This window comes from Tenrec ecaudatus, chromosome 6, assembly GCF_050624435.1.
Source record: "Tenrec ecaudatus isolate mTenEca1 chromosome 6, mTenEca1.hap1, whole genome shotgun sequence".
Classification (NCBI taxonomy): Eukaryota; Metazoa; Chordata; class Mammalia; order Afrosoricida; family Tenrecidae; genus Tenrec; species Tenrec ecaudatus.
The window spans coordinates 82,917,142-83,029,605 of record NC_134535.1 but is presented as its reverse complement, the minus strand read 5'-3'; the positions used below and the strand labels follow the sequence as shown (position 1 = coordinate 83,029,605).

Sequence of the window (112,464 nt, the reverse complement as noted above, 5' to 3'; positions counted from 1 at the left end):
CCAGATCTGGCTTATAAAACAGCCCTGTTTGGAATTACCAATCACATTAGTATATTAAAATATGTCTATAATTCTGCTGAAAAGAGATGTGTCTTACCTTATTTAATCCAAGTTTTGTAATCATCGAAATTATTTTTATTTTATTGTACTTTTTAATGTAATAGATATATTATTTAAAATCAATATTTAGCAGGACATGTCTCAGAATCATTTCCAGGAGTTTTCTTTAATGCAGATATGCTGTTCCTAATTCCAGTTGGTGGACATGTTTTAATAGGTTCTTAGATTCCATCAAGTTGTGTGCGATTCATAGCAACCTTCTCTGACCTGATTTCAGCTTGCCTGACTGATCTCTCAGAAGAGAGTTTTAATCGGAACATTATATAAAGACGCGCATGGAAACCTGTGTCGTCTGGGGCAGCTCTGAGGCCACCTTGTCATTCGGATCTGGAACAGGCTCAAACAGGCCTGCTGCGCTCTCCATAATCTGGTCTCAACAAGTTTCCTTGAAGCTGAAGCTGTAATTCCCAGTTGATCTCACACAGGTCAAATTCTCCTCTGCAGACACATCAGTGTCTCCTCCAAAATGTAGCTGCTCACTCCCCTGGTCTTAACTTGATTCCCGGGAAAGGCCCTCCTTCCATCCTGTGGGGGGGCCTTGAATTGTCACAGCGTCTGTCCTTGTTGTACAGCATAGAGCGAATGATCTTTTACCCTTTTTCCCTCTCTTGAAGAGTGGTCAAAGCCAATGCGGGGTCTCGTGCAAGGTGATTTTTGTGAAGTGGGCATAAGGGGGGTGATGTGTGGATCATGGCTGGCAGGTAGCCTTCTAGTCTTGTTCAGGAATTGATCCTTATGATTTGTTTAATTGATGTTTCTTCTTATAGTAGTGGACTCATACAATATTTGTCCTTTTGTGATTGGCTGACTTCAGTCGGCATAATGGCTTCCAGGTCCTTCCATGTCATGCCGTGTTTCATGCTTTTGCCGCTGTTGGTAAGGGATGCATAGTTTTCCACTGTGTGTAGGGACCATAGTTTCTTTATTCTTTCTTCCACTCTTGGGCATTTGGGCTGCTTCCAGTTTCTTGCTATGTGAACTGTGCTGCTACTAATATAGAGAGCATGCATCTGCTCGTGTTGTGTCTCTTATTTCCATAGGGTATCTGCCTAATAGAGGTATTGCTGAATCACAATTCACAGTGGCTTGAAGTATGATCACTCCATTTTCCCCGGTGGCTATGTGGATTTACAAGTCCATCAGTACTGCTCATGAGGTCCAATGTCTCCACATCCTCTCCAGCATTTGTTATTTTCTGTTTTGTTTTGTTTTTTAATTGGGCTAGCATTGTAGGCATAAGGTGATATTTCACTATTGTTTTAATTTGCATCTTGCTAAGGCTAGTGATTGAGAACATCTTTTCATGGATTTGTTAGCCATTTGTGCTTCACTGTTGGTTAACGCTTCATGTCTTTTTTCAATTTGTTTTTGGGTTTTTGTTTTTTCTCATGAACCTGTTGTACCATTCTGAGTATTTTGGTAATTAATCCTTTGTTGAATGTGTCTTTGATAAAAAATGTTTCTCCCAATCTGTGGGCTCTCCTTTTACTCTCCTGATGAAGTCTTTTGATGTACATACGTGATGTAATTTCAGCATGTCCCAGTCATGTATCTGTCTTCAGCGGTGTGTGCCTCCTCTATTTTACGTGATGGTCTAAGGGCCCTGCAATGGGGCACTTAAGTTTGTTCTAGCTTTCTCATTGGTGATCCTGAGAGCTTTGGGTTCACATTTAGGTCTGTCATCATCTTGAGTTCATATTTGTGCATGGGGCAGGATATGGGTCTTCTTTCATTGCTCTGCATATGGAAATCCATTTTGTCCAACCATTTGTTGAAGAACTTGTCTTTCTCCCATTGGATAGGTCTAGATCCTTTGTCAAAAATTAGTTGCCTATAGGCTGGTGCATTTGTCTGATTTTTCTGGTCTATGTATCTCTTTTACTGGTAACTCGCTGTTTTGACCACTGTGCATGTGTAGTAGGTTTTTAGGTCACACAGTCTTAGGCCTCCTACTTGGTCCTGCATTTTAAGGAGCTCTTTGCTTACCCTGGATCTTTTGCCTACACATATGAAATTGGTAATTAAGTTTTTCATTTCTTTCAAGAATTTATTTGGGATTTGAATTGGTATTGCTTTGTATCTCTAGATTGCTTAGGGTAGTAATGACATTTTCACAATATTAAGTCTGCCCATCCATGAACATGGAATATTCTTCCCTTTATGTAGGTCCTTTATAGTTTCTTGTAATGTTTTGTAACTTTCTCTATATAGTTCTTTTGTTTCTTTTGTTAAGTGTATTCCTAAGTATTTCATCTTTTGTGTGGTTATTATATGTCCTGTCCAGCAGGACATCAACAACGTGGACCTGAAAGAGGGACTGGGAATGAAGATTGGCAATGGCGCGAGAAATGGAGGCAAGACAGGAATCTGATCAAGCCTCGTTTTATTGAGTTGAGGGCAGAGGTTTAAATAGCCAGCGAGAGGCTGGCACCATTACATCACATGTAAAATAAGGTACAGCTGAGGTAGCCAATGGTCATGCATCTTCAAACAAGGAAGGAATGGCGGGCAACTGATCAAACAGGTACGTATGCTAACGAAGCATTCCTGGTGAGCCTGGGAGGGATACCCTCAGTCATGTATTTGACCAATCATAGCAGCTGCTAGTGAAAGATCACTAATCCTAGCAAAGGTCAGGGCAGCCACCCTTTGGCAGGAAAGGAACAAAGGGCAGAAAAACCTCTGGGCAGTTTGTATGGCGAGAGTAAATTCATGGCTAAAATCCAGGGTGGGGAGACACGCAGCTCCCTACAAGTCCCCCTTCTTTACCAAGACAATAACAGGCAAGAGTATGATTTTAATATGGAGTATCCCTTCGGGGGCTGAACCTGGCTTAGGTTGTCAGGCTACTGACTCATCCTTACCTGTCATTGGTCTCAAGGAAGGCGCATTTTTCAAAAGCAAACCCTGGCCTGGCTTAGGTTGATATGAGTCATGCCCAATCATACCCGTCATTGGCTGTCCAGCCCAGCACACAAGGGAAGGGGGTCTTATCACTCTGATGATTCTGAGAGTGGGCCACCCTTATCCATCATCTCTAGCCAATGATAATGTACCTGGATAGGTTTAGCCTGGATTGCATCAATTTGTTGTTTTACAAATGCCATGAGTTTGTTGAATAATACAGGGCCCAGGGAAATAATGATCAAAATTACAAAGAAAGGTCCAACAAAGGGGGCAATAATGGAAAAAAGAGGGGAAGTCCACCATTGATAAGAGTCATGGTTTTTATGGCCGAGTTTTGACAGCTCATTGCTGATTTTCTTAAGTTCTTTCACACGATCTTCAACCAATCCAGACTCATTGATGTAGTAGCAGCATTCTTCCTGCAGGAACAAACATGTACCTCCCTTCTCTGCAGTGAGGAGGTCCAACGCACGGCGGTTCTGTAAGGCAACTTGGGCGACAGAGGCGATCTGGCGCTCTAGGGATGCTATCGATTCTGCAGAGTCATCCATGGCCAGCCTGAATTGGGTAGTTAGCTCATCCATGGTGACTATGGAATGACCCAAGGCTCCACCTCCCAGCCCTATAGCTGTAGCAGAGGCATACAAGGACATTCCTATCACAATGGGGAGAAATACCGCCCTTATAGAGCAAGAAGGATGCTCTTGGCATATCTGGTTTGTAATTCTGCCTTGGTGTAGATCGTTAGCTGTGGAACTAAAGTAATTGGCAGGCACAAAAGATTGTTGGTGGAAGTGGTATCAAGTATTTTTGTAAGAGTTTAGTTACACCAAAAATAATACCCATCCGGGGCAGTAAGTGTCTGATCAGGATTTTGGGTAAGGTTACACAACTGAGTGGAGGCATTAGAATAACAAAAAGGTATCTGTACATGGAATGATGGAGGGACAAGTAAGGGAACATGTGAGATATGCATCTTGGAGGACATGGACTTGTCATTGCCAGAGACATTGGGTAACAGTCGGGAGGGCACGGCCGCCAAGGGAGGCTGTCCCAAGAGAGCGCACATGAGGCAGTTAGAGAGGCTGTCGACTGACTATTTTAGGAAATACAACGGCATGTAATTTGCAAAACTGAATGAGCTTATTGGGTGGATAGTGTTTGTCTAACAAACCTGTGTAAGACGCACAAGATATGGGCCATGTATCTGTGTTTTGGAAAAGTCAATTGACTTGTGCTTGAGTGTATGGTTGGATGATAGATGAGGGTTCCATACCAAAGTATTTGCGACTGTTTTCTCGTCCCATAATAATTAAGTCTGCAATGGCCTCGTAATAGGGATATAAGACCTTTTTTGGCGAGGAGGGTAAATGCAGCCACATAATGGGTTGTTTTGCCAAAACAGGCCAGTTGGTGTCACTGCTGTGTTGAAAATTATGAGCAGTAATGGCTGAGTATAGTCTATTTGGGTTACAAATTGAGCAGCAATGGCTTCTTCGACAATATTGAGTGCCTGAACAGCTTCGGGGGGACAAGGCCCTTGAAGAAGTAGGCTGAGGGTCCCCCTGCAGGATGTCAAATAAAGGCTTTAATTCCCCTGTGGTTAGCTTTAAGTATGGGCGAAGCCAGTTTATGTCTCCTAGGAGCTTTCGGAAATCATTAAGAGTTCGTAACTGATCCTTTCTAATGGCTGCTCGACGGTGAGTAACCTTTGGGCCATCTAACTCAAAACCCAAATATGTGTAGGGGTCTTTTAACTCGACATTTTCTGGAGCTATACACAAGCCTACAGCTGTCAAAGCAGACTTAAGTTGGGTCAGGCATATCATTACTTCGTTACTGGAGTTTCCAGCAACGAATATATCATCCATGTAGTGGATGATATATAGGTGTTTCCACGCATTGCGCACTGGCTGAAGGGACGTGGAAACATATTTTTGACACAACAAGGGTGATTTCGCCATGCCCTGAGGGAGCACCAACCACTCATAACGCTTCATAGGTTCTACAAAATTGGGGGGAGGGCAAGCTAAAAGCAAAGTGCTTGCAATCCACTGGGGAAAGCGGAATAGTAAAAAAGCAATCTTTGAGGTCAATAATGGCCTTATAAAATCCCTTTGGGATGGCTACTGGTGAGGGGAGTTCTGGTTGGAGAGCCCCCATAAAGACCATGGTGGAATTCACCGCACACAAATCCTGGAGGAGTCTCCATTTCCCTGACTTTTTCTTAATTACAAAAATAGGGGTGTTCCAAGGAGAGGTGCTCTCGATAATGTGTCCGGCGCCAACTGCTGGGCAGCATCGAGCTTTTCCTTGGTTAGAGGCCACTGATCTACCCATACAGGGTTGTCCGACTTCCATGTAATTGGATCGGCATGCCTGAGGGGTGCAGGAGTCAGCAGCCCTAACTAAAAATTTCCCAGCCCCCGTCGATTTACCTGACCCTTAGGCAGAATGGGGCATTTGAAAACAGGCCCATACTTGTTTTCCCCAGACCCATTCCAGGCATGAAACCTTGAGAGAGCATTTGAGCAGTAACAGTGGCGTTGGGGCTGTACATGATAACCTGCATTTGAGACAACAGGTCCCTGCCCCATAGATTGACAGGTAGATTTGGGAGAATAAAAGGTTTAATAAGGCCCAAGTTGTTTTCCGTCTTTCCACGTAAGGTATTTACTACTTTGTTTAGGGTTGCTGCTCTGGCCAATGCCCCTGAGATTGGTTAATGTATCAGAGACTGGCCAAGAAGTGGGCCAATCTTCCACTTTAATGATGGTGACATCAGCACCGGTATCAATTAAACCCTGAAATTGCTCGCCTTCAATCCACAAGATTAACGAGGGCTTTTGGCTGGTAATTGGCTGTATCCAATAGGCATCAGATGAACCAAAAGTTAAAGCACCCCGTTGAGAGTGAAGGCTTTTATGACTGGTTGTGACCATAGGGAATAGGATTAATTGGGCTATCCGGTCGTTGGAAGAGAGCTCCAGAACTCCATTGTTGGCCTGTGGAATAATTTTTATTTCTCCCTCATAATCATTATCTGTAACTCCTGGGTAAACTTGCAACCCTTTCATAAGGCGCTGCCGTGGCCTAGGATTAGCCCAAATGTTGAGGGAGGCAAAGGGCCTACAATGCCAGTGTCTATAAGCTGGGGCCCCATGTCTGGGCCTAATATTGTGCTGGAGGCGGGACAGAGGTCCAGTCTGGCGCTCCCTGGGGTGACTCTACAAAGGTTCGAGATTGGTTGCCTTTTTGGGGCTGAACAAAATTGATTGCCCCGAAGATTTGTTTTGGGGCCTGGGGCTGGTCCCGCATCCCGTTTCCCTGATGATGTGTCAAGGGATTACCTAAATTGTCAGTTTTGGACTTGCACTTGTTTGCCCAGTGGTTGCCGCGTCTGCAGTGAGGACAGAGGCCAGGAGGCTGCTGAGGAGGGAAACCAGTGGGTTTAAAGGTATGGTTTTGAAAAGGGGGGTGGTTTTGGACTTCCCTCTGGTGGCACTGTCGAGCAAAATGTCCATTTAGACCACACTGGAAACATTTTTGTGCCGATCTGGACTGATTAGCCAGAAATTGCTTGACAGTTTGGCCGCTGAAGGCTGTGGCCATAACCAAGCCCTGTTGATAAGCGGGTTCCACATCTGCGTATAGGCTATATAACCATGCAAATCTGTCTTGTTCTTTTGCGGGTGAATAGCCACTTGACAGGCAGGACTGGCATTTTCAAAAGCCAATTGTTTAATAAAATCGGCACTTGACTCAGCGTTACCAAATATCATTTCAGCGGCTGTTACAATTCTGTTAACAAAATCAGGGAAAGATTAATCCGTTTTTTTGCCTAATATTCGTAACGGTGACGTTAGCATCTCCCTTGAAGGGGATTTTCTTCCAAGCTTTAAGGGCCACAGTCTGGATTTGAGAAAATAACCCGGGGGAATACATTTTTTGTTCATCTAAGGTAGAATAGTCTCGCTCTCCCAATAACATTTCTATAGCCCAGGGGGTTTCAGTTCCTACATTTCGTCTGGCTGTTTCCTTGCATTGGTCAAAAAATTCAGACTTCCACAACAAATAATCACCCCCAGAGAGGATAGATTTAGCCAATGTGTTCCAGTTCCCTGGGGTAAGCCATTTCTCACAAAGAACTTCTACCAGGCTCAAGGTAAATGGAGTATTGGGACCATAAGTAGACACTTCCTTTTTTAATTCTTTTAGTAACATAAATTTGAAGCTTTGATATTGTCTAACAAGTTCCGCATCCATATTATTTTCATCTTTAACTTGTATTACGGGCAAAGCTAAGAGTTGGCAAGAGCGTTGTAGGGGAGATAGAGTAGATTCCTTGTTCTGGCGAGGAAACGATTGCTTAATTTGGGAGGCAGTTGGAGCCGACGGCATCCAACGGGAATATGGCGGCGGCTTGGAGTGAACAGAAGGCCACTCATGATGGTGGTAATGTGCTGCTTCTTCCTCTAAATCGTCCCAGTCCACTTCTGAAGGGTCGGGATCAAGTGGGCTTGGGGTTTGAGGGTACAACACTGGGCATATATTCCGGGGAGTAGGCTTACAATCGGGACTTGGGACACAGGTTTCTTTTTGTAAGCCTGTCTGTCGGGCAGCATGAGATGGTGGGGGCGGAGGGGCAGTTTCAGTTTCATTAGGGGTAGTCTCCTCAGGAGAAATTTGGTCCACCTCAGTATCTAACGGGATGAACTGTAGGGAGGAGCGGGACCCAGAGCGTGAAGAGGCTTTTAAAATCCGCCCTGATTGGGCAATGGTTTCCTTGATCTGGGGATCCTGTGATTTGCCCCAATAATTTCCTTTATGAGGTTATAATAGGAGTATACTGTAACAGGAACCTTATCAGGACCAAAGACACTGTAATAATCTTCCAGGCAGTTTCCCACCCTATTCCAGGTGCGGGTATCAACCGTGTCCTCCTGAGGAAACCAGGGGCATATATATTTTATGAAATAAAAAAATTTGAACAAATCTTTGGCTTTAAACTTAACTCCCCACGTCTTTAACGCATCACGTAGCTGTCCTACAAATAATTGATGCTGACTTAGTTCTTGACCCATCGTCAGACAAGAAAAACTTACGTGTTACTCGTCGCAGCAGGTTACAATGACGGTGTGGTGGGCTTTGATAACTCGATCGGCCGATCCTTGCTGACTTGTCTGCGTCCTCAGTTGGGACCCTTGTGTTCAAGCTGCTTGAGCGGGGGAGCGTCTCAAAGCTTCCAAGCAACAAAGGCACGGCGGCGGGATGTTGTAGAGTATCACTGCAAATCGGCGATTTCAGAGCCCCGCTTTTAGAGTCGAGCCTGCGGCGGGCGGAACCCGTGTGGCTTGAGCCCACGGCGGGCGGGGCTTGAGCCGGGTCTGCTCGCGGCTAGAGCCTGCAGCGGAGTGAGTCCATGCGGCTTGGCCCGCGCTCAGGGACAGTGCTAGCAGCTCTGCAAGTGCTAACAGCTCAATGCGGCTTTAGTAGCTCAGCTTAAAGTGCCAGCTCACAGTGTCAGCTCAGTTGCGGCGGGGCGCCAGCGGCACCATTGTTTCAGCGCTTCAGCTCAGTGATCCAGCTCAGAAATACGGCCAGATGCCAGCGTCGCAGGAATTGAAGCTTCTTCTCGTTCTTCGCGACACGTTGGGGCGCCAAAATGTCCTGGCCCGCAGGACATCAACAACGTGGACCTGAAAGAGGGACTGGGAATGAAGATGGGCAAGGACGCGGAGAGATGGAGGCAAGACAGGAATCTGATCAAGCCTCGTTTTATTGGGTTGAGAGCAGAGGTTTAAATAGCCAGCGAGGGGCTGGCACCATTACATCACATGTAAAATAAGGTACAGCTGAGGTAGCCAATGGTCGTGCATCTTCAAACAAGGAAGGAATGGCGGGCAACTGATCAAACAGGTACGTATGCTAACGAAGCATTCCTGGTGAGCCTGGGGGGGATGCCCTCAGTCATGTATTTGACCAATCATAGCAGCTGCTAGTGAAAGATCACTAATCCTAGCAAGGGTCAGGGCAGCCACCCTCTGGCGGGAAAGGAACAAAGGGCAGAAAAACCTCTGGGCACTTTGTATGGCGAGAGTAAATTCATGGCTAAAATCCAGGGTGGGGAGACACACAGCTCCCTAGAATTATAAATGATATTGTTTTCTTAATATTTTTTCAGTTTCCTTTTAAAAGAAACTAACAAACTATCGTATATACTCGTGTATAAGCTGAGTTTTTCAGCACAAAAAATGTGCTGAAAAACTGGGGTTCAGCTTGTGCACGGGTCAGTGGTACCCCAGCGAGGTGTAACATCTCACTGCCCCCCAACCCCCATGTAACGGGAAGACACCCGTTATCTTGCGGGTGATTGCCATTCCTCTGCTGTTCATTCAATGCCCGCTGACACTGCAGGGCTTTGAATGTTTGTTTACTCACATCTAACCAATCTGAGCCATCCTTGATGTGGACTGCTCCAATTCGCAGAAGCACCCGTAGTGATTCATTTACACCGGCAGCTGAACTGTTAAGGATGTGCCTGTGGCTGCACTCTGTCTCTCCCCTCTGGTCTCTGTGTTAATTCACATCCTGCATCCCCTGCCCAAACAGGCTCCCCACCCTCCTCCTGGTTAACACATCACTGGGGGACGGGGGGAGGGGAGGGGCGGGGGGGGGGGGGGGCTGGCCAGAGGAGGCATTACCATGAAAATTCTTTTTCAAAGTCTTGTTTTTTTATCCTATTAGAAATGGATACTCATGAATCAAAACAAAAACGCTGGTCATATGAGACTGGTTTTAAAATGAAGGTTGTGTGTGTCAAGAACAGAAGAGAGCAATAACAGTATTGCAAATAGGGAATTCTGTGTTGATGAAAAGCAAGTGAGGGAGTGGCAGAAAATGAAGGCTGACTTGGAACAGATTCCTAAAGCTAAAACAGCTCACCATGGTTTAACGTCTTTTTATGGGGCTCTAGAGAGTGAATTTCATAAATGGGTTATGGAGTGTTGTCAAAATGGTTACTGTGTAACACACATGGGAATCCACATACATGCTCTACAAATGGCTAAGGATGACAAGCACCAGGCATTGAAAAATGTGCTGCGTCAGCAGGATGTTGTACCTGCTTCATGAATAGGTTTGCCCTACTAAGTTTGAGAAAAAGAACAAAGATTTCGCAGAAATTGCCACAAAACCTTGAAGAAAAATTATGTCATTCCAGTCATTTATTATAAAACAAAGAAGGATTTATAATTATAACCTGGCAGATATTGGGAATATGGATGAAACTGCCATGACTTTTGATCTTCCAAACAACAGAACTATGGCAAGTTCAGGAGAAAAAAACATTTTTCTCAAAACCACAGGGGGGAAAAAACACTTTACAGTTGTTCTATCATGTTTGGCTAATAGAACTAAGCTGTGTCCTGTCATTATTTTTAAAAGAAAGACCTTGCCTAAAAAGATCAATTTCCCACCAAGAATTACTGTACATGCACAAGTTAAAGGCTGGATGGATGAAAACAGAACAAAAAAATGGTTGGAAGAAATTTGGAACCGACGACCAGGAGCAGCCTTAAAGAAAAAGCCATCATTACTTGTTTGGGATATGTTCAGAGCTCACCTATCTGATGACATTAAAAAAATTGGCAAAATCTAGTAAAGTTGCTTTAGCTGTTATTTCAGATGATCTTACATCTGTACTGCAGTCTCTGGATGTATCTTTGAATAAGTCTTTTAAAGACCGTGTGCGAATGATGTGGCATGAATGGATGTCATCTGGTCAAGCCCGACTAACAAAAGAAGGAAATCTCATGAAGCCTGAGTGGGTTCGCGAAGCATGAGAAGACATTCCAGAAGACATGGTGCGACGTGCCTTCCAGAAATGTAGTATTCGTAATGCTATGGATGGCAGTGAAGACTGCGCTTTGTATGAAAATGACAGCAGTGATGGAGATGACGGCGATCTCAGTGAGGACAGCGTCTGTGATGACCTCACACCAGCTGAAGCTCTGCATTGGGACACGGATGATGATGAGGAATCCAGATTGGAAGGATTTTAACTCTTTACATTTTAGCTTGGTGGCTGATTGAGCTCAGGGAATAGTACTCTTAAGGTATCATTGTTGATACCTTATTGTTTTTGTTGAACCTATTTTCCACTTACTGTGCTGGTTTACTAATGTCCAATGACTTGTTGTGCTTTTATTTATGTTTTTTAAAAATAAATATTTAAATACATTACCCCACTGAAGTCTCAATTTTTAGTAATTTTATTTTCATTTGTTTTGATTATTGAAACTCACCGATAGCTTCTGCATTTTCCACCCTAGGCTTATACTCGAGTCAATCAGTTTTTCTGGTTTCCCAGGTAATATTTAGGTACCTCGGCTTATACTTGGGTCGGCTTAGATTCGAGTATATGCAGAATATTCCAAAGTGGTTGCACAAATTTACGTTCCCACCAGCAGGATATGAGAGATCTTGTTCCACCGTGTCTTCTCCAACCCTTGGTATGGTTGTGTTCTTAATATTAGCCATTCTGAAAGGGTGAGGTTATATTGTATTGATGATGTTCAATATCTATTCATGGGCTATTTGTTATCTTTATATCATTTTGGTGAAATGTTTGTATAAGTCTTTTGTTCATATTTTAGTTGGTTGTTTTTCATTAAATGTTGAAAATTCTTTCTAAAATCTAGTTACAAATCCTTTTTCAAATATATTATGTGCAAATTACTTCTTCTTGTCTTTGGCTTATCTTTTCTTTCCTTAACAATGTCTTTTGAAGTTCTTGATTCTATTAATTTCTATCAAAATTGTAGCTGTTTCTTATTCTTTGATGTGTCATGTTTTTGGTCTTATATCTGAGAAATCTTTGCCTAATCCAAGCTCACTGGTATTTTTAAAATCATTTTATTGGGGGTTTATACAACTCATCACAATCCATACATACATTTGTTGTCATCATCATTCTCAAAACATTTTCTTTCTGCTTGATCCCTTGGTATCAGCTCCTCATTTTTCTTCTCCCTCCCTTCCTCCCTCCCTCAAGAACCCTTGATAATTTATAAATTATTATTATTATTTTGTCATGTCTTACACTGCCCATTGTCTCCATTCACCCATTTTTCTGTTGTCCGTTCCCCTGGGAGGAGGTTATATATAGATACTTGTAATCATTTCCCTCTTTCTACCCACCTTCCTGGTATCACCACTCTCACCACTGGTCCTGAGGGGTTCATCCTTCCTGGATACCCTGTGTTTCCATTTCCTATCTGTACCAGTGTACATCCTCTGGGCTAGCTGCATTTGTAAGGTAGAATTGGGATCATGATAGTGGGAGGCGGGGAAGCATTTAAGAACTAGAGGAAAGTTGTATGTTTCATCATTGTTACACTGCACACTGACTGGCTCATCTCCTCCTGGCGACCCTTCCGTAAGGGGATGTCCAATTGCCTGCAGATGGGCTTTGGGTCCCCACACCACACTCCCTCTCATTCATGATGATATGATTTTTTCTTCTTTGATGGCGGATATCTGATCCCATTGACACCTCGTGATCACACAGATTGGTGGGCTTCTTCCATGTGGGTTGTGTTGCTTCTCATCTAGATGGCCATTTGTTTACCTTCAAGCCTTTAAGACCCCAGACGCTATATCTTTTGATTGCTGGGCACCATCAGCTTTCTTCACCACATTTGCTTGTGCACCCGCTTTGTCTTCAATAATTGTGTCGGGAAGGTGAGCATCATGGAATGCCAGTTTAATAGAACAAAGTATTCTTGCATTGAAGGAGTACTTGAATGGAGGCCCAATGTCTATCTGCTACCTTAATACTAAACCTATAAATATATGCACATACATCTATTTCCCCATCCTCATATATAAATACATTTACATATGTACATGCCTTTCTTTAGACCTCTATAAATACCCTTTACCTCCTAGTTCTTTCCTCTATTTCCTTTTACTTTCCTCTTGTCCCACTATCATGCTCAGCCTTCATTTGGGTCTCAGTAATTCCTCTCGGTTACGTTACCCTTGATCACACCCTAGCAGGCCTCCTACACGCTCCTCACCACCAATTTGGATCATTTGTTGTTTCCTTGTCCCTGGCTTTGTTAACACCACTTCCTTTCCCCCACCTCCCTCTTTCCCGTGTCCCCCTGGAACCATTGGTCCCATTGTTATCTCCTCCAGATTGTTCATCCAGTCTATCTTATTTAGACAGACCTGCACAGATAATAACATGCACAAAAACAAGACAGAGCAAAACAAAGCAACAAAAGAAAACAAAACGTCGTCAACAACAACAAAAAGCCAATGACAAGGAAAAAACAAAAGCAGCAACAGAAAAGAAAAGCCTGTAGTTCGTTCAAGGACTCTTTGTTGGCCTTTAGGAGTGTTTTCCAGTTAAGTCTAATGGGGTGCCAAGCCCTGGTCCCAAAGTCTATTTTTGGTATTCCCTGGGGACTTCATTGCTTTGTTCCCTTTGCTGTTCTGTTGCATGCCCCTAGTGTTTTGCCTCAATGTGATGGGATCAGATCAAGTGGAATTCCCACACTGTGTCTCCAGTGTTGTCCCCTGTAGGGCTATGGGTCAGTGAGGGATGTTGTGTCTCATAGTGGGGCTGGTCATATGGTCTTCTCTGTGGATTGGCTTCTCTGAGCTGGAGTATCGTCCTCAAGGCTTGGTGGGTCAGGTTGTGCTCCACTCTCTCTTCCTCCCCCTTCATTTGCTCCAATGTACTCAGATCACACATGTCCCTCTCTCAGAGCTGCAGATTCAGTGCTGTCCTCTGAAATAAATTTTTCTGGAGGAGAGGCAGCTGACCATGTAGTTGGGGTTGGGGCCGGCCCTTCAGGATTGTACATATTTTTAAGTACGTGTAGAAATTCTTTCATTTTTCTTTTAGTTATTGATACACACTGTTGTTTTACCAAATGGGTGAGAATATTACAAAAACTTTCAGACTCAGACTTCTCTATGTTGTCCTATAAGCCTGATATATAATCACCTGAATTCTCACTTCAAAATAATTCCCCAATTTTCCCCTTGCTGGAGTCATCAAGCCATCGTTCTTTCCTTGAAGCCCCTGCTCAGGGCTCCCTTGAGGGGTGAGGGGTTCACACAGTTGAACAGGTCCTGAGCGGCACTGCCATTGTGGAAAATATTAAAGACCAGTAGACAGCAGGGTACAGGGGCTCCTTGTCCCTATGTCAGGACCAAGAGGGAGAATGTATTTTCCAAAGGGTATATATAATAGAACTTACTGATCTTTGAAAGGCAAACATGCAAACAGCAAACATATTACATAGTCAATGGGCAATATCATAAGTGGGTAACATAATAAACACATCGTGACATGATTCAGTGACTTGAACCAGTGCTAGTTAATCTCTGGCAACTTGAGCCCTCCAAAGGGGATGTAATCTCTGATCGGGATCAGCAAGATATATCAAAATAGGGTTTGCTAAGTTTTAAGATGAGGTGGCTGTAGAATCTGATTTCTCTTATCTTCAAATAGCCTCCACCCACAGTGAAGTAACCAGACACAGGAATGATTCATCTGTAATGACAGCTTCCATGGTAGCTTTTTAAAGAATTCTCCATGTTTTCAGCAGGGAGAATATGTATTTGAAATCATTTCTATCTAGGACCAATAGATATCTTTCTCAAAACAAGGCTAGTTTTCCATGCCCATGGTTGGAAGTGTAGAAATAAGGCAAAATACACTCTACCAAGTCCTCAGTTTACTACATACCTTCCTACATCAGGTCTGTCACTGCTCCTTCCTTTCTCCCCCATTGTCCTGCCACATTACTTCCTTCTTGGACTGAAGGCCTCCTGCCTACTCTCTTTGCTACCGGCCTGCATGCTCCTAGCAGAATCAAATTTCAACCCCCCCTGCCTGAAACCCTTAGAGCTTTCAGGTTAAAGTTCCAAAGCCATGGCTTATCAGGAACATGGGAAATATGAGTTGATGAGGATGTGGAGAAATTTGGAACCCTGATACATTGTTTCTAGGAATGTAGAGCACCAGAGCTGCTGAAGAAAACAATTTAGCTGTTACTTAAAAAAAAAAAAAATCAACATGGAATTACCAGACCACTCAGCAATTCTATCCCTGCAAGAGCCTTGAAAGCACAGATGCAAACAGATAAGCACGCAGCAATGCTCCTGTCTGCATTCTTCATGATAGGCCAAAGGGGGAAATGACCCGAGTGTCCTTCAGCAGGTGAGTGGGCTTTAAAACTGTGCTGTAGACATACAATAGGACATTATTTAGTATAAGTAGAAGCGAAGTTCTAATACATGCTGTCGTAATGGCATAATCTGTTGTCAATTGGAGACTTAACAGTGAAGTTTATCCTGTCAATCAGGTGGCAGCCTGATGACCTCATTTGGAGATAAATAGCTTGTTAGAGGCGGGACACTCTCTTACTCCCAAGAGGCATTCCTGTGGGCAAGACACATGGAGCTCTGCTAGAGCCATAAGAGCCAGAGGAGCCACGTGGAGACCCCTGCCAGCACTGAGGTGCTTCTACCATGGCTGAATCCACAAGACTTCCCACCCACTGGCCTGTGATCTTCTTGCATTCAGCATTATTGCATGGCTGCATGAGTCCGAAGAGGAACTTATGGACTAGTATTGGACATATGTGCTAATATTGAACTTATGGACTTGATATAGACTGGGCTGGGGTATTTACTGAATATTCCATTGCTCTTGTGTATAAAATTCTTTCTTTTTTTTAAATTAATAAATATTTTTATTGGGGATCATACAGCTCTTATCACAGTCCGTACATACATCAATTGAGCAAAGCACCCTTATACATTCGTTGCACTCATCATTCTCATAATTCATCTTCCACTTGGGTTCCTGGAATCAGCTAGGTTTCCCTTTTTTTTCCCCTCCCCCTCCCTCCCCACTCCCCCCTTCCCCCTGGTCCCTTGATAGTTTATAAATAATTATTATATCTTATCTTACCCTCCCCGGCGTCTCCCCTCACCCACCTCCCCATTGCCCATCTCCCAGAGAGGAGGTTACATATAGAGCTCCAAGATTGGTTCTCGCTTTCTACACCCCCTTCCCTCCTGGTGTCGCTACTCCTATCGCGGTTGTTGAGGGGTTTGTCTGTCCTAGATTCCCTGTGTTTCCAGATCCCTACTGCACTGCTGTACACCCTCTGGTATAACCAGGTCCGCAAGGTAGAATTTTGGTCATGATAATAGGGAGGGGAGGAAGCATTCAGGAACTAGAGGAAGGTTTTGATTTTCATTGTTGCTACACTGAACCCTGAGTGACTCATCTCCTCCCCACTACCCCTCTGGAAGGGATGTCCAGCTGTCTACAGATGGGCATTGGGTCCCCATCACACACTCCCCTCATTCACGGTGATGTGATTCTCACCACCACCCCGCCTTTGTTGTTTGAGACCTGGTCTCCTCTGCCCTTCACAATCACCTATGTTGGTGTGCTGCTTCCGTGTGGGCTTTGTTGCTTCTGGGCTAGATGACCGCTTGTTTGCTTTCCAGCCTTTAAGTCCCCAGACGCTACATCTCTCAGTAGCCGGGCACCATCAGCCTTCTTCACCACACTTGCTTATGCACTTTCGTCTTCATCGATTATGTGAGGAAGGTGATCACACAATAAGCATGTTTATAAATTTTTTTCTCTAACCAAACCAGACAAGTGCTATTGCATGGAACAAGCTGGAACACACTGTGCTGTGCTGAATTAAGTTGGACACCAGAGGGTAAATAGTATATTGTCTCACTTATGTCAAATGTCTGGAATAGGGAAATGCCTACAGACAAAAGGGTTATTAGTGGTCCCAGGCAGCAGGATGTAGCGTGGGGAGGTATTGGTTACACAGAGCATGGTGTAGAATGGGGCAGCATTACAAGATGGGACTTGAGTTTCTGAAATAGTTTTGTAATGACATAGTGGTGAGGGTTGTACAACACTGTGCATGGAAGCATCACCACTGAACTGAACACTTAAAAATACTTACAGAGGCAAATGTCTGCTATCTATGTTTTGCCACAATAATTTTATTTGATTGATTAATTTTTGTGTGTTTTATTAGGGGCTCATGCAACTCATCACAATCCATACATACATCAATTGTGTAAAGCACATCTGTATATTCTATGCCGTCATCATTCTCAAACCACTTGCTCTCCACTTAAGCCCTTTGCATCAGGTCCTCTTTTTCCCCCTCCCTCCCTCCCTCCCTCCCTGCTCCCCCATCCCTCATGAGCCCTTGATAATTTATAAATTATTATTTTGTCATATCTTGCAACTGATTGATTTTTGAGGAAGGGTTTTGTGATCTGGCTCTGCTGGCTCTGCCATTCCCGCCTTTCAAGCCGTTTTCACACATTGATTTGTTCACACCACTGGCCTCTCCTGTTCCACAGGAAATGCCCTGCGTCAGGTTGACTTGACTAGAGGAGCAAATCCATGTATACTCACATCTGTAAGAGAGAAGTTTATACCAAAGAGCAATTGTATATCAAGAAAACATCCCAGCCCAGTCCAGATCAAGTCCACAATTCTGATATTAGCCCATAAGTCCGATACTAATCCATGAATCTCTCTTCAGACACACACAGGCATATTCAATGATGCAGACTGCAGGAAGATCGCAGGTCAGTAGGTGAAAAGGCAACACAGGACTGGTCCAGGTCTCCGCTACATGTCTCATTGGGGTCTCAACCTGGCTTCGCATGGCTTGTCAACAGGAAGGGGACGCAGAGAGAGAGGCTGTTGCAGGTCTCAGTAAATCTTAGCATGGTTGGTCGCCAGGAAGACCAAGACAGAGAGTGTGTGGCCCAACTCCAGGGAGAAAAGAGGACGTTCCCAGAATCCTCATGAAAAGGCCAGCCCACAAGGAGGCATCATCAGGCTGTGACCTAATTGACAGGCTAGACTCCCTACACTTATTTATCAAGTTGACTTGAAATTATGTAACTGTGGGAAACAGAAAGATTTCTCCCAAGTCCTCTCCCCAAATATAGATTAGACTTAGGACACTTCTTTCAGCTAATGGTAAAGGATTGTCAAGTTACCTCCCTGAAGGCAGTCAATTGCTAGACTACTGTCAGGTCCCACCACAAGAAGGGCCCACTCCCTACTGTAAGGACAATGGGCTACTTCTCCCTAAAGGCTTGTGACCATTAGCCTGGTCCCTGTAGGTGGGATTTACACCCTACTGATAATGGTTTCCATGAAGATCCAGAGAACAGGTCAAACCTGCTTAGTAACATCCAAAGTTAGGCTGCCATCCTGAATCTAGGATCTGCCTATCTGGTCACATGTATTCCCCCAATCCCTCCTCTTCCTATTGCGTGTCTATCCCTAGATTGTCCCCATCTCATTGCTGTATTACCTATAGTACAACCCCTTCCTGTGACATAAGTCTTTACCGGTAATTAGTGGGCTTGCATGCCCCCCAAAGATATCTAAGCCTTGGTTAGCAATAAAGATCCCTCTTGGCCTCTCGTTGATTCCCGAGTCCTCTCCTGTCCTCCCTCCCCTGTTCCGTTTCCCCTTGTCCTCCTTTACCCCGCCCCCCCTATCTCCACATGGACTACCAAGCAGGGCTGAGGTGAGCATGTTACCATAAAATGTGTCTGACTCCATTATTTCAATCTTTTTTTAAATCTCTCGTGCTCTCTATAATTTTATTATATATACCATACGACTGCGCCTATCGAACCCGTGATTAGTTGTAAGGGGGCTGGCATTTCCCTCCACATGTAACTACCTCATGCCACTTGTCTGGAACACCGCCATCCTTTCTTGGTTAAATTTTACAAAAACAGCCTCAAAGCCACTGAGTCCATTCTGACTCATGTTGCCCCTAGAATACAGGGGAGAACTGCCCCCTGTGGGTTTCTGAGACTACAAATTTTTACTGGAGTAGAAAACCTCATGTTGCCCCTCTGCAGCCACTGGTGGTTTCAAACTGCTAACCCTGCGATTAGCAGCCCAGCATGGAACCACCACACCACCGGGCCTCCTAAATACTCACAGCCTTAGACTTCAATTGATTCCAGAGCACAGTGGCCTTATACGACGGAGGAAACCTGCCAACATTGCAACTCTTGACAGGAGTAGAAAGCCTCACATTTCCCCTGCAGTCTTGAACTGTGGACCTTGTACCTAGCAGTCCACCATGCAATTCTCTACACCACCAGGGCTTGTCAAAATTTACTAGTTCTCTGAAACAGCCAAGAAACCAGCTTCTCCAATAACTTCTAATTCTCCAGTTTGGTTTTTAAGTCCTTTATCTGTGTTCCTGCATTAATTACCTAGTCCTAGCATCACAGAGATATCACAAGTAGGTGACTGAGAAAAGAATATGTGTTTCTCACAATTTCTGAGTGTAGAAGTCTGAAGCCCGAGCACCTGCTCTAGGGGAAGGCTTTCTGTCCTATTAGCTCTGAGAGAAGGTCCTTGTCTTTCTTCAGCTTCCATTTCTTGGCTCCTGGGTCACTTTCATGTAGCATGGCATCTATCGTCCCCCCTTTCTACTTGTTCTTCTGCCTGATCTGCTCTTTCTATATCTCAAAAATGATTGGCTTAATACAGACCTCAGCTCCATAGTGCCTCAGGAATGTACAAAGAAAACCCATCATGAAATCATGAAATGGATGATAATGATGGGTACAAGGTTAGGATTGACAACGCATATTTGGGGGTGGGGGTGGGGCCCAATTCAATCAGGAGCCGGTTGACCTCGTCCATCCTCTTACCTTCCCAACAGGCTCTAGTGGTAGCCATCATGAGCACAGGGCACTTGTCCTAACTCATGTTTGTATGTGCTGCACTCCGGTAATATTTGTTAAAGGTACAAGTTATCTCAAGCACACCCTCCCTCTATTTCTGCCCTCCACGTTCTGCAAAAGTTCTGGAGAAGATATGAGACATTCAGGGTATCTCAGAAATCTTCTGATTCCCCCTCAACTACCACAAAAGACAAACCAGGAGGATACTCAAGTCATCTGCCTTTATTTCCACGATCATCTCTCCTTTATAACTTGCTCCTTCACCAGTGGGTCAGGGACTAAGGAGGCATTCCATGGGAATGGAAATTTTGAAACCTCCCAGATCTCCCCACCCAACCTAAGGATGAGAAATCTCCTCCCTGGTTCTGCACAACTAGCCCTGCGATCTTGTCACTCTTCCTCCCTGGTCTTTCTTCCACCAGTCCCCTTTGACATTGTCGCTCTTCCCATCTCCAGGAGTTCCTCCCCCTGTTTTCAAACAGCCCTCGACTCCCCTACATCTCCCTCCAATGAAAACAGCACAAAATGCACATCAATGAAACCTTAGCTTTACTTTTGCCAGCCGCCACCTACTGCCTTCTCTACCTCCACTGCCACACCTCTTGTTGCCATTATTGCTGCTTGTTGTCCATGCCAAGTCAGTAGACCCGATTGGCACAGAGTAGCCCGGCTCCACTGGGGTTTGACTGGGTGCATCTTTCAGAGGGAGATGGCCAGGCTTGTCTTCTGAGGCACCTCCACGTGGGGAATCCTGCCAAATGTCTTCCAAGGGTCAAATGTCTTTAAGGGTCAAATGTTGTCCTTCGGAAGCACTCCACTGGGTGCTCGTCACACTCTGGAGCAATTTTCCAGGAAGTCACATTCCATTTCCTACTTTTCCCCCAACACAGTTATTGGAAATTAATTTACATATCATATAATTCAATAGTTAAATCATTTAATACTATCAAGGAGAATTGTATTCACCCCCACATCAGTTTTTAGAACAATTGCCCTCCCATGGTTAAATCACCTCCAAGATGAGTTCTGCAACCACAGGCCATTCTAGTGCTCCCTCCCCCTCCTGTCTTCACTATTTACTCCTGAGAAGGCTATCCCACCTTTATCATCCATCTTCCTCCTCAATCTGTGTATTCCCTGTAACCCCTTGTATCACTTGTTCTCATTTTGCATCCACTCCTCCTGTGCTTCACACCTGGGAAATCCAACAGAAAACAATTTTAAGAAATTGTGCTAAGTTGGTAAAGATAAAAACATAAGAGTATACAGACAAAGATACAAATAATGCATAAAAAGAGACAGACCCCCATCTTAAAGGATTGAAGGTAAACAAGCAGCCATCTAGCTCAGACTCAGAAGCAACAAAGCCCACATGGAAAAAGCACAGCAGCCTGTGTGATCATGAGGTGTCAAAGGGATCAGGTGTAAGGCATCATCAGAACAAAAAAATCTTACCATAGTGAATGGGATGGGGAATGCAGAGTGGAGACCCAAAGCGTACTGGTCGGCCACTGGAGATCCCCTTGCAGAGGGGTCTAAGGGAGGAGACGAGCCAATCAAGGTGCGATATAGCAACGATGAAAAAATAGAACTTTCCTCTAGTTCCTTAATGCTTCCTCCCCACCTCCCACTATCATGATCCGAATTCTACCTTGCAAGTCTGGCTAGACCAGAGCATGTACACTGGTAGAGATAGGAACTGGAAACACAGGGAATCCATGTCGAATGATCCCTTCAGAACCAGTGGTGTTAGTGACGATACTGGGAGGGTAGAGGGAGCGTGGGTTGGAAAGAAGGAACCAATTACAAGGATCTACATGTACCCTCCTCCCTGGGGAATGGACAACAGAGAAGTGGGTGAAGGGAGATGTTGGACAGGGCAAGATATGACAAAATAATAATTTACAAATTATCAAGGACTCGTGATGGAGGGGGAGGGGGGAACGAGGAGGGAGGAGGAAAAATGAGGACCTGATGTCAAGGGCTTAAGAGGAGAGAAACATTTTGAGAATGATGAGGGAAAAGAATGTACAGATGGGCTTTACACAATTGATGTATTTATGGATTGTGATAAGAGTTGTATGAGCCCCTAATAAAACGATTAAAAATTAATGAATGAATGAATGCATAAATAGACGGATAGATAGATAGATACATAGATATAGACAGACCCCAATAACATTCAAAAAGCCAAGGAAGAAATTTCTGTCCTGGAACCAGTAAGAGATACTCTCACCTAGAACATGTTCAGATCCCACCTTTAGGGTGGTCAGTCTGCCAAGTGTCAATGTCGGTCTAGCAGGATCAAGATCACCATGGTCCCAGCCTGCTAGTAAGGCCAGCCTCCTCCACTCAGAATTGTGGCTTCCCACACTTCGTAATTATGAGTATAGAGAATGTGTCCTCATATACTCTCCTTCTGGATGAAATAGATAAGGTCTATCAAGGAACTGACAACTAAAAAAAACCCCAGCCCAGATGGCTTCACAGGAGAATTCTACCAAACATTCAGGGAAGAGCTGACACCAATCAGACAAAGCTAGTATAACACTGATCCTAAAGCCAAACAAGGATTCCACAAGAACGGAGAACTACACTCAAGAAGATGGGAATGGAAGGAAACTTCCTCAATGTTATATGAACTATATATGAAAGAATTATGGCAAACGCGGTAGTCAATGGAGAAAAGACAAAAACAATCCCACTGGAAAAGGGGACCAGACAAGGATGCCCCCTGTTCCCACTCCTATTTAACATCGAACTAGAGGTCCCAACTAACAGCATAAGGCAGAGAAAAGACATCAAAGGAATTTGCCTGGGGAAGGAAGAGGCAAAACTATCGTTATTCACAGATGATATGATTTTATATATTGAAAATCCCCAAAACTCCACAAGTGGAGGGTTGGAAGTGATAGAGGGATAAGGCAGAGTGGCAGGACACAAGATCAACAAACAGAAGTCTATCAGATTGCAATATAGCCCCAGACAAGATCACAGAAGAAGCAATTATAAAGGTAGTACCCTTTACAATAGCCAAGCACAAATGAAATAGCTAGGGATATTCCTGATTTAAAAAAAAAAAACGATTTGTACAAGGAAAACTACAGAACACTATTACAAGAAACCAAGAGTGATCTCAACAAATGGAAGAATACCCCATGCTCGTGGATCAGAAGACTCAATATAGTAAAGATGTCAGTTCTGCCCAAGGCACTATCTAAATTTAATGTTTTCGTGATACAGGAATACCAACAACCTTCCTCAAAGAATTGGAAAAACATGTTTACCAACTTCATATGGAGAGGGAAGAAGTCCAGAATTAGCAGAGAACTCTTCAAAAAGAAGGAAAAACTGGGAGGACTTGCATTACCTGACTTCACCACATATTATAAAGCCACAGTGGGCAAAACAGTATGGTACTGGTATAATAATAGATACTCAGACCAATGGAAAAGAAATGAAAACCCAGAAATAAAAACATCAGTATACAGACAACTGAGTTTTTGATAAGGGCCCAAAATATATAAAATGGGAAGCAGATGCCCTCTTTAATAAGTGGTGCTGTCAGCCTGGCCCACCAGGCTGTGAGGAAGATGTTCCTGAATAGAGCAGCCAGTCCACAGAGAGAACAACATGGCTGGCCCCACTATGAGAAATGAAGCCAATCAGAGACTAAGGGCGATACAGGGGACAGCACTGGAGACACAGTGTGGGAATTGCACCTGACCTGATCCCACCACACCGAGGCAAAGCACTGGGGGAGTGCAGCGGAACAGCAAGGGAATGGAGTGGCAAGGTCCCCAGGGAATGCTGAAAGTGGACTTTGGTGCCAGGGTGCGGTGCCCCAACAGACTGGACTGGAAAACGCTCGTAAGGGCCAGCAAACAATCCCTGAACTAACTACAAGCTTTTCTCTTGTGAACTGTTTTGTTCTGTTCTTTGTCAGTGGTTTGTTTTTGTTGCTTTGTTGTCTGGTTGTATACTGTTGCTTTGTTTTCCTCTGTCTTGTTTTCGTGCATGTTAGTGCCTCCACAGGTCTGTCTGAATAGGACAGGCTGGATGAACTATCTGGAGGAAAAACAATGGGACCAACAGTTCCGGGGGGACTTGGGGTGGGGGGGGGTAGGGGGTGTAAGGAAGTGGTGTTAACAAACACAGGGACAAGGGAAAAACATGGGACCCCAAATGGTAGAGAGGGGGAGTGGCAGGCCTGGTGGGAAATGATCAAGGGTAAGGTTGCTTAGAGAAGAGGTATACTCTAGCCCAGGTGGCGACGAAGCATGGTAATAGGGCAGGAGGAAAGTCAAGGGAGATAGAGGAAAGAGCTAGGAGTGAAAGGGCATTTATGGAGGTCTAGACAAAGACATGTACATGCAAATATATATAGGAGGATGGGGAAATAGATCTATGTGTCTATATTTATAGGCTAAGTATTAAGGTGGCAGAAGGACCTTGGGCCTCTACTCAAACACTCCCTCAATGCATGAATACCTTCTTTTATTAAATTGGAACTCTATGATGCTCACTCTCCCACCACAACTGCTGGAGCCAAAGTGGGTAAACAAGTAAATGTGGTGAAGAAAGCTGATGGTGCCTGGCTATCAAAAGAGATAGTGACTGGGGTCTTAAAGACTTAAAGATAAACAAGCGGCCATCTAGCTCAGAAGCAACAAAGTCCACATGGAAGAACACACCAGCCTGTGTGATCGAGTGGTCCCGAAGGGATCAGTTACCAGGCATCAAAGAACAAAGAATCATATCATTGACTGCACACCTCCATGATAGGATCGCTGAAGACAAATGGGTGCATAAGCAAATGTGGTGAAGAAAGCTGATGGTGCCCGGCTATCAAAAGAGATAGTGTCTGGGGTCTTAAAGGCTTGAAGGTGAACAAGCAGCCATCTAGCTCAGAAGCAGAAAAGCCCACATGGAAGAAGCACACTGGCCAGTGCAATCACGAGGTGCCAAGGGACCAGGTATAAAGGCATCATGCAAAAAAAAAAAAAAACAACGATATAAGTGTGTGTATGTATGTGTATATATGTGTATATGTATATATATATACCATATTAAATGAAGGGGGAAGTGCAGAGTGGAGACCCAAGGCCCAAGTGTCGGCCAATGGAGATCCCCTCATAGAGGGGTTTAGGAGAGTAGATGGGTTAATTAGGGTGCGAGATAGTACCAATGAAGAACACAGCTTTCCCCCAGATCCTGGATGCTTCCTCTCCCCAACTACCATGATCCGAATTCTACCTTGCAGGGTTGGATAGGGCAGAGGTTGTACACTGGTACATATGAGGGCTGGAGGCACAGGGAATCCAGGGTGGATGATACCTTCAGGACCAAGGGTGTGAGGGGTGATGCTGGGAGAGTGGAGGGTGAGTGGGTTGGAAAGGGGGAACTGATTACAGAGATCCACATGTGACCTCTTCCCTGGGAGAGGGAGAGCAGAGAAGGGGGGGGGGGAGGGAGACTCCGGATAGGGCAAGATATGACAAAATAACGATGTATAAATTACCAAGGGCACATGAGGGAGGGGGGAGAGTGGAGGGAGTGAAAAAAAAAGAGGACCTGATGCAAAGGGCTTAAATGGAGAGCAAATGCTTTTAGAATGATTGGGGCAGGGAATGTATAGATGTGCTTTTTACAAATTGATGTATGTATATGTATGGATTGTGTTAAGAGTTGTATGAGTCCCTAATAAAATGTAAAAAAAGAAAAGAGGAGGAAAAAAAATGATTAGGGCAAAGAATGTACAGATGTGCTTTATACAATTGATGTATGTATATTATGAACTGTGATAAGAGTTGTATGAGCCCCTAATAAATTGTTTTTAAAAAATACCAAAAAAAAGTGGTGCTGTAAAAAATGGATATCTACCTGCAGGAAAATGAAGCAAGACCCTTGCCTCACTCCATGCACAACAATAAACACAAGGTGGATCACAGACCTTGAGGTAAAACCCCAAACTATTCAGGCCATTAATGTAGGAATTGGGACAAACCTGAGAACCTTGGCACGGGGAATACATAGGCTATCAGATATAGGACGGACACAAATACAGAGGAGTCACAAATTGACAAGTGGGATATACTGAAGACAAAACACCTGTGTAAATCAAAAGAATTCACCAAGGGAGTAACAAGACTGCCCAAGGACTGGGAAAACATCTTTAGCAAGGACACATCAAACCAATGCCTTATTACTAAAATCTAATTATTCTGCTAGCTTCCAGAAAGAAAAAACCTAAGTGTCCACTGAGGAGGTTGGCAAAGGACCTGAACAGACGTTTCACAAGGGCAGAAATCTGAATGATAAATAAACATATGAGAAAATGTTTGCGATGATTAGCCATAAGAAACATGCGAATTAAAGCAACTATGAGATACCGCCTCACATCCTCAAAGATAGTTCAATGTAAAAAATCAGAAAGCAACAAGTGTTAGAGGGGAAAGGGGAAACCAATTACAAGAATCTACATGTAACCTCCTCCCTGGGGGATGGACAACAGAAAAAGGGGTGAAGGGAGACCCCGGAGAGGGCAAGATATGACAAAATAACAATTTATAAATTAGCAAGGGCTCATGAGGGAGGAGGAGCAGGGAGAGGGGGAAAAAAAGAGGACTTGATGCAAAGGGCTTAAGTGGAGAGCAAATACTTTGAAAATGATTAAGGCAAAGAATGTACAGATGTGCTTCATACAATTGATGTATGTACATGTATGGATTGTGATAAGAGTTGTATGAGTCCCTAATAAAAGGTTTTTTTAAAAAAGATAGGAACTCTAGTCCACTGCTGGTGGACCTGTAGGTATGTACAGCCACTATGGAAATCGATCTGGTGATATGATATCTAAAACAGATGGAAATCAAGCTACCATACCACCCAGCAATCCCCCTACTGGGCATATACCCAGAAGAGGCAAGAAACAAACCATGGCCAGATATCTGTGCTCCAGTGTTCACTGGGGCACAGTTCACAATTGTAAGGAGTTGGAAGCAACCCAAATTTCCATCAACAGACAAATGGATCAAAAAACTGTATAGTCCACACATACAATGGAGTACTATACATTCCTAAAGAGCAGTGATGAACGCATGAAGCTCATCGCTGCATAGAAAGAACTGGAGGAAATCATGCTAAGCGAAGTAAGCCAAGCACAAAAGGACAAGTACAACATGAGTCCGCTGAAGTAAGCTTTAAAAAAGAAGAAAAAAAACAAAACGGGTCATAGGGGGAAAGCTACTATATACATACATGCCTGGGGTGAAGTCCAGCAACTATGGCAGGGGCCAAACCCAATGCTAGCATGTAGCAGGGAACCAATGGAGAGGACTGCCAGGCCTTCCCCAATCCCAGCTATGTGGACCACCCCCTCCCCCCCTCAGAAGAATGCTCTTCAGAGGACAGCACAGGTTGGGCAGCGGGGCAGATCTGATCAGAGCATACAAGAGCAAACGAAGGAGGAAGGAGAGTAAGAGGAACACATCCTGGCCCACCAAGCCCCAAGGACGATATTCCTGGTCAGAGCAGCCAATGCATAGAGAGGACCATAGGGCCAGCCCAACCACAAGATACAACATCCCTCATTGAACCATAGTGCTATGGGGGACAACACTGGAGGCTCAGTGAGGGAATGGTGCCCAATCGGACCCATCATACTGGGGCAAAACACTAAGGGCATGCAACAGAGCAGCAAGGGGAGCAAAACAATGAAGTCCCGTGAAATACCAAAAATAGACTTTGGGAACAAAATGTGGCACCCCATCAGACTCAACTGGAAACACTCCTAAAGGTCAAAAAACAGACTTGAAACTATTTATAGGATTTTCCTTTTTTTTCATTGGTTTTCTTGTTGTTGTTGTTGTTGTTGTTTTGATTTTGTCTTCCTTTGTTGTTTAGTTTGGCTTTGCCTTATTTTTTTTCACTGCATGTCTATCTAGATAGGATAGGCAGGATAAACAATTCAGAGAAGAAAACAATGGGACCCAGGGTTCCAGGGGGTGGGGACAAGAGAGAAGGAGAGTGGGGATAAAGGAAAGGGGGAGTCAGCAAACCTAGGAACAAGGGAACAACAAATAAACTAAAATTGATGGAGAGAAGAGCGTAGGATGCCTAGTGGGGCTTAATCAAGGGCAATGTAAGAGTGAGAAATTACTGAAACCCAAATGAAGGCTGAGCATGATGTTGGGACAAGAGGAAAGTGAAAGGAAATAGAGGAAAGAATTTGGAGGCAAAGGGCATTTATAGAGGTCTAAATACAGGCATGTACATATGTAAATATATTTATATATAATGATAGGGAAATAGATCTATGTACTTATATTTATATGTTAGGCATTAAAGTAGCAGATGGACATTGGGCCTCAACTCAGGTACTCCTCAATGCAAGAACACTTTGTTCTAATAATCCAGCCATTCTGTGATGCTCACCCTCCCAACACAATCTCTGAAGACAAAATGGATACTTAAGCAAATGTGGTGAAGAAAGGTGATGGTGCCCGGCTACCAAAAGATATAGTATCTGGGGTATTAACGACTTGAAGATAAACAAACGGCTATCTAGCTGAGAAACAACAAAGCCCACATGGAAGAAGCACATCAACCTGTGTGATCACCAACTGTTGAAATGGTCAGCTATCACGCATCTAAGACCCAGAACAAAATCATGCCAATGTGAATGGGCAGGGCAGGGTGGGGGGTGGGTTGCAGAGTGGAGACCCAAAGCCCATCTCTAGACAATTGGACATCCCCTTACAGAAGGGTCACAAGGAAGAGACAGCCAGTCAGGGTGCAGTATAACACCAATGAAACATACAATTTTCCTCTAGTTCTTTAATGTGTCCTCCCACCCCCACTATCATGGCCTCAATTCTACTTTACAAATCTGACTAGATCAGAACATGTACACTGCTACAGATAAGAGCCTGCAACACAGTGAATCCAGGACAGGTAAACCACTCAAGACCAATAATGAGAATAGGGATATCAGGAGGGTAAAGGGAATGTGGGGGGAGGGGGGTGAGGAGGAATCAACAACAGATCAACATATAACCCCCTCCCAGGGGAACCATCAATAGAAAAGTGGGTCAAAAGAGACAGTGGACAATGTAAAATATTAAAATAATAATTTATAATTTATCAAGGGTTCATGAAGGAAGCTGGGTCGGGGGAAGGGAAAATATGAGGAGCTGATAATCAATGGTTCAAGTAGAAAGGAAATCCTTTGAAAATGATGATGGCAATATATGTACAAATGTGCTTGATACAAGGATGAATGTATGGATTGCGATGAGATCTGTAAGAGCCCCCAGTAAAATGATTTAATTTAAAAAATAGAGAACTTCAATATCTTTAATGAACATAAATACAAAAATCCTCAACAAAATCTTGGCCAACATACTACAAAAGTAAATGAAAAAATAATCCATCATGATCAAGTGGGATTCATATTAGGGATGCAGGGATGGTTCAAACTCTGAAAAGTCATCCCCATTAGGCATCAAATTGACAATAAAAAGGACAAGAATCATATTAAAATGTCATTAGAGGCCAAAAAAAAGTATTGACAACATTCAACACCCATTCCTAATAAAGACATGCAAAAAGATAGGATTAGAGGGAAATTATCTCAATATAATAAAGGCTATATATGTAAAACCAACCGCCAGCATTACAATCAATGGAGAAAAGAGAAAAACAATCTCACTGAAAAAGGGGACCCGACAAGGATACCCCTTATCCCCACTTCTATTCAACATTGTCCTGGAAGCCCCAGCTAATGATACAAGACAATGGAAGGATATCAAAGGTATACATCTGGGAAAAGGATAAGGGAAATTATCATATTTGCAGATGGCATGGCTCTCTATATGGAGAGCCCCAAGCTCCCCAGTACAATTGCTGGAGACAATAGAGCAATATGGTAGAGTGGCAGGATATAAGATTACAAGCAGAAGTCAGCTGGATTGCTATGCACGAATGAGGGCATTCCAGAAAAAGAGATCAAGAAGGTAGCACCCTCTACAATAGCCCAGCATAAACGGAACTATCTAGGGATATACCTCACCAAAGAAAAGGGAGCTGTACAAGGAAAACAATAGAACATGATTATGAGAAAGCAAAAGGAATTTTCACAAGTGGAAGAATATCCATGAGATCCCTTCACAGAGGGGTTTAGGAGAGGAGAGGGGTCAGTCAGGGTGCGAGGTAGTATCGATGAAGAACACAGCTTTCCCCCAGATCCTGGATGCTTCCTCCCCCCAACTACCATGATCCGAATTCTACCTTGCAGGACTGGAGAGGGCAGAGGCTGTACACTGGTGCATATGGGAGCTGGAGGCACAGGGAATCCAGGGTGGAAGAACCTTCAGGACCAGGGGTGTGAGGGGCGATACTGGGAGAGTAGAGGGTGAGTGGGTTGGAAAGGGGGAACCCATTACAAGGATCCACATGTGACCTCCTCCCTGGGAGATGGACGGCAGAGAAGAGGGGGAGGGAGAGTCCGGATAAGGCAAGATAGGACAAAATAACAATCTATAAATTATCAAGGGCTCATGAGGGAGGGGGGAGCGAGGAGGGAGGGGAAAAATAAGAGGACCTGATCCAAAGGGCTTAAGTGGAGAGCAAATGCTTTGAAATTGATTAGGGCAAAGGATGTACGGATGTGCTTTCTACAATTGATGTATGTATATGTGTGGATTGTGATAAGAGTTGTATGAGCCCCTAAGAAAATGTTAAAAAAAAAAAAAAAAGAATATCCATGCCCTTGGATCTGAAGACTCAATATAGTAAAGATGTCAATTCTGCCCAAGGTACTATATGAATGTCAGAGGGAGGATAGGAGCTCTCATTCATTGCCGGTGTCCTGTAGATGCATACATCCACTGTGGAAAGCGATTTGGCAATCCCTAAAACCGATGGAAATCGCACTCTCATATGGCCCAGCAATTCCACTCCTGGGCATATGCCCAGGAGAAATGAGAAACAGGCAGGAGCAGACATCTGCTCTCCAGCGTTCATTGCTGCGCCACTTACAATCGCCAAAAAAAAAATGGAAACAACTTAAATTTCCATCAATAGATGAATGGATTTTAAAAATGGTGGTATATACACACAATGGAATACTTTGCATCCCTAGAAAATAGTCATGAAACTATGAAACACTTCATTTTGTGGATAGAGTTGGAGGATATTATTCTGAGTGAAGTAAGCCAAGCACTTAAAGTCAAGTACAACATGAGTCCCCTGAGACCAGTTCAAACAGCAGGATGGGCATAAGGGAAAATGCACGCAACCAACACACAACCCCCAGGATGAGGAGCAGATATTCTGGCATGAGCCATACCCAACCCAATGACTCAGGCATCATCACAAACATGCAGAAAGCGCCTGTGCTAAAAGCCACCTCTCCGTGCGCCCCATCCCTCCTCATATGCCTTTTAGGCCCACAGGGCGTTGGGAGGAGAAAAAAAAAATGACTGCAATGGGGGTCAGGGCACTAGCAACCCAAGGGAGCCTGTTGTTTATATCTCCACAGGAAAGGGAGGGCAAGAGTAGACCTCACTCTGGCATGCCAGTCCTTGAGAAGGATGCTCCTGCTGTGAGCAGCTCCTGCCCAGAGAGGCCTGCAGCCCCCCCTCAGCTCCAGACATGACATCCTTTCCCTAGAGGACGGCCCTGAAGATACAACTTGGGGAACGCGGCCAGTCCCACACACACTGGAGCAAAGCAGGGGGAGAAGCAAAACAGACCAGTGATGAGAGGAAGCCAGAAAGTCCCAGCAGATTCCCTGACCCGGGATGCTGGGGGAGGAGCGGAGGTGGGGGTGCTGGCAGAACACTTGGCTGGGGATTATTTACAAGGGGCCACACTGAACATCTGAAGGCTTAACTGGGCGAGGGGGTGCTGAGGGCACTAGATCGCTCCATCCCTGACTGCAGAAATGGTCATATTATTGGGGACTTTCACGAAGCTCGCCCTTCGGACATGAAAGCTGAAGAATGAAAGAATGTATGTGTTAGGAAAGTGTAGCCCTGAAAGAAAGGGAGACAGGATTGATGGCTTATAACATGCCCTTCACTATATTTAGCAGAGAGTTATGCCTCTGCTCTATGGTGGAGTGGAGGGTTGGGTTTTTTATGTTTATCTCTACAAGATATGCGGGATAAGCAATCTGAGAGACAATGACTGGACTGATGATTCCTTGGGGGTATGGAGGAGAGGAGACAGGATTTATGAGCGGGTAGCTAACAATGACCGGTCAGGGCAATGGTTAAGTGTTCTAAAATTGATGTTGAGGAGGGTGTAGCTTTTCTGGTTGTGTTTGATCAATCAAATTGTGTCTGAGAGGAATTACTGAGAGGGGATAGATGGGTAAACATAAAAGTGGGTAGGAGGGGAAAAAAGAGGAATGTATATGTATCTATATAAATATATGTGTATTTGTTTGTATATGTGTATATATATATGTAAATGCAACAAGAAAGCAGAAGAACTTTGGTCCTCTATGTAAATCTTACCTCAGTACAAGAACTTTTTGTTCTAATAATGTGGCTTTGTATGATACTAACATTCATGATGGGATGGCTGAAGACAAATGAGTGCATAAGCAAACGTGGTGAAGAAAGCTGATAGGGTATGGGATAAGGAAGGGAGGGGAGAAGGGAGAGCTAATATTGGTGATTTTATAACTCCATTTGATGGGATTGAATAACAGAATCATATGTGAATAGGTATATTGTATTGTGTAAGCTATGACCAAAAAAACTTATGAAAATAAAAAAGAGAGAGTAAGGTTTCCTCGGTAGGGAGAGGGAGTGGTATGGGAGGGGACAAAGGGGAACTGATATCAAGGAGTTCAAAGAAAAGAAAATGTTTTAAAACTGATTGTGGTAGCAATTGTACAATACTGCTTGATATGATTGAACTCTGGAATGTTATATCTGTAAGAGCTCCCAATAAAATGATTAAAAATAAAGTAAAACAAAGAAAAAGAAAAATCTAAATGCAATAAATAAATAAATAAATAAATAAAGCGTTTCCCTTCAGACCAGCAATTGACCATAGTGGAGGTTAGGTGGTATGCATGTGTGTACCAAATCCTACTCCCCTGCACATCTTCACATAGTCTAAAAGCATGCCCTTTTCCATACATAGGCACATCACAGTTTTGCGATCTAAATTTGCATGTTCATAAGCAAGCATACGCACAAGATTTTCCTCTATGCCTGCATCACTGACACTTCTGTGCACAGCATCCTGCAATCAGGACACAGAACTGACATAGGACTCATCATTGTGCGCTGCCTTACAACAGTGTAACGGGGCCTTTTCTCTCCTGATGGTGTTACTGTTTTCCCAGGCCTAAGTAAACCTCAGGAATCTGCCCAAATGCCTGTTCAGAAAGTTGCAGTTGTGCTTCCCCAGTAATGACATTCCCTTGCCCTTGTAACTGATCTGCTCCTACAGGGACACCCTCTGCTACATTCCTGCAAGCTTGTGTTTTAGCACATTCAGACACCTACCTAACTCAATATTGTGAGTAATCTGATGGACAAGCTTTTGTTAAGGCTTACCAGTCTTCAGGTATCCAGGGGTCAGCTTCCACTAATGATCTAATCATGCTAATTGTGCAGGGAGAGTCAGCTTGTTTGCTGTCCTTTAACACCTTAAAGGGGAAGGAACCATAATGATGTTCCTGACATCCCTGTGGGTCTCTTCAGTAGGTTCCCTCTTGATAACATGAGCAGGGAAGGCTAATCTAGTCTCCAAGTCACCTTCCTCTGTGAGTCCTCTTTCTATCTTTGAAAGTAATATGTTTGCTATGCTTAGTAGCCTCACCCTTTGTGATGGTCAGGTTCATTATGCCAACTAGGCTTCCATAGGAACACATGGGCGGAGCTTAATTAGGTCTCAGCGTTGATTGGAGGAGGATGAGATAAATGGCTTCCCAAGGCTGCCCCAGACCTTTTTCTCCCTGATTATCAGACCAGTGTTCTGCTGCCTGAGCTAGTCCTTTGTCTCAACCTTGTGCTTGTATGGATATGCTGAATCCCTAATTACACTAATTGACTGCTTCACATCCTTGAATAATAGAGTAAAAGTGAATATTTGTCTTCTGAACAGAGGTATCACAAGTTTGAAAGGATTCAGAGGAGGGACCCCAGTAGGCTGCTATGCTGTTACTGGGGCCACCTGTTAAGTACATGGGGCTCCCTCAAGTGGCTTGTGGGAGGAGACCTTGTTAATTATCCAAGGAGCCCATTTAAGGACTCCCCAGAGCTCGCCTGGATGGTAATGGCAATCTAACTTCCCATAAAATTCAGCTAACTTTCTCTGAAGATCTGGAGAGTTTTCCAAAAGAGTTTTTATCTGAGCTGGAGAGTAGGCTGATTTATGATTGACAGATCAGACGCACTCAGTTGTCAAAAGCGATGCTGGCCTTTGGTGATCAACTGTGCTGTTTGTTCCCAATAAGGCCAAATAATTGTAAGGCCCGTACTTCCCTGGTGTGTCCACTCCAGAGGTTTATCCTCTTGTGCTAGTGTGGCAGTGGAGGAGAAAGGCATGTGAAAAACAGCAAGGTGAATATTTTTATCTGGTTCAATGCGATAAATCTTCCCCTGGCTGAAGCATTCTACTACACACTGCAACTCACGCCGAGCTTCAGAGGTGAGCTCTCTAGGACGAGTTAGCTGTGGGCCCCCTTCTAATGTATTAAATAAGTGTTTGAGCTCTTCCGGGGGGATTCCAAACAATGGGCTTATATAATTTAGATCTCCAAGTAGATTTTGAAAATCATTTAATGTCTTTAGATGATGTTTTCTAATTGCAAGCTTCTACAGTCTAACTGTGGACTGATCCACCACTGTTGCTAATTTTATCAGGAGCAATTATTAGTCCTCACTGACGTGAACATAAGTTTGTTGTAGCGTTTCATTGTTGGCCACAGCTACTAAAACACCATCCATGTGCTGAATTGCATAAGAATCAGGGAAGTGTTCTTGGACCGACTTCCACACTTTCCCTATGAAAAACTGACACATACTCCGCGCTGCGGGCCCCTGCTCCAATTCCAGACTCACCGCTGTTGCTCTTTTAGAGGAACAAGTGGGTCAGAAAGCGCCCCCGCCGCCATGCATTTAAGGACCTGGAAAGACACCTGTGGAACCACAGGTGGCCGTTCACTGGACTAGAATGACTCTGACCAGCTGCAACGTGACATCCTTGGCGGAAGTGTGTGCTGACTTGATCCGAGGGGCTAAGGAGAAGAACGTGAACGTGAGGGGACCAGTTAGGATGCCTAGCAAGACTCTGAGAATCACGACCAGGAAACTTCCCTGTGGGGAAGGCTCTGAGACCTGGGATCGATTCCAGATGAGGATCCGCAAGGGCGTCATTCGTTTGCGCAGTCGGTCTGAGGTCGTTAGGCAGATCACTTCCGTCAGTCTTGAGCCTGGAGTAGAGGCTGAAGTCACCAGTGCAGATACTTGAGTCAACTCTTTTAATGAATTGATTATCGGCTGGTTAAAGAAAAGAAACAAATGACTCATAGTTGCACTGTTCACCGTACCCAGAGCCGAAGCTTTCAGATGGTGTTTCTCAGTAGGAAATGTATGGTTTGATTCGGCAACAGTGAATGCAAATCTTTCACAATCGGCAGGATCTCACTGAATAGTGTACAAACAAAATCTTTTCAATCTATGATAATCATATCCCGATCCTTTGGAATCATGCTAGGTGAAGGAAGATCTGGCTGGAGGCTTCCCATAGGCTGTATAATAGAACTAATAGCTCTTAGACCTATGATCATTTAAAATTTGCCTGATTTCTTCCTAATTAAAAACATGGGGGGATTCCAGGGACTCAGAGTCTCCGCTATATGACCTTCTCTCGGCTGCTCTCGAACGAAATCATGTAGAGCCTGAAATTTTTCACTATTTTTAAATCATATTATTGGAGGCTCGTACAACTCTTATCACAATCTATCCATCCATCCATCCATCCACTGTGTCAAGCATATTTGTACCTTTGTTGCCATCATCTTTCTCAAAACATTTGCTTTCCACCTGAGCCCCTGGTATCAGCTCCTCATAATTTTTCACTAATAAGGGACCACTGTTCTATCTTTATTGGGTCATGTGACACCGACGTTAATTTAATGGGTTCTGGCCAGACACAAGTTTTAATAATTTTTGGTTCTCCTTAAGCTCAGTCATTTTGGGTGGTTGCTCTATCGAGGAGCTCCCTCTGCTGGTGGGACTGGGCCAAGGCCTGACTGCTTCTGCAGGCTTTGTGAGATGCGCTGGATGGGAACTGCGTTTACCAGGTTCCTTGGGGCTCAGAGCACAGCCCTTTTGTCCCCTGTATGGACACATCACAGTTTTACTACCTAAATGTGCATATTGGTAAGAGAGCGTGCACACCAGACTGCACGCTGCTCCTGAGTCACTGACGTTTTGGGGCAGAGCATCCTGCAATCTGGACACAAAATCAATACAGGACTCGTCATTCCGCTGCCTTACAGCTGTGGAACTGGGCCGCTTCTCTCCTGATGACATCCTTTTTCCCAGGCCTGCAGAGGAACCTCAAGAATCTGCAGGAATGCCTGTCCAATACGTCTCAGTAGTGCTTCCAAAGCAATGAAATTCCCTCCCTACAAACAGACCTGCTCCTACAGCAATGCTCCCCTCTACAGGACAGCTAGCGTGTGTCCTTCAGACCACAGAATCAGATACTGTAAGTAATCTGTTGGAGAAAGACAATTTTAAAAAAACAAACATTTTATTAGGGGCTCATACAACTCCTATCACACATGCATATATCAATTGTGTAAAGCACATTTGTACATTCAGTTCCCTCATCATTCTTGAAACATTTGCTCTCCACTTAAGTCCCTGGCATCAGCTCCTCATTTTTCCTTCCCTCCATGCTCCCCTCTCCCTCATGAACCCTTGATAATTTATAAATTATTGTTTTGTCATATCTTGCACTGTCCAACATCTCCTTTCACCCACTTTTCTGTTGTCTGTCCCCCAGGGAGAGGGTTATATGTGGTTATATGTCCCCCAGGGAGAGGGTTGTAATCAATTTCCCCTTTCCATCACACCCTCCCTCTACCCTCCCTGTAACACCAATCTTGCCACTGGTCCTGAAGAGTTCATCGGTCCTGGATTCCCTGTGTTTCCAGTTCCTATCTGTACCAGTGTACATCCTCTGGTCTAGCCAGATTTGTAAGGTACAATTGGGATTATGATAGTTGGGGGGAGGGGGGAGGCGGGGAAGCATTTAGGACCTAGAAAGTGTATGTTTCATCATTGCTACACTGCGCCCTGACTGACTCGTCTCCTCCCAGTGACCCTTCCATGAGGGGATGTCCAATTGCCTACAGATGGGCTTTGGGTCCTCACTCCGCACTCCCCGTCATTCACAATGATATGATTTTTTTGTTCTGATATCAACATAGGCTGGTGTGCTTCTTCCATGTGGGCTTTGTTGCTTCTCATCTCGATGGCTGCTTGCTTATCTTCAAGCCTTTAAGACCCCAGATGCTATATCTTTTGATAGCCGGGCACCATCAGCTTTCTTTACCACATTTGCTTGTGCACCCGTTTGGAAAGACAAACTTTTGCTAAAGCTTGGGAGTCTGATGGAATCCAGGGGTCATGCTAATCATGGAGGGTGAGTCAGCTCCATTATTTCAGACAGCCGGTTTGAAGTCCCTTAACAACTTACAGGGGAAGGCACTATAATGACGCTCCTGAAGCCCTTGTGGGTTTCTAAATTGGGTTCCCTGTTCATATGTGTTAGACAGGGCTCTCTAGAGAGACAAAACCAGATTGCTATTATATATATATAATTTATACAGATAGATAGATATATAACATAAGAAATGGCTCAGTGCAACTCACTCTCGTGACAGCATTGTGAGACACTAGCAGTCCTTCAAGTCTTGAGGGCCATCAGGTATTCCTCTGTGGAAAAATTCAGGCTCTACGGGCACAGGCAGCAAACAGCAAGACAGGTCACCAACAGTCAATCAGGTCACCAGTAGTCAGTCCCCAGCTCAAGAGATGGAAATTCCAATTGTGTGGCAAAGCAGGTCTTGAAGGAACCTCAAATTACAGTGACACAGTCCACAGGTTAGGGGTCCCACAGGTAGTGTAACTTGCAAATTGAGCCACAGAACAAGCAAGGCAGCCGCACACTGGTCCGATGATCAAAGAGCGAGAGACAGGAAAGGAGAGGCTCGCCAAGCCATTTCTCTCTCCCACATGTGTTTATCAGCCAGGCTGACACAATAAACTAACAACCTCATCGTAACAGACAGGGAAGGCTAACCTAGTCTTTAAATCTCCTTCCTCTGCAATTCCTATTTTTATCTTTGAAAGGAAGGGCACTTTCATATGCTCAGTATTCCCGCCCTTAAGTCTGATGTCATTCTTCCTCTGTGGACTTAGGGTTCCCAGTCCTCTCTGTGCCACAGTCCTCAGGGGGGTCACAGGCACTGGCCAAAAGGCTTTCTTGTGTTTCAGACGTAGTTCTTCAGATTTGTCTACAAACTTTTCAACTCTGTCCTATGCGTTCTGGGTGACTTTTGGCTGCTTCTGTGAGGATGCAAGCTCACTTCAGACTTGTCCTGACGCTGATGCTCCTTTTTCTTGTCCTGTTGTCTGTAGAGGATCTAAAACCATGTTAACTTGTACGCACAGAGCACGGGATTCCCTGGGTGTGCTCTGCCCTCTCTGTGCACTCCCCTTAAGTTCACAGTCACCTTATGCCAGCTCTCTAGCTCAACAGCTCCTTTCTCAGGGAACAATGCATTATGCTTTTGAACTACTTGTAGAAAACCTTGCGTCTTTTCGCTGGTTACTACTACGTTCAGTTCTTCAGTAGGTGGGTGAGAGCAATATAGTACATTTTTAATTTAATCTTGCCTTGCCCATTATTCTATCTAAATATTTAATAATCCCTCACTGGACTCTCACTTTAAAATAATTTTCCTGATTCACCCAACCATCCAATGAGGTTACACAACCATCTGTACCAAGATTATCCTCCTAAAGGAGGCCTTCTAAGTCCCTGATCCAGGTTGCCATGTGTGGAAGCCAGTCCACATCCAGATGAGTCCTAAGGGATGGTTGTGTAATGGAAGGGAATAATTTAAGAGGCAGACAAAAGTTTTGGGGTGCTCACCTCCTTCATGGCACCAAGAACCAGATCCAAGTGGAAGAGAGAGAGAGAAAAAATGTACTCTTTCACCAACTTATATAGTCCCTGGGCATGCAAACCCCACCGCTCGGCCAACCCATCCAACTACCGACACATACCTACTTAACATGGTGGGTAGTATCTTAACCCAACAGGTTCGTGAGTTCATTGGAAAAGTAACACCAATGCTGCGGGCAGGTAAGGGGAGTGACTGTCCCTGAGTGGGGTGAACAATAGGACCACGACTGCTTCTGTAAATAAAGCTGCTGGTCAGGTAGCAATCAGCCCAATGCTTGTAAGAGATATCATTAAGGTAGCACTATTTTTTTTAGCATTAATTCATTTGTTCTATATTTAAGCTCATGTGTCACACATACATTATGTCCCAGGTAAAAAAATTCCAAAAGGCCTTCCAGAAAGTAGAAACGAGCCTCCTTCACAGGTGGGTTCACGTGCCATACTTGCTTCCCCAACCCACACGGAACCCCTGGGCCTGGCACCCTAGGGAAGATCAATCCTTTGATTCAAAGGGATGCAGCTCACAAGGGGTCTGACCATCAGTCTGCCGGAAGCCTGAGGAGGGGCTGCGGGCAGCCAGACCTGGTCTTCCTCCACCTGGCTAACTAGCTCCTCGCCTGAGTTGGAAGATCCGGTGCCCCAGCAGGGGGGAGATAATCCAGCCATTGTGTTTTCATGATTAGGAGACACCTTCACTCACTAGTGGAAGCCTTTAAGTGTCACTGGGGCCTGGAACCAGATGTAATCCTCCCAAGCTGTGGTTGGGATGGGTGGCCTGCCACAGGACAGGGTCACAGTCAGCTTGTGGCCCCGGCTGGGCACTCGGTAGTTGAGCTTGGGTCGGAACCAATCCTCCTCACAGTCTCGATGCCCCATGGCCATAATGATGACGCCCATGAGAGGAGGAGCCTGCAGCTGGCTGAAGGCATCAGCCATGAAAATGGCTCGGAAGAGGCGGCGCAGACAAGCTGCTGTGTTGATGCTCTGCTCCAGGCTGTCAGGGACGGGACAAGTCGAGCTCGTAGAACTCCTAGGGGCTTAGGACACTGCCTCCCAGGAGGATCAGCACTCGGGGTACTAGTGTCCGGGCAAAGAGGCTTTCCAGGTGACTGAAGACGCTCTCCAGTTCAGCCAAGGCTTGTTGGCACATCCTGCTGCTCATCTCCGCGGCGGTCCAGGGTTTCTTCCTCACCACGTCTTCGGCCTGTGCAGGTTTCCGGTAGAAGTGCTTCAGCTGCTCATAGGGCAGGGGTTGTTGCTGGCGCTGATACATAATATGTATGCTTTATAAGTTCGCAAGTGAACCGACAGCAGCCTTCCGGGCTCACGGCCCGGGAAACACAGCAGGCACCATGGGACAAAAGCGTTCCGGAGACTGAGCGGTCCTTGGGCGGCGGCGCTCCCCAGCAGTTCCACCTGCGGGCCCTGGGTCTCCTCGGCTTTCTCACACCACTCCGACTCTGGGACTGCAGCGGGGACAGCGCTTCCGGCTCCGGCGCCGCCCTGACGACCTCCTCCCCCCCGCGCCAAGGTAGCACTATTATGGGAGGATCGTGTGGGATGACTTTTAATTAGGAGAATGTGACTGGGATTCTTCTCCAACTCACAAATGCGAAGGCTTTCCTCCACTGGTACTTCTGGCCTCCTAAGCTTTTAAATTATGAGTATAGGGAATTTGTCCGCAGAAACAAACCCCACTTTTTCCTTCTGTCTCTCGCTGGCAGAATAAATTTTGAGTTTCTCAAATCAACCTGATCTCCATCTTTGACTGAAAAATGGCAAGCAAGTCCAGACACTTGTTTCGGGCACCAAAATCTGTGTGCTTAACCAGTAGAGAGGTCTGAGGGGCCAGCCCCAATCCCAACTATGTGAACAGCGACCCCTCCCCCCAGAAGAATTTACTTCAGAGGACATAACTGAAACAATAGCTCAGGGAGAGGGAGATGCCTCATCAGAGCACACAGGACCAGATGAAAGGGAATGAAGAGAGAGTGGAGCACATCCTGGCCCACCAAGCCTTGAAGACGATATTCCCTCTCAGAACAGCCAATGCACAGAGAGGACCATATGGCTGGCCCCACTCTGAGACACAACATTCCTCACTGACCCATAACCCTACAGGAGACAACACTAGGGACACAGTGTGGGAATTGCACCTGATCTGACCCTAGCACACTGAGGCAAAACTCTAAGGGCATGCAACAGAACAGCAAGGGGAACAGAGCAAGGAAGTCCTGAGGGAGGACCAAAAATAGACTTTGGGGCCAGGGCATGGGACCCCATCAGACTCTACTTGAAAACACTCCTAAAGGTCAACACACAGACCTTGAACTGTTCTTGACTTTTCTCTTTTTTGTCATTGGTTTTTTTTGTTTGTTTGTTTGTTTGTTTTCTTTTGTTGCTTTGTTTTGCTCTGTCTTGTTTTTGTGCATATTATTATCTTTGCAGGTCTATCTAGATAAAATAGGCTGGATTAATAATCTGGAGGAGAAAGCAATGGGACCAATGGTTCTGGGGGGACATGGGAAAGGGGAAGGTGAGGGAAAAGAAGTGGTGTTAACAAACCCAGGGACAAGGGAAAAACAAGTGATCCAAAATAGGTGGCAAGGAAGGTGTAAGAGCCTGGTAGGGCTTGATCAAGAGTAATGTAACCTAGAGGAATTACTGAAATTAAGGCTGAGCATGATAGTGGGACAAGAGGAAAATCAAAGGAAATAGAGGAGAGAACTAGGAGTCAAAGGGCATTTATAGAGGTCTAAATACTGGCATGTACATATGTAAATATATTTATGAGAGGATGGGGAAATAGATCTATGTGCATATATTTATAGGTTTAGTATTAAGGTAGCAAATGGACATTGGGCCTCCACTCAAGTACTCCCTCAATGCAAGAACACTTTTCTCTATTAAACTGGCATTTCATGGTGCCCACCTTCCCAACACTATTGCTGAAGACTAAGTGGGTGCATAAGCAAACATGTTGCAGAAAGCTGATGGTGCCCGGCTATCAAAAGATACAGCATCTGGGGTCTTAAAGGCTTGAAGATAAATAAGCAGCCATCTAGCTGAGAAGCAACAAAGTCCACATGGAAGAAGCACACCAACCTGTGTGATCGTGAGGTGTCGAAGGGATCAGGTATCAGGCATCAAAAAACAAAAAAATCATTATCATTGTGAATGACGGGGAGTGAGGAGTGGGGACCCAAAGCCCATCTGTAGGCAACTGGACATCCCCTTACAGAAGGGTGGCAGGGAAGACATGAGCCAATCAGGGTGCAGTGTAGGAACAAAGAGACATACAACTTTCCTCTAGTTCTTTAATGCTACCTCCCCCACTATCATGATCCCAATTCTACCTTGCAAGTCTGGCTAGACCAGAGGATGGACACTGGTACAGACAGAAACTGGAAACACAGGGAATCCAGGACAGATGAACTCTGATACCAGGAGGATGGAAGCAAGGAGGGGTAGAAAGGGGGAACCAAATTACAAGGATCTACATATAACCCCCTCCCTGCGGGACGGACACCAGAAAAGTGGGTGAAAGGAGACACTGGACAGTGTAAGACATGACAAAATAATAATTTATAAATTATCAAGGGTTCATGAGGGAGGGGAAAAATGAAGAGATGATACCAAGGGCTCAAGTAGAAAGCAAATGTTGTGAGAATGATGAGGGCAATGAATGTACAAATGTGCTTTACACAATTGATGTATGTATGGATTGTGATAAGAGTTGTATGAGCCCCCAATAAATGTTAAAAAAAAAAAACCATCAACTATGTGCCTTATAAAACAACGCAAAACTAATAACCATGAATACAGGGAAGATGAATATGTTCTAAAATTGATTGTGGAAATGATTGTACAAATATTCTTAACATGATTGAATTCTTGAATTGTTTGTGGTTGAAGTGCCAATAAAACTATTTAAAGTTAAGATAAAATGCTCACTGAAACACACACATACACGACACAAGGGAATCTCCTTACAGTCCTGGAGGTCATGAGTCCAAATAGGTCTCCCTGGGCTAAAATCACCACAAGCTAGAAGAGACAAGGACACATTTTCCCTAGAGCCTCTGAAGGGTGCTTGGCTCTGTCCATACCTTGAATTCAGACTTTTTGCCTCCATAACTGTGGGAAAAGAAATTTCTGGTTTTAAAAAACATGATGGAAAAAATTTTTAATAATAATTTTTTTTAATTTTTAAACATGAAGGAAGTGTTTTAGTGTGGGGAAATATATGTAACCTAAAATTTACCATTTTAAAGTGTACAAGTCATTAGCATGAAGCACATTCACAGTGTTGTACAACTATCACTATGAATCCCGGAAATAGCTCCACATTCCCCAGAAAGCTCTGTACTCTTTTTAGCCGTTCCTCGTCGTTCCCTATAGTCCCAGGTGGTTGAACCCGCAGTCTGCTTTCTAGCTGCAAACACTGCCCTGTCCTGTGAGTGCGTTCTTGCCGGGAAGGTCGGTCGCCGGGGCTGTGGGAGAGCGCCTCCCCTCTGTCACTCTTCCTGCAGTTGTATTGGAGCTTGTTTTCTGAGCACCAGGTTGTGGGAGGCTACTGTTTACAGTGGGAGCCCTGATTCCCTTTTGAGTCTCCACATAAACTCCGTCACCGTTGTGCTACTTCTGACTCTGGACTAGTAATGTCGGAAAGTTTTGCCCTCAGACAGAGTGAATTTGCCCTGAGCCCCCAGATGCTGTGTTCTATACGATCTCAGATTAGGTGCGCAGGGGCAGGTGAGCAGACACTGTTACCTCCTTCTCATGTAAGTCCTCCACCCCAGGATAGGCATGGACTCCGTGACATCATTCACTCCATGACAGCTGCTTGAGGCTCACAGCTACACAGGGGCCGCAGATTAAAGGCCCCCATCCTTTAACAGCCAGGTATCTCAGGGGAGAGCAAAGTCCAAATCTCTGCCTCCGTGGGACATACCTTAGTCTCGAATGGCTAGACTCCCTCCTCTCGGCCTGCTCTTGTACCCCTGTTGTACCCACTTAACTGTTGGCTTTGAACTCAGGACTGGGGCTATGGCCACAGGGGAGGTTGAGAGCTCTCCAGAGACCCATCATGATTAAGCAAATGCCTCTTCTCAGAAAACCTTCCGTGGATTTGTGCCCGAGCCTAACTACTGGTGATTAGGCAGTAGGGGTGGAGCAAACCTTGACCAATGGGTCTCTCTCCCCATCCACATGTGTTTCTGGGCTTTCCCATTGTCCTTTGGGTGGGGACTGCTCATCAGTTTGTCCCTGCCTGATGATACCTGCTCAGATCTTCAGCCTCCTGCCCCGGAGACCCCAGGAGACAAGCATCCACAAAGGTGACAAAGGTATGGTGCTTCAGTCACAATGAAAGCTTCACCCTAGGAGGAAGCTGCTGGATTTGAATTGATGAAGCACCTTGAGATGCTGCGAAGCTGGTTGGTGAGGGTGAGAGTTGCCCTTTGCGTGTGTCTTCTCTCTTCCTATGTGGGTCAGGAGGGGTCTGCGCATGGTCAGTGGCATAGCAACCTGTAGGTGCTTGGCACATGTGAGAGTATTGATAGAGTCTGGACGTCTCCCACAATTGATCATTGTCCCAGCACCCAAAAGTCTGCTATTATTTTTGCCCACATTGGCACGGGCTTCATTCTTTAAAATGCAGCTGTGGGGCCGAATCCCTACATTGTTAATGTTGGTGAAGGAAATCTTGAGGTTCCCAGTCACCTCAACTGCTGAGCAGTGTGTCCCACGGTTCATGTTTACCCTGTGTGCATGGGACCCGATGATCGTTCCAGCTCTTTACATACGTTTCTCTTACACTCCTCGCCATTTTTACTCCGGATGCATGGAATCTCGCGATCACTTGCTCTCTTTCTGGGTGTTCCTCTTATCCCCTCCCAACCTCCCAGCCCCGCTCCTCACTCCCAGATAAAAGGACAGGCTTCTGTGATGAGGAGTCGGAAGACAGCTGCTCCTTTCAATGGACAGACAGGCATGTCAAGCAAATAAAGACAGATGAACACATCACCAAGCGTCTGAGTTGCCTGGGAGAGAGTAAATGGCTCTTTTTAATGATTCACAGCATGTCTTCTGATAACCAGTGGTCAGCAGATGAAGATGAAAGCCAATTGTCCCGACTGGCCAGGAAATCCAGAGACTCACCCTTTGTCCCTGTGGGTAAGTATAAGCCCTGATCGAGTACTTGAAAACTGTTTGCTGTCCTTTCATAGAGCCTCATCCAGGATCTTTGAAGTTTAGAAAAAGCTTCTTTCTTCAGAGATTGAAGCTAAACCCTTATGGGCATGAGTATGATTTCGTTAATAACAGTTTCTAGTAGATGGTGGGAGTCTTCGAGAACATTAGTTAATATAATTGGGAAGCATCAAAGAGAATTGAAGTAAGCTGTGATTTGGTCAAGGAAAGAGAGCCAGGTTTTTTGCTAGGAAACAAAATCACGATAAAATTTGGATGGAGCCCATAGAATGGTCTTGTTCGGCTGCTGTTACCCGTTGTCATAGGGGGCGATCTAAAAGGAATGACAATAGCTCCCAGCCAACCTAAGTAGAATGGGCTGACTACAGGCCCACTTCCCAGGATGGCTCAGGCTCCACTCAGAGGCTGGAGGGACGCCTGAGACGTAAAGGTGTGTTGGTCTGGAACCAAGCAGGTCGGTCTCCAAGCTTTCCGTCCCTGTGTCTGCTGCGTCATACGGTGTGCTTCTCCATTACTGTGGCACCATCAAACACATCCTGCTTCTCCGCTTCTTGCCCGCTACCCAACCCTGAGAGAATTGGGAAGTCCTGGGGGAAAGCCCAGGTCCGCCTGACCACCAGAGAGCATGGACCCTGTGCTGCTCAGAGGCCATTTTCGCCGGCTTTGTGACATGTCCCAGATGTTACGGTTGATGCTTATGTAACTCCGGATTAAAAAATTAAATAGCTCATTGTCCTCGAGTCAGTCTGACTTACAGAGCCCCTCTAGGACAGGACAGAACTACTCCCATGAGTTTCTGACACTGTAACCTTAACAGGAGTAGAAATCCCATCTTTTCCCAGAGAAAGAACTGCTGGTGGCATTGCATACGGCCCTCCTCATGGTTAGAAGCGAAATGCGTAGCCACGACCCCAGAGTGCCGTTGTCACTGGAGCTGCGGCCGGAGCCTCCTGACCCTTTCCCCACACATACGGCACTGTACACGTGTGGCCTTTAAAAACCAAAGAACCCCAGTCTCTAAGCACCAATGTCTGTTTCAAAATGAGAGCATCTTCTTTCTCCCCTTCTGAACGGCTAAGTGGCCCCAAGCACTGTTACTGTCCACTGTAGCCCTGTCTCTTCCACTGAGGTCAGATGGCTATGAAAAGACCTCACTTAAATCCAGCTTCCATATGTCGGTGACTTTATCACTTCCACCAAACCTCCTCTATGGGTTAAATTTAATCTAATTTGATTAGGGTTTGTAATAGCACCCACTAGACATGGAAGCAAATAATTTAATAGTGATCTATTCATCTTCTCACCATTTCTAATGAGAAACGCAATTCAAGAGCTCCCTACTAGAACAGATCGCTGTAGTGAGCAGAGATCAGTCACTGTGCCTGTTTGGCATTAACTTCATGATTAAAGCAGAAAGATAAAAGTGTTTCCAGCTAAATTCAATTATATACAAACTCCAGAGAGCCTACGTGGAAAACAGCAAAGGTTCTACCCTTAATCTGTAAGAAAAACAAAGCTAATTTAACTAAGAACAGACCTTTGATTTAATCAAGAAAAGAGAGCCCGTTTGTTTGTGGCTTTTGCTAGAAAGAAAATAAGGATAAAAATTGAACCTATATCCCTGAATTGTTAAGTTCGTTGACACTGCCTAACGTCCTCTTGTGATCGGCACCCTGTCGAAGCTGTGGGTGAAGCGCTGGACGCCCTCCCTGCCATCAACTCAGCTGTGATGCATCGGCCAGGCTAGAGCTGCCCCTGTGGGCTTCCTAGACGGTCACTCTTTCCAGGAGTACAAAGGCTCATCGTTCTCCCTTGGCTTGAAACTGGTGACCATGTGGTTAGCAGCCACTAAGTAAACCTGTACACCGGGGATCCTTCGGCATTGGGCTGCTAACTGTTAGGCTAGGTTCGAACCCACGAGCCGCCCTGAGGGCGAGAGTTCCTGTGAAGGTGAGAGGGATGGCAGTGGGTTTGGGGTTTTGAGTGGATTGTTTGCACTTAGAATCTGTGTGACATATGCTTTGGTTTTCCTTTATTCCCGTGACACCTCAGCTGCCCTTTCCTCAGTGCAAGGGCTTAACATATGCATACTGCTTCATAGTGGAGGCAGCGTTTCCTGCTCAGACCCTTCAGCTTGTTTCATTTTCCCCATCGTGCGGCTAAGAACACCTTTGTGTCCATTTATTTTAAACACAAGTAGTTTAATTGGCACATACGCCACATATCATACAATCCGATCGTTTCCCATAGCCAGAGGAGTTGTGCTATCACCTCCACGACCCACTGTAGAGCCATTTCTTCTTGTTCTTGTTAACTCGCCATCTTCCTCCAACCCCTGCCATGCTCCCAAGGAGCCACAAACCCCATTACTGTCTCTGTAGCTTAATCTACCCTGGATTTCATCTATAGAAAAGTATACACACACCAAAAATCAACAACTAGCCAATAACAAAGTAAAAGAGAGGGAAACCCTCAATAAAAATATTGGAAAACTAGAATAAATTTTAAATGAGTCGAAAGGGAGCTCATACAATATTAAATGTTAGCCTAACGACACCTGCATTCATGCACTTTCCAATGCACTTGGCATGACAACGAGACGCTTCACACGACTGGTCTAAGGTCAGAGGGGACTCGCTGGAGGCTTAATCCACCTAAATTTCCCCTTCGCTTTTTTTTTTTTTAACTGAAACAACTTTAAAATGGGTCAAACTAGAGATCCAAGTCATCAGATAGTGCATCTTAACCTAACTATCTAGTTATGGTGTTGGAAACTCACAGGAGCCGTTCAACCGTGTCCTACAGGGTCACTTATCAGTTGGCACTGACTCTATGGCAGTGAGGGATTTTGGTTTGTTTGTTTGTTTAATCGTTTTATTGAGGGCTCTTACAGCTCTTATCACAATCCATACATACATCCTTGTCAAGCACATTTGTAATATGTTGCCATCATCAATTTTCAAAACATTTTCTTTCTATTTGAGCCCTTGGTATCAGCTCCTTTTTTCCCCTCCCTGCTCCACCCTCCCTCCCAAGTTTTTAAATATCTACCATAATCAACATTCTCATGCTTTCTCTGATAGCAAGGCTATTGGCCAGAGGGAATTCATCAGAGGCTTAAGCTATGTGTAGATCCTGCAAATGGATTTCGGGCTTCCACGGTCATCCATAGTCTTCTGAAACCAGGTGTTCCCAATTTAAGCTCTGAAACCATTCCCTCCTTCGTGTTTGGATTACATTATTTAAAATCTTTGGATCACAGGGCCGGTGTGCTTCTTCCGTGTGGACTTAGTTGACTCTTCACTTGTTTGAAGACAAACTTTAAGACCCCACAGATGCTATTCTTTGTGTATCAAATCATTTTATTGGAGGCTCATACAACTCTTATCATTCATTGTGTCAAGCACATTTGTTGCCATCATCATTCTCAAGACATTTGCTTTCTGCTTGAGCTCTTGATGTCAGCTCCTCATTTTTTCTCTCCCTTCCAGCTCCCCCTCATGAACCCTTGATGATTTACAAATTATTATTATTTTGTTATATCGTACACTATCCAACATCTCCCTTCACCCACTTTTCTGTTGTCCATCCCCCAGGGAGGAGGCTATACGTAGACTCTTGTAATCAGTTCCCCCTTTCTACCCCACCCTCCTGGTATCACCACTCTCAGCACTGGTCCTGAAGGGCTCCCAGATGCTATTCTTTGTGCTGACAGGGCACCATCTAGCTTCTTCATCACACTTTTGTATAGCACTCATATCTTCTGTGTATGTCAATTTCTTAAATTTTGTTTTCTTTCCATGTTTGTTCCTCCACGTGAAATTTCTGAGGCAGAAATCACGTTCAGTTTCATATCATTTATTACCTAGTTCTAGAGCTATTTCCAAAAATAGTTGACCCAACTTACAGATGTTAGCCTTGTACCATGTGTCTGCCATCATTCTTTTCTTGCCATTTATTTTCTACTCTGTCTGTACTTGTAGTGCATCGGTCGCCCTTAGGTTTCTCTCATTCAGGGTCACCCCACCCATAGGCATGGATACATAAGTGCGGTTAACGCCGCTGATTCTTGTTTGCACGTGTCCCGTAGGTCTTAAACACACCCCAACACCCTCAAGCACACAAAGGAACTGCCATGTGCCGGCATAGCCACAACCAAGCTCATTGCCTTCCAGATGATTCTGACTCATAGCGACTCCATAGGACAGGGCAGCCCCGCCCCCAGTGGGTTTCCCAATCTCACCGGCCAAGGGACCCGTTCTAGAGACCAGCCTACAGCGAGCACGGTGTGAAACCCTGCGGCAGAAGATGACAAGGTACCAGGCAAGCCGCGTGGTTTGGAGAGCACACAGCACTGCAAACAGCACGTTCAAGACTGTTCAGGGCACAGCTCACATTCTGGGAGGTCAAACCCGCAGGTTCTGGGTTTCACTTTAAGTATGCTTTGGTATCTCGCTTGCTTGTCTTCCAGGTGGGAATTATTTGTAAATTCTTTCATTGACCTCTCGAAAGTCTCAGGACCACAGTCCTATTTACTTAACGCAACCCCTATTCCCCCCCCTTGTCTCCCCCCAACTCTCAGGGATAGCGGGCTTTGTGACCGTGGTAGCCTGTGGACTCTACAAGCTGAAATACAGAGGAAACCAGAAAGTGTCCATCCATCTTATTCACATGAGAGTCGCTGCCCAAGGAGTCACTGTGGGAGTGCTGACTCTAGGTAACCTGCTTAAGTTGTGTCTGTGGCCAGCATTTTATTTTATTCATTTACATTCAAAGATTAATATTTGATTCCGAATGGTGAGGCTCGAGAGCCTCAGGTAAGTTTAATGGGTGATGAAGAGTCCCAAAGATAACGGTCTCGGTTAAGTACAAAAGATACTGATCTTCACTGCCATTTCTTAGAGTTTTCAAGACTGACTCAAAACCTGCCCCGAGAAGCAGAGTGCAAGGCTCTGTTGCGCTGGGTGGTGGAAATGGGGGTGAATGCCGTGTGGTAGCCAGCACCCTCTCCACCCAGCTAACAGCAGCCGTCCTTGTTCCCGGCCGTCTTGGACAGCTGAGGGAGCCGGGCACGCTGCACAGCGAAGTGTACAGGTGGACGAGCAGATGCGCACCCTGAGATGGTCTGATGGAGAAGACACCATCAGAGTCCGAAAGTCTCCTTGCCTGCTTTTCTGATCTGTTTGAGCAACAGAGGAGCCCTGGTGCAGCTTGGGACCACCAGCTGCTCCCCGCAAGGGGGAAAGAAAGATGAGCTGTGCTGGCCCTTGAAGAGTTATTCTTGGAAACTCACAGGGCGGTTCTGCCCTGTCCTACAAGGTCGCTGTGCATTGGAAACGACTCAATGGCAGTGACTTTGTCTTGGAGTTTGGCCATCAGGTTGATTCTGACTCATAGTGACCCTGTAGGACGGGGCAGAACCGCCTCTATGGGACTGGTCACTCTTTATGGGACCCGAACACCTCATCTTTCACCCTTGGAGCAGCTGTTGGTTTCAAACTGCCGACCGTGCAGTTACAGCCCAACGCAGAACCCACTAAACTGTCCGGCTCCTTGTTTGAGCAAGAGAGACATTTAGAAAGAAAAATTGTGTCCATCCATAAATTAAGCAAGACCCATATAGCCCAACCCACATAGCAGGTTTAAAATTAACTGGGTAAGGTCGGGCTCTGTCAACAGCTAAACCAGTTCTAACAAGATATCCTCTGTGAGACATAAATTATCTGTGTGCGTGCGTGCGTGTGTGTGTGTGTGTGCACGCAATGGTTTTATTTTCACTTCACTGTATGCAAAGTGCCATCAGATGAAGAGGAGGACTGGGGCTATGCAATGATGGGTGTGGGACGTGTGTGTAGGGAGTTAGCTTAAGTCGTTATCTCATTACTCTGAGCTGGAAGGTCTTAAAACACAGCAAGAGTCAAATAGAAATAACTTTGTAACTGTAGGCCTTATTTTCATCACTTACCAAACATGTAACGAGTACCTTACTGTGCCCTCGTGGCCCAGTAGGTTCCATGTTGGGCTGCTAACCACAAAAGTCGACAGTTCAAAACTGCCAGTGGCCCTGCAGGAGAAAGATGAGGCTACAGCCACCCCGAAAGAGGTACCATCTTGGAAAACCACAGGGGCAGTGCCACCCTGTCCTATAGGGTCACTGTGACTCAGCATCGACTCCATGGTAGTAAGTTTTACTATGTGCTAGACACAGCGGTTCTCAACCTGTGGGTTGCAACCCCTTTAGGGGTGGAACGACCCTTTCACAGGGGTCGCCTGATTCATAACAGTAGCAAAATGACAGCTATGAAGGAGAAATGAAAATAATGTGATGGTTGGGGGTCACCACGACATGAGGAACTGTCTGAAAGGGCCGCAGCGGGAGGAAAGCTGAGAGCCACTGGACTAGAACCTATGATGACAAACTGGAACCCTCGTGTGCCTCACCATCTACAAGCCTCCACACTCAAGGCTGGGAGGGACCTACAGAGGAAGCTAACAATGTCCTGCAGCCAGCGCCAAACCGTGAACCTGGCCAAAGAGGGCACGAAAGCGAAGGAGGAGATTCAGCCGGAGCCTTTGGAGCTGTGGGTCTGTGTGTCTCATAACCAAGGATCCAACTCAGAAATCCACTGCCACCAAGTCGATTCTGACTCATAACGACGCTACAGAACAGTGTCGAACTGTCCCTGTGGGTTTCCGAGACTGGTAAATCCAGCTGCTAGTTTCGAACTGCTCTTAGCAGCCTAGCCCAGTGCACAACCTACTACGCCACACAGGTGCTGCAGCTGTACCTTCCAAGCCTAGAAGGAATTTGGCTGTTGCTTCACTTCTGCCTTCTGCATTTCATGTGTATAACACAGAGAATCAAGGGAAAGAACTTCTGAAAAATGTAGTCACCGCTTAGGCAAGCTGGCAGTACAAACATAGCCACTGTCCTCAGCGAGACTACCAGACCCCAAAGGTGAATCACTGCAACATTGCGGAAAAGAGTCACTCCCGTGTGCACATGCTCCTTGTCCCCAGACCTGAGTCCTAGTTACGGGGAAAAAGAGGTCCCTCCGTGGTCACCGACGTGACGTAAAGCAACTATGCATACTAGAGAATGTTGCAGGAGAAAGACGGGGCTTTAACTCCTGTAAAGGGTGACGGCCCCATATATTCAGAGGGGAGGTTCTACCCTGTCCTACAGGGCCACACGGTGAGTCCGCATCAGCTGAAGGGTGTGAGTGAGAGAGAACGTTACCCTTGCCTTGTAAGAGGCCTCTCGGCTGCCATGGTAACTAAGTCTCCCAAAATCCATCCACATTGAGTAATCAACATGCAAATTATCCTGGTGGTGTTCGTTATGTATATTTTCGGCACGGTTTTTAAAAGCCACTCACTCCTCTAGCAGGCCATGTGCTTCGGGGTGAGGGAGAAATGGAAGGATCCGTGAATTCCATCGCATGATCCCCTGCGGCGGTGACTTGCTGGAAATGAGTTCCATGGTCACACGTTCGCAGTGGTCAGTGGCGACGTGGAACCCCGACTAACGCCTTCTGTAACTCCATGGGTGGTGGCGTGGGCACAAGTTCTACAGACGAGGAAAGCCAACCAGCATCGGGAGCGTCCATTCCAGTGAGAATTAAGTGACGTGGTCCCATGAAATCCAAACTTCCACCAGGAGGCCGAGGGGCCTTCCTACTCCCACCAAGGAATGGTCTGACACTGGTGACTATTGCCAAGACGGACATTCAGGGGTAGCTAGAAAAAGCCTAACCTTGGTCATGGAAGTTGTTGTTGCTGACGCTGTACCCATGTATCACCTCCATCCGTGGCGCCGTGAGCCTCGTGGGTGGCCGAGGAAAAAGGCTACCTGATGTCATAAATGTGTATGACTATTAGGATCCTCCTCTGCGAAGGTTTTCCTTCTATGTGCGTTCAATTCAGGGATATCTATCCTCATACCTCCTCCCCAGACCTCTGTCAACCTGTTTTTCAAGTGTATTCCTTCCAAGCCCCAGACCATCTGGCCAAACCATTAGCCACAGTGGACTCTGGAACATCTTCCACAAAAGATCTTTTTGGAGTTTTAAAAAGGAAAGATAGTCCTAAATGCCCTTTAATGACTAAGGTGCGCCTGAACCTAGCTAGGTGGGGTCTTTCCAGTGACCTCGTGTGCACGCGAAAGCTGGACATGAACAAGGGGAGACAGCAGCACTGATGCATTTGATGCGGTGTTGGTGAATTCTGAGCATACCGTGGACTGCTAGGAGAGAGCCATCGCAGAAGACATGCGATCAGGATGCTCTTAGAAGCAAGCATGGTGAGCGGTTCACTTGCTTACTTTGGACATGTCATCGAGAAAGACGACTCCCAAAAGGGACATTGTGTTTGGTAAACTGGCGGGTGATGGAAAAGGAAGGAAACCTTCAGGGAGATGAATTGACACAAAACCAACAACGATGAACTCGCACATGCCAATGAGCCCGAAGCTGGCACAGGAAGGAGCAGGAAGGTAGGTGGTCACCTTGGGTCGGAGCCAACTTGATGGCGATTAGCATGAGTCAACATAGACAAGCACTGCTTGACACCTCTTCTCCCAGGCACAAGGAGCATCCAGAGTAGGTTGCTCAGTGTCCCCTTCTGGGAGGACGGTCTGTCGCCACTGGTCCTCTAGGACCACCCAGACAAGGACGACACACGACACTGCGTCTACTTCCTGCTGTTGCCCACAGCAATATCTGTCATTCAGGCCCAAATAGCCTCGCCCTCAGAAGGTTGGGCCTAGAGGACTCCCATGAGGCCATCCTTACCAGGAGAGAGAAAAGCAGTGTGGTGGGCATGCGTGCCATGAGCCGGGCAGTTCGCTCACTTGTACCCTGAGTTCAGGCAGCACCTGTTTGACCCGGCCTCGCATACACCACTTCCACTTGCTAAGGGAATTCGGTTACACATACCAACGCTATGGTTGATGGGTTAGACCAGCGGTTCTCAACCTGTGGGTCGCGACCCCTTTGGGATCCAATGACCCTTTCAAAGGGGTCGCCTGATTCATCACAGTAGCAAAATGATGGTCATGAAGTAGCGAAGAAGATAATTTTATGGCTGGGGGGTCACCGCCACATGAGGAACTATTAACGGTTGGCAGCATGAGGAAGGTTGAGAACCACTGGGGGAGACAGTATCCTGTTCCTGAGGGGCATCTAAGGCCTGAAACATGAGCACCTTCAGTAGTCTCTTAATCCCCAGCAGCAAACCAGGCGCTGTTTCTCCAAAGGAGAATAATTACCTCCAGACTGTGGCGTTGCTCCCAAATCCTAAAGATCAACATTATCATTCACTTCTAGGCTCCGTGCAACGAATGTTGTCGTGAGGGGCCACTGGGTGGATTCCGACTCATAACAACTGTGTGCAACAGGACAAAACACTGCCAACAATTGTCCTGGGCCATCCTCGCAATTGTTCCTCGGCCTGAGCCCATTGTCGCTGCCACTGTGTCGATCCATCGTGTCGAGGCCCTTCCTCTTTCACTGGCCCTCCGCTTTACCAAGCGTGATGTCCTTCTCCAGGGACTGGTCTCTCCTAGTGGATAACACGTCCAAGGTATATAAGATGAAGTCTTGCCGTTGCTGTCTCTAAGGAGCACTCTGGCCATACTTTTTCCAAGAGAGAAGTGTTTGTCCTTTGGGCAGTCCGTGGTATTTTCAATATTCTTCGCCACTTGTCTGTCAGTCTTGTACTGTGGCGGTTTGTGTGCTGCTGTGACGCTGGAAGCTGTGTCACTGGTGTTTCCGTTGCCAGCAGGGTCACCCAGAGGGAACAGGGTTCGGTGGTGCTTCCAGATGAAGAACAGACTATGAAGGAATCAGCTGCCCCCAAAGAGCCACGGAAAACGTTATGCATACAACAGACAGAATGATCAAAAGTGCCTTTAATCAGCTCACAGGGCCAGTTCCAGATAACCCAAAGCCAACTCAGAGAAGCTATCTCCATGGATCTATTTCTCTCAAAATACTTCTTCAAAATATATACATTCCACAGTTCAACCACATCAAGCAGAATTGTACAATTGCTGCCACCACCACGTTCCAGACATTCATCTTCTACATGGACCCCTTCACCACCACCCAAACAAGCCCCGCTCCCCTAAAACCCTTATTCCACTTGCTGTCTGTATAGGTTCAACAATCCAGTTTCTATATCAGGCACAGTTTGACCAGAAAAGCAAAGTGACCAGCAATGATACATAAGTGATTTACAATAGAGCAAGGACCTTAAGCAATTTGGGAGGTAGTTAAACGGGCCACATGAGACTGTTGCCCTTGCGTCTAACACTCGGACCCAAAGTCAGCAAGCAGGGTGGCAGTTGGAAAGGACGGACCAGCTGGAACCTGCCAGGATGTGCTGAAGCCCATCGATAGGATTGGAACTTGTGATGATGTCTTACTACCACCGACTGTGACCATGGTGTAATCTGAGAAAAAACTGGGCCTTTCTATGATGGAGCCAGACCACATGGGGTCCAGGATCCAGAGAGGCTAAAACAGGAGATCCAGAGGAGCTGAAGGGGCGATGGGCCTAGCCGTTGCCACGTGACAGCAAGAAGAGTCAGCAGAGAGTAAAGTGCATGCGCTGGACCTGGTGCCCTCAGCCAACCAAAGACTACAGCTGCTCCATCAACTTGCGCCGTCCCACGCTCGTGCAAGAGGCCTCCCACCAGCCAAGTTCGCCCAGAAGTGTGCAGGGAAGGGAATTCTGGGAAATGGAGTAACAGCTTAAGTCCCCAATGGCTTTCTGGGATTGCAGACTGAAGCGTGACCAGCTGAGGCTAAAACAATGAAAGGTTTAAATAGGGGAGTAACAGAAAGAGATCAGCGGCTTTGAGATACTTGTCTTATATAGAAACTCACTGCCATCGAGTCAATTCTGACTCACAGTGACCTTATAGGTCAGGTAGAACTGCCCCCAGTGAGTTTCCAAGGCTGTAACACTTTTTTTTCTTTTCTTTTCTTTTCTTTTTAATTTAAGACTGCAACTCTTTATGGGAGTAGAAAACCTCTCCTTCTCCCAAGGAGTGGTTGGTGGTTTCAAACTGCTGACCTTGCAGTTCCCAACCCAATGTGTTACCCACTGCCCCACCCAGGGTTCCTTTCGGGCTCCAATCAGGAAGAGATGAATGGGCATATGATTGTTGCTTACCACCTTCTAAGACCTCAGATGCTATTCGGCAAACTGCCGTGTAGAGCATTTTCTTCAAGAACTATGTTCTCAGTCTTGGAAAAGGTACAGCCAGAGTGCTCCTTAGAGACAAGGATGGCGAGACCTCGTCTACATACTTTGGACATGTTGTCAGGAGAGATCAGTCCCTGGAGAGGGACAGCATGTTTGGTGAAGTCGAGGGGCAGGGAAAAGAGGCAGGCCCTCAACGAGATGGACCGACACCATGGCGGCAACAATGGGCTCAGGCACAGGGGCAGTGGTGAGGAGGCGCATGATGACCGTGGGCACGTTTCAGTCTGCTGTGTGTAGTCGTTACGGGTCATAATCGACTTGATGGCACCTAACAACAACCTAGCCCCCAAATATACTTTTAATCTTAATATTTGGTAAAAATCTGCCCAATTGCTTATTTCACCAATATTGTAAAATCCAAGCTCTCGGTAGCATAGCAACATGACAAATTCAAATTCATACAAATCTTAAAGAGTCCTTCAATTTGTATTGTTGTTGGGGTTTTTTCTGGGGCCACTTGTATTTTCCAAACCAAATATTAATATAATGGAAAGCTCTTGTCTGCTTTTCAGTTAGGGGCTAATTTCCGAAAGCTCCAGGTGGGTGGTATTCTGGGTGTTTCCTGGACATGCTACTAACTGGCACTCGCCTCTGTTTCTAGGGGTTCTCTATTCGATGTACAAGGATTACATTAGACCTCGATTCTTTGGCGTGACCAAAAAATGAAGCTACTCTCTGGGAGCAAGAGACGAGAAGGCTTCTGAGAACCAGGGATTGGGAGGAACGAATTTCTCATGCAGAGTAAATGGCACTGCGGAAATACCAGACAGAATTCTCATAGCTTTGGTATATTGTGTCTCGAAGTATTTTAAAGCTACTAAATCAACACTCACAGTCAACGTAAAAGAAAAAAAGTCTCTTATTGCTTTCTTTCAAACTAAGGGCATGGTTTTCTAACATACAGGGTTTTGTTTTTTTAATTTTCTAATTAATGGAAGAAAACCATCTGTATTATGTCTAACCAATCTGCAAATTAATAGCTACATAGATGTTCCAGACAAACTTTCTATATCCATGTCAAAAGCAACACACCGTTCTTACCAGCTCAATCTTCCCCAAATGGGATGAGGTAATTTAGGTTTTCATAAACTCTTTCTCAGAAGGTCAGTTTGTTACCTAAAGTTGACTTACCACTCTATTTTTGACTCTTACAAGAAAAATTGACTAGTTTACCACATACATGTTTAATGATTAAATGTCTCTGTATTTATTTCTATTCTTCTTGAAAGGATTTCTAGTACAAAGGTAAGTTGCTGCCAAATCCATTCCCCGCAGATGGCACTATTGTGAGGTGAAATAATCTGATCCAGAAAGGCTAGTAGGAATCTGGTAGGACATTGTCCAAAGTAGACGCTCACTCCATCCTGGGATTTTAAAAAGGAACTAGGCTTTGTTGAAGTTCTAACTGTCTTGACTCAGGCTATTCCCCAAGACTCCAAGCTTAGGACAGACAACCTAAATGATTTCCTCACTGCCCTGTAGGATCTCTGTGGTACGTTCCTCGGTGTTTCCTAGAGTGGAGGGTTAGCTGACAGGAAGGGGAAGTTCCCTATTTGGGGAGGAGAACAGCTTAGGAGTATTTGAAAATGCCAAGATGTCTGTACACTAGCTATTACCAGGCCACACTGTGCATTAGGTAGACTCCTCCCATCACCACTAGTGGTTCTTTTGAATGTTGTCATTGGTACCCATCAGGAAAGAGGTTCTTCAGGTGCTCCCAGAGTGTTGAGACACTGTCGTCTCTGGGAAACAGGCTGGGGGAGAGTGCAGCTGTTTAATTTCACAAGAGCAAAGGTTCTGGCAGCTACATCAAGTAATTTCAAGAAAGGCAGGGACACTGCGGCCAGCCGGCATGGACAAAGTCGTCCCTTCGTGTTGATTGTGCAAGGAAAAGTTGGCCTAAAGCAAAGGAAAAGATCCCGATTTCAACACACGGTCACCTGAAAGAATACATTAGCAGAAGTGTTTCTTAACAGCACCGGCAAGTTGGCGCCAGCATTTTCTAATCTCACAGAGGGAACCAAAACACAATTTTAATTGCTTGAAAAAAAAGCAATGCTTGGGGGGTGTCCGATGGAAAGGGACCCAGAATCGCCATATGCCCCCTCGTGGTGACATGGCAGGTTTTGAGCAGCTGGGTAGGGAACTGCACATGGAAGAACTGATCCAGGAAGATTCCCCCAGCACCAAGCCCCAGATGTAGAGGAAACAGAGCTCCGTAGAATGGGAGATCAAACTGGGGAGGGCAACTGAGAAGGACTTCAGCCCAAGGCGGATCTGTTTCTCAGGGACCCCTCACACTGACAGTGCCTGGAGCGCTGTCATTGGGGAAATGGATATCATCAGCACAGTCGCCTGTGCCCCAGGGGGTTGGTTGACAATGGTGCACTTTTTTTGTTATATGGGTTTTGTTTTACTGCCTTTAGTTTTTTGGGGTTTTTTTTTTTCTCTGTTTGTTGGTTTGATGGTTTATTTATCTGCTGGCTGGTTTGCTGCTACTGCCAATGTAGTGGGTCATATGGGGTTCAATTTTATCCTAAGACGGCTACCAAAGTAAACCTGTTGTGCATACCCCAGGGACAAGCAGGTGGATCTGGGGTTCCCACTTAACTCTAGCCCCAAGGCAAGAACAGTTCTGATAACATGGCCCTGCGCCATTCTGACCTCCACGAAACAATCACTGGGGATAAGGGCGCTACAGCAAAGTGTGGTGGAGAAAGCAGATGGTGCCGGCTATCCATCAGAATAGTGCCTGGGGTCTTAAAGGCTTGTATGCAAACAAGCAGCCATCGAAGTGAGGGGTCAAACTAATTCCACGTGTTGGAAGCACACCAGCTGGTGTGAGCCAAAGACAACTAGTACAAAAGTCAAATGTGATGAAGGGGAAAAGTGTCAGAGCTTAAATTGTGGACACCCTATTTGTGGAAGACTACGGAGGGTAGACTACGGAACCCAAAACCCATCTGCAGAGTATCTAGTCAGATTAAGCCACAGGCAGGTCCCCCTTAGCCACAGGCAAAGGTCTGGAACAGCAGCCTTACTATCAAACACAAGGCATTGGCATCCTGATTAGGTTGGATCAAACTTGATACTTGGCCAGTTGACTTCCCTCTAGAGCAGTGGTTCTCAACCTTCCTAATGCCGTGACCCTTTCATACAGTTCCTCATGTGGTGGTGACCACCCCCAACCATGAAATTATTTTCATTGCTACTTCATTGCTGTCATTTTGCTACTGTTATGAATTGGGTGTCCCCCCGTGAAAAGGTTGTTCGACCCACAGGTTGAGAATGGCTGCTTAGAACCAACCTGCATTTGTTCTAAGTACAAGGATCTCTTGCTTGATCCTGGCTGTTTGGATATTGATGGAGGGCTTTTCTTTCCTGATCATTGTGGCATCTTTACATTCATATGTACTTTTTCATCTTTCTATTGCTATTGTGTCCTTGCCACTTCATTTCACTTTTGTCCTTTTTCTGTTGGGTCTAGCAGTGCATGAAACACAGGAGTGGATGTATAAAGAACTGATGCAAGGGTTTGTAGGGGAGGCATGGTGGGTAGGGGGACAGATGGGGAAGCTGATGTGATTTCAGGAATAAACAATGAAGGCAGAGGGGGAGGGAGCTCTAGAACTGAATGTGATTACACAGCTCATTTTAAAGGTGATTTAGTCATGGGGTGGGGAAGAACAGGTTCAGAAATTGATTGTGGAATGACTGTAATTCTTCTTGACATGAGTGAACGATTGAATTGTAAGATGTGGATTATGTGCCAATAAAAGTGGGGGGGAAAGCAATGTCAAGTATTTCTAAAGGGTAGGAATATGTGGCCCACTGCCCCCAAGTAGATCCTAACTCATATCAAGTCTACAGGGCAGAGTAGAACTGCCCCTGTGGGTTTCTGAGGCTATAGATCTTTATGGGAACAGAAAGCCTCATCTTTCTCCCTGGTGACACCCCACGTGTACCCAACTTCTCCACCAGGGCTCCCAACTATTCCTGCAAACTCACAGGTTACGTTTAAATTAAGATGTAACATCACATCTGGGGAAGTTAGGATGCTCAGCGCCTTGGTAGAGAGGGAGGGTCTTTGTAAGACTATAAATAGATAATATGTAGGACTTGAATGTGCAAGATGCTGCTTGCTGGGCAAAGCTTCTGGGGCCTAATGCCATGTTTGAAGTTGAGAAGGCTATTCCATTGGCTAGTGTGACCCCCAGATGCCTCAGTTGCTAATGAGACGAATTCTTGTGCCCGTAGTGCTCCGAGCGCCTCTTATTAGGCCGCCAGGGTTAACGCAGGGTGCTGCTCAACGCCCAGTGATCCCATTGCTTTTCTGCTCTTCTAGGTTGACGCTGTCAGCGTTCCATTACAGAGGGACTCCCTAACGCAGTGGTTCTCAACCCGTGGGTCGCAACCCCTTAGGGGTCACATGACCCTTTCACAGGGGTTGCCTGATTCATAACAGTAGCAAAATGACAGTGATGAAGTAGCAATGAAAATAATTTCATGGTTGGGGGTCACCACCACATGAGGAACTGTATGAAAGGGTCGCGGCATGAGGAAGGTGGAGAACCACTGCCCTAATGCTAAGCCTCAAGAATTGAGTATAAGTATCTTATGGTGAGCTCAAGATTGACTATATGCTTAATGCCTGATATGGAAATCCAAGTTTATCAACCATAAATTAGAAAATGATTACGTACTCTGAGCCAAAAATTTTCCCGTCTCACGCTTGAGCCTATCACTCTCCTGTACTAGTTTGGGTGTGATTCCAGGTGTATTATCAAAATCGATGGCTGCAGGAGTCGTGTAACTTGAGAGGTCTGTTCCTAGAATGGAGAAGAAATCACCCGAGGGCTTAACCTTGGTTAAACCAATCGCTTCACTTTTATTGATAAGTAGCCCAAAAGGACATTTTTTACATTTTCTTTCTTTTACAAACCATTCTTGACATGATCAAGACATGAAATTGCCCATGGGGCAGGTGGGCAACAAATTGGTTCCTCTAGAGTTAGGCTTCTGAGTAAAAAGAAACCAAAGCACTGACACCCATTCTCAAGTCTCTCTGCTGAGGGAAGGACGACCACACCACAGATGCTCGCTCAGCCTCGACCAGAGCTCGCTTGGCAGGAGTCAGGCCTGAGTGAAGGGCTGTGGGCAGGGGCTTCACAGGCCCCTCGGGTAAAGAGGAGGGTGTTTTCAAGTATCACTTTAGAAAAGTGGCTGCCCTTAGAGGGCCGAGCCATTCTCATTACAAATGAAAACAGGCAATGTCTAAATTAAAAACACACCAAAAATCCCAAGCACCTTACAATGCACCCTGCAAAGGGCTGTTCTAAAATCGTGAGGAGTTCAGATGCTCGGTGTTGAGGCTGAAAGAGGAGCCATCTGCACAAAGGCTGCAGGTTCGCAGACCCCGTCTTTGGAGCGTGAAGGGATGGACCTGTGTGCCACCCTGCAGAAGGCACTGGTGGCTGCCTTTTTGCTTTAGGCCCGGGCACTGCCACACAGGAATATGGGCCGAGTATTGCCAAAGCTTCTGATTTTTCAATTGGATCATTATGAGAAAACTTTTCATTTTTGAATACTGAATTTTTTTTATGTAAAAACTTTAAAGGAAAATAATCTGTTTAGAGAGAAAGTTTCAGAAAGAATATATAAAACCTACATGTAGGCAAGCAGTTGTGGGTTTGTGACTTGTAGTCTTCCAACACCCAGTCCAGTTCTAACTTGGTCAGGCTAGCTTAAAGTGAAATGCTTCGCATCCCCTTGGGAGATTGCACAACAGAAATATTAGCCACCCCTGAAAATAAACTTTGGACCTAGAAGTAGAGTTTGGAGCGTTGATGGGGGAAATGGGTGCAAAAGACATGGCAGCAGGGCTGGCCAAGTGTTAGCAAGAAAACACTCTTCTTCCTTGTCTTTTTACCTTGGTGTTTTCAAAGGTAAACTTTAGATGTGTTCTTCTCTTTCAGGGCTAAAATTCAAATATTAAAATGCACTGAGTTGTAACATGAATGGTTAAAATAAGGCCTTTAGGTTAAAGGTCTTACTAGATATTAATTAAACCAGCCACTTTGGCCAATACCATCATGCTAGCTCTGCTCAATGCCCACGAAAGATTTCAAAAAAAGCTCCAAGAGAATAACATAGATAGCATCTCTTTTATTTAGCCCTGGTTGGTAATCAGGGTTACATTTGATTTGATTGCTTAACCAAGAGAACTGTTTTCTTTAGAAAAACGTGCTCGTATTCAGATACCAACGATGGCATCTGGGTGATGAAAATCGAGGTAACCTTGCCTAGCAAAGTAAAGCATCACATTGCAAGGCAGGCAGTTTGGGCAGCCCACCTAGAAAAAGAGCCTGTCTTTGTCCTTGTCATTCTGGTGACCCAAGCCAAACTATTTTTTTTTTCAGAAGTACAAAAGATTTATCGATTTTATATAGCCTCAAAAACTCCACCCAAACTGGTATGTGTGTTCAGGTTTACATAAATATATTAAGACCTAGATATCTAGGTGTATTCTTAATCCCAGCAGTCAAGACACAATCCATAGGGATGTGTGGCCACCACGGGTTAATCTTTTCACTCCGGCGGCTGTGCTGCGTAGCTGTTTTGTAAGGCAGGGAGATGGTTCTCTGACTCACACTTAGCCGCTTTGAATCACTTTCCAACAGGAAATCTTCACCTTTTGTTCAAAACACTTGAACAAAACTCACCTCTGACCTAACAAAGATATATAACAGGATATTTGGCACAAAGGGGCTTAAAGAACGGGTGCACAGTCTCTCGGGCTATCCGTCATCTAGACACAAGTGAGTCGGTATCCACGGTATTCAGGAGGTAGAGTTCAGGCTGAGCTGTCAATCCCAGGTGGAACTATGGGCAGAAATATGGAAAGTTAGACCAATTTCCAAGTGTTCAAGTATTTAAATTGCCATTTAAATACCTATCACCAGCCTCTTATCAATTCAACTCTTCCAGAGCTGCTATTTGATTTTTATTTCCAAAAAGAAATGATTTGCAGACCCACGAATGGTTTCTGATGTCCAAAATAACAGATAGAAGCTGAAATACTTATGGATTGATGTAGGGTCAGATGCCCTCAGCAAAATTAGCATTTTCAGTATTCTGAGACACTCTGGTGATCGTAAGAGCAAGCAGGCATGACATGCTTTTTGATCTGAGTGCTGTGTACATTGGCATTCTCCTGGGTGATGCAGTTAACGTGCTTGGTTACTGGCTTCCACCTCAAGGTGCTGCAGATCCAAAGCCTTGGTGATTGGCTTCTACGATACCAGTCCTATGGAGCAGTTCTGTTTCATGGGATCCCACGAGTTGGAATCCAATGGAAGGCAACTGGTTGGTCGAGAGGGGCTCTGGTGGCAGAGCGACGATGCGTTGGGCTGCTAATCCCAAGGTGGGCAGTTTGCAACCACCAGCCGCTCTTCAGGGAAAAGGTGAGGCTGTCCATTCCCATCGAGTAACTCTCAAACCCATAGAGCAGATCTACCCTGTCCCATAGGGTCACTGTGAGTTGGAAAGGACTCGATGGCAGTGAGCTGGGTTTGGGGTTGGTTTCAAGACGGGGAGATGCGCTATGAATGCCCAATATTTGTCAGTCTGAATCAGAATTACCTGGGCTGCTTTCAATAAACATTCCCAATCATATGTGTGGATTATGTCCCAACAGAACTTGCTAACAAGTCCCAAAACCCAGCCCTGGTTTGTGTTGGGACCTGTGGGTTTCCACTACTCTCCTCACCCCTCCCCCACCCCCAACACAGCGCCTGGCAGTCACTGAGCCTCGCTTTAACCCTGCTGCTCCTACTTCAGATGTTAGCGATGCTATTGCTCCACAGCTCAGGCAACCTGTCCGGTCACGAAGAATGCAGACTACACTCTGCAGGAAGGAACGAGTCCCAGTACAGAAGCCCCAGAGAATCTGAGTTCAAGCCCCACTTCCCATGACCTTGAAACAAATCATGTCGTTGGGCGCCCCCTTCTGCTTTATTTGTAACATGAGAACCAGAGATGGTGTATTGAAGATGTCAAGCACCCTAACTCGAGATCTCACTTGAACCCCACTAACTGCGCATCTGCAGCACACGGACCTCACGTAATCGTGGTGATTATGGAAGGGTACAGCCCAAGATAAAGTGCAAGAAACTCAACTACTTCTCAAGGAGCAGACTAGGAAGATACTGCCCTGCACGGGCCTTAGGGCGCGGCGGCAGCACCTCTTCGGACTTCAGCTTGTCTTCCAGCTTCAGTCTGTCTCGGGGGCCTTACCCCTTCGTCTTTAGTAAGCAATAGCAATCATTGCTCACTCACTGCACCTTTGTCCCAAGGGGGCTAAGTAGATGGACTCGCTCATTATGTACTAAGCAAAGGTCACACTCCTCCCAGCGTCCCCCCCCCTCGCCCCCCAGGAGCACTTAAAATGTCTTAGACACAACTCCTTCATTGGGGGCAGTTGTGCTGCTCTGAGACATTGCGAGATCCCAGGGCAAAAGGATCTGGGATTAGAAAACTAGAGTACTTTCAATGGCAGGTAGGTAAATAATGCAAATCACTACTTATTCTTAGCTATTACTGGCTAAGGCCAGAGAGAGCCCTGTCCTTCCTAGACTCCTATCAAAAGCATTTTTTTTTCAAGTGCGGGCCAAGCAAAATTAGTCCACCAGTTGACATCTGAGCTAACGTGCAACACCTATTCTGGCCCTAGCCAGACTATGTCAAGAAAATGCTCTCATGGGTTACTTCTGCCTGAAGTACTTCCTGCTCATAAACTGGCGCCTGACCCCAGCTGCCCCTAATGTGCTGCAATAGAGTGGTCTGGGGTTGGGAATGTGGGTTCTGGACTTAAGCTAAAGTTCAAATGCCAACTATCCACTTACTAGTGACGTGAACTTGGGCAACTTCTCTTCCCTCCTGGTCTTCAGCTGCCCCATCTAGAGACCTAACTCTCCCGGAAGGATTGCCTGAGATAACAAGCTTTCTGCACACAGTAATAAGCGCTAGTCGGTTTCACATTTGTAAGCTGAAGTGTAAAAAGTTGGCACATTTATAATCATTGGTCCTACCCAACAAAGGAGCAGAAGGCATCCCAGAGGCAGAACTACAAGGAAAGTCTCAACTCAGGGCCTTCAAATTGGCCTGCATCCTATTTCAGTTATGAGATTAACCTCAATAAAGGAGAGTTACTTGAGGAAGGGCAGTTCGGAGAACAAACTTCTCCCCATCAGATGCCTTCCAAGCCTTCCTTACAGTCCGGACACCTCTCCCGGAGCCCAGGAGAGGGACAAGTCCCAGCTGAGACTAGCCTGCCACGCTTGAGGGCCTTCTCACAATGTCACCACCTCCAACCCTCCCAGGTCTGCCAAAATGCGCATTCTTGTTCTGGCTAACCCAGTTTGGTCTCTTTTTAAATACTCTGACTTTTTTTTAAAATGGCAGTGTATTAAGAGTTATTTCTGTTGTGAAACAAGACTATATGGAGAAAACGTTCAGGTTATAGGAAAGTCGGTGTTTTTCTTCCTTAAGTTGCAACATGGTGATGTAACATTTAAGACTGTGTCTAGGTAATGTTCTGAGCTAGCTGAGCCCTGGTGGCACAAGGGTTAGGCAGCCAGATGCCAACTTGAGTTTGGTGGTTTGAACTTACCAGCCACTCCTCGGGAGAGAGGCCAGTTTGTTCCGTAAAGACGTACAGCCTTGGACGCAGCGTGGGTCAGTTCTACTACCTGACCTCCCGGACCGCTGTGGCAGGACAGGCTCACGGGCAGTAGGGAGACAGAAATGTCTCAGCGTCTCTATCCTTACTACCGAGGGATTACCAGCACTGTGCTTTACTGTGTCATTCCAGGGGGAGCTACGGTCTCAATGTGTCTGCATCCAAGTGATGGAGGCCCCACTGTATCATCAAAGTTGGAGAAAAATATCCAGGAAACCAAATTGGAAAAAGAACCTTTTTTAATTACAAACCGACTTTTCATGGTCACTAAAAAAGCTCCCTTGGAATCACCACTAGCAGGTTCTCTCTCCCTGTGCGTCCCCCCACCCCACCCCCAGCGTACCCCCACAGTGACTTCCTATCACATTGAAGAACAAGGGCCAACTTACACAAAGGACAACTTACGTCCTTCAATATCCCGTACAACTGGATGACTTCAGTGCTTGGTATTGATTGCACCCAGAATACCAGTTAAAGGTCACTTTCACTGTGTGAGGATCGTATGGAGTAAGGTATGGGAATGTTGGGTTGCTGTTGACAACACCGCAAAACATGCACCCAACGCAGGGGTTTCCACCTGTGTGTTTGGTGTTACTGATGGCGTTCTCCCAGTTGAGACCCCTCTCGGCCTCCTTTTCTGATTTGCTCTGCCCCGTTAGCATGCACTCTCTGCAGCCTGCCGTGGCTAGCTCACCTTTCACGTCCCTCTAGTCGGTTTGATTTCCACATGGGTAATTCTGAAAAATGAATCATTCTCAAGACTGTTCCTTTTAACTAGTTAAGCTAAACAACTGGTTGGTTTTATGATTAATTCAGAGGATATTTTTGGTTTAAAGTTTAAAGATTATCTCAGGGCAATCATTAGTGGGGGTCACCCCACCCACCCTCCATGGCAGGATCTAGGCAATGAGACTTTGAAGTTCTGTTCTATATTCCCCCCCGTTTTCACCAGCATCCCCCACCCCACCCGACTTCTTGATCAAGATCTCCCTGCCATCACTGGCCGGACGCTCAGTCTTGGCAGCTGGGCAACATCCAGTCCTTGGTCTCAGGATGAAGGAAGCAGTTGATCCAAGGCAACCAGCTACACTTCATCTCCTCCTCTAGTGCCTGCCTCTCCTTCATCCTCTCTTGTTCCAGGTGAAGGGGGCCCACCTGCAAGCTTGCAGGACACCAGGCACAACAAAACGAACCAGGAGGTAGCACAAAACAATGAAACGTACTATTGGGCTAATTAAATAGGATGTCCCATGAGGCCATGACCTTAAACCTCTAAACCAAGGAACATAAGTAACCCCTATAGCTACTTTTTATTGGGGGGGGGGGACATTGCTATAAATAGATCATACAGCCTTTGTCAATTCAACGTTTAGGGATGTAGAGCTTACTAATAGCAGTTACAATAATTAGCTGTGTAACCATATCCTTAATGTGAATTTTCTGCTAACCTCCCTCCTTCCCCCTTCTTACCCGTGGTGACCACCAATAGGCTGTGGTTCCTATCCATTTTTTTCCTTTTATATAAATGAGCTCATGTAATGAGTTATTTTGTAGCTGGTCTATTTCACTCAACATCATCCCTTCAAGATCCCTTTCTACTCTAGCATGTGTCAAGTGTTCATTTCCCAAACTGCCAGGGTCCACTGTGTGTATGTATGTACCAGATTTTCTTTTCCACCCACCTACTGGCTTCCACCTTTGGGTAGAATTGAGGCTGGTTCCACACTGGGCCATTGTGAACAGTGCTGCAATGCGCGTTGGTGTCCAAGCGTGTGCTTTCAAGTCTTTTGTGGATATGCCCGGGCGTGGGCTTGCTGGATCGGATGCTAGTTTCCCACAATGGCTGGATTTTGCATCTCACCAGCAACAAGTAAGGGTTCCAATTTCCCCGTATCTTTATCAATGTTATTTTGTTTTGATCTTGGCCAGCCTAAAAACCAAACTCCCTGCTAGCAAGTCCATCCTCACAGTGACCCATTTAAGGTTTGAGACTGTAAATCTTTAAAAGAACAATCTCTTCTTCCTCTTACAGAGAAGCTGGTGGGTTTAAACTCTCAGCCTTGCAACTAGCCACCAAATGCCTAACCTCCAGAGCCCCCAGAACGCGGTCCCAGGGAGAAATGGTCTTTTTTGTGGGCTTAATTTGCAGCTCTCTGATTCAAGTCTATTCAAATCCATTTTATGATTACGATGTCTCTATGTTGTCAGAATCCCATATACACTGCGATTAGTCAATGTTTGTCAGATACATATCTGAAGATCTGCCCAGTTGCTAGCTTGTCTTTTCACATTTGGTAACATCTTCCGGACAGGTTTTCCCATTGATTTATTTTGTCTTTTGCTGCTGATGCCTTCTTTGTGTTAACAATCCACTGCTAAAAGCTGGGCCTGAGAGTATTGTCCCTGCATTTTCTTCTAAGAATGTTAGTTTTAGCCCGCATATTTCGGCCCTTAATCCATTTTGAATTTCTTTTGGCATGTGAGGCATGGCTCCTGTTTCACTTCTCTGCACGTGAAAGTCAAAGTCACCCAACACCACTTACTGAACACTCTTCTTCCCCACTGAATGGACTTAGCACCGTCCATGTGTGGGTTTTCTTCTGGGCTTACTTCTCTCTCACTGGTCGGAGTGTGGACTGTTAGAGCAGCACCAGGCTGCTCGGATGACTGTGGCTGTGAAAGGCATTAAAATCAGGAGGTGAGTCTTCTTTGTTCTCATGCAACACTGGGTTAGCTCTGGGGCCTCTCTTGCCTTTCCACATAAAGTTGAGATTTGGTTTTTCTATCTCTGTAAAGGCTGTGAGAAATTTGATTGGGATTGTGTTGAATCTACAGATCTCTTTGGGTAGTACAATATAATCTTAACAATATGAAGTCTTCCGATCTAAGATCATGAAGTATCTTTCCCTTTGTTTAATTCTTACTTCATCTCTTTAAGCAGTTTGTAGTCCTCATTGTTTCAGTCCTTCCTGTCCTGTGTCATCGCTGAGATTTATTCTTGGGCATTTTGTTCTGATGCTATTGTCAGTGAAATCTCTTTCATATTTCTCACTACTGATGGCTACAAACCCAACTGGCTTTTGTTTGTCCACCTGATTCTGAACAACTTTGCTAAATTTCTCTATCAAGCTCCAGAAATTTCCTAGTGGACTTGGTTGTTTTTTTTTCTATACAAAGGGTCATATAGAAATAGAAAAGGCAAATTTTACTTCTTATCTGAAAATTTTTTATTTCTTTTTCTTGTCTTATGGCCTGGCTGAGACTACCAGTATAATACTGAATAGAAGTGGGTAAGAGCGGGCACCCTTATCTTGTTCAATTCAAGAAGAAAGTTCTCAGGTTTTCTCCACTAAGTCTAATGTTGACGGCTGGCTTTTCATAGATGCCTTAAATCATATTGAGGGATTCCTGTATGGGAGTGTCTTTTTGTAAACACTTTAAAAATAACACACACATAGCATTATGAAAATACACACATGGTATACTAATGAAGTATCACTTAATTTGGGAAAACTTTTCCATCCACACAAGACTTCAATATAACTTTTAAAACTTGTACTTGGGCATCTTGTACTTGGGCTCAGAAATGTGTGTGACTCTGAGCCTGACTAGATCCACCCAGGCTCAGAGCAAATGTAAATGTTACCCTATCATCTTTACAAAAAGTTATCCATTCGGTCTTCAATGACAGATGAGAACTCCAGATGTCAGATCTTGCAATCTTCAGAGAGTTCCCTGAGATGAAGTTGGGGGAGGAGGTACCAGGGGGAGATAGAAGGAGGAACAGAGGGGCTGCCATTGCTGGTAAACTTGTGCTATCATTCCTTGGGAGGCTAAGATAAAAGCATGACCACGGAGATAAGTTATTTGCCCTTGGTACCTAATGAAGATAAAGTCTGCACCTTTTGTTTATTTTAACTTTTTATTATGGTTTGGGTAAAATTCCAGTCGACCCTTCTGTGTGCAAACTATCAACTGTAATGCTTTGGGTGGGGCTCAGAGAACATCGTTCAACAAGTACATCAGAAGGACGTTTCAAACATGGGAAGTTTCTCAATGTGATCCCGAGGGTCTCACCAGTCAAGGGCTAACAAGACCTTGGATTATCTTCCCCACCAGACCAACGTGATTTTACTTGAAATAATCACAGTGTCTCAGGATCTACACACACAAGTCTCAGAAGTGGCTAAAATGAGAATTGCAGCTTCCTGCTGAAAACACACATTTTCTCTGACTCTAGAGCACCACCATCTGGTCTGTTAGTGAAAAACTGAAGAAAGTAGGTGAGATGGACTCGCTGAGAGAGAAAGCTCCCGGCTCCTGGAATGGTCTTGTGAGTCAGTCATCTTGGGCAAAAAGGATGGAGCTTCAGAAAACCTGGTTCTGCGGAGAGGCGGTCTTCATAAACAAAACAGGTGAGTCGTCTTCTCCTTTTGAGCCTTTCTCCCCATCAGTACGTGAATCCTACCATCTTCTGTTACCCGCCCCCCTTCTGGAGGAGGTTTTACAATTCTATGTGCCTGAGAGTAAACAGCATCAGAAAAAGTGCTACGCTAACATGAAGGTTATTAAAACCTGGACTCCTGGACTTCTGCTTTCACTGTCTGAGGGAAATCCTACAGCTAGGCTGGCTGTGTATCTATATCCTTTGTCTACCTTCCTTGTTCTTTCTCACCTCTGCCAACCTCCATTGAGAAATGTAAAGTGGAAAAAAGTTCAAAGAATCCTGAGGCTGATACAGGTAGGTTGCTTCACTTTCTACTTAATCTGGAATAGACTACCTCGGCTAAGGTTTCCTGCTCCGTAATTAAAATAGGCTGAAGGGTAGGTCTGCTCCAGTGGCCACAGTCCACCGTCAATACCCATACTACAGCCTGCGCTAGGAGAAGGTATTGCGTTTTCCATAGGGGCTGTTTTTTAACACGGAGACTGGTGAAGAGTCATGCAGAGCAGAGTCTCTCTCAAAAGGATAAAACAAGCTGGCACTTGAGCAGCTAATTCAGCGTTTAGTGTTGGAAGGTTAGCAGCAAATGTCAGCTTTCCAAAGATCCTACCTAATCCAGTTCTCAGGTGATGAGGAGAGAGAAAAAAAATCAGCTCCATCTTTCAGACTTGTATGCAACCATGTCTTTCTTTCCCAACAAGCAGCGGAGTCCTAAGAGGCCTCTGCAGCAGCACATACTTGTGGCTTTGTTCACAGAGTGAGCCATAGAAACACACTGGTCCTGATGGCTACCTGCGGCGGACAGACAACTGATCCCGGCACTGTTCATCATTTAGTATAGTCATTGGCCGCTTCTTCGGTCAGCAGGTTTTTAGAGATGCTTACCGTGTGCCCACAGTCCAGGAAGGACATGCCCAGTGCAATCAAACATTGCCACCCCTGAAAGAGAAAACACAGCCATCATTCATCCAGTCCCCTTGATGACCCACCCCCTTACCCACACGGACTGTTGCCACTGCACTGCTCGGAGGCGAACCCACCCACTTGAACATCCAGCTTGGCCGACTTCCTACCACAAGGATTGTGCAAGTCACTCTCTCAGCCCCAACCCCATTTCAAAGCATCACGGCCCTGGCTCTACGCACAAAGTGACTTCCGTCCTCTATCCCACATCCACCACCAGAGAGAGTGCTGACTGGTCCTATGCTGTCTGCAGTTTGTTCCCTTCGTCAGGAGTGGCGTGCCCGGACGTCATGAGTCCTTCAGCCAGCCCTGCCTCGTCCTTCCTCACTAGAGGTGCTCACGATCAGGGAGGCGATGGCTAACAAGTACAAGGGCAATGGTCTCTTGAGCTGGCTTGTGAGAATCCTACTATTTGGGGGACAAATGGCAGTAAGCTCACTCTAGAATCAGCCCTCACTGGGTCCTCAAGTCTTAGTGCTCACAGGTAGTCTGAGGACAAATTGGCACCTTCACGCCCATTTCTCAGGAATAAAGCATTTCTTTGCGTTCCGGAGTGAATTTTTAAAAGCATTCCTATCACGGACATATTCAGTTCGATGGTTTTCCTTGGAGTAAGTCTCTAGATCAAGGAGATCAGTATCATGTGAGCGTGCCTGAGGCTTACTGAGGAGAAAAGACGGGCAAAATCCATCTAAGGCAGATCCACTAACATGATCTGCTCGATGAGGTAGTTAATTTGTGGCTGGCTGGCACGGGAGCTGGGTAAGCATCCCAGAGCTTTGAGAGCAGGGCTCCAGCTGCAGCCTTAAGAGAGGAGGGTGCAGTCTCTCCAACGCAGACGGCGCAGGTTCTGCTATTCCTTGGGCCCGTCCTTGCGCGTTTGGGGACTTGCGCAGTACAGAGAGGTGGGTTTATTGTTCTTCCCATAGCTGTTTCATTAACACAGCCAAGGCGCTAGGGAATTTGGAAAACAGAAGAAACATATCCCTAATCTCACCTCCTGGTTACCATCTTTGCATAATTTTATTCATTAGACGTGACATTGTGACTTTTATAATAGCTTTGCATTCCTTTTCCCTGAGCTCTGTTTTTGTAGTCATCATTCACCATGGCTGCAGGAGAAACCAACGAGAGAAAACCACTCTTTCCTCCTGGGAGCTGGGCCACAAAGCCGCTGCTCTTAGCACTCTCCCCTTTCTCCATACTGCCTGCCTGCCTTCAGTTCTCGGGAAGGATTATGGAGACTGGAAACCAAAGGAAGTGACAGGCAAAACAAAACACAACAGACTTTAGAAACCAAGGTACAGTTCTGGCTCAGAGAAATACTGTTTCACATATAGTGGATCTGACTACTTCATATCATTTGCTTCGTAACTTGGGCAGTAGGCTTTTAGGCGCTGTTTTGGGCTCCTTCGTTTCTGTCAGCCCCCCTCCATCACCTGATCCTGTGACCTTACCCTCCCCACACGGGACTTACCAAGTAGAATACAAAGCTCAGATAGGCCACACTGACCATAGCGGCCACCACATACAAGGCTATGTGCCCCAGTCCCTCGACGTAAATAATGACAAAGTACATGTTGATGGAACAGATGATAAGGACCAAGATGCCGCCTGCAATCCTCCAGCCTCTGTAAAGGAATCAGGACCGTTAGAGAAGCGGGAGTCCCACCTGGCCACATGAAGGATGAAGCACTGTCGTGTGAGGTGAGCGAGACAGAGAAGTACAAGGCGTTTCAAAATGAACCCACACTGGTTCTCCATATACCAGGCTACGTTAAAAAGCCAGTTAGATAATGACAGGAAGAGGAAATTTTTTTCATTAATAAAATACTTTAGATCTGTAGCTGAAAGGATCCAGGGGGCTGCAGAAGCAGATACCTACACTTTATCCCAGGTTATGGGCTATAGCACAACCGTTTTCCATTACCAGGGAGACACAGAGTGATTTTTTTCCCCCCTGAAAAGGGAGCGGTTGGTTAAATAAGTTTGGGAATCTGTGCTTTAAACATACATAGAAGGCATTAACTTTATGCCTATGGGTTAAGATTCCCCAAGAAATTTGGTCTTTGTCTTTGATGCCTATTAGAAAACCTCTAGTTTCCTCAGTACTCCTAACACATCTCAAAATCATCTGAAAGATGATGCTAATATGATTCTTGAGTGGGAGCTGGTCAGGACACATATCAACCTCATGATCACCTGGCAATATTGACCACGCTCTGGGCGAGGGACAGGCCACATAATAAGACCCTTTAATAAACACTCTGGGAACAGATGCTCCATGGTCTCCTTGGTTGGTGAAAGACTGACACACAATGGCGGTTACAGCAGGTCCCTTTTTTGGGGACACAGAAGCTCTGAATCAGGAATGCTCTCTGACCTTGCTCTGTGCACCTCTTCTTTTTTGTGCTAATGCTGACTAGTGTTCCTACAATACACCTGTAGTTATAGCACTTTCTATGGCATTAATGCTGATACTGTTTACTGTCAGCTAATAACCACAAGGTCAGGAGTTCAAAACTACCAGCCACTCCACGGGAGAAACACAGGGCTCTCTACTTCCATAAAGATGGACAATCTCGGAAACTCACGGGCCAGTTCTACCCTGTCCTATAGGTCACTATGAGTTGGTACAAACTCAATGACAATGAGTTTATAACATTTTCTGTGGGTAGTTCTAGCGTTTCAAGCCCGAGGGAGTGGTAAAAGCACAGGTCACGAGTGAGGGAGTCCTGAGGACCCTCCAGTTTATAGCCGACAGGTGAAGTCCCGGTCCGGGCAGGCCATGTGGAGGGCTGTGCCCCTTAACCTGAGGCCTGCCCCAGAGCCAGTGGTTTGGGTCAGAGGAAGAAGAGCTGCGTGTACAGCAGTGGCCAGGACAGCCCTCACAATGCCTTTCTCATTACGAGCAGTTAACACTAATGATAGGGCTTCAAGCTTCAGACACTAAAGTTGAAAAATCTAAGTCCTAAAAGCCAGACATATTCTCCCCAAAAAAGGACAACTATTCTTTCCCTCGAAGCACTGTCTTGTGAGGTAAACAAGACAGAGAAGTACAAGGCGTTTCAAAATGTCTGGTCTCCATTTTCTAAGGACGAGGATTGAGGAAGTAGCTCTGGCCCTCACCTCTGAAGGCATATAGTTCTCCATCTGACTCACTCTCGGACTGGCCTCTCCCCTACATGCCTGCACCCCCTTGGGGCACTGAGAGAAAGGTATACTCACAGTCCGTTCGCAAAGTCATGCATTACGGGCCGCAAACTCGTGAACGTGAGGACGGGGATGAGAGCAAAGGGAAGCTGGAACAAAGAGAAGTAAGGTCCGAGTGGGTCACCGCAGGCTGCCATGACCCTCCACTGCCCCATTCCCCCCAGAAATAAGTACTCCTTCCATCCTGACCTGCTCCAGCATTATGCTGAAGTCCATCAATAACCTAAGAGCAATGGTGATCGTGCGTGCCTTTACAAATATTTCTCTCCACCTTGTCTTCTGGACAAGGCGCCCGGGGGCACGCTGAGTCAGCGTGGGGCTGCTCACCACAGGGCCAGCCGCTCAAACCCACCAGCCTCACCAAGGGAGGAAACTTAAACCTCCTGGGAAACCCAACGCTGGTCACCAGGAGTTGGAATCGACTAGGTGTGGTGTGGGGGAGATGTCTCAGACCATAGTGGCATGGTGTCTAGCGCAGGACTGCTAACCACCGAGTCTACAGTTTAAAACCCCCAGCCATTCCTCAGGGCTTTCTACTCCATCAAAAAGTTAGTCTCAGAAACCCACAAAGGCCATTCTACTCCCTGACCTACAGGGTCACCAGGGGTCAGAATTGACCCAATGGCAGAAAGTTGTTTTGGGTTTGGTTTGGTTTCTGAGTATCTAACACAAAGTCCTACATGCTCACAGAAGAATTAATGAATTGTGATTTCTGTATTTACCGTATGTGCTCGAATATAACCGACCCGAATATCAGCACCTAATTTTACCACAAAAACTGCATTAAAAATGTGCTGGGAAACTCGGCTTATACATGAGTATATATGGTAATTATACATAATTTCAATAGGTGTTAAAAACCAAACCATTTTGGTGCCTCACTATCAAAAGATATAGCATCTGGGGTCTTAAAGGCTTGAAGGTAAACAAGCGGCAAAGCCCACATGGAAGAAGTACACCAGCCTGTGCGATCACGAGGTGTCAAAAGGATCAGTTATCAGGCATCAAAGAACAAAATATCATATTATAGTGAATGAGAGGGAGTGCGGAGTGGGGACCCAAAGCCCATCTGTAGGCAACTGGACATCCCTTTATGGAAGGGTCGAGGGGAGGAGACGAGCCAGTCAAGGTGCAGTGTAGCAATGATGAAAAATACAACTTTCCTCTAGTTCCTAAATGCTTCCTCCCCACCCACTATCAAGATCCCGAGTCTACCTTACAAATCTGGGCTAGACCAGAGGATGTAGACTGGTACAGTTAGGAACTGGAAACACACGGAATCCAGGGCAGATGATCCCTTCAGGACCAATGATGTGAGTGGTGATACTGGGAGGGTGGAAGGATGGTGGGGTGGAAAGGAGGAACCAATTACAAGGATCTACATGTAACCTCCTCCCTGGGGGACGGACAATAGAAAAGTGAAGGGAGACATTGGACAGTGTAAGATATGACAAAATAATAATTTATAAATTATCAAGAGTTCATGAGGGAGCGGGGAGCAGGGAGGGAGGGGAAAACTGAGGACCTGATGCCGGGGGCTTAAGTGGGGGGCAAATGTTTTGAGAATGATGAGGGTAATGAGTGAACAAATGTGCTTTACACAATTGGTGTATGTATGGATTGTGGTAAGAGTTGTATGATCCCCTAATAAAATGAGTTTTTCAAAAGCCATTTCTCAAGGCCTTTAGAAGTCAGAGATTTTACACAGCGAAGACCCAGAGTGTGCCTTGACCTTCCCTCTCAGCACTAGGCTGGGCACCCCAAGCCCAAGGCGGAGACTGCCTGTGTGAGGGGACGTGAGCCTCCCACTCCCTTCGCACCTGTAAGCTCTGCAGCACATTCAGGAAGTCGTTCATTCCCGTTAGGTGTTCCACGTCTTGGAAGACGGCGACCAGCAGGGTGGGGATGATGGCAATAGAGCGAGTGAGAATCACTCGGGCAAAACGGGACCATTTCAGGTTCAGGAATCCCTGCAAGAAACCCCGGGAGCGGGATGAGCGGGAGGAGGGTCATGAAACAGACGAGGGTCTGGGGCGATGGGGAGAGAATTTAGTATGGAACTAAGAAGCAGTCACTAGAGAGAGAAGACCTCACCTTCTATTCCACACCAGTCAAAACAGCACGTACCTCCATGACAAACTGGCCAGAATAGGTCCCTGTCATGGTGGAGCTCTGGCCTGCAGCCAGGATGCCCACGGCCCAGATGTACAGGGCAGCGTGCCCAAAGTAACAGCCCAGCACAACGCCCTGCGAGGGACAGGAAAGAAAGAAGCTCGTGTCGGCAGTCTGCTTCCACAACGCCCGGAACGGCATTTCCCGAGGCAGCTCCCTCCTCCCCCGGCCCGCCCTCCTACACCAAGAACCAAGGAGCCCTGGAGACCCAGAGTGAAGCCCTCAGCTGCGAACCGAACGTCATCAATTTGACCTGCCAGCCACCTCACAAGAGAACAATGCAGCAGTCTGCTTCTGTAGAGACTGAAGAGCCAGGGAAACCCTCTGGGGCAGTTCTACGCTCTCCTCTGCGGTGGCTGCCAGTGGGCATGGCCTCGCAGCAGTGGGTTTGGCTTGGGCTTTCTGTCACACCGGGTGCGGTGCTGGGTCTTGGCGGGGAAGCCGGCTCAGGAGAGAGGCTTCCACCTCCATTTTGCTCTTTATTCCCCAGCCTAACCCTTTTCTTCTCCATGTGCCTTGTGTCTTCATGTCCGATCCATGTGCTAAATGTTACATCAAGAATAACGAATGCCAGCAATTCCCAGATCACAGTCCTTAAAACACCACCTACAAATTAGTGAAAATCTTTCATTATCTTTTAATTTTAAATCCATGTTTCCATGAATCACTTCATTCCCCTACTTATCTCAAATATGGTTAAAAAGAAACACTTGAGCCATGCTTGTCGCCGTGCGCCACAGAGGCAAGCTGCAGCTCCCAGCGACCCCATGTGACAGGGTAGATGCAGTCCTGCCTCAGTGCCAGGCCAACGTGAGACACTGAATAAGGAAGGCTGACGAAGAATGGATGCTGCATTCGAATTACGGTGTTGGCAAAGACTATTCAAAGTACCAAGGGCTGCCAGAAGAATTTGCAAATCTCTCTTGAAAGACGTACGGGCAGAATGCTCCTTAGACCCAAGGCTGGTGAGACTTCATCGTATACACTTTAGCCATGGTATCAGGAGCCACAGTCCCTGTGGGGCACCACGCTCGGTAAAGCAGACGGTCAGTGCAAAAGAGGAAGACCCTCAAGGGGACGGACACTGCAGCCCGGGGCTCAAACAGAAAGGACTGTGAGGATGGCGGCGGGCAGGCGCCATTTCATTCTGTTGTGCGCGAAACGCTGGAACCTGCTCAGCAGCAGCCAATAGCCATCTTCACAGAGCACACTTGGGGTCTTTCTCGCAGGGCCACAAGGAGGGCTCAACGCACCAACTTTCCTGTAAGCAGCCAAGTACAGACTGTGGGGTCTCCGGGGTTCCTTTGGGAACTACTACATGCCAGACACGCTCCTTTTGGAGATTTGCAATGTAATCAGCATGAAGGCACTGGGATGGCCACGTAAGGACGATTTCATCAGGAACCCTTTCTTTAGAGGCACCCCGACTCATAGGACAACGGTGGGCGTACACAATTCATCTTTTCAGCTGATGCTCTATTTCCTACCAGGTCATCTGAAATGCTTGCCTGGCACTTGGAATAAATAACAGTCAGGTCAAGAGATGCTCAAATGTGAAGCGAAACTACAGAAAAGACCCAGATGATAACATGACTCACCAGCAAAGAGCACCATCAGACCGAAGATGCTTACCCCTTTGTAAATGTCCACCGCCAGAGTTGAGTTGTCATCGGGGAAGAGGTTTGCAGGCATGGGGATGGTAGTGTTTTTACAGACTTGAACCTAGAAACCAAAGCAATTTAGGAACAGCTGCTTATTTCAGAAGCAAAGACCTAGCAGGTAAAAAGTGGTTGCCTACAGATTACATACAAGTGACCATGAACCAGAGCCCAGAGAGAAAAGGCAGGGTACAGACCATGATGTGGGCAGAGACTGGGGGCAAGGTCAAAAGTGCCCTTCCTCTGCCTACACCCGCTACCCGCATGCCACCAACAACCCTGACTGGGTTTGAATCGCATGTCGATACATGTGCACAGGGCTTCTGCACAATGGCAGCAGAGGTCCTTGAAAGGGCTGTTTTCAGGGAAACGGCATCCAAAAGGAGAGCACCCTATGAGTCTCTATCACAAAAAGATGGACCGATGGTTTTGAGGTTAGTTTACAAGTCAACGTCCTGAGTACTTACTATGTACTTGCTTGATACTGTTTACTTGCATCATACAAAAGCAAAAGAAAAAGAGGTTCAAACATAAGAGAAAGGCCAGAATCATGGCCCTTGGTCACAGCAGAATCAGAAGTCAGGGGACGATAGAACCTAGATAAACCATCCTGATGCACGCCACAACAGGAATGAACCTTAAACATGCTGAGCAAAATTAGGCACAAAAGAGCAAGTCTGCATGGTCTCACTGACATGAAATAAGCTAATATCTCCCCAAAACCAAACTCCACACTCACTGCCATCGAGTCCAGGCTGACTCACAGTGACCGTCTGTGGGTGTCCCACACTGTAATTGTTTACGGGAGTAGAATGTCCAGTCGTTTTCCTTCTCCCGAGGAGCTGCTGATGGTTTCGATCTGCTGACCATGTGGTTCACAGTCCAATACACAACCACTACACCACCAGGGCTCCTAATACATACCAAGGCAAGTCAAATTCATTGCCATGGAGTAGATGCTGACTCACAGCGACCCTACAGGGCAGGGGAGAACTGTCCCCACAGGACTTCCAAAGCTGTACATCTTGACAGAAACTGACTTCCCCATCTGCCTTCCAGGGAGTGGCGAGTGGGTTTGAACTGCTGACCTTTCAATTGGCAAGCAAGTACTTTCACCAATGCACTGCCAGGGCTCCTTAGGCAAATATCCAGAAGCCAAGTTATTAGTAGCTATCATTTGTAAAATGGATGTAAAAGGGGTACAATCTGGATTTCTGTTACTGGTGATGGACTAATTTAGAAAGGATGACTCAAAAGAACGTCATTAGTGCCACTGAATTGTACACATAAAAACTGTCAAGTTGGTGTCTGCTTTGCTGTGAATGTTTTCACAATAGATACTAAAAAACATAAACCAAAAAAACGAGATTATCAGGAAGCAAGAGGATGCAGAATTCAAAATGACAACACAAACTCTGTCTTGGCCAATTTGTTTGTGGACTCCTCCCAACCAGTCCTCTCTGGCAGACAGGCAGGCAGAGTTGATGCACAGGCAACAAAAATGAGCTGAGAAAGAGTCGTGGAAGCCACTAGCATGGAGGTGGTCCTGAGTGTGAGGCAGGTTCCCTTCCTGGCCACAGCTGTGAAAGCCCGCCCAGCCCCAGACTGCGCCCCGGGGAGCTCCCAGTCATTTTTTTCTCGTTCCTTTCCAGTCCAGTCTGCCCGTTACTCTCTCCACTCCCCACGACCACCCATGAGCTGGTGTACTCACCACCTGCTCGTTGGTTTTCCCAAAAAACGCTTCAGCAAAGACCGAGACGACAAAGACGTTGATGACAAAGGAAACAAAGAGAGCAATGCAGGATTCGATGAAAAAGTACTTGTTGGCTTCTCGCACTTCTTGCTTATTGGCCCGATTGACCTGTCTGGACTAAAGGAAGAACAGTAGGTCACGTTTTCCTCTAACACTTCATGAGTCGGAGTCAGTTGAGGGGTTGAGAGGACAAAACCTGAGACCCCATGCAGGTGAGATACCCAGCATTCATTCTGTTCCCAGCTTATTTCGTGATTGAGAACGTCATGACCGTTGCACACGTGGATCGTTCCCCAAGCCGAAAACAGTGACTGACACCGGAGCTCACAGCTATTGGGGCTGGAAGAGGACTGAGCTACACCAACACCTGACTTCAGTCCCAAGAGACTCGAGAGACTGACGGGGCTGCCTTGCTTTTCTGGGCTTTTGAGTTATCCCCCCCTGACAGGGTACAGTCTGACCACCTGTCTACTACTCCATTCGATGAAAAATACTCGAATTTTCAACCTTAGCTTTCACAGGTCTTATTAACTCCAACTACAAAACTCGCTCACAGCTCCCAGCAAACTATTGTGTGAGACTGACTGGTAAAAGCCTAGTTGGGCTCTTTCCTTCTAACTGCCACAGACTGCTCAGTTTCTGAGACTTAAATAGACTTTGGGGCCTTTTTAAAATTCGGTCTGTGGAGTCAGTTGTCTCTGATCACCTTGGTGATCAGGACAGAGTCCACACGTGTTGAGTTTGTGAACACCCAGCTTGGAAAAGCGCCTTGCTCCTTTGGGAACCCAACAGCTCTAAACCAAGCCTGCATCTCCTACAACGGCAGGAAAAGATCCCATGAGGCCACTGGCATTAAGAAATCAGCTCACCTTGACCAAGGCAGAGTGTAGGTACATGTTATGTGGCATGATGACAGCTCCCACGATGCCCACAGCCTGCTCCACCTGTGGGACGCGACAGCCTGAACAGGATGGCACGAACATGCCCTTCAGCACCTGGGTCTGGTCGGGTTTCACTGTAACATACTACACATAACACGAGAATGATTAGCTTTCTGGAACATGAGACTGCAGAGTATCATGAGCGGGAGGTCAATATCCATTACTTTGACAACCACACTTTCCAGCCAATGCAAAGAATAACGAGCAGCAAAGAGCCACCACCACCCAGGAAACACAAAGGGCGTGCTGCTGGGGGTCAGAGAGTTCTAGTCAGGTCAGGGGCATCCAGAAATGTTAAGATATAAACTTGATTTAAGATACATCATATTTCAGATATCTAAAATAGATGTGTATAGAATTAGTATTCTAAGGGATTGAAACACTGATTTTATGCCGTCCAGTCAATGCTGGCTCACAGTGGGTGACCCTACAATAGGATAAGGTAGAATTGCCCCTGTGAGTTTCTGAAAGTTTTGGGGGAGTTTTGACTGAAATTGCTTTTCCTTTTTAATTTTTTTTTATTTAAAAACCTTTTTTTCTTTTCTAAATTATTTTATTGGGGGCTGGTACAACTCTTATCACAATCCATACATCCATCCATTGAGTCAAGCACATTTGTACATTTATTGCCATCATCTTTCTCAAAACATTTTCTTTCTATGTGAGCCCTTGGTATCAGCTCATTTTTCCTCTCACTACCCCCAATGAACCCTTAATTAATTTATAATCTATTATTAATTTGTCATGTCTTACACTGACTAATGTCTCCTTTCATCCACTTTTCTGTTATCCATCCCCATGGAGGGGGTTTTATGTAGATCCTTAAGAAAGGTTCACCCTTTCTACCCCACCTTTCCCTTACCCTCCTGGTATCGCTACTCTCATTATTTGGTCTTGAGGGGTTTATCTGTCCTGGATTCCCAGTGTTTCCAGTTCTTATCTGTACCAGTGTACATCCTCTGGTCTAGCCGGATTTGTAAGGCAGAATTGAGATCATAATAGCATGGGGGAGGAAGCATTAGAGAACTAGAGGAAAGTTGTATGTTTCATCATTGCTATACTGCAGCCTAACTGGCTCACCTCCTCCCCAAGACATCTTCTGTAATGGGATATTCAGTTGTCTACAGATGGACTTTGGGTCCCCACTCCGCACTCCCCCTCATTCACAATGATATGATTTTTTGTTCTGATGATGCCTGATACCTGATCCCATTGACACCTACTGATCACACAGGCTGGTGGGCTTCTTCCATGTGGGCTTTGTTGCTTCTCATCTAGATGGCCACTTATTTACCTTCAAGCCTTTAAGACCCCAGAGGCTATATCTTTTGATAGCCGGGCACCATCAGCTTTCTTCACCACATTTGCTTATGTACCCGCTTTGTCTTCAGCATTCGTGCCGGGAAGGTGAGCATCATGGAATGCCATTGACTAAAATTCTTAATGCTCCTGTAGAGCAGCTGGTGATTTTTAACTGCTGATCTTGCGGAGGCCCTTAATACTATAAGCTTCATAAAACTCCCATAAGCAGAGTCAAGAGCGATTAATTCTTGATTATACACAACTTTGTGCTCTATTCACCCACGTTCATTTAGAAGTCACGTATGGGGAAGGGAGGGTAAAATGAGGAGCTGATACCAAGAGCTCAATAGAACGTAAATGTTTAGAAAAGAATGATGGCAACATAAGCACAAATATGCTTGATACAATTGACATATGGATTGTTATAAAAACTGTTTAAGAGTCCCCAATAAAATGATCTTTAAAAAATAAAGATAATGGAATTTTTACACACATAAAGTTCATGAAAAAATTCCATTAACTTTAATTTTAATAAAAGTCACATACGTGTGCTCCCAGCAAGCCGTGAAGGCTCCGTCGTCAACACTTCTCACACATACCTTCCCTAGGTCCAACAATCATTTTAAGAAGCCTTGAACCAAGCTGGACAATCTACTCATACATCAGCTGTGTTCTTGACAGTTCCAGCAGGCGGCCCGCTGTACGCGTTTCCAAGAGGGAAACCACAGAAAGTGCTTTGGCTGGATGGAGTAAAATGGCACTGATTCCATGAGTGCTGGGTTAGGGCACAAAGTGTAAAATAGCCACCGCATCCCGTGTGGCTCATCCACCGCCCCAATACAGCACACGTGCAAGCTAAAGTTAGTATAAACCAGGATGAGCGAAAAAACACCACCGCCTCTCCCGCAAGCAAAGAGCTAAGACGACCCAAGAAAAGGATCACAGCGCCCTCCTCAGTCTTTTCTGAGCTGGTTCGTTGTCAGGATGGCCAATTCAGAACCACCGAGTCTGCTCTGGAAGGCCCAACACTACCTCGTCCTTCTTTACCGACAAAGACCCTTGGTGATAGACCGTGCTCCTTGTGAACTGGGCCTGGGCTGATCTGGTTTACTGTCACCCACATGATCCACTCAAACCACCCTACAACTGTAGTGTACTGTTTTGTTTTAATTGCTTGAAAGAGAATCACCGATAACACTTGCCTCATATCCAAAGGTGAGGGCCATAATAGTGATGAGAAAGCCGAAAAACGCTTCTAGCTTCCGCAAGCCTACAGGAGGAAAAGCCACCGTGAGCTCGGGAGGTGCGCCCCCAGGGGCAGATGCCCACCCCCGCCAGCCACGCCACTGGAAGGTGGTACCTTTGCCTCGCCCTTTGTCCCCGTCTCCTTACCATATTTGTCCAAAAAGAGAAACACGAAAGTATCTGCAATGGTGATGAGAACTCCACCCCAGAGAGGGACCCTAGGTCGGAGACAAATGGAGTTACGGGGAAGAAAGAACCAATGGGAGGAAAGCGGGAGGGGAGGAAAAGAGAAAAGGAAAGAAAAAAGAAACCAGTGGGAAATCGGCTCTTGCCAACTGGCTCCCAGGTACAGAGCACTCGGGAAACTCGGGCTGGGCTGCGGGAACGTTTAGAATCACGGGCATTTAGGGTACGGATGACAAGGAAGGAGTTTTCTAGTGGGATAATCTGACAGACAGACAAATAAACATAACACAAAATGCCACCCAGTCTGAAATAGAGACATACATGCACGCCAGCATGGGAACATGGGGGATTTAGAACCCAAATCTGCTGGGGGAGAAAAAGGTGGTCGCAGGAAGCTTCCACGGAAGAAACTGATACTTGGGATGAAACTTGAGAACTGAAAATGAGTTAGAAATCCAACAAAATAATTTATTGGTTTTTTTAAAAAACAAAAAACCCTTACCTTCCCACAGAGAGGAGATTGATGGCAATGGCTGAGCCGATGACTTCCTGCATATCTGAGCCGATGATGGCCAACTCCACCATGAGCCACAAGATAATCCGTGGGACCTAACCACCCAACAGAAGGAAGATGTGGTGCTAATCAATCATTTCCAAGTGCTGCCTCAGTCCCTGTAACAGTCACAGGTATTTTTGCATAGGGCCATAAACAGATCTGCTGTGTCCCCAGGGCAAAATACCAGATCTTGGCTCCACTCGGCCCATCCCCAGGCTTTGTCAAGGCCCAGCTAGAGAAGGAAAGTGAGCCGCCATGGGTGGGGCCTGTGAGCCGAAGATTAGGCAGTAGCTGATCCAACATTCTAGCTCCTGCGTATTGGCATGCCCCTGGGCCTCTGCCGACAGCCTGTAAGACGACGTGGTGGTTAAGTACTTAGCTGCTAACAGAAAGGTCAGCAGTCCAAACCCACTAGTAGCTTTGCAGGGGAAAGACGTGGGTCTCCATCAAGGTCAGGGCCTGGGAACCCTGTAGGGCACTTCTACTGGGTTGCGATGTGTTAAAATCTCCATTCCGTGGCAACAGTTTTGGTTTTAGTTTGGATTAAAGGCAAGGGCTGAATTTTCTTTCTGACAACCACCCAAAAAGTGTTAAAGGTGATCAATAAGCTAATAGGGTCAAAACAAGGCTCAATAGAGAATGGGACCTGACTGCAAAAGAGCTCTGTTCTCACTCTGGTTGAGGAGACAACACACACTCTCATTCTCGTGAACGGTCCTGCTCGTGCAACCTAAGAACAGGGACAGACGTGTAGAGGAACTCGGAATAAAGCGGTCAGCACTGGGTGCCGTGATACAAAGTAGGACACTAATCTGGCCAAATAATTTGACTGAAAACAGACTTAGTTCCTACTGGTAGCCTTGAGCCCAAGGGGTGGGGGAGAAATTGTCATGCTCACACACACACACCCCAAAAGAACGTGTTAAATAAGGAGAAACTAGAAGATGGTAAGCATTTTTGAAGAGGACATAAGGCCACTCTCTGTGCACAGCCAGAAAAGGAGATTAAGCACTAGGCCAAACCAGAGGCACATCGGTATCTAATCTAAAGGCTAAAAATGTCTTCCAAACACGGGCTTCAGTCTGATCTTAGGCGATGGTAAGAAAATGTCCAAAAGAGACTTGAGTCATTGGGTCACTTTCTGATCCACACCAAACCCACTGCCATGGGGTCCACTGTGACTCTGAGCAGCCCCCGGCAGGGCTGTTAAGGCTGTCACGCTTGACAGGGCAGTCAGCCTCTTCTCTCTCCCTCAGAGTGGTTGATGGGTTTGAAAGGCCGACTTGGCAGTTAGCAGCAGTCCAATGCTTACCAGACAGAACCACCAGGACTCAAGAATGGCTCTGAGCAAATGCACCAAACAGAACCACCAGGACACAAGAATGGCTCTGAGCAAATGCAAAGAAGCTGCCATATGTGCTTTAGTTAAAAGGGGAAAACAGTGTTTATTTTCAAAATGATGAGACAAAACTAAGCAAGAAGGGGGATGTGGTGTAGATGCATAATACAAACCGATACTGCTACAAAGAGATTCAAATAAAAATACTTGGAGAGAGCAACCACCGTGCGCGGGCTCCGCTAGAGGCCACACGTAGACTGAATGGCAAATGTCTTCTCAAACAGAATCTGCCTGGGAAAGGAGGCTGGGCTTTGAAGGAGGAGGAGAGAATAAGGAATGGCCACAAGCCCCCAAGTCCTGCACTGACTCATTCGACAGGGAGAGCAGCAGATGCCACCAGGCTCCCAGTTGCCTGGGCCTGGGGGGATGAACCAACAGAGAAAGGCCGTCACTCACCTTGGGATACTGCCGGTGACACACTTCAGCGAGATGCAGCCCGGTGACCACTCCCAGTCTCGCTGCAAGGCGCTGGAGCAGGAGCCCCACCACAGTGGCCAACAGAAGGACCCAGAGCAACTGGAGAACACAATTCCCCATGACACGCGTTAGACGGTGTGACCAGGAAGCACTACATTCAGGTGAGAACCCAGGTCAGGAGCCCAATGCCCCGAGTTCTCTACCATGTTCTAACTAGTTAGGCTCCTTGGAGCTTTTCTGGGCCTCGGTTATTGCCATCTGCAAACATGGGAGCGCCTTCCGCCTTCAAGGAGAACTCTGAATAAAACTAGACACTAGTGGGAACGTGCTTTCCAAGGAGATGCTATTTTCCATCAAGTATGTGTAGGTAGCTCAGAGAGGCCAGAGGCGTGTGTGTGCAAAGGGGCAGGAAGAGGGCTAGAAAGTCACCTTAAATCCTGCCACGGCTCCAGACTGTAAGTCCGACTCAATGTTTCCTGGATCCAGGTAGGCAATGCTCATAAGAAAGCCTGGTCCCGTGAAAGCCCATAGTTTCCGAAAGCTAAAACAAGAATGCTAAACAAGAGAGACAAAGACGACCAGTGTGAGTATCACCTCCCAACTACTGATCTAACTTATGTGTCGTTTTATCACATGGGAAGGAACAGCATTGGCCTCAAAAGACCAAGGACTTAGGGACTAGTTGTTCCGTGAAGCCAAGCTTCACTCCACCTTCACCGCTTTTTATCACTAAGCTGGCCGCTTATCTGACCAGTGACCCGCCCGCTCCTCAGCCTAAAACAGGAGCAATGACATCACTCCCCACCCCAACCACTCAAATCGCATTATCAGTCACCGAAAAAAATTTTTTAAATCAAAGATGATTTCAAATACAATTTAGCGACTTTAATTTCTGGCCTTCGTTTTTCTTTAACAGTTTCTATTTACATGTAATTAACCTAATATGTTTTTTAAAATCAGTCTTTAGAGACTTCTTGTCTCTAAATCCGATCGAAGACTGCTGATTGTGAGTTCTAGACGGCCCTTTTCCTGGACAATAGTGTTCGCCTCTGAGACCGCTTCGCTAACCTCTTCCTCAGGAATGGGGATCTTCTCATCGAAGTAGGTGGTGAAAGGGTCAGCCGAGTTCCCAGTGGACTGTGAAAGCGGGGAGTTACTGTAGGTGGGGCTGATGGCGTCCAGACTGGCAGTGTCCCCATGGTCCCCAGAAACATCATCTGAAAAACACACAATACGCACTCACAACCCAATCTTAGCAGTATCAAACTTCAGTCTGCAAAACACCTCACTATACGCAAGACGATGGCTCAAGCTCAATTTATCGTCCATGGCTTGTCTTCACTCATACTTTGTCATCAATTAGATTTTTAAAAGGTAACAGTTCCATGGCTGAAAATTCAAGACAGACTAAAAAGGCAAGGTGAAAAGTCTTCCTGTCCCTATCACTTCTAGTTCAGGCTTGGATCTAGGACTCACACTGGGTTTTTTCCTGTTTTTATATTTCCCGTCTTAATTGGCAATTTTTTTTAGGGAGCGGGAACAATATAAACAATCACTTCATTTTCTACTAAAAACCATGAAGCTTAAGGCTCAAAATAGATCACTCCCAGATCAGAACCATTGGTAGCCTAAAATCTTAGCTTTAAGGAAAACCCGGGTCATGTCCTGGAACAATTCCCTTCTTTCTTTCCCCTGCCCCACCCCCTAAGCTTGGTAGGACTTACTCAAGGGGTCCTTCTTGTCCATTCTATGTCTGACCAGGCCTCTCAAACACGGGAGATGTTGCAAAAATCTGCTACAGTTACTTCAGGCTAAACCCTGTAGTTACAGGAAACTCAATCGGGAACCCTTTGCCTCTGACTCAGGCCTTCAGGGAAGAGCTGCGGGTCACATGGGCCTAGGCCCTCGTGACAGGAGACTCCTCCACCAGCTCAGCATTTGTTTCCTGTGACCAGCCTTTCTGTGACGCTTCAGGGCTGGCAGAACTGATCTTCCCAACAGATTCTACACCCTGTGCACTGCTACCACCAAATGATTTTGAAGAAAGTAACTCTAATCTGTGTTCCCAAAATACCCTGGTGGCCTCCAGTCAGAAAAACAAAAGCTCCTTGTCTGCTGGGAGCTGGCCCACATCATTGTGAGTGGCCCTGAAGTGATATGGAAAATTATAGGAATGAAATATAAATTCCAAGCGTTTCGAATGAGAAAAGACCTAGGAAAAGTTGGAAGTTTAGAATTAGGAAGAGCTCGAGGAAACACTCAAAATGCTCCAATCAAACCCAGATGCTAAGCTCAGCTTGGCCTCTGAGAACCGAATGAGAAAAGGAGCAGGTCTCTGTGGAAAACCATTTTCCTCACAGCCCAATCGCCAGGCGGTGACTTATGGACCCAGCAGTGCAGAGACAGGGCCAACTTTTACTGGGACCGGTTTTGTTGGAATAGACAATGAGAAGGAAAATCATAGTACCTGCTGGTCACTAACATAAGGCCAAATTTCCCATAAAAAAATTAGACAATACCATAGCTGTCACTTACCTTCGAGTATCTTTGGTTCAGGACCCATGGTGGGCACCTGACCGTCCCCACTCTTAGAATAGGACTCTGGAAAACAGAAAGGGAAAGGTGAGGCTTAGCAACAAGGTAGGCACATCAGCACTGGGAGTTTGTCACGCTGTGTAGCTAAAGGAGTCTTGCATTGGAAAAGAAGTCGTGCACTGTGTTAAGAGAGCTTTGAAAATTAACTGTAGTTGTCAGGCTATCATTAAGAGACATTCACAAAATTGGAAAGGTCTGAATCATCCTTTTGTTGGCAGGACTTCAAAATCAAATTAAAGCAAAGGTAATACAGGGAGGTAAGCAAATACCTGCAGACTAGGTATAAATTTACCCCAAAGGCTAAACCAGACTTCATTGCCTCTATTATTAAGGATTACTAAAGACAGAGATATTGAGCTCTTTCATCTAACAATTTTAACTCCTGGTTCAAGCAGGGGGGTGGGGGAACACACCAGAAAATTGTTGGAGGAGGGTCACTCTGAATCAGCAGGTGCTTCAGCTTCATTCCCAACCCGCACTCAGACAAGTGGAAGTCACAGATACCCTGGCCCTTGCCCTGGGGCTTTCTCTCGGGACTAGAAATGCCTTCTTAAGGAGTACCTGTACCTCTGCCCTGCAGCAGACCTTGGGAAAGGGGTGGTGGGGGGAGTGGGAGAAAGGGTCCTGAAGACCTGCTTCCTGGAACCGAGAGGGACACTTAGGGGAAGTGCGGGGAGGATAACAGCAAGCACATGCAGCTACAAAACTATATTCTCCAATCTGCCGATAAGGCTGGTTTACTCCCCACCTGCTCATTATGGGATCTAGTGGGTGGATTCCAATTTTAGGAAAGAGGATGAAGTAATACCGATACCCCCCCCCCCTTGAACCTGAATCGTGCTGAAAGTCGTGAAGCCTTCTCGGACCCATCTCTTTTACTGCTAAGACTGCCTTTCTCCACCCTTGTGCTCTTACTGTTCACAGCTGAGCAATACTTTGGTTTTTGAATGCTCCATCCACCAATGTGGATGCAGCCCTGGTGGTGTAGTGGTTAGGCGCTGGCAGTAGTTTGAAACCACTAGTCACACATGGGAGAAAAAGGGAGCTTCCTACTCCCATCAAGTGTTCGATCTCAGGACAAAGGCAGTTCTACCCTGTCCCATAGGGCCGCTATGAGGCGGCATGGACTCGATGGCAGTGAATCTAGAGTAATCACTTATGTATTCTAAACGTATTTTATAGAATTACAGAATGCGGACCTGAAAGGGGTTCAGAGTTCCTCTACCAGCTGAGGTGTACACTGTTCCACCATTTGATAACCTGGAGTCCATAATCTTTGATCTCCATTGTTAGCAAGACCAAGTAGTAATGGACGGCTGCCATGCTCTTCCATCAGATTCTAAGCGTTGGGTGGCTACTCTCCAGCCCACAGACTCTGACTTCACTGGCCAAGTCCTACCCTTTCAGCCAGTTACACGAACCCCTCACCTACACAGGGTTCAGCATGGCTGCCCACTCAACAGAGCCTGAAGCACTTGCATTCCCTTCACAGCACATCCCCGATTCACCCAGAGCCTATTTATCTTTACTTCATATATAATTAAAACATGAATAATACTATCTAACTCAATTTTTCCACCAACTTCTTGAAGCCCCTTTGTAAACCAGGTTTTGTCTAACTTTTAACAAATTAGAAGTCATAAATCAAAATTGAGATTATGGTCAAAAAGGGGGAATCTAGGCCTGAACGAATCAGAAAACTCAAAAGTCACATCAATCTTGGGACATCTAGGATGTGGGCAATCACCACCGAGATGCTTATTGCTAGAAGTACACTAGCTTGTGTTTGTAATGTTAGCCCAGAATCACTAAGAACTGAATGAACTGGGCTATTTCTGTAATGATGGCTAACACAAGGGAGTTTCAAAATGTCCATCGACAAATTCCATCACCTTTCAATTCCATTTGGTCCACAAACTTTTTTTTTTCCCCGCTTATAAAATCTCTTTATTATCGTGTGACTTTGAGACCGCTCCTGGAAGTTAGGGCACGGAGGGGCGGAGCCAGGAGGTGAAGCGACTTGGGCAGCAACAGGCCGCAGCCTGGCATTAGAGGGCGACATCGGGGCTCAAAGCTCCGTCCACTTGCCCAGGGCGTCTCTTGAGACCCTGGCTCCCTCGGGGCGCCACTGTCCCCGCCCTGGCAGGCCTGGGGGAAAGGCACACCGCGGGGGCGGAGCCGGCATGGGACTTCAGGTTAGCTCAAGCTTACAGCGGGGAGGCGGGGCGGGGGCTCGCGCATCTTCTCCAGTCGAAAATGAAAATCGCGAAGTTGACCTTTGACCACCAGTCAGCGACCCCTGTGTGGGCGTGTGCTGGCCGGTGGGCCCCCGGGTTTACAGGTGTTGGCAGGGGGCGGGATGGCAGGCCCCAGGCCTCACTGTCTGGACAGCCACGTGGTCACAGCCGTGGCCATCCAGCCATCCCGACTGGCGGCGATGCCCTCGCGCAGAGCAGGTCCACAAACTTTTTGAAGTCCCTCATATCTTGTTCAAAAAGAATGGAAATGTGTAATCCATCTGAAGATTTCCATCCAAAAGTGACTTGTATAAGTGAATATACTTAAAAATCAAGGGATTGTAGAAATTGTATATTTCTACCCAAGGCTGTAATCTGGAAAGGTGACTCACCCCAAACAGCCACTGAGTCGATGCCAACTCATAGTGACCCTATGGGTCAGGGTAGAACTGCCCCTACAGGTTTCCAAAGCGGTACCTCTTTACAGGGGTAGAAAGCCTCATCTTTCTCCTGGAAAGGCAAGTTAAGTAATTTTAAACAAATATTTCATGACACTTTAAAAAATTATTATTACTAGTATTCTAAAGATTATTTCTACACCAAATACCAATAAAGTACAAGAAGTCTGAATTCTCTGAAACTTCTAGAACGTATCACTCTGAGAGAAAACGTGAAAAATGGATTCTAGAGTCCAGTTTTCTCATCGAGCTGTTGGTCACTTTAAGCTCCCTTGCTTGCACGGTCTACACCACTTACTGGGTGCTACTTGGAATTTTAGTCTGCATGGAAATGCAAGAAAGCAGTTAAGTTTAATAGTAAGATGCCTTTGCTCCCCAGAAGAAGAGCCCTGGTGGCATAGCGATTACACGTTGGGGTGAGATCCTCAAGGTCGGCAGTTCAAAACCACTAGCTGCTCCACAGGAGAAAGATGGGGCTGTCTACTCCCATAAACAGTCTCGGGAACTGACAGGGGCAACTCGACTCTGCCCTCTAGGCGCTCTGAGTCCACATCGCCTGGATGGCAGTGGGTTCAGTTCTGGGTTTTGCTCTCTAGGACTGTACCACTGGGTCCTTTCAGTCACTTAACTGCGCTAAGAGAAAAATCTAGAGCGGGACACAAGCAACCAGAATCAACCCAGAAATCCATTCATACTGTGGCTAACACCTGCTTTGATGTTTAGCTTAGCCACAACCATAAAGTGACACCTTCTTTTAAGAATCAGCAGTCAACAATAGGCAAAATGCATGCATGCTTAAATGGAATGTGGCTATTTGATCACATTCCTTAACAAGCTAGTAAAATTACATTCTCTTTCCAGAATTTCAAAAGTCGACATATCATCTGACCTAGTAATTCCACTTCTAAGAAAGTATTCCTCATAAACAATAATACACGGAAATTTGTGCAAGAATACTTCCCACTCCTTTGTTTCTAGCATCAAAAGACTGAAAGCACTCTAAGCATCAGTGGAAGCTGCCAGTTGAATGAACCACATACATTCAGAGAATACCAGTCCTGGGGCTCAGGCTAGTCTCGAGGACGCCAGGGTCCACTGGCATGAACAGTCCACAGAGACAAAATTCTACATCTGACTATGGGGGTCAGCGATTGTACTGGATGCTTTTTTGCCCTAATTAAAACTTTTTTTTTAAGTTTTACCATGTAAAAGTTTTACCTCTTATTTTCTTTCTTTTCTTTTTAGGCTATATGGATTAATATATCTTCTCAACAAACACTTTAGGAATGTTCCATGAAAAAGATCTGCAGGTGTCCACGTGGAAAAAATTCTTGCCATTAGTTTTAACTCACTACTCAAACCAAAAACACAAACTCACTGGCATCGAGTCAATTTTGACTCACAGCCACCTGTAGGTCAGGGTCGAAATGCCCCTGTGTGTGTTTTTGACACTGTCTGTAACTCTTTACAAGAGTAGAAAGCCTCATCCCGCTGCATCACCACCCCACCCCAGCCGCTCCCCTACCCTACACACACACACACACTCTCCAGGAATTGGCTGGTGACAGAATGGCTAACCTCGTAGTTAGCAGCATAGTTAGCGATAACCCACTGCAGCACCAAGGTTCCTAACTCACCACGAGTTTGACTAAAGGCGCTCTGGTGGCGTGGTGGCCTATGCATTGCTAACCAAAGGTCAGTGGTTCAAACCTTCCAGCTGCTCTGAGGGAGAAAGATGTTCAGGTTTATTAGGTGTAGCTCACATTTTTAGGGGGTAATTTTTTATTTTGATATGTGTCTGGGGGGACCGTGGATGAGGGCCACACCACCCTGAGGAGGGCATCAGGAGAGGTGGCTTCTGCTTTGTGGCTTTCAGATGAACCTCTTCCCACCTCATGAGTCAGAGTGATGCATGAAGCAAACTGAAACACTATCGCTGCCAGCGAGTCAAGTTCGACTCGGAGCCACCCTGTAGGGCAGAGGAGAGCTACTCCCTGGAGTTTCCCACACTGGAAATCCTGAGCATCTAATTAATAATAAGATACGGTATATACTTGTGTATAAACTGAGTTTTTCAGCACATTTTTATGCAGCTTTTGTGGTAAACTGTACCTCGGCTGATATTCGGATTGGTTTATACTAAAGTATATACAGTATGTGTTTTCTTAGAATTAAGAATTCTGGACGGTCAATTTCAGCAGTTTTCAACCTGTGGGTCGAGACCCCTTTGGGGGTCTAACGGCCATTTCACAGGGGTCACCCAATTCATAACAGTAGCAAAAGGACAGTTATGAAGTAGCAACGAAAATAATTTTATGGTTGGGGAGTCACCACAACATGAGGAATTTATTAAAAGGTCGTAGCATTAGGAAGGTTGAGAACCACATGTCAACTTGAACAGCCCACGTCTGTTTTAAAAATTGTCCCCAGGAGTTTGCTAGGATATTTTATCAAACTCCCCTTTAAAGAGCTGATTCTGACCCAGAGAGACCTTGGACATTACAGAGTAGAACTACTCCACGGGATTTTCTTGGCTGGAATCTTTACCGAATCAGCTAGCCGGTCTTGCTTCCTCAGTGCCGGTGGGTGAACTGCACTAACCTTCTGGTTATTAACGGAGCACCAAACAGTTGAGCTGCCCAAGAACCTCCTTGGAGAACAGAGGCAGTCAAAACCACGTCACTGATTTTAGATCCTTCTGCATGATTCATGTCCTTCTAAGGTCTAGGGAGGAATGCTCTTTGCCACCACTGTCTAATTCCTTCTCCCCTTCCCCATCTCACTAAAATAAAAAACAACTTTTGACACGGAAAGAACTTTCCTACTGGTTAACCAAATAGAAGCAAGAATGTTTTAGGGCCAACTTGCAAGGCCCCCCACTCCTCCCTCCTGATGCCTGTCTAGACCCAGATGGCAACGAGGGTACAAGTGGAAACTGCCAGAAACACCAATCGAGGCTTTGCGAAGTGACAGCCACCTGTACGCTACAGAACAAGCGTTGCGATGAAAAGACTTCCTTAGGAAAATATAAAGATTTTCAGATTGTTCTAAATCCCCAGAGTGAAGTACTCGATGCTCAGTTAAAGCACAACTATTAATCTAACACCTATCTGGTCTTTGATTTCTTCATGACGGCAAGTTCCGACCCTTTCGATAAGTGGGCATCAACAAGCACACTCCTAGGGAAACAGTCAAGTGGTTCACACAGAGCTGGTTGCCGTCTGAGCCCCAAGTATTTCCCTGGAGGCTCCTGCTGTGCAGTTAACATGCTGAGCTGCTAACCAGAATCACCAGTTGCCTCTTGGAAAAAGGGCCTGGCCGTCTACTTCTGGGACTCGGCAGCTAAAATCCCTGGGGAGCATAATTCTACAGTCACAAATGGGTCAGTTCTACAGCAACTGGGATAGATTTTAATAAGGAAGATTACTACCCACTTTTTTCCCCATAATGAGCAATGATTTACTTGCTGTTTTCCCATTCTGAGTCCTTGAAGAAGAACCACTTTCGGAGTCTTTGTATCAAGGACATCTACCTAATTATCAGTAATTCCAAAACTCAACCTGCCCTCCTGGGGGTGGGGGAGAGAAACAACTTAGGAGGAAAAATAAATCCTGTGAATTTCCCACTCTTGAGGATAGGAATTTTAGAATCATGTTTTTGGTTTTGTTTTTAGTCGAAATAAGCCTGTTCTATTTTCCCTTTATTAAATCGATTTTGATACAAACTGGTAAAATGAAAAAAGGCAGTTTGCGAACTCTGGTTATATCTACTTCATAATTGAGGCAACCAAATGAAAAGACTCTCTGGTACATGTTAGTTTAAGAAAAGGGCTTCAAGACTAATTCTCTCCACCAAAGTGGGTAACATTAGAATGTCTTCAGCCGAAAGCCACACAAACACGCCCAGTTCATAAAGCGCAAACAGAGCTACTATTGTACGATGTGCTCACCCCTATCGAGGCCTCCGTGTCTCTGTGTCTGTCTCCGGCACAAAGGCCAGGGAGTTACTTGCTCAGACTGTTTATTCATCTTGCTGGCTTTCTATGCCATCAAGACACTCTCACAATTGGAGACGTTTTTCTTTAAGTCTTTCATTTTTGTTAGTCAGAAAACTACAATTTCAACTCAAAAAGCTTGCGCTTTCTCAGGTGAGTTGGACTTTTGTGGTTAAAAAATAAACTGGCCTAGCCAGAAAGATAAAAAATAAACTGGCACAGCCAGAAAGATATAAAGGGGGGAGGGTGGGGCAGGGAGGGGGAAGAAATGGGGAGCCGATATCAGGGGCTCTAGTGGGGAGAGAATGCTTTGAAAATGATGATGGCAGCATATGTACAGATGTGCTTGACACACTGGATGAATGCATGGTTTGTGATAAGAGATGTAAGAGCCCCAAATAAAAGTGTTTAATGAAAGAAAGAAAGAAAGAAAGAAAGAAAGAAAGAAAGAAAGAAAGAAAGAAAGAAAGAAAGAAAGAGAAAACATTAAGAAGCATGGAGCGAGAGGGAGTAAGACGTGAGCGCAGGTCTAGGGCTGATAACGCAGCAGCTGGGTGTCAGAGACGATACGAGCTAGGGAATACGTGGCCAGGCTGTCAAGAAGCAACTGATCTACTAGACAAAAATATCACACATCAACCAGAAACCTAACAACTAGAGTCTGACATCTGCTAGATACTGCTCTTCACTTTTTCTGCTCTGTGCTGTTTCACCAGCTCCGCACCTGGCTACTAGAGTTTCAAGGCCACTGGACTGACACAGTGGCTGCCAACAATGGGCTGAAGCATAATAATTGAGGATCGTGCCGGACTGGGCTTGTTCTGTTTTGCTGGACGCAGGGGAGCCAAGGGTAGGATCCAACCTCACCTAACATCAAAGTTTTATTTCCAAGAACTATAGTTTGAGCTTTGTTCCTCCCAACTCTTGCTGTGTGAGCTTCCTGTAACTTCCCACTAACCAGAAGTTTCCAGCACAATGTTTTCCCTTAAGGAACCAACCTGGCCCCCCAGTCTGATACCTCTACCTCGGCACACGACCCATGCCCGGTGCCTAACTGCAAAGGCCCCATCTCCAGCAGAAGAAGACTTAAACCAGTTGAGCCTGCCTTCTTAGGGGGTCCTGGTGGCCTAACAGCTCAGCGCTGGGCCACCAACCCAAAGTCTGGTAGTGTGGATCCACACGGGGCTCCAGAGCACCAGGGTCTGGTGGTCTGCGCCCACGACGTTTACAGACTAGGAAACCACAGGTGTCCTATGCGTCCACGACTACTTAAAGGCATACAACATGCATCCCCTAGCCTTGGAAAACATGTTTTGTACTCATATGTTATAGTTTTTCTCTACCAAATATGAAAACTGATCACTAGATGATATTCAACTAACTGATTTTAATGAGAGATGTTGGCCTCCAGATATAAACTGACCATATTTTTTATGTACATGTGTTTCTTGAATATGTTGGCTTAAAGCCAATAAAAACTACCTAGAGGCAGACAATATATATGAAAAGATTTTACAGCCTTCAATAGGCTCTGACTTTAAAAGTTAAGTTACATGGTAGCTTTCTTTACTCAGGACCTAGGAGTGTATCCCATGTAGGGCTGAGATAAACGGGACACAAAGCAACATTTAAGATGATGGTGATCTACTAGCAACAAGCAGAACAAAACTGAGCCCTAGCGTCTACATCATTGTGTATTTACTGCAAACTTTGGTCTTAATACATAAAAAGTAAATTATTTTAACCTTAAGGTAAGAGTAAAAGGTTTCAATAACAAATATATATTATTCCTGTGCATTCTAATTTTATTAGAATATATTTTATAACGACATGTTTGTCAATTCATTTTACCCAAGATTTCCCTGGTGATGTCTGAAAAACTCCATGTTTGCATCTCCAGGAAATAATAAATCACTGTAAATATTTGTTCAATAAACATTCATTAAATTACAAAAAGAACAGCATCTAGTGAGAGAAAAGTTTTATCTTTTGACTCATCTTCTGCCCATTCAAATGCTCTTAGCTCTTTCCCAAAATCTTGTCTTCCAACCAGAGGTTTAGAAAGATGAGGTATGAGGAGGACCTCAAAACAGTAGGGCACTAGGCTTCAAAAAATTTGTGAAAAAAATCCACGATCTTGTAATTCCGTTTCCACATACATATTTTGTGAAGTTCCTTTGTATTGGGGTCTTTCCTTTCAGTCTCAAAAGCATTCAACTCTGGCAATATGGCTCCCCTCCCTCCTGGAGCACACACAAAAGCACTGTCCACCACGCTAGGCAGGCCAACAGCCAATGTCCAGCCCTAAGGACACTCAACTGCCTGACTTCAAAGCTGACGACCATTTGTACCTCTTCTTCTGCCAAATCGGGCCAGCATACTGCTACAGTAATGATCTTTCTCATAAATTGAGTTTCTCATTTTATGATTAGTTCCTATTAGGGTTAAGCATTTAAGCAGTGGCTTCTATACCAAGTCAAACTCACTGCCATCAGGTTATTCTGACTCATAGCAACTCTGTGGGTTTCCGAGACTGTAACTCTTTATGGGAATAAAAACCTAGTCTTTCTCCCAAGGAGCAGCTGGTGGGTTTGGACTGCTGGCTTGCAGCTTGCAGTCCAGAGAGTAACCACTCCGCCACCAGCGCTCTGAGTGCCTTCTAGGGGAAGGGAGAATTAGAAGGCACTACATTCTGCCATTAGAGTCTCCCAGAGTGCTCCAAAAGAGCTGGGAAGATTTAAGCCCATGGAAAGGGGCTAATTCTGCCAACTGACATTTGTGTACACGTATGCGATAAGGAGGCAGGGACTACTAACAATGCCTCTGATTCAACACCAAGGCAAGCTCTTAGCACTAAAACCCACAAGAAAGCATCCTATTCTGGACACCACTCTCTAACCTTCTAGGGAAACTACAGGCAGACCTTGGAGATACTGTGGGTTTGGTCCCAGATGACCCTAATAAAAGTCAGTCACCAGAATGTTTAGGTTTCACAGTGCATATAAAAGTTATGTTTAGCCAAAAAGCTTATCCCTGGGAAAGAGGGTGAGGGCAGAGTGGAGACCAAAAGTCCATCAGTAGTCAATTGGATACCCCCTGTCAGAACAGCCACAAGGAAGAGAAGAGCCAGTCAGGGTGCAGTATAGCACCGATGAAACACATAACCTTCCTCCCCCCACCCCCCACTACCATGACCCCAATTCTATCTTACAAATATGGCTAGAACAGAACATGTATACTAGTGCAGATAAGAGCTCAAAACACAGGGAATCCAGGACAGATAAAGCCCTCACACCCAATAGGGGGGAGCAGCGATACTAGGAGGGTAAGGGGGAAGCGATCACAATGATTGATGTATGGCTCCCATGCCAGGGGGATGAACAGCAGAAAAGTGGGTGAAATGAGCCAGCAGTCAGCATAAGACATGAAAAATAATAATTATAATAATTTATAAATTATCAAGAGGGGAGGGGGGAAAATGAGGAGCTGATACCAGGGGCTCAAGTCAAACGAAAATGTTTTGAAAAAGATGATGACAACATATGTACAGATGTGTTTAACAAAATGGATATATGTATGGATTGTGATAAGAGCTGTAAGAGTCCCCAATAAAATGATTATTTTAAGTTATGTTTATACTGTAAGTCTCTTAAATGTGCAATAACATTGTGAAACAGTTTAAAATATGTAAACATGTTAAAAACATCAAGTGAGCACATGCTGTTGGTAAAATGTTCTCACACACAAAACAAACAAACAAAAGGTTCTCAGGGGACATTTAATAACATCCCCTTCGTTATTTAAAAGTGCACTATCTGTGAAACGCAATAAAACAAAGCACAAAAACAAGGTATGCCTGTCTGAGTCAACACGGAGCCACAAATGACTAAGGGGTCCCAAGAACCTCATCTCCACCACCATGAGCCTAGCTAGCTCCACGGCTGACCGCTCTGAAAGGGATCACAGAAGAGGGTGCTGGGCAGACTGGGCGAAGGACATGGACCAAAACCCTAATAATAATAGACCAGGCTTACTGGTCACCATTCACTGGTCCCCTGGAGGCCCAGAACAGACCTTATTCCCATGGCTCAATGTTTGGGTCTACAGGATGAACACCAGGAAGGTCTGCACAACGGGACAATCCACTGTCCAAAATCACAAAGGCAGTACAGCAGGTGCAACACCTAATTCACAATTTAAAAATTGTTAAGAGAGGGGGAGGGAGCACCACAACGGATAGTGTTTGCATGCGTCATCTTAAAGGCAACTGACCATGGGGGGGGGGGTGTTCTAAAACTGATGTGGGGGTGATTGTACAATTCTCTGTGAGATGATGGAACTGTTGAATTATACGATATGTAAATTACTTACGAATAAAACTGCTAGAAAAAATTGTGAAAGATTATAGTTGGAAGACTCTTTAAGTAGGATGACTATAACTCTATAATTTAAAAGTAAAGGTGACTTTTTAAATTAACAGTGTTATTGAGATAGCCATTTTTTAAATAAAGAAGTTGATTACAAAAGGAAAAAAAAGTGAGGGGGTGGGACAGGGCTAGCATGTGCCTTGGGATCAAGCTCAGAAAGCAGGGCAGGGTAGGGAAGAGTGCTGTTACATTGTGGGGAACAGCACTCCATGTCATGAAAGCAAAATGTGTATGAGCTGCTGACGGGAAAGCCAATTTGCTGTCAACCTTCACTCAAATCACAATAGAAAGTTACAAAAACAAGCAACAACAACAATTTTTTAAAAACACTGAATCAAAGCTGCTTAGAATCGGTCCTAGCAGGAGATCTATAAGAACCACTGACGATTTCCTAACACAAGAATAACATCAGAGATCGGAGAAGTCAAGAGGGCATCAGGGAGAATGACCTGCCGGTGCTCTTGTTAGAGGAGAAAGTGAAGAGAAATCGGAGTGGGCGTGCAGACCCCTTCAGACCATGCCCACGGAACCACATGGAACAACTCTCATGAACAGAGGTCTACAGGTCCGGCCCAATCAGGGCCAGACCAACACACCCCCCCCACCCACCCACCCTGAGAAAGAAATACGTGCTGCAAAGGAGAACACTAAACCTGTAGGTTGGGGAGAGGAGCCGGCCTACCATATCCATACAGAAGCAAACCAAGAAGGTAAAGGAGAGAGCGAGGGACTAGACCCCATACTGGCTCACCAAGCCCTAAGGATGACGCACCTGCACGGGGCTGCAAAGACACAGAGAGGACTGTAGGGCCGACAACAACTTGAGACACGATGTCCTCTCACTGGTGCATAAAGCTTCAGGAGACAATACTGGGGACACGTGGCAGGACGTGTGTCTGGTCTGACCACCCCCACAGTGGGACGAACCAAGAAGGGAACATAATAGACCAGCAACAGGAGCAAAGCCAAGCCACAAAGCCCCTGAGAAGACCCCAAAATAGACTTCAGGTTAGGAGGGGCAGTTCCCGGAACAGCCCCCATCAGTAGGGAGATAGTCATAAAGGTCAGCGGGAAGACCTGGAATTATGTATGTGTTTCCTTTTTTTGCTAGTTTCTTTTGTTATGGGGCGTGTGTGCTTCTCTTTTTATTCAATCTTGTTTTCTTTTTGTTTGTCTCTGTTATTGTTGTTTTACCTCCCAATATAAGATAGGCATGGCAAGCAAGCTCGAGGAGAAAGCAATGGGACTGACAGTTCCAGTTTCAGAAGGACCTGGAGGGGAAGAGGAGGTGGGGGAAAGGAGTGGTGAGCAAACACCACAGACCAGGGAACAACTAGGGAATTAAAAGCAACATCAAGGAAGATGTGGAGAATCCGGTGGTGTTGGAGTAACAGCAATCTAGCTGAGAGGAATTGCTAAGAGGCAGAAGAAGGGCAAGCGCAATGGTGGGGCAGGAGGAAGGTAAAAGGAAACAGAGGAAAGATCAGGAAGCAAAGCCATGGATACAGGTATAAACATAGGTGTGCACTGTTGTAAATATATTAATTCATACAAACAGAGGTATTAGCCTAGATACATATATTTATATGGCAACATGTTAAGGAAGTGGACGGACTTTAGGCTTCTGCTCAAGTCCTCCCTCAAGGCAAGAACACTTTGTTCTAACAACCTGGTGTTCTGTGATGCTCACCCACCTGACACAATCGCTGAAGACATAATGGGTGCATAAGAAAATGTGGTAAAGAAAGCTGACGGTCCCGTGTTTTAAAAGATATAGCATCTGAGGTCTTAAAGGCTTGGGCTAAACAAGCAGCCATCTAGCAGGGAAACAAGCTCACATGAAAGAAGCACACCACCCTGTGTGATCATGGGGAGTTGATGGAATCAGGCATCAGAAGAGCCAAAACAAACATTGTTGAGAATGAGGTGGGTGAGCAGAGACCCAAAATCCATCGACAGTACAAGATATCCCCTCACAGAAGGGTCACAATGAAGGAGTGAGTCAACCAGGGAGTAGTACAGCACCGATGAAACACACGATATTCCTCTGGCACTTTGAGGCTTCCGCACCCCCCACTCTCATAACTCCAGTCCTGCCTTTCAGTTCTGGCTAGACTGGAGCATGTACACTGGTGCAGGTAAGAGCTCACGACATACGGAATATCCAAGTCAGATAAACCCCTCAGGAACAGAATTGGGAGTAGCAATACCAGGAGGGGAGGTAGAAGGTAGAGGGAGCAGCGGAGGTAGGGGGAACGGCTGGAAATGATTGAGGCATAATCTGCCCCCCACCGGGATGAACAACAGAAACATGGGTGAAGGGAGACAGTGGTCTATGTGAGACATGTAAACAATAATCATTTATAAGTTACCAGAGGTCACGAGAGAGAGAGAGAGGAGGGAGGGGAAAAAAGAGCTGATACCAGGGGCTCAAATAGAAAGTAAATGTTTGGAAATTGGTAATGGCAACACAAGTACAAATATGCTTGAAACAATTGATGTATAGAAAGAATGTTATAAGAGCTGTAAGTGCCTCCAATAAAGTGGTTTAAAAGAACAGGATCAGAATCACAGGAAGCTTCCCCATTCATTACAAAGAAGTGCTGTCAAGCTACCCCAGAAATTCCCCTTCTGAGTCCCAGAGCCGTTCCCAGAACATGAGAAACCAGATATGCTGCAATCGAGGTGCTCAGTCCAAAACAAATGGTGCCCTGGCCAAAGTTGTGAATGAAATATTAACTCAGCCAAAGAAGTTCCCGGCACTACTATCCCAATAAAACTCCAAAAATTCCACTGCCATACAGTCCAATTTAGTCCCCTACAGGTCGGGGAAGAGCCGTCCCTGTGGGTTTCCAAAACTTAACTCTTCTGGGGAATAGGAAGCCTCATCTTCCTCCCTCGGAGCAGCTGGTGGTTTCAAACTGCTGACCTTCTGGTTGGCAGTCCAACACATACCTGTTACACCACCAGGGCCGCTATGTTTTCCTTGTTTAGGGATACATGCTCAGCAGAAAGCTTCTAGCTACACTACACTCTCAGATCAAAGATGATGAGGTAGCTGGGAGACAAAGGCCTAAGGGATCTCTGACTACAAGTGCATGCCTATCTGAGCAAGAGTAAGCCATAAGCTCATCAGTCCTTCCTTTACCCGTTTTGAAGAGGTAAGTGGGCACACCTATCAATCACTAGACAAGAACATCACTTAAAGCTCAGCTCTACGAGGGAAGCCTTCAATAAGGCTGGTTGACACAGGGGGCTCAAATATACAATGCCCTACAGAGAGAGGACATTTTGTTTCATGACACATTCAGGTCACCCCGAGTTGGAAATGACGGGAAGGCAACTAATAAGCCCAAACCAAAAAACTAAACTCACTGCCATCGAGTTGATGCCAACTCGGCGAACTGAGTTTCTGAGACTATGATTGTTTATGGGAGTCAAAAGTCCCATCTTTCAGTGGGTGAATTGAATTCAAGCTGCCAGCTTAACACATAACATCACTAAGCCACCAGAACTCCTAACTAACAGGTACTATTCATAAAAACTCCTACAAGCCAGAAAATGTCCTGAGCACTTTGTGTACTAATCCAACCACCCAATCATCTGTTGGTAATATCGATCCCCGTTCTAAATATGCCAGAGTAAAATGATTGCAGAAGCTAAAAGAGCTCTCCAGAGACAAAAAGGGGTACAGGCTGGTGGGGTCTTGGGGTCCAGTAAGCACAGCTTCCCTGGTGTCACCAGCATTCTCTAAAGTCATGGCCAGCAACCTCCTCTGGAAGCCTTGCCTCTCCTTCCATGTGTTTTTTTCTTTTGCTTTCTACTTAAAAGAGAAGAAGCATGTAACACTATCAAACCTCTGGGCAGCACGGAGAGAACAGCAGAGCATCTTCGTTTTTACATACAGTAGCTCTATCCCACGTTGCCCAACTACCCTTCTCACAGCGCTCTTTGAAAGAATCGGGTATGAGGCAGAAGGAAACCCCACAACCAAACTCCGTGCCACCCCGACTCAGAGCGGTTCTCCCTACGGCGACGTAGCACTAACAGTGTGGGTGTCCCAGACTGTGAGTCTTCCAGGGCGCAGATTCTCCCACACAGCGGCTGATGAGTTCGAACCTTGTGACCTCGTGGCTAAGAGTCCAATTGGAAGTTCACTAGAACACCAGGGCTCCGGAGAGATTTGGGGTTAAAACGTAAATGAGAAGGAATCCAGAGGGCCAGGTCCCAAAGAGTAAGTGATGTCTTTGAACGTCGGGGCGCCAAGAAACCAAACAGCTGGAAGGGATCCCGGAGTCCCCTACAATCCAGCCTTCCTCCTGCAGCCTGGAAGCCGCAGGGGCCCTCGGGGCTGCACGAAGCGGCCTGCGTCGGCCGAGGACGTGGGCTATCCTAAAAATGAACTTTCTGGTGCCCCACTGGGGAGAGGCGGGGGCCCCGCGGGGAGCCCAAACCTCTGCGCAGAAGAAAGCGGCCGCGGGGGACCTTGCCCTGGGCCCGGCCGCCGAGGCGGCGCGGCAATCGGTCAGCGCACCCTGGGTCATGGGTCCCGGGTCCCGCGAGACGTCGGGTGCGGGGGCCGCAGCAGGTGAGTTCCAGGCCTCCTGGGATACCTGGCGAGACACGCCTTTCCCGCCACTCCCCCACTGCCGGCGCCCTCCTCGCGGGCTTCCTGGGGACAATGCCACGCCGTCCGGGGCTTGAGAGACGCGCCGGGCGCCTCAGGCCCTCCCCGGCCGACACTGTCTCTCGCAGCCCCGCACGCGCCCCGCGAGCCCGGCCCCGGCCCCAGACTGGCCCTTCCTGGCGACCCTTCCCGCCCACCAGGCTCTCGAGGCGAGCCCGCGTGACCCTTGACCCCGCCGGTCCCTCGTCTTACCGGCTCCGCTACCAGCGGCCAAACAGCCCCCGCTCCAGCGGCTCCATTCCCCGGAGCCAGCGCCAAGGCGGCCAGCTCCCAACACGCGCGCGATTGGACAACGGAGCCGCAGCGGCGCACCCTATTGGTGGAATTCCTCGCAGCGCCCGGAGCGCGTGGCGAGTCGCGGGCTGGGATCCGGGCTCCGCCCACGTTGCGTCGGGCTGGGGGCGGGGTCAGAGCGGCCCGGGCGGGCGCGGCCTCCGGCGCCGGGGCTCCACGCGGGGAAGCCCCACGCGCCTCTGGGACGTGATAGGCCCCGCCTCGCCGGCAGCCTGGGGACAGATTCGTTCCGACCGTCGCGCGCCGCGGACTCACGTCCTGCCTTAGCGATCGACGAGGGCCACACGGCTCCACTTTATAGGATGTCGAGCCACCTGACCAGAAAGTTTCTCTCGCCCCCAGAGCCACATCCTAGTATCGACTGCGCCACCACGGGCGCCCCACTCCTGGGAGGCACCTCGAAACGCCAGCTGGCCCAGCCAGTTGGACCGCACCTGGCTGTCCTACTCTCCGGGAGGACTGTTGTCTCAGGGAGTCTATTGTTCTCCTCCGGACCACCCAGCCGGCTAGCTGCGGTCCCGAACCACCCCCACCCACGCCCGAAGCAACCCGAGCCTCCCCTTCACCAGCCAGGGTCTGTCGCCCCAAAATGGACAGACTGGTGGTGCTGGCGAGGGAAGGAGTCAATGGTCTGATAAAAACCAGCAGGACATCCTTTCTACAGTGTCCTTCAGCGCTGCCCAAAGCGCTCTTACAGGGCTCCCTCCCCCTCGTCGGAGCTATCTAAGCAAGGGCAAGTTTAGAGAGAAAAGTGTAAAACCTCTCCACCTTCCTTCTCCACGGCAACTGCTGAGGACGTAGCGTTCGGTAGTGAAAGAGGCCAGGGAAAGAAAATGAGCTGGAAAAGTGAGAGAGAGATCCAAGCAACATGCAACGTAACCAACTCAGTAACCAACGCACAGATTTTAAAAGTAAAGGGGCCTGCCAACACAGCTTCCTATTGTTGGCTGGTTTCCATACAGTTTCTCCTGGAGAGGGGAAAAAAAAACAAAGCACAGGTTAGTACCGAGTCATTCTACAAGATATCCGTGGAGTTTTCAGGAAGGCGAAAATCTTTCCTTTGGGCAGGTCTGGTGAAACGAGAAAATATAAGGACAGGAGCCCGTGGGCGCCATCCTTCGAGATCGGCCCACCCTGGCAACCTCCCGGGGCTGCCCCCTGCTTGCCGGCTACTTACTTAGCTCACAGTGTGGAGCTGCCTCCGTCTGAAGCTGCTTCTTCCTCATGGTGCAGAACTTGTTTGATCCTTCCCAGCGCCGAGGCCTGCCTTGGCTAAGTGAGGGCACTTTGAGGTTGCTCTAGGTAATGCCGCAACCGAACCGGCAGCGTAAGGAATTTGAAGAGGCAAGCCACACCCTCCAAAGGATAATCAAATTTCATCTTTGACCCGCCATGAAAGGGGACGCATTATATAGCTGTCACGATGGATATTAATCAACAATTAATTGAGTTCGGATACTTTTCTTCCAAGATTTCATCACGGCCCCATTTGGCTGGAGCCGGAGGTGGGCGTGTGAAGGCTGGAGGAATTCCCGTCCTTCCAGAGGCCACGCCTCTCGCAGTTCAGACACTTGTCCCTGCATTGCTTGTGCACTAGGACTCTGCTCCCCAGAGACTCGAGCCGAAACCAATTAACCCCAAGCATGTCAGTCCACATGAATTTTCCGCATACATTCCTACGTGCAGCTCTGAGGCAATTATCGGGAGCCTTAAAGAGTGGGTGAAAATGCCATCCCGGCTATCCCTTGAGATCTGAATGAGCCGCTGGCATCACCCTGGTCAATCAGTGATCCTCCATCAGACCACAGGGACGCACAAATTCCAGCTCTCTGTGCCCGTGATGGAAAAAAGGGAGAGGGAGGGAGCGAAGGAGGAGGAAAAATCACTGACACGGCAAAATAGAAACTTGGAGCAAACCCAGAATTCCTCCTCCAGAAGCCAGGAAACAGAATTTGCTTCAGGAAAATGGGTAAGATGGCAAGAAGGATCTAGAAAGCACAGGCATTGGACCTGGGAGGAGAGGTGTCCTGCTGCTCTCAGATAGACTTTAATAAAGCTGATTATTACACTAGAAGTAAGTGCCCATAAGTATGTTGGAAACAGGAGTGACTACATTAGAAGGAAAAAGAAAGAAAATCACTCGGTGATCACATTAGTCAGGCCATTCACGGTCATTGAATACATTCTGACTAGGAGCCACTCTGTAGGGCAGAGTAGAACTCGCCCTGGGGGTGTCTGAAACTGTAAATCTAGCAATGCACTCAACTTTGGGGTTTGAACTGATGGAACATAGAGCTTCATCGTTCTCCCTCTGAGGAGCGAGTGGTCTCAAACTGCTGACCTAGTGGTTAGTAGCCCAGCTCATAACCCGCTATATCACCCGGAATGCTCGCCATACAGTCTATTCCGATTCTTATCAGCCCTACAGGCCAGAGTAGGATCTCCTTCGGGCTTGTAAATGGAGCAGACAGCCTGGTCTTTCTCCTGAGGAGTGGCAATTGCTGACCTTGGCTCCTCCAGTTTACCCACCAAATCAAAGCCACCAAACTCCTTGCCATCGAGTCGAAGAGAGGGTAGAACTGTCCCTCTGTGTTTCCAGGAGTAGAAAGCCCCATCTTTCTCCTACAGAGGGGCTGGGGGTTTCGAACTGCTGACCTTACAGATGCAGCCCAATACATAACCACTATGCCACCACGGTGCTAAGAAGTCAACCACTGCAAACTCTACGGAGCACAGTTTACTCTGAAACATGAGGTCACCATGAGACAGCTACCCAAGCACTTTTTACTGGACTCTAGCTGCTTAACTCGTTTTGCATCCACTTCTTGAGAACCTACTAAGTAGGTTCAACTCCAATATCTCACTGATCGTGGGCTCAGTGCTGTAGATTAGAACATATAGATTGATTGAACACCAAACAAACAAACTCACTGCTATTAAATCAGTACTGACTCATAGTGATTCTATAGGACAGGGTAGAACTTGTTTCCGAGACTGTAACTGTTTATGGAAGGAAAAAAGCCCTGTCTTTCTCCCTCGGAGCCACTGGTGGTTTCGAACTACAGACTTTCGAATCACAGCCCAACAAGTAACCACTACACCTCCAGGGCTCCTAGGCACAGTCCCTTACGATGACTATGTTTTTGTGTGTTTAACTTCTACTACAAAACTGTAAGTTTCGCGGTAAGGGAAATCATCTTTATCTTGGAATGCCTGATGCTAGCAAAGACCAGATAGATATTGTCTATTTTTTCATATGTTATAGCTGTTGGGAAATAAAGATAACAGTTATGAGGCTTGCTTATATTGTATCCATCCAAATAAACCATTTTAATTCTCTTGGAAAAAACAAAAATTCTCTTGGAATCCAGATTTCCAGGTCTGTGGAATTTAGATGACCCACCCAGGCCATTTGTCCTTTTCAACCTTTAAGGACCTGGTTTCCTAAAATCATCTTCAAGTCAAACAACAACCTACTAAGAAGCTGCAGCGAAAATCATTTGGCTTTAGTATGAGTTGTGAGCAAGACTGCAATCATTTTCATTTGAATCGGCTATGTTTCAGGATAATAAATTTTGTCAGACACTTATCATTGTATGCTGGACTGTTTCCAATGGCCCAAATAAGAGTTTGGAATGTTAATTCCAAATCCTACTTAAAGTAGGCTTGCCTACTCCAGCTTTCTTTTTTTAATGTTTATTATTAATTGGGAGTTGATGCATATATCATATTATTCCATAGTTCAATCACATCAAGCGGTATTGTACAATTGTTATGACAATCCATTTCCAAACATTCTTTTTCATCCTGGACTCCTCATCTCCCTTCTATACCCCACCCCCCAACCCACCCCAACTCCAGCTGTCTGGGTCATTGCATGAGATTAATAAGGAGAGGTCAGCTGGAAAGTAGATGTCAAGATAACATTGATATTGCTATTAGGCTTCCACTGGTCACCTTTGAACAACTCCAGTGTTTCGCTGATCAATCTGCTCCTTTCTCTTCCCCTCTCACTAATTATCTAATTGCCTAGAGAGGAAAAGAGAAGAGAGGGGAAGGGAGCTCACATTCTGAGGGACCACAAATCTGTCTTGGAAGAAGTATTACCAGAACACTCCTTAGAAGCAAAATTGACAAGACTTCATCTCACGTACTGTGGATATGGGATCAGGAGAGACCAGTCCCCAGAAAGAGACCTCATGCTTGATGTGTTAGGCCAGGTTGCCTAGAGAAACAAATCCAGTGATACTCATCAATGTGAAAGAAATAACTTTATACCAAGAAATAATTGGCTGCTACCAAGGGCCCAAGTAGAAGGAAAATGTTTTGGATATGATGGTGGCAACATATGTACAAACGTACTTGATACAATTGATGTATGGATTATTATAAGAGCTATAAGAGCCCCTGATAAGATGATTTATTTTAAAAAGAAAGTAAATTATATGTCAAAAAGAATTATATATCCAGAAAACATGTCAGCCTTGTCCAACTCAAGTCCTTAAATCCAATGCTAATTCGCAAGTTCTTCAGAATCACATAGCAACAGGCTGGTGATGCGGAAAGATGAACCAGGAAGCAGGGAGATCACAGGCCAGGGCGTACAGAGTCTCGTGGATCCAATGTCACTGAAGATGTGGCAGGGCACCAACAGCTCTCAGGGTCAGTGACCCACGTGGAGCAGAAAGGAGAAGCCACTGAAGAGACCAGCAGTTCACACAGTCCTTCGCTCTCAAACAAAAGACTCCATCCCTAAGGAGGTGTTATTGTGTTACAACTTGATTGACAGGTTTAACTCCACCCCTAGCCGGGATCATCTCCGAACTCACTGCCATCAATCAGGTCGAGGTAAAACGGCCCCAGACTGAAACTTTTTGCTGGACTAGAAAACCTCATCTTTCTCCCTCGAAGCAGCTGGCCGCTTCAAATTGCTGACGGCACGTAACCCATGTCACAAGAGTGCGGCTTCTTCGGGGAGTGTCTGGTTGATAAAGTAGGTCAGAGACAGAGGAAGATCCTTAAGGATGGATACAATGGCTGCAACCATGGGCTCAAGAGGACCACTGGTGAGGACCATGCAAGACTGGCCAGTGGTTTCTTCGATTGCACATAGGGTGCCTATAAGCCAGTGGTTCTCAACCTGTGGGTCGCGACCCTTTTGTGGATTGAACGACCCTTTCCCAGGGGTCACCTAAGCCCATCGAAAAACACATATTTCCAATGGTCTTAGGAAGCGAGACACTGCTCCTTTATCCGTCTTCAAGCGGGTCTGTCCACATGTAGATACGCCCACATACGCGTGCCAGGCGTGGAGACTGTTACCCATGCTACATCGTGCTTCAAGAGAAAATTTCATTTACTTGTCATTAGAAATAAATAGTTCACACTAGATAATGACATACTGTTTTTATGATTCATCACTATGCATTCATGATGTTCAATTTGTAGCCATGAAAATACATCCTGCCTATCAGATATTTACATGACAATTCATAACAGTAGCAAAATGACAGTGATGAAGCAGCCATGAAAATAATGTTGTGGTTGGGGGTCCCCACCACGTGAGGAACTGTCTGAAAGGGTCGCAGCGTGCGGAAGGTGGAGCACTGTTGGTCTAACAGAAATGGACATGGTGGCAGCAGTAACAACAGCAACGTTATGCCAAGGCGGAGGCTACTGTGCCAACATGAACACATTTGAATGCAGAATAGGCTTTTCCTCTGGCAGTCAAGGTTCTCTCCACCTCATTTCCACCTCTTCTCTCCCAACATCCTGCTCCTTGTCTTTGTTTCCTCAAAAACAAACTCACTGCCCTTGAGTAGATGCCGACTCATAGTGACTCTATAGGACTGGGTAGAACTGCCCCTATGAGTTTCTAAGACTATAACTGTTTGCAGGAGTAGAAAGTCTTTCTCATGCTGAGAGACTGGTGGTTTCAAACCACTCATCTTGAGGATACAGCCTGATGAATAACTGCTCTGCCACTGGGGCTCCTTCGCTTCCTAGTGCTGCTCATGGTACACCTACTGTAAGCATCTTTTCTTGGCAGACAACAGATATTGGAAGCCAAGTGGCTCCACTGCCCTATTTCCTGTCGGTAGAAGGGAGGGGTGGTGCAGGGGGAGTTGTAGCGGGGACAACTTTCCTCCCTACTATCTTGTCTCTATCCCTTTCCGTCTAAACTGACAGACTCTGCTGAGAAGCTGATGAGATTCATCACTCACAACAAACTTAATCTCCAGCAAAAGATTGTGCAGATACACGCTTGGTGAAAGTGCCAGGGCAGGCTTCCTGAGTTTATCCAATGGAATTTTCCACATCTTTAAATTCTTTTCCACAGGAGACCTGGTGGAGTTGGGCTGCTAGGCACAAGATCAGCTGTTCAAAACCACCAGCTATTCCACAGGAGAAAGACGAGGCTTTCTACTAAGAAACCCATAGGACAGTTCTACCCTGCAGGCGTCAAAATCAACTCGAAGGCAGTGAGTTTCTCCTTCCACAATTTATTTTAAAAATATATTTTTATGCATTCTTGGTAAAAGTTTACAGAGCAAAAAAAATAATCATTTTATTGAGCGGTCTTACAGTGCTTATTACAATCCATACATCAATTTTATCAGGATACTAGTACATATGATGCCATCATTCTTTTCTAGACAGTTACTTTCTATTGAGCCCTTAGATCAGCTCCTCTTTTTCCCCCCTCCCTACGTAGCAAAATTAGATTTGCATTTAGCAATTTCTGTACATATTGTAGAGAAGCCCTGGTGGTGTGGTGATTGGTTACTTGTTGAGCTGCTAATCACAAGGTTTGCAGTTTGAAACCATCAGCTGCTTGGTGGGGGAAGACAGGGCTTTCTACTCCCATAAAAAGTTAGTCTCAGAAATCCAAAAGGGCAGTTCTGCTCTTTCCTAGAGGGTCGTTGTGAGTCGGCCTTGACTTGATGGCAGGGAGTGAATGGAAAAGATACATACTGTATGAGAGGAGTCCTCACACTTTTTAAACGGGGCCAGTTCACTGTCCCTCAGGCCCGTTGGAGGGCCGGACTATAGTTTAAAAAAAAAACTATGAACAAATTCCTATGCACACTACGCATATCTTATTTTGAAGTGAAAAAGCAAACGGGGCAAAAACACCCGGCGGACGGCATGTGGCCTGCGGGCCGTAGTTTGAGGACCCCTGTTCAAGAGAAAAAGAAAAAGAAACAAAAGTCACTGCCATCAAGGCAATCCT

At 46.0% G+C, this 112,464-nt stretch overlaps 2 protein-coding genes and 1 pseudogene across 5 annotated transcripts; 1 reads left to right on the top strand and 2 right to left on the bottom strand.

The window, feature by feature from the left end:
• Positions 1-39,741: 39,741 nt before the first annotated feature.
• Positions 39,742-43,957, bottom strand: LOC142451503 (MAD2L1-binding protein pseudogene; annotated as a pseudogene).
• Positions 43,958-45,149: 1,192 nt separating this feature from the next.
• On the top strand, positions 45,150-57,216 carry HIGD1C (HIG1 hypoxia inducible domain family member 1C). Its single transcript, XM_075551685.1, has 3 exons — positions 45,150-45,243; positions 49,862-49,996; positions 57,152-57,216. The coding sequence occupies exons 1-3, from the start codon at positions 45,150-45,152 to the stop codon at positions 57,214-57,216; spliced, it is 294 nt and encodes a 97-aa protein (XP_075407800.1).
• A 4,215-nt stretch (positions 57,217-61,431) lies between these two features.
• On the bottom strand, positions 61,432-106,650 carry SLC11A2 (solute carrier family 11 member 2). Of its 4 annotated transcripts, none has more exons than XM_075551679.1 (17): positions 106,408-106,650; positions 89,074-89,139; positions 87,607-87,755; positions 86,968-87,093; positions 86,518-86,637; positions 84,669-84,775; positions 84,128-84,198; positions 83,938-84,005; positions 81,362-81,517; positions 80,451-80,609; positions 78,714-78,803; positions 77,037-77,156; positions 76,730-76,879; positions 74,925-74,998; positions 73,174-73,327; positions 71,619-71,672; positions 61,432-63,432 (listed from the first exon to the last, which is right to left on the bottom strand). In XM_075551679.1, exons 1-17 carry the CDS (start codon positions 106,454-106,456, stop codon positions 63,355-63,357), a joined length of 1,791 nt encoding a protein of 596 aa, XP_075407794.1. In that variant the 5' UTR covers positions 106,457-106,650; the 3' UTR covers positions 61,432-63,354. The 4 variants fall into 4 exon arrangements, with proteins under 4 accessions (XP_075407794.1, XP_075407797.1, XP_075407796.1 ...); XM_075551682.1 differs by lacking the exon at positions 106,408-106,650 and adding an exon at positions 105,129-105,229; XM_075551681.1 differs by lacking the exons at positions 89,074-89,139; positions 106,408-106,650 and adding an exon at positions 88,263-88,410.
• Between the last annotated feature and the right edge of the window lie 5,814 nt (positions 106,651-112,464).

Excerpts from the sequence above, each read along its gene's own strand:
- HIGD1C (XM_075551685.1), top strand. The coding sequence starts at position 45,150 with ATGTCTTCTGATAACCAGTGGTCAGCAGATGAAGATGAAAGCCAATTG. Across the intron at positions 45,244-49,861 it reads CTCACCCTTTGTCCCTGTGG|GGATAGCGGGCTTTGTGACC; the intron begins GTAAGTATAAGC and ends CCCAACTCTCAG. Across the intron at positions 49,997-57,151 it reads TGTGGGAGTGCTGACTCTAG|GGGTTCTCTATTCGATGTAC; the intron begins GTAACCTGCTTA and ends CTCTGTTTCTAG.
- SLC11A2 (XM_075551679.1), bottom strand. The coding sequence starts at position 106,456 with ATGAGGAAGAAGCAGCTTCAGACGGAGGCAGCTCCACACTGTGAGCTA. Across the intron at positions 77,157-78,713 it reads CGGTGGACATTTACAAAGGG|GGCGTTGTGCTGGGCTGTTA; the intron begins GTAAGCATCTTC and ends TGTCCCTCGCAG. Across the intron at positions 63,433-71,618 it reads TCCTGGACTGTGGGCACACG|TTCCACCTGGGATTGACAGC; the intron begins GTAAGCATCTCT and ends TTCTGCCCATAG.